This window comes from Lutra lutra, chromosome 9, assembly GCF_902655055.1.
Source record: "Lutra lutra chromosome 9, mLutLut1.2, whole genome shotgun sequence".
NCBI lineage: Eukaryota > Metazoa > Chordata > Mammalia > Carnivora > Mustelidae > Lutra > Lutra lutra.
Genome location: NC_062286.1, coordinates 73291750 through 73420687, shown reverse-complemented (window position 1 = coordinate 73420687; position 128938 = coordinate 73291750). Strand labels below are relative to the sequence as shown.

At 40.1% G+C, this 128938-nt stretch overlaps 2 protein-coding genes, 1 long non-coding RNA gene and 2 pseudogenes across 3 annotated transcripts; 3 read left to right on the top strand and 2 right to left on the bottom strand.

Annotated features, from left to right (window-relative positions):
- Window positions 1–20658: 20658 nt before the first annotated feature.
- Window positions 20659–21873, bottom strand: LOC125109064 (RRP15-like protein). Its single transcript, XM_047745692.1, has one exon. It carries the CDS (start codon window positions 21871–21873, stop codon window positions 21040–21042), a length of 834 nt encoding a protein of 277 aa, XP_047601648.1. The 3' UTR covers window positions 20659–21039.
- Window positions 21874–35117: 13244 nt separating this feature from the next.
- On the bottom strand, window positions 35118–35943 carry LOC125109833 (39S ribosomal protein L16, mitochondrial-like; annotated as a pseudogene).
- A 6877-nt stretch (window positions 35944–42820) lies between these two features.
- Window positions 42821–47056, top strand: LOC125108277 (uncharacterized). Its single transcript, XR_007129865.1, has 3 exons — window positions 42821–43008; window positions 46455–46610; window positions 46894–47056. It is a non-coding gene; the product is annotated as an uncharacterized LOC125108277 (long non-coding RNA).
- Window positions 47057–54106: 7050 nt separating this feature from the next.
- On the top strand, window positions 54107–54978 carry LOC125109944 (homeobox protein NANOG-like; annotated as a pseudogene).
- Window positions 54979–62428: 7450 nt separating this feature from the next.
- On the top strand, window positions 62429–128182 carry PPP1R21 (protein phosphatase 1 regulatory subunit 21). Its single transcript, XM_047744473.1, has 22 exons — window positions 62429–62655; window positions 72053–72121; window positions 74830–74976; window positions 79480–79581; window positions 81151–81315; window positions 81492–81550; window positions 82506–82600; window positions 86237–86289; window positions 86782–86931; window positions 90213–90314; window positions 90402–90490; window positions 93282–93418; window positions 98050–98142; window positions 101803–101930; window positions 104592–104744; window positions 109528–109620; window positions 112595–112837; window positions 118618–118650; window positions 119846–119962; window positions 122327–122425; window positions 123472–123600; window positions 125895–128182. The coding sequence occupies exons 1-22, from the start codon at window positions 62599–62601 to the stop codon at window positions 125922–125924; spliced, it is 2343 nt and encodes a 780-aa protein (XP_047600429.1). The 5' UTR covers window positions 62429–62598; the 3' UTR covers window positions 125925–128182.
- The last annotated feature ends 756 nt before the right edge of the window (window positions 128183–128938 follow it).

Genomic DNA, 128938 nt, shown 5'->3' with positions numbered 1-128938 from the left:
CTAGTCTTTCCCTCAAGAATTTTGGGACATGCTGATTTGACAGGTTAAAAAAACAAAACTAGAAATAAAGGTCTCAAAAATTGTGCAAAAATTTAGATGTGAAACTGTTGAAAATCTTTAAGAATGAAAACAATTATTAATCTTAGTAGCTTATTATGTTTCATGAGATTATAGAGAACTGTTAAAAGCTGTCAACTAAAAATTGAAATAGCCATGTGCTACACATGTGTTTGATAGTTTGTGTTCCAAAAGTTTGTTTACAAATATATTCATGGAGGAGGCATTTTTCAGTGAACTCAAGGCAAGTCTTGAAGCCTTATTTACCTCATAATGTAGTGGATAAAAACAATCCTTTTTAAACTAAAGTGATTCTTCTACAAAATTTTTGTAGAAGTGGATTTACTTCCTTATAGAACTTTCCTCAACCTTGAGATTTTGGTCCAAGTAAATACTTATAAATCTATCTTGTGGGGACAGTGTAATAAAAGCAGAAACTAGGCATTGGACAGAAAGGAGACACTGCAAAGAATAGTAACGTATGGGAGATTTTAGAACCTGAAGCATAATTATCTAATGGTTACGAGTTCTTTTTTTTTTTTAAGATTTATTTACTGTAGAAGGGGCAGGGGCATGGTGCTCCATGCAGGGCTCCAGGCAGGGCTTGATCCCAGGACCCCAAGACCATGGACCTGAGCCAAAACCAAAAGCTGGTCGGCTCAACCAACTGAGCCACCCAGGTGTTGGTGGTATAGTGGTGAGCATAGCTGCCTTCCAATTGAGCCACCCAGGTGCCCCTAGTGGTTTAAAAAAATTTTTAAGTTTTTTTTTTTTTTTTTTAAGATTTTATTTATTTATTTGAGAGAGTGCAGGGTGGGGGGGATGCTGGGCAGAGGGAGAGAATCCATGCTGAGAACAGTGCAGTCCAAGACTCCATCCCACAACCTGAGCCAAAACCAAGAGTCCAACAGTTAGTTAACTAAGGCATACAGGTGCCCCAATTGTTGAGAATTCTTAAGTGGAAACTGCAGCCAGCATAAAGTACTCTGCATTGTAACTAAATTTATATGATAATCTTGTATATCAGGAAAGGAGTTGAGAAAAAATTCCACACCCTTGGTAAACTGAGCACTTTTTCTTTCTTTTTTTTTTCCTTCTGTGCCTTGACTTTGTATCCTGCCACATTACTGAATTGGGGTATGAGTGCTAGTAGTTTGGGGATGGAGTCTTTTGGGTTTTCCATATAAAGTATCATGTCATCTGCAGAGAGAGAGTTTGACTTATTCATTGCCAGATTGGATACCTTTTATTTCTCTTTGTTGTCTGATTGCTGTTGCTAGGACTTCTAATACTATGTTGAACAAGAGTGGTGAGAGTGGGCATCCTTGTCGTGGTCCTGATCTCAACAGGAATGCTGTGAGCTTTTTCCCATTGAGGATATTTGCTGTGGGTTTTTCATAGATTTTATGAAGTTGAGGAATGTTCCCTCTATCCCTATACTTTGAAGCGTTTTAATCAGGAACGGATGCTGGATTTTGTCAAATGCTTTTTCTGCATCAATTGAGAGGACCATATGATTCTTCTCTCATCTCTTATTGATTTGTTCTATCACATTGATTGATTTGCAAATGTTGAGCCATCCTTGAAACCCAGGGATGAATCCCAGCTGGTCATGGTGGATAATCTTTTTAATGTGCTGTTGGATCCTATTTGCTAGGATCTTGTTGGGAATCTTAGCATCCATATTCATCAGGGATATTGGTCTGAAATTCTCCTTTTTGGTGGGGTCTTTTCCTGGTTTGGCGATCACGGTAATGCTGACTTCATAAAAAGAGTCTGGAAGTTAGCTTTCCACTTCAATTTTTCAAAACAGTTAACTGAGCAGTTTTTCAATGAGGTATTTCAATGTCTAATCCCAAGCATTGAGCTTTAATTGTTGGATATCCAATGTGCACTAAGAAGTAAAAATAGACAATCCCTCTCCCCCAAAAATGTAAATGCAATTATGAATTGTGATGATTGTCATGATAGAAAAGAATAGGGAGCTATGAAAACATAATATTTTATCTGGGGTTTTAAGAGAGGCTACCATGAAGAATGTGATTTAAGCTGCGATCTGAAAGAAACAGGTATTGGAACTAAAAGCATAGCTTATTGTTGGGGCAAGGACAACAGCAATCACTGAGATCCTGGGATAGGAGAAAACAGGAGATTTGGGGTGAATTAAAAGGCTAATGGTGTGGCCACACAACAAAAGAGCTGGTTCCAGGTCTTCCAAAGCCGTGTGAGTCAAAAGATCTGGGCTTCTGTTATAAGAACCTTAGGGAAACCATTGAGGAGATAGGCAGCTTAAGAAATCATCCTCATACTTTGACTTGCATCCATAATTGACAGGACCAGACTTAAGCTCCTCTGTAAACAACCAGAAAATTAGACCGTATATGGGGGGGGGCGAGTATGAAACATTTTCTGACAAGATCAGTAAGAGTGATATATCTCTAGCTAGATTAATTAATGGGAAAAAATGAGGACCCAAATTAGCAAAATCAGAGATGAAAGGAGACATAAGGACAGATCCTATAGATGTTAAAAGTACAACAAAACATTATTAAGAACTTTATACCAATAAATTCAACAATTTAGAGGAAATAACAAATGTCTTAAAAGACATAAATTACCAAACTTAAATCAAGAAGAAATAGAAATCTAAATAATCTTGTACCTATCTGTAATTGAATTAATAGTTATTAGTAATTAAAACCTTACAAGATGCAACAGCAAAAGCACAAGCAATGAAAGAAAAAATTAGTAAGTTGGACTTAACTAAAATTAAAAAGTTAGGTTCTGTGAAAGTTACTGTTAAGAAAATGGAAAGACGGGGTGCCTGGGTGGCTCAGCCATTGAGGGTCTGCTTTCAGCTCAGGTCATGATCCCAGGGTCCTGGGATCAAGCCCCACATTGGGCTCCCTGTTCTGCAGGAAGCTGGCTTTTCCTTCTCCCACTCCACCTGGTTGTGTTCTTTCTCTATATATATATATCTCAGTGTCAAATAAATCTTAAAAAAAAGAAGAAGAACAAAGAAGGAAAATGGAAAGACAAGCTACAGCCTGGGGCAAATTATTTGCAAAACATTTATAATAAAGAACTGGTATCAAAAATACATAAAATGCTCTTAAAAATCAACAATAAGAAAACAATTCAAAAATGAGCAAAATAGGGGTTCCTGAACGGCTCAGTGGCTTAAAGCCTCTGCCTTCGGCTCAAGTCATGATCTCAGGGTCCTGGGATTGAGCCCTGCATCAGGCTTTCTGCTCAGTGGGGAGCCTGCTTCTCCCTCTCTCTCTGTCTGCCTCTCTGCCTGTCAAATAAATAAATAAATTTTTAAAATAAGCAAAATATCTGGACACTTAATCAAAGAAGATAAACAGATAGCAAATAAATATATGCAAAGACAGTTCAACATCATGTCATGAGGAAAATGAAAATAAAATTAAGGGGCACCTGGGTTGCTCAGTCAGTTAAGCATCTGCCTTTGGCTCAGGTCATGATCTCCAGGTCCTGGGATTGAGCCCCATGTTGGGCTCCCAGCTCAGTGGGGGAATCTGCTTCTCCCTCTGTGCCCTGCTTGTGTGCTTTCTCTCTTGCTCAGATAAATAAATAAAATCTTAAAAAAAAAAAAAAAGGAATTGTGTGCAGGTTTTTCTGTGGACGTATTTTCAACTCATTTGGGGAAATAAAATGGAGCATAATTGCTGGATCATACAGTACAAATGATTATTTTGTGGGAAGCCACTGACCTTTCTTCCAAAGTGGCAGTGTCTTGCATTCCCAGAAGAAATGAATGAGTTCCTATTGTTCCACATTCTTGTCAGCATTTGGTGTTGTCAGTATTTTGCATTTTAGTCATTTTAGTAGGTGTGTAGTGATATCTTAATGTTGTTTTATTTTTTTTTAAGATTCTTTTTTATTTTTTCATTTGAGAGAGAGGCAGAGACAGAGAGCACAAGCAGGGCTATACCCAAAAGAAGTAAAAGCAAGGTCTCAAAGAAGTATATGTATACCATCTTCATAGCACCATTCACAATAACATAAAGGAAGCACCTCGGGTGTCCACTGACAGATGAATGGCTAAACAAAATGTGGTATTATACATACAATGAAATATTATTCAGCCTTTAAAAGGAAGGAAATTTTGATAGGTAACACAGAAGAACCTTGAGGGTATTATTTTAAGTGAAATAAACGAGTCACAAAAAGACACTATATGATTCCACTCAGTGAGGTACCTGGAGTCATTTAATTGATACAGAGTGAAAGGGTGGTTGCCAGGGGCTGTGGGAAAAGGGAAACAGGGAGCTGTTTTTTAATGAGCATGGAGTTTGAGTTTTGCAAAATGAAAAAGGTTCTAGAGATTAGTTGCACAATCAGTTGTACTCAACACAACTAGAAACAAAGAAGAAAAAGAAATGAGCTACCAAACCACAAAAAGACATGGAAGAATATTAAATGCATATTGCTAAGTGAAAGAAGCCAATCTGAAAAAGCTACATATTGTGATTCTAACTCTATGACATCCCGTGAAAAGCAAAATTATGGAGACAGTAAAAAGATCTGTGGTTGCCAGGGACTTCAGAGGGAGAGAGAGAGGAATAGGTGGAGCACAGAGAATTTTTAGGATTTTATTGAAACTACACTAAACTACTGTTACTGTAACAGTGGATCCATGTCATTATACATGTGCTGAAACCCATAGAATGTACTAGATAAAGTACATTAGTGTGAACTATGCATTTCAGTTAATAATAACATATTAATATTGACATTGTCACAAATATACCACACTGATGTAAGAGGTTCATAGTAGGAGAAACTTGGGGTAGGGAAAAATAGGGCTGGAAGCAAGTATATCAGAACTCTCTGTACTTTCTACTCTATTTCTCTGTAGCCTAAAACTGCTCTAAAAAAGTAAAGTCTATTAATTTAAAACAGAGTGAAAGAAAAACAAAACAAGCCCCCTCCCCAGCTCTTGCCAGCTGTAAGAGCTCCCAATGGTCAAAACTGGAATCATTTAAGCAACAAAGTACACACAATAGTGTTGGTTTATAGCCCAAAATATAAAATAAATATCCACGAGTACACATTGTTACAAATAATGATTGAATAAATTAATAAATGAGGGAAAAGAGACAAATGTCCCATACAGAAGGATTCCCAATAAATGGTGCAGATACTCCACCTACAAGGAGGGGGAACTTAACTTTTCCTTTTCCTAAGTGCGGGCTTCACACAATACTTCCTTCCAAAGTCCAAGTATGGTCCAGACTGGGAGTGGGGGAGGAGGTGGGTAACTTCGCAGTGGAGAAGCTTGACAACCACTACTTTAGCGCAGTGGCCTTGGTCAACGTCAACTGTCAAAAATCGGTCTCCACAAATTTGCCTATTCTAGGTGCCTCCTAAAAGTGGAATCATACAGTACTTGTCTTCTTGTATCTGACTTATTTTAACTTGGAGTAATGTTTTCTAGGTTCTCACATGTGGTAGCATGTATCAGAATTCCATTTCTTTTTAAGTTTGAATAATATGCATTGTATATATATGTATATATCCATACAATGATTTATATACCATATTTTGTTTACTCATTCACCTGTTGATGAACATTTGGGTTTTTTCCATCTTTGGGTTCTTGGGAATGACAATGTTATGAACATTGGTGTACAGCTATCTCTTTAAATCCCTGTGGTCAATTCTTTTGGGTATATACTTAGAAGTAGAATTGTTGGACCAGATGGTAATCATAGCTTTAATATTTATTTATTTATTTATTCATTTAAAATAACCATCATACTATTTTATACAGTGGCTGCACATTTTGCATTCCCACCAGCAACACACAAATGGTCCAAATTTTCCATATCCTCTCCAACACTTGTTCTTTTCTTTCCTTTTTTTCTTTTAGTAATAATAGTAAAATCCTAATGGAGGTGAAGTAGGGTGTCTCACATTTTTTCATGTCTTGCAAACAGGCACACTGACAGTCTTTTCTTCTTGACTACATTTTTAAGGATGATTGTATGGTGAACAGCCATGGATGAATAGAGAGTGTGTCTCCTTCAAGAGCAAGAGAACTGGTTTGGTTGCTGTCCAGTATAATAAAGAAAATGGCTCGCTTTGGCAAGGGTCAGACATATTTGCTTACACCTTTTATAAAATATTTGAGTTTCTCATGAAGCATCCACCTGGGCTGCTCTGCAGAGCTCCCAGACATAATGAGAACTCATGCGACTGACTGTGAAGCTCATGTTGCTTGATATGCTGTAAGCAATCAATTCCTTTGTCTCTGACCCAGGAGTCTCTTGTTTGCTGCAAGCATCCATGAAGCTGTAGAACTCATATCCTAGGGCGCTTGGGTGGCTCAGTGGGTTAAAGCCTCTGCTTTCGGCTCAGGTCATGATCCCGGGATCCTGGGATCGAGCCCTGCATCGGGCTCTCTGCTCAGCGGGGAGTCTGCTTCCTCCTCTCTCTCTGCCTGCCTCTCTGCCTACTTGTGATCTGTCAAATAAATAAAATCTTTAAAAAAAAAAAAAAACTCACATCCTTCACAGTTCTTGACATTCTTCTGTCTGATAAAAGGTATCTATGGGGTCGCCCGGGTGGCTCAGTCATTAAGCGTCTGCCTTTGGCTCAGGTCATGCTCCCAGGGTCCTGGGATGGAGTCCTACATTGGGCTCCTTTCTCAGCGAGAGCCTGCTCCTCTTTCTGCCTCTGCCTGCCTCTCTGCCTACTTGTGATCTCTCTCTCTCTCTCTCTCTGACAAATAAATAAATAAATCTTAAAAAAAAAAAAAAGGTGTCTATGAAAACCCTACAGCTAATGCCATACTGAATGGTGAGGGGTTGACTGCTCCCCCCACACCTCCATTATGAATAAACCGAGGGTATCCCCTCTCACCACTTCTATTTAGTATTATCTAAACAGTCAGTAAGGCCAAAATAATAGTAATAATAATAATAATAATAATAAAAATAAAATAGAAGAAGGAGAAGGAGAAGAAGGGGGATAACAAAAGGGCATAGTCCTTGGAAAGGAAGAAATCACTTTTATTTATAGACAGCATGACTGTGTCGATAAAAAAAAAACCCTAAAGAATCTACAAAAGGCAACTAGAACTAATAAATAAATTTATCAAGACCTCAGGATACTAAGTCAATATTTTCAAAATCACTTGTGCTTCAATATATTAACAATAAACTTGGAACATGAAATTAAAAAAAGAATACCATTTGCAGAAGTATACAAAAAAATAAAATACAGAGGACCGAATTTAAAAATCCAATTGTTGCAAAATATGTGCCAGACCTGTGCAATGAAAACTATAAAACATTGCTGAAGAATATAAGAAGATCTAAATAAATGAACAGATACACTGTGTATGAGGATTCAAAGACTTAAATATTTTTAAGATGTCACTTCTCTCCTGATTGATCTATACATTCAGTTCAGTCCCAACCAAAATGTAAAAGGCTTCTTTGAGGAAATTGACAGGCTTTTTCTAAAATTTATATGGAAGTGCAAATGGCTTAGAATAGCCTAAATAATTGCTAAAAAAAAAAAAAAAAAAGGTTGAATGTCTTGTGCTACCTGATTTCAAAATTTATTATACAGCTATACTAATTAAACAATATGGTATTTGGCATAAGTTTAAATATAAAGATGGATGAAACAGCGTAGTCTGGAAATAAAATCTACACATACATGAGCAATTGATTTTTGCCAAATGTCCCACATTAACTCAAGGATTTAAGGGTAATTTTTTTTTTTTAACAAATGGTGTTGGAACCGCTGGATATACATGTGGGGAATGACAGACCTTGACTTTAACCTCTCAGAATACATAAAAATATACTGGAAATTAATTATAGACCTAAATGTTAAAATTAACATTGGAAGACTTTTAGAAGAAAACACAGAAGAAAATCTTTTTGACCTCAGAGTAAGCAAAGATTTCTTAGAATACACAAAGCATAATCCATAAGAGAAAAAAATTGCAAAGTGATCTTCATCAAAATTAAAAACTCCTACTCTCTAAAAGACACCATTAAGAAAATGAAAAGGCAAACAACACATTGGGAAAAAAATCTTCACAACACATATCTCTGATAAGCAGTTGTATATACAAACATATAAAGAGCTTCTACAACTCAATATCAAAGAGACACAAACCCAGTACAGAAACAGTAAGATTGAGACAGACCATTGACCAAAGAAGTTATATGAATGGCTAATAAGAGCATGGAAAGATGCTCAACACCATTAGTCATCAGGGAAGGGCATACTGAAACCCCAAGGAGGAGCTTCTACATATCCAAGGGTAAGTCTGAAATTAAGTGTTAAAAGACAATTAAAAGTCAATACCATTTTTTTTAAATGTGGAGCAATCGTGAATCTCATATATTGCTGGTGAGAATGGAAAATGGCACAATTACTTTGGAAAACCGTTTGGCAGTTTCTTAGGAAGTTAAGCATGCAGTTGTCATAGAGCCCAATGTATTAGTTTGCTGGGGCTGCTGCGATGAAATACCACTGACCCGGTGGCTTAGAAACCAAGAATCTATTTTCTCACAGTTGTAGAGGCTAGATGCCCAAGATCAAGGTGTCTGGAAGGTTTGGGTTTCTCCTGAGACTTTGTTTCTTGGCTTCAAGAAGGCTGTCTAGCTCTGCCCTCACGTGGCCTTTCCTTTGTGATTGTGCACCCCAGCATCTCTTTTGTGCCTCTTTTCTGTCCAAGTTCTTTCTTCTCATAAGGACACCAGTCAGATTGGATTAAGATCCACTCTTAACGGCCTCATTTTGACCTAAGTTCCTCTTTGAAGGCCCTTTATCTCCAAACAGTCACATTTTGAGATCCTGGGGGTTATGCCTTCAAGATACAAATTTGGGGGAGGGGCTAGACAGATCAGTCCAGCACATCCAGAAATTCCACTCTCAGGTATTTACCCGGGAGAAATGAAAGATTTGTGCTTTAATGTTCACAGCAGCCATATTCAAGATGGCTCCAAAATGGAAACAACGTAACTTCTATCTCCAGGGGAATAAATACATTATGGTGAATTCTGAGAGCCCTATTCAGAAGTAAAAAGAAACAAACTGCTGAAGCTAGTAACAAAGTAAATAAAATCAGTCTTAAAAGAATACCCACCATGGGATTCCATTTACCTGGAATTTTAGAATAGACAAATGGAATCTATAGAGACAGAAAGCAGATCAATCCACCGCCCAGGGCTGGGGTGTATGAGTGTGGAGGGAGGTGAGGGCCAAGAACTGTCCACCTACAGAGAAGAATAAAGCTCCTTGGGATTCAAATTTCTTTTTTACAAAACAAAAATAATGTGTCCTGTTTTGAACTGCAGAATCAGGAAGATAATGAAAATGTGTTAGTAAGCAACAGATGAGAAGGTGAAATACATTTGACAGCTCTGTTACTGTCAGAGCTCAGAGCTGAATAAAAAACTTTGGTTTTGGCTCAGGTCGTGATTTCAGGGTCCTGGGATGGAGCTCCGCATCGGGCTCCACACTGAGTGTGTAGTCTGTTTGGGATTCTCTCTCCCTTTGCCCCTCCCACTTGTGTTCTCTCTCTCTCTCTCTAAAAATAAACAAATAAATCTTTGGAAAACAAAAACAAGCAAATGAACGAAAATCTTGAAGTCAGACCAATGGCTGCCACATAGACTCTGAGACACACTGGGGAGAGAGAAATCAAACAGTTTTTGGGGAGGTTTGGGTAGGTGTGGGGACCAGCTGCTAGAAGTTCAATGGCTCTTTTAATGAAATTAAATGTAGACCTACCTGAAGCTGATTTAGTAATCTGTGATGGGTCTGATCTGGAATATTCTAACAACTACTTACTGAGTGTTTTCTGCTCAACCGCATGGTGAGCACTAGGCCAAGCATTTGGACATGAACTCTCTGAACTTAATGAGGTAAATTTGTAGATGAAAAAAATCCACACCCAAGGAGCTTAAAGTGCCGGGTTTACATGCACCAGTAAATGGTTAAAAAACCAAGTCTGATTCTTAAATGTCTGCCTATGTCACCAGGTGTTACTGGCTCTGGTTTACAGGACTATCCAGGCACAAGAATGCTTGACCTTTTAATCTTTGATTCCACAAATCTTCACTGAGCACTTGTGAGATGCCCATCACTGGGCTAGGCCCTGGTGGTTTGGCAGTGGACAAAACAGATGGAAGTCTCTGCCCTCATGGACCTTACATTCTTGTGGGAGGAGACTGACAAGACAAAAATTCGAAATTAAATTTCAGAAGTGTTAAATGCTATGAAAAGAACCAAGGCGAGGAATGGGAAGGAGAAGGGTGACAGCTGCTATTTTAGAAAGGGTGGACGGGAAAGATCACTCAACTAGGTAGCTTTGAGCAGGGGTTAGAGTGATGTGCAGGAGGGAGACAAACCAACACCCTGAGGAAGGGCCATCCAGGTTGGGAACAGGGACGGCTATGGAGTAGGGAGAGGCTGCAGCCTTGGGATGTTTTTACAGCCTTAGCAAGAGGAATAGATAGGTGTCTGGAGTATCGTCCCCAAAGGAAAGGCTGCAGGAGATGACCTGAGCAGGGGCCTTGCCGGACAGAGCTCTGTGAATGCCAAGGTAGGAAATGAGTTTCTAAGGCTGGGGGTAATCGAATCATATGTGCATATTCAAAGAATCACCATTACACCTAGAGATTTGGAGATTGTTCACTGCAAATTTTAAATCCACATTCTTAATCAAATACCTTCAGACAAAATACTGTCCCCTGTAACCAGATACTGTTACCCTTCAAGCCAAAATCTTCCAAACCCAAGAAGTGGATAATCCAGGAAGTTAAGAGAGAAGGGGTCGTTTTCTCTAACCTGGTATACATAAACGAGCAAGGTGTTTCAGAGGATAAAAATCTTACTGCTTTTTATTAGTGTAAAGGTCAGCCTACATTATTGAAAAGTCTACTAAAATAAATATTTGTTACTTTTTAAAATGTTTTTTAGGGCATTAAGGGAATAGAGAAGAATAATTTTATAATTAGCCCTCTGACAGGTTTCATTAAGTAATTCAAGCATTCCCTTTAAGATCTTGTTTATAGTATTAAATCTCTTAATAGGTAGAGTAAAAGAAAAGATAACACTGAGGGCACCTGGCTGGTTCAGTCAGGTAACCATCTGCCTTGACTCAGGTCATGATCCCAGGGGTCCTGGGATGGAGCCCAACGTGTTGGGCTCCCTGCTCAGTGGGGAGTCTGTTTCTCTCTCTGCTCCCCCCAGGCCCCCTCACCCTCTCTCTCACTCGAGCTCTCTCTCTTGAATAAATAAATAAAATCTTAAAAGAAAAAAGAAAATATAAAACTGAATCTTGATCAAATTATAGTACTGTCAGTTCTATATCACCGTAATTCACTGCTATGAAGCAAACACTTGAAGAACACAGATGTTTGCTTTCCTTTCAAATGAGCAAGAACCATGCCAGCAGCAGAACTTTCCCTCACATGTATCAAGATTTCATTTAAAAGAACTCACACCCACTTTCTGCTTTCCTTTGCACACCAATCTCAATTCTTAAACGAAATTATTTATGAAATTGATTTTTCCTAAGTGTGTTTGATGATTATTCTGAGAATAAGTGTTTCCTTGTAACTTACTTCTGTGTCAATACTATCTTTCCCTTCTTTTAGATGAATTTTCCCCAGGAAATGTTCGGTCAGCTTTAATTCACTTTAAGAACAATGTTGGTTATTCGAATGAGAAATTACAATATAAATTTGCCGCCAGCTCTTGGGAGAGGCAGTGGTGTACTTACACATTTCAACTGACATAATACAGGTTCCTTATCAGTGGAGGTAAAAGCAGAGCCATATATAATTTATTAGTACTCTCTCTCTAATTGCTTTCCAGTAGAATTGCAGGAAGGAATTCGCTCTCTCCTGTTTCCCGGGGGGATTGCCTTTGTTACAGCTCAACTATAAGCTTTATATGGAGTTGTAGCTTTCAAAATAGAGCATTAATTGAAAGCGATTATCCAATTATACCAGCTGTGACTATGCTGTATACTGAATATTTAACCAAGAAAAGAACGCATTTAACAGATGATTTAATATAGCAGCCTGGCATAATGAATCTGCAACTGACACTTCAAACCCATAGCTAATGTTGTCAGTGGCTGAGATAGTCAAGAGAACACAAGTAGCTCAAGTCAGTGCAAAAAAATTAAAATAAAGACTATCAGGCTTGATTTTCAAAACCGTGCAAATGTGTGAGATGTGAATTTCAAAAGTAATCAAAGAACTTATGTTTATTATCTACAATGCGTGAGATCTCTCCAACTGCTCGATTTTAAAAGTAGATGTGCATTCAACTTTAATAAAAAAAAATTTTTTTAACTCTTTTGATGCCTTATGTAGGTGCCCTGAAATCTTTGAGGGCTGTCCTTAAAACCGATGCTTTGGAACCACTCTAGGTAATTCTCAGATAAGCACCCAGAAGAACCTGCCCTGTGTGAAATTCCACTCTGCAACCCACAGTGTGATAATGAGCTGCGGGATAGTCTTTTTCTGTCTGTAATCTATTCAGCTTCTCAAGTGCTCACCAAGTGCTAGGAGGGAAAAGGCTTTGGCTGGGCTGGCTGTTGATTAAATGGACTTGGGGATAATCCATATTACCAAGGAATATTTTTATGGGTAAAAAATCCACGACTAACCCTTGCAAAAGGGGCTCTGCAAGAAATGAAGACAATGTTTCCCTAAATGCGTTAGCTCTATATTAAAGAAACAAAACAAAGGAACCACAACACTTTGCTATCAACTCTGGAGTCATCTTATTGGTGCTGTCTTGACAAAAGGATGCCGTTCCTCTATGTGCTATGATGTCACCTTTGTCCAATCATAACCTTCCTTATGAGAGTGGGGGAGAACTCTCTGGAGACAAGGTGAGTGACAGCAGCAGGCAATGTAGCAGTCACTAGGCAACAAGATCCAGCCTTCGGTGGAAGAGAATTCTAAAATTTAACCCTCACGCTGTCAGGGCTTTCTGTTGCTGGCATGGCAATAATCTGTGGACAAAAGGCCCAATACGAATACGACCACTTTTTGCTAAAGCTGTGCTCCTCAAGGCAATTTGAGGACACTTCCTACTTACACCAAGGACATTATTCAGTTTGACAAGATTGGTAAATGTAGATATGCTTACAATCTCCTTTTCACGAGGTTACAGTTTAAGACATACATGATTATCTCCTCAGTATGTTGGGACCTGTTAGTCGATTGTTCCCTGCATGCTGGGCTGTCACACAGGCATGTAGTCTGTGCCCTGCGCAAAGTCATATCACAGGGGAGTGAGCGGAGCTGAAATCAGCCTGTGCTCCATCCGCCAAGATGCACCCTCATTCGAGCAATCTTCAGAAAGGTCCTTTATCAAATGTGTTGCCTTGATGAGGCTCCATGTTGTAATTTGTCTGCTGGGAGGGGTTGCTTTTCCCAGTTTGCACAAGGTTGCTGATGAGCTCTTGGGTCGGGGTGTGGCTACAAGTACCTCTTATTTTTCCAACTAGTCAGAAAGTTCTGCAAGATTGTCCGTCCTCTTTCACTTGAGTCTGTTAGAAAACTTAGCACAAGTGTGGACAGACCCAGGTGTGGCCCTGTTGTATTGTTTCCACACTGGATTTCTATCATTTCCTTCAGATGCTTTTGGTTTGTTTCGAGAAAAAAATTGGAATTTTTCTCATAAAGCTAATTTTTTATTGATTTGAAAGATCCAGTAGTTTAACATTTTTTCTGTACCCCAACAGTTATGTAGTATAATGATTTCCTCAAGAAGAGAAACCCTTTTAATTTTTTCTTTAGCCAGATAATAAATGACTTAGTACACAGTTTTTGGGTTGATTTGAGGGGATGCATTATAGTTTATTATTTCACTTTTTGTGTTTTGTTTTTGGTTTTGCTTGAGGACAGTCGACGCACAATGCTGCATTTGTTTCAGGTGTACAACATAGTGATTCAACATCTCTATACGTTATGCCGTGCTCCCCACAAGAATATCTAGCTACCTTCTGTCACCATACAATGCTATTACAATACTGTCGACTATACTCCCTATGCTGTACCTTTTATTCCTGTGCCAGAGGGGCAGAGGTGGACCGATGGGCCAGATGGGTGAAGGGGAGTGGGATACACAGTCTTCCAGTTTTAGAAGGAAGAAGTCACTGGAATAAAAGCTACAGTAGACACTTTGAGAGAGCTTCTTCAGGACATCGGGTACCATGTTTTCTCTAACAGTGCTTGGCACGTAGTAAATGCACATGTATCTTCCCATGAATGAGTTAATTGTTTAATTAATTGATTAGTTAATGGTATTCACTTTTGGGGGGGATCTAAGAGGAGAATTATATATGTTAAAATTGTCAGACATCTCGGGCGCCTGGATGGCTCAGATGGTTGGGCATCTGCCTTCAGCCCGGATCGTAATCCCAGGTTCCTGGGATCGAGCCCCGCATCTGGCTCCCTGCTCAGGGGAGAGTCTGCTTTCTCCTCTGCCTCTCTCCCTTTCTCGTGCTCTCTTTCTCTGTCAAATGAATAAATAAAAATCTTTTAAAAAAAAATCATCAGATTTTTTAACCTTCCACGTTATCTAGTACAACACTTATTTTGAAGTTGAGTACACCGAGACCCAAATAACTAACTAGTCAATATATCTAGTCAAAATCATAGGCAGGTTTCCGTTTCCCTATAAGTAGATCAATGAGGAGACTAATTTAGATGTTAAATAAATAATTAAAAGAATAAAATAAATATGCATCTATTAAAATACAAAAATGTTGATCTGTGTGCCACCTAAGATTGTATTAAGGTTTCAGTGGTAATTGTAGCACTCTTTGGAAAATATTACATGTTTTTAGATAAGCAATGACATTAAATACAATGAAGCTCTAAACAATGCTGTGGATTGCCCAAAAGGGGAAAAGTCAGGTCTGACTGCAGCTGATTTAAACTGATTCTAACAAACCCTTCATGTAATTGTATTAGATATTACAATCTTGTGTTCAAATTTAGCTACTGGTTTGAGCCTTGTTCCTAAATGGTGTACCTTGTACTGGTCTATTTCCTCATCTGTCCTAGAGCAGATTGGATTAGATGAACTCAGAAGGCCAGCATTCTATAAGCTAAAATTATCTGCATTCCTTATTACTCCCTCCAGTAGGAAGAGCTCTGCATATAGGGAGATCTATATAATGTAATGGAAACAGTGACCACAGTAAATGTGAACATATTAAATTCCTTATTGGAGACTTTCAACTGATTTTTTTGAAAAGGGCAAAATTATGTATATTAATGAGACATCCTTAATTTGAACTTTTTTTAAAGATTTTATTTATTTATTTGACAGACAGAGATCACAAGCAGGCAGAGAGGCAGGCAGAGATAGGGAGGGGGAAGCAGGCTCCCCACTGAGCAGAGAACCCCAGGCGGGGTTCCATCCCAGGACCCTGAGGTCATGACCTGAGCTGAAGGCAGAGGCTTTAACCCACTGAGCCACCCAGGCACCCCTGAATTTTTTTTTTTTTTTTTTTAATGTAGGCTCCATGCCCAGTATGGGGCTTGAACTCACAGCCCTGAGTTTGAGAGTCACATGCTCTACTGACTGAGCCAACCAGGTGTTCCAATAAAACATCCTTAAAAACAAAAACACTGGGGTTTCTGTGTGGCTCAGTCAGTTGGGCATCCAACTCTTGGTTTCAGCTCAGGTCTTTATCTTAGGATCATGAGTTCAAGCTCCACGGTGAAAAACAAACACCACACAAACTAAAAATAAAGAGCTGGGAGTGCCTGGTTGGCTCAGCTGTTAAGCATCTGCCTTCTGCTCAGGTCATGATCCCAGGGTTCTGGGATCGAGCTCCACTTTGGGCTCTCTGCTTGAGGTGGGGGGAGCCTGCTTCTCCCTCTCCCCCTGCTGCTCCCCTGCATGTGTTCACTCTCTTGCTGTGTCTCTCTCTGTCAAATAAATAAATAAAATCTTAAAAATAAATAAAAATAAAGAGCTGGACAAACATATGGAACAAGAAAGAAAAAAGTGGCAAAATTAGTATCAGATAAGATAGAGTTTGAGGCAAAAAGGTAAGATAAAGGGGAATATTTTATATTTACAAATGTATAGTTACACATACAGTTTTAATTGCAATAGTTGCAAGTATTTGTGGACAAAATAAAGTAAAAATTGGTGGAAATATATAATTTGACAAAATCACAGCTATAATGAAAATTTTAATAACTATCACTCTGGATTTATACAATAGAAAGAACAAAATTGAGATAAAGTTTGGCTAATATATAGTTAGAAAGCTTGAATTAATAGATACATGTAGGACTTCATATGCAACAAAAATCTTTTTCCTTATTAAGTAGATATTTGAAAGGTAAGAATTATACTGTCATTTTCTGACCACAATAAAATAAAACAAGAATTATTAAGAAAAAACTCTCCTCACATCAAATTAAATTATTCAGAATTATTCATGCAAATTTAAATCAAAGAGGAAATCAAAACTGAAATTATAGATAATTGAGACATTAATATGTGAAAATACACAGTAAAAGATGTATTCAGGGGAAAGTCATAAGATTGAATGCCTTTATTAATAAACATGAAATGTTGAAATAAAGTAGAAAGAACAACAAAATAATATGAAGGCAAAAGTAAGAATTAATAAAAAAATAAAAGCAGAATCTAATTTATTAGAAAAAATAAAAAATAGGTTTAAAATATAATAACAAGAGTTATTACTTTGAAGGTCAATGAAACAGAAACTTCTTGCAAGCCTGATTATGGAAATAAGTGAAACCACAAATATAAAACACTAGAAGTATAAAAGGGAGACAACTAGAGGCACAACAAATTTTTTTTATAAGAATACATGCAGTTTTATACCAGTCAATCTGGACATTTAGAGGGGCACCTGGCTGATTCAGTCAATAGAGCATATGACTCTTGATCTTGGGGTAGTGAGTTCAAGCCCCACATTGGGCATGGAGCCTACTTAAAGAAAAAAATTCTGAATATTTAGATAAAATGAAGAATTTAACAGAAAAATTGAAAATCCAAAAAGGCCAATTTACCAGAAATTAATAGAAAAGTTTATTGAACACCTCCCCACTTCCATTCCTCAAAAGAGTACCAGTCTGATGGTTTACCAGACGAATTTTACCAGTCTTTCAAGAAGCAGATAATTTCTTATTTCAGCTGTTTCAAACAATAGGGAAAGGAGGGAAGGAAAGTGTCTTAATTATTTTACAAAGTTATAAAGCCCTGAAACCAAAACCAGCAAAATGTCACGAAACTGCCATAGATCAATCTTCAGAACAGTAATAAAACTGGTAAAGTTTTACAAGGCTGATGTAACTCAAGGTTGGCTTGGTGTTAATAGGTATATACATTGGTATAACCTTTATAGAGAGCTCTCATTACAACTCAATGTTCCTATTTAATCTGGAAATTGAATTTTAAGGAATTTATTCCAAGAAAATAATAGGATAAGTGTGCAAAGATATATAATTATTTTTAAAAGTTCATTACGACATAGTTTACAATTGAGGAAATTTGGAAATAACTCTAATGGCCGTCAACTGGGAATGTTAAGATCAATTATATTGATTATGATAAAATACTATGAGATTTTCAATAGGGATCAAATATATGTATTGTCATGGAAAAACATCCGTGGTCTATTGTTAAGTGCAAAAAAGGAGATTACAGAACAGAATGTGTAGCACTTATTTTTTTAATGTAGATTAAACCACTATGTTTATATATGTGTGCTTAAATACATTCAAAGAAGTCTAAAGGATTCCTAAAAGTAATGTGAGAGGTTATTTCTTGAGTGTGAGTTTAATTGACAAGAAGCTACTTTATGTAGTTATGTATTGTTTGAACTTTGCCCTGAGTATAAAGAAGTAAACATAAGATTACCACTTTTGTAAATAGATAAGTAGATAGGTAGGTAGGTAGGCAAGTAGGTAAAAAATAAACACATGAATATATAAATAGATAAATAAAGGTGTTAGATAAAGTGTTCCTATCTTTCTTGCTCTTACCCCTTGAGATCAAATACAACTTTTGACTTTATAATTTCCACTATTATCATTATACCAATATCCTTGCTTTTTCTCTTCCTTTTCTTGATTCTTCTTAGGGACAGAAAGGAAGAAGAAATAGCTCATCTGATGGCCCAATTCTGAGACGTGATCCTCAAAGTTCTTCCTGAAATTTCTTTCTGTTTCTTCAGTTTTCCAATTATTTTAAAGTCATTTAATACCCTGTAATACATTCTTTTTGTTTCAGCCATTAGAATGGATTCTATTTCTTACAACAAAACCCTGAACAGTGCTGAGGGTTATTAACACACACAACAAAAATAATGGTTTGCAAGTTGGACTTCTTTTGTAGGTATGTTTACAGTTGCATCATTGCAAACAATAACCAAAAAACAAAATTGACTTATTTTAATCTATGTGAAATTTGCTACACTAACAATGAATTTTCAGAGCTGGATGAACATGGTTGCTTGTTGGGATTGAGTTATGAGATTTGTAGAGTATGTGTATCCATTGAAATTATGAAAACAGTAGTTAAAAAAATAATGTCAGCAGTCTCTCCCTGTGGAGAAAATTCATTGATCAGTTAGTTGTTCCTAGAGACATGAAAGAGTCCAACCAGGGATTCAGGAACTCTTTGGGTCTGTCATGAAACATAGGTGTATGAGGTGTATGAGGAAGGTGTATGCCTTCCCAAAGACGTCTCTGTTCTGATCCCTGGAACCTGTTGTTACCATCAGATGAGAAAAGGTAATTAAGTTTGCTAATCAGCTGACTTCAAACTATGATTATACTGGGTTATGCAGGTGGGCCGAATGTAATTACCAGGTCTTTATACGGAAGAGGAAGACAGAAGAATCTGCATCAGAATGGTGTGATGGGAGAAGGGCTTGCTGGTTGTTGGCTTCGCAGAAGGATGGGGGCCAGTGAGCCAAGGAATGCAGCAGTCTGTCCAAGGTGGAAAGGGCAAGGCAAGGGACTCTCTCCAGAGCCTTCAGCAGGTAAACAGCTCTGTGTGTGGATACTTTGATTTCAGCCCAGGGAGACCTCTTTTAAGCTTACGAACCACCAGATAATAAATTGGTGTGAAGTCATTAAGTTTGTAGTAATTTGTTGTAATAGTGATGGAAACGAATAATAATAGATTATTTGACCTATCGGTAAGAAAACACCATTTTCTTTCTTTTTCCATTTTTTAAGATTTTATTTATTTGAGAAAGAGCACAAGTAGGGTGAGCAGCAGAGGTGTGAGGGAGAAGCAGACTCCTCTCAGAGCAGGGAGCTCGATATGGGGCTCGATCCCAGGACCCACGGATTCATGACCTGAGCCCAAGGCAGACACTTACCCAAATGAACCACACAGGTGTCCCCAAAATGCATTTTTTTAAGGGGTGCCTGGATGGCCCAGTGGGTAAAGCGTCTGCCTTTGGCTCAGGTCATGGTCTCAGGGTCCTGGGATGGAGCCCCGTATTGGGCTCTCTGCTCAGCAGGAAACTGCTTCCCCCTCTCTCTGCCTGCCTCTCTGCTACTCGTGATCTCTCTCTCTTTGTCAAATAAATAAATAAATACTCTTTTTTTTTTAATGCACTTTTTTTTTTTTTTTTTTTTTTTTTTTTTTACAGACAGAGATCACAAGTAGGCAGAGAGGTAGGCAGAGAGAGTAGAGGAAACAGGCTCCCTGCTGAGCAGAGAGCCCAATGCGGGGCTTGATCCCAGGACCCTGGGATCATGACCTGAGCCAAAGGCAGAGGCTTAACCCACTGAGGTACCCAGGCACCCCTAAAAATGCATTTTCTAAGACCTCAAGAGTAGTCTGAAAGTATGGGACGGGATGACTTCCTTAGTGATACTCTAAGCATTTCCCCAGCAAAGACTAAATGCATCTTATCTGTAATAATCTGTTTCTGTGAGTCTGGCCTTTAAAACATATTATGGCATCAAGGAAAATTACTTGCATGTTGAACATCCTCAGTTTTTCCTGAATTTCCGAAATGAATAACTTTCCTGCATCAGCATCTTGCCCATTAACCAATGACAGGGTGCAGATCCCCTCCCCTTGCCAGGTGGTAACTGTAACCCCAGTGCTGGCTGTCTGGATGTCCTTCAGTCACCCAGTTTTTCTGAGATCATCTTATTTTAGTAAAGTTGTTAGTGCTGAAGTAGAATTGGGCTCACTTCTACTGAAATACCTGATGGGAAATCAACATCCTTGCAAAGATTTCCAGAGATGCTGAGTCCACCATATGTTGTAAAGGAATGCTCTTGTTGCTAGAAATATCCATCTCCAAATTTCTGCTGACCTTTCTTGATCCCCACTTTGCATTTCACCTCCCACAGCCGTCCCCTATTTTATATACCATGGGACCCAGCTAGATATTTTCTTTCCAACCCCTTCATTCTCCCAAATATTCTCATGACTCAAGGCAATGGCCAGAGCAGTCTTTTTTAATAGTTGGGAGCAAAGGAGGGGTTGTATAGACAACCACTTAATGCTGAATATTAGAATGCCTTATCTTTTTTTTTTTTTTTTAACATCAGGGAGTTCATTTTAATTATGAAAAGCACTGCATTTCTAGAAACTGTGATACTGGAACAAAATACCAATATCCATGACCAATACGTAAACGTATCTGGGCAAAATGTGCATCTCGCTAGTTAAGCAGAAATACTCCTTTTTACCTGTTTGAGAAACAATGCTTAAAATCATACAAGGTTTGAAAAACTTAATTTAACAAAGTTTTCACGAAAAGAGAAAACACCCAAGTTGGTAATAGTAAAAGTCTTTGGGCTTTCTTACAAATGATAGCTTCACAGCCACGTAACTCTGAGAGCACAGAGCATTTCGCTAGGAAAAATACAATGACTGTATGCTGTGTTTCCTCTACGGCCTTATGTATCCAAGTCGCTCCCAGACCCTGGCTCACTGGTTATCTGCGTCATCACTCTCTTTGTCCCAGTCTTTCATGGATGCTCCCATCATGAAATCATCACGTAAGATTGTCCATCCAGGGCCCTCTTCTGATTTCACTTCAGTCTGTTTGGCTTTCAAGTTCTTTCCAGTCAAACTTTTCTCATTTGTACTTGTATCCATCCCTCTCAGAACACTGATGAAATCTTTCTTGGAAACAGTCAATATCAACTTAGCACGTTTTCTAATAGAACTTCCAGCTTCTTTAACCTTTTCATCAACATTCTTTTGGTGCTTCTGCACGGCGTTAAATAACTGTACCACACCGCTTGTTGCAATTCTCTGAAGATTTCTCTCTGTTTCTTTGTCTTTGACAACATCTGGCTTTACTCTGCACATCATTTTCCATTCCCGCTTCTTATCAAGCTGTTTTCTCTTCTCTAGTCTCACTTGCTTTAACTTTTCTTTTTCCTTTTCCAGCTCTCTGTTTTTGACCAGAATAGTAGATTTACTTTTAGGAGTTTTCTTGTTAAGAATTTTAGCCATGGCATCCGCCCAGCCCACGTTAGTTCCAACTCTAGCTTCGGCTGTATGTTCATTTCCATTGCCACAGGGTTCAACTTCTTCTTCATTGTCAACTCCCACTGATTCATCATCTGAAGAAAAGTGATCCTTTTCTGATTCACAACTTCCTACAGAACCTCCACTGTCAGCAGCGTCTTTGCCCTCATCTTCCAACTCCGAAGCTAGAGCCCTAGCTACCATTTTCATCTTCTTCTTCTTCTTCAGCGAATTTTTCAGCTTTTTCCCTGCACCCACACGTGAGCCCCCCACAGCCACGGCCATGTTTCCTCTCCAGCAGAATGCCTTATCTTTAAATGCATATTGGCCTGTTTTCAAGACGGTGGAACATCTCATCACTTTTGCTTGTCCTTCTGTGATTCGGGGTTTCCTCTCTTCTTCCTTGATCCTCTTTTTCCTCTTTATTTTTAAAGCTTTATTTATTTAAGAGAGTGCACTGGTGCGGATGGGCAGAGGGAGAGAGAGAATCATAAGCAGGCTCCACACCCTGCTGAGAGCCCGATGTGGGGCTCGATCTCACAACCCTGAGATTATGACCTGAGCCCAAATCAAGAGTTGGATGCTTACCCGATTGAGCCACCCAGGTGCTTCTCTTTTTCCTCTTTAATTCAAAAGCTCCCAAGCTCCAAACCTACTGCCCAGTTTTCTGGGACAGTGGTTTTCCTATGTCTCTGTCCCCGTGGGGCCATGCAGCTACCCTATTGTCTTTTTAACCATACTGTGCCAAGAAGGGGCATGCCAGGATAAGACAATCTCTCTGGCTGAGAGGAACTCTTTTGTTAGCTTGCGCAACACTTGTTTTCTCTCCTGTCCAAGTAATTTACAACTTTCTCATTTAAAATAAATGTCAATTTAGCCAACTATAAAATCCATCTGAATGTTTGAAGTAAAACAGGAAACTCAAATATCTTTATTGTATTGAAGGTCCTTTGCACCATATCCTCCAAATTCTCCTAGGGCACGAGTACTGTTGCTTTCCTTTGCGTTCTGAGGTACACACGTGGAAATTTAAGAAGCACTGGTCTTCTACTTCACTTTTTTCGTAATAAAAATTTTCAAGCAAACACAAAAGTAAGTCACAAAAAAAGAGGATAATGAATTTTCATATTTATAACCCAGCTTCAATAATTATCAACATATGGCAAATCTTTTTTTTTTTTAATTTTATTTATTAGAGAGAGCATAAGCAAGGGGAGGAATAGGGAGAAGCAGACTCACCACTGAGCGGGGAGCTTCATGTGGGGCTCAGTCCCAGAGCCCCGAGATCATGACATGAGCCAAGTCAGACATTTAACTGGTGCCCCTCATCATATACCAATCTTGTCTCCGATATACCCCCATCATTCTCAGATATACCACCCCCTCCCACACTGGATTATTTTTGAATGAATTGCATACATCCTATTCTATCCATAAATAACGTCATTATGTGTATCTAAAAGATAAGGACAATTATCTAGACAGTGTTCAAATGTCCCCAGGCACCTCACAGAAGCCTTTTTACAGTTGTTGAGAAGTGCTGGGTCCAAACCTTGTCCCTGTTACAATCCACAAATGCACGTACCTCTCAAGTGCTTGCATGAGAGTAGTTGCCACTTGGTAAGGAAAAGGACATATTGTTTCTGGGCACCTGGGTGGCTCAGTGGTTAAGTGTCTTGCCTTCCACTCACGTTGTGATCTGGGTCCAACGGTTGAGCTCTCTGCTCAGCGGGGAGTCTGCTTCTGTCTCCCTCTCCCTCTGGCCCTCCACAGTGCTTGTTCTCTCTCTCTCTCAAATAAATAAAATCTTAAAAAAAAAAAAAAAAGAGGGACACCTGGGTGGTTCGGTTGGTTGGGTGGCTGCCTTTGGCTCAGATCATGATCCCAGAGTCCTGGGATTGAGTCCTGAATTGGGCTCCTTGCTCAGCAGGAAGCCTGCTTTTGTCTGCTCTGCCTGCTACTCCCCCTGCTTGTGCTCTCTCTGACAAATAAATAAATAAAATATTTTAAAAAAGAAAGATTGTTTCAAGACTAGTCCAGCTTTGGATTTCTTTTTGTTTTTAGGTTTTTTCTTATTTCTGAAGTAAGACATCTCTAGAATGGTGTTCTATTCTCTAGGCTAGTTGAATGGCATTTTTGGTTTGCTCCATAAGCAGGCTCATCCTTACAAGCAACTAACCAATGAACAACTTAATCATATACAAGGCCTTCTGGCCGGGGCCATCTGTCACTCAACAGCAGGGAAAGAACTTTGAACTCTTAGAAAATCTATGCCTTTAGGAGGAAAAAAGCTGTGCAAAGAAGGCCAGCGGAACTAGCTGTCTTCAGAGAAGGCTGGTCACCAGGTCAAGGCTACTTTACCTCCTGCAAAACTGGCCAGATGCAGCACACGGGAAGTCGAAGCAGTCCTGCTGAGTGGAACACACCCACTGTTTGCTGGGAGCTCCTGGCAGGCAGATACTGTCACGTTAACGCTGTGTCTGTCATGACTAGCCCCACAATAGCACACAGCAGACCCTTGAGAAGGTGGAGAGGCTCCAAAGGCAGACCAATGCCCTCATGCAACTGGGCAGGGATCCTGTGCACTGGAGGAATTGGGGGCTGGGGTGGAGGTGTGAGAGGTGGTAACAAGGGTGGGCAACTTGAATTGGGCAGGCCCGGGGAGCTGGGCATGGGGGTGCCCTGGGTCTCCAGCTCCTTGGGGCGAGGCACTTAGAGGTGAGATAGAGGTGCTAAGAGGATGACCAAAAAGATTCAATGACACAGTTTGCTTATTTTTAAAATGTACCCTGCTTTGGCTGAGCCTGCAACCAGATCCCCGTGGTCAGAATCCTGGAACATAAAGCCACACAACCGGTACTTGAGTTAAGTACTTTAACCTGTGGTGAAATGGGCTCTTGTGGGAAGCCCCCGGACCTGTCAGGATCAGGGTTAGGGGTTTGGGAAGGTGGGTCAGATTAGGCAAGGTAAAGACTGGGATTCTAAGACAGACACACAGGGGTAGTTAGTGGAGAGATGGACAGATGTATGGCAGTATGTCTGCCAATTCACCCAAATGAGATTGGTAATCAGTTAACTTACAGGCAGAATTAATAAGCTACAAGGATCATCCAAATTGTCCTCTGAGGACTAACTTTGTTGAAGGCCATGCTCCCCCTTTACTCATCCTCACAAAGAGGTGCAGGTCCAGATGAGGACTGAGAGTCTACCCTCGCTGAATCAGGAGCAGTGGTTGGTTGGTAGGAGATCAACAGGCAAGCAATCCGCCAAGATCTGGGCACAAAAAATATCAGGAGGAACACACCAAGGTGAATCAGAAGCTTGATTTACAAGGGATTATGGCAGAGCTGGAGCTGAAGAGCTGTGCCTTTATCAGACAAGGACTAGGTCACAAGAAAACATGGAGTATAAAATGAAAAAAGAGAAAGCTTCCAGGCCTGCTCCACACTGAATCAGTTAGCCTCAGAACCAGGGCTCCTGGTCATCATGCCTTGGCCTTGGATGCTTGGTTCTGGAGCATAGAGTGGAGATGGTGGGAATGAACCTGTAGGCAGGAGTTCCAGAGGTTATAGGATAAAGATAGAATTCCTGCAAGGTCAGGGATTTCAGTGCATCAAATGATGTGAGTTCTCAAATGGCCTGTATGTTTCTTTCTTTCTTTTTTATTTTTTTTTTAACATATAATGTATTATTTTCCCCAGGGCTACAGGTCTATGAATCATCAGGCTTACACATTCCACAGCACTCACCATAGCACCTACCCTCCACAATGTCCATACCCCAACCACCCTATCCCTACCCCTCCACCCCCAGCAACCCTCAGTTTGTTTCATGAGATTAAGAGTCTCTTATGGTTTATCTCTCTCCTGATCCCATCTTGTTTCATTTTTTCCCCTCCCTACTCCCCATGACCCCCTGCACTGCCTCTCAAATTCCTTATATCAGAGATATTATATGATAATTGTCTTTCTCTGATTGACTTATTTCACTCAGCATAATACCCTCTAGTTCCATCCATGTTGTTGCAAATGGCAAGATTTCATTTCATTTTTTTTTTTTAAGATTTTATTTATTTGACAGATCACCAGTAGGCAGAGAGAGGAAGGGAAGCAGGCTCCCTGCTGAGCAGAAAGCCCCATGCCGGGCTTGATCCCAGGACCCTGGGATCATGACCTGAGCTAAAGGCAGAGGCTTTAACTCACTGAGCCACCCAGGCACCCCAAGATTTCATTTCTTTTGATGGCTACATAGTATTCCCTTGCATATATATACAACATCTTCTTTATCCATTCATCTGTTGATGGATGGTTCTTTCCATAGTTGGCTATTGTGTACATTGCTGCTATAAACATTCAGGTGCATGTGCCCCTTCAGATCACTAGGAGTGATCTTTAGCTTTGTATCTTTAGGGTAAATACCCAGTAGTATGAATGCTGGGTTGTAGGGTAGCTCTATTTTCAACTTTTTGAGAAACCTCCATACTGTTTTCCAGAGTGGCTGCACCAGCTTGCATTCCAACCAACAGTATAGGAGGGTTCCCCTTTCTCTGCATCCATGCCAACATCTGTCATTTCCTGACTGGTTAATTTTAGCTATTCTGACTGGAGTGAGGTGGTATCTTAATGTGGTTTTGATTTGTATTTCCCTGATGCCCAGTGATATTGAGCACTTTTTCATGTGTCTGTTGGCCATTTGGATGTCTCCTTTGCAGAAATGTCTGTTCCTATCTTCTGCCCATTTCTTGATTGAATTATTTGTTCTTTGGGTGTTGAGTTTGATAAGTTCTTTATATATTTTGGATACTATTCCTTTATCTGATGTCATACGTGAATACCTTCTCCCATTCTGTCAGTTGTCTTTTGCTTTTGTTGACTGTTTCCTTTGCTATGCAAAAGCTCTTGATGAAGTCCCAATCGTTCATTTTTGCCCTTGCTTCCCTTGCTTTTGGCAATATTTCTAGGAAAAAGTTGCTGTGGCTGAGGTCAAATAGGTTGCTGCTTGTGTTCTCAAGGATTTTGATGGATTTCTGTCTCACATTGAGGTCTGTTATCCATTTTGGGTCTATTTGTGTGTGTGGTGTAAGGAAATGGTCCAGTTTCATTCTTCTGCATGTGGCTGTCCAATTTTCCCAACACCATTTGTTGAAGAGACCATCTTTTTTCCCATTGGACATTCTTTCCTGCTTTGTTGAAGATTAGTTGACCATAGAGTTGAGGGTCCATTCCTGGGTTCTATTCTGTTCCATTGATCTATGTGTCTGTTTTTGTGCCAGTACCATACTATCTTGATGATGACAGCTTTGTGACAGAACTTAAAGTCTAGCGTTGTGATGCTGCCAACTTTGGTTTTCTTTTTCAACATTCTTCTGCCTATTTGGGGTCTTGTTCCATATACATTTTAGGATTATTTGTTCCATTTCTTTGAAAAAAATTGATGGTATTTTGATAGGGATTGCGTTAAAGGTATAGATTGCTTTAGGTAGCATAGACATTTTCACAATATTTGTTCTTCCAATCCATGAGCATGGAATGTTTTTCCATTTCTTTGTGTCTTCCTCAATTTCTTTCACGAGTACCTTATAGTTTTCTGAGTACAAAATCTTTGCCTCTTTGTTTAGTTTTATTCCTAGGTATCTTATGGTTTTGGGTGCAATTGTAAATGGGATCAACTCCTTAATTTCTCTTTCTTCTGTCTTGTTGCTGGTGTATAGAAATGCAACTGATTTCTGTGTATTGATTTTATATCCTGACACTTTACTGAATTCCTGTCTGAGTTCTAGCAGTTTTGGAGTGGAGTCTTTTGGGTTTTCCACATAAAGTATCATATCATCTGCAAAGAGGGAGAGTTTGACTTCTTCTTTGCTGATTCAGATGCCTTTTATTTCTTTTTGTTGTCTGATTGCTGAGGCTAGGACTTCTAGTACTATGTTGAAAAGCATTGGTGACAGTGGACATCCTCGCCATTTCCTGACCTTAGGGGGAAAGCTCTGTTTTTTCCCATTGAGAATGATATTTGCTGTGGGGTTTTCATAGATGACTTTGATGATATTGAGGTATGTATCCTCTATCCCTACACTTTGAAGAGTTTTGATCAAGCAAGGATGCTGTACTTTGTCAAATGCTTTTTTAACATCTATTGAGAGTATCATATGTTCTTGTTCTTTCTTTTATCAATGTATTGTATCATATTGATTGATTTGCAGATATTGAACCAACCTTGCAGCCCAGGGATAAATGCCACTTGGTTGTGGTGAATAATCCTTTTAATGGACTGTTGGATATTATTGGCTAGCTTTTTGGTGAGAATTTTTGTATCCATATTCATCTACCCTATTGGTCTGTAATTCTCCTTTTTGATGGGGTCTTTGTCTGGTTTTGGGGTCAAGGTAATGCTGGCCTCATGAAATGAGTTTGGAAGTTTCCTTTCCATTTCTATTTTTTGGAATGGTTTCAGGAGAATAGGTATTAATTCTTTAACTGTTTGGTAGATTTTCCCTGGGAAGCCATCTGGCCCTGGGCTCTTGTGTGTTGGTAGATTTTTTATGACTGCTTCAATCTCCTTACTGGTTATGGGTCTGTTCAGGTTTTCTATTTAATCCTGGTTCAGTTTTGGTAGTTTATATGTCTCTAGAATGCATCCATTTCTTCAGAATTGTCAAATTTGCTAGTGTGTGGTTGCTCATAATATGCTCTTATCATTGTTTGTATTTCTTTGGTGTTGTTTGTGATCTCTCCTCTTTGATTCATGATTTTTATTAATTTGGGTCTTTTCTCTTTTCTTTTTGATAAGTCTTTATTAATTCTTTCTATGGACCAGCTCCTAGTCTCATTGATTTTTTTCTACTGTTCTTTTGGTTTCTATTTCATTGATTTCTGCTCTCATCTTAATTATTTCTCTTCTCCTGCTGGGTTTAGGCTTTTTTTGCTGTTCTTTTTCCAGCTCCTTTAGGTGTAGGGTTAGGTTGTGTACTTGAGACCTGTCTTGTTTCTTGAGTAAGTCTTATATTGCTATATGCTTTTCTCTCAGTACCGTCTTTGCTGTGTCCCAACGATTTTGAACAGTTGTGCTTTCATTTTCATTTGTTTCCATGAATTTTTTTAGTTCTTTAATTTCCTGGCTGACCCATCCACTCTTTAATAGGATGCTCTTTAGCCTCCATGTATTTGAGTTCTTTCCAACTTTCCTCTTGTGATTGAGTTCTAGCTTCAGACCATTGTGGTCTGAAAATACGTATGGAATGATCCCAATCTTTTGGTACCAGTTGAGACCTAATTTGTGACCGAGGATGTAATCTATTCTGGAAAATGTTCTATGTGCACTAGAGAAGAATGTGTATTCTGTTGCTTTGGGATGGAATGTTCTAAATATATCTGTGATGTCCATCTGGTCCAGTCATTTAAAGCCTTTATTCCCTTATTGATCTTTTGCTTACATGATCTGTCCATTTCGGGGGTGGGGGTGGGGGTGTTAAAGTCCCCTACTATTATTGTATTATAGTTGATGTGTTTCTTTCATTTTGCTATAAATTGGTTTATATATTGGCTGCTCCCATGTTATGGGCATAGATATTTAAAATTGTTAGATCTTCTTGTTGGACAGACCCTTTAAGTATGATATAGTGTCCTTCCTCATCTCTTACAATGGTCTTTTGCTTAAAATCTAATTTATCTGATATAAGGATTGCGATCCCAGCTTTCTTTTGATGTCCATTAGCATGGGAAATTGTTTTCCACCCCCTTACGTTAAATTTGGAGTTATCTTTGGGTCTAAAATGAGTTTCTTGCAGACAGCATATCAATGGGTCTTGTTTTTTTTTTTTGTTTGTTTTTGTTTTGTTTTTAATCCATTCTGATACCGTGTGTCTTCTGACTGGTGCTTTTTAGCCCATTTACATTCAGGGTAACTATTCAAAGATATGAATTTGCTGCCTTTTTTTTTGCCTGTAAGGTGACTGTTACCGTATATTGTCTCTGTTCTTTTCAGGTCTGTTACTCTGAGGCTCTCTCTTTGCTTAGAGGACCCCTTTCGACATTTCCTATAGGGCTGGTTTGGTGTTTGCAAATTCTTTTAATTTTTGTTTGTCTTGGAAGGTTTTTATCTCTCCTTCTATTTTCAATGACAGCCTAGCTGGATATAGTATTCTTGGCTGTATATTTTTCTTGTTTGGTGCTGTGAATATATCATGCCAGTCCTTTATGGCCTGCCAGGTCTCTGTGGATAGAAGTATATGTTACAGACCTCTTGTAGGTTCTAAACCTCTTGTTCCAAGCTGCTTTCAGGATTTTCTCTTTGTCACTGAGACTTGTAAGTTTTACTATTAGATGATGGGGTGTGGACCTATTTTTACTGATTTTTGAGGGGGATTCTCTGTGCCTCCTGGATTTTGATGCTTGTTCCCTTTGCCAAATTAAGGAAATTCTCTGCTATAATTTGTTCCAATATATCTTCTGCCCCCCTCTCTCTTTCTTCTTCTTCTGGGATCCCAATTATTCTAATATTGTTTCATCTTATGGTATCACTTATCTCTTGAATTCTCCCCTCGTGGTCCAGTAGTTGTCTCTCTTTTTCTCAGCTCCTTTATTCTCCATCATTTGGTCTTCTATATCACTAATTCTCTCTTCTGCCTCATTTATCCTAGTAGTAAGAGCCTCCATTTTTTAATTGAACCTCATTAATAGCTTTTTTTTTATTTCAATGAGGTTAGATTTTAGTTCTTTTAGTTCTCCAGAAAAGGATTTTATTTCTCCAGAAAGGGATTCTCTAAATATCTTCCATGCTTTTTTCAAGCCCAGCTAGAATCTTGATAATCATCATTCTGAAATTTTTTTAAAGATTTCATTTATTTATTTGACAGAGATCACAAGTAGGCAGAGAGGCAGGCAGAGAGAGAAGAAGGGAAGCAGGCTCCCTGCTGAGCAGAGAGCCCTATGCAGGGGTCTATCCCAGGACCCTGGGATCATGACCCAAGCTGAAAGCAGAGGCTTTAACCCTCTGAGCCACCTAGGTGCCCCGATAATTGTCATTCTGAACTCTAGTTCTGGCATATTACTAATGTCCATATTGATTAGGTCCCTAGCTGTTGATACTGCCTCTCGTTCTTTTTTTTTCTTTCTTTCTTTCTTCTTCTTCTTCTTCTTTTTTTTGCGGTGAGTTTTTCTACCTTGTCATTTTACCCAGATAAAAGTAGATGAATGAGAGAACAAAATACTAAAAGGGTAGCAATGATCCCAGAAGAATATATAGTACCCAAATCAAAAGAGACCCAAAAGCAGGGGGAGAAGATAAGGGACAAAAAAGGAAAGAAAAAAAAAATATATATATTAGATTGGTGAATAGAACAGAGCCACACACTTGATTTTGGATGTATTTTCATCTGTTAGAAGAAACTACCTCCCAAAATTTTAAAGAAAGAAAAACTTAAATATATACAAAAATAAGGGTAAACACAATGAAGGGATGAAGTATGACTGTAAAGATGAAACTTAAAAAGATTCTTAAAAAGGAATTGATAAGAAGTTGGTTGAAAAAAAAAAAAGAGAGGAAAGAATGTGATCAGGCTGGAGACTAGAACAAAGCCATGTGCTAGATTTAGGGTATATTTTGATCTATTAGAAGAAATTGTATCCCAAAATTTTTTAAAAAATAGCTTTATCATTTATTTATTCATTTATTTTTTTAAAGATTTTATTTATTTATTTGACAGAAAGAGACACAGTGAGAGAGGGAGCACAAGCAGTGGGAGTGGGAGAAGGAGAAGCAGACTTCCCGTGGAGCAGGAAGTCTGATACAGGGCTCAATCCCAGGACCCCAAGAAGATGACCTGAGCCAAAGGCAGACACTCAATGACTGAGACACTCAGGCACCCCCGTATCCCAAAATTTTAAAGACAAAAAAAAAAAAAACAACCCTATATGTATACAAAAAAAAAAAAAAAAAAAGGTTAGATACACTGAAGGAATAAAATATGACTATAAAAATGGAAATTTTAAAAGATTTTTTAAAAAAGGTATTGATAAGATGAAATAGTTTAAAAATGTCAAAATAGGAAAGGAAAAATTTTAAAAATGGAATAAGAAAAAAAATTAATAAAAATTTAACTTTGAAAGACTAAAGGATTATGGGAAAAAAGCCATGAATTCTATGTGTTGCTTTCCCCTAGCTTTGGAGTTCTGCAGTTCTCACTGATTGGTGAACTTGGTCTTGGCTGGATGTTCCTGCTGATCTTCTGGGGGAGGGGCCTGTTTTGTGAGATTCTCAGTTGTCTTTGCCCAAGGGGGAATTGCACCGCCTTTGCCTGGGGCAAGTCTAAGTAATCTGTGCAGTTTCGGTCTTGGGAGTTTTGTTCCCTGAACGCTTTCCGTAGAGCTTTGTGGATGGAAGTGAAAATGGTGGCCTCCCCATCTCTGGCTCCATAGGAATGGAGTGTTCAGTGCCCCAGTGTTCAGAGAGCCATCAGAGAAAAGCAGTTAATCCCTCCTGTCTTCCTCGCCTGCAACTGCACTCCATGCTTACCCAGCCTGTGACCGAGCATTTCTATCCCTGCTGCATGGCCCATTTGGAGTCTCCAAGCCCAGCAGATTCCTACTACGTACTCCTACACCACTCCTCCTCAAGGAGGAAGGTGAGTCTCCCCAGATCTGCTACTTGTGGCGACCCTGCTCAAAGTGCAGTGTCCTGACTGTGCCTTATATCACAGTTTAAGGTAACTCTGAGCTGAGAGCCCACTGCTCTGCTCTGTCTCTGCAGGTGGCTTCCCTCTTCCAATACCTGGGAGCTCTGCCACACTCAACAACCCTGGTCTTTCTGGGACCCCATGGGTCCTGAGGCCACACTGTCCCCATGAGGGCTCCACTCCCCCCACTTAGCCTCTGGAGTGACATCCCTCAGTGGAGCAGACTGCTAAAAGTTCCAATTTTGTGCTCTGCTGCTCTATCACTTGCCAGGAACAAGAGATAGGAAGGAGACCTCCCCCATGGTCTCTCTTCCCGTAAATTGCTTCAGATTCACTACTTTGCATGTCCTACCTTCTGGAAACTGGTTGATTTTTCTGTTCCTAGAATTGCTGCTCTTCTTCTCTTCTGTCTCCTTTTCAGTTTTTAAGTGTTCAGAATCGTTTGATAACTATCTAGCTGAACTCCTGGGACCAGATGATATTTAGATCTAGTCCTCTGCCATCCTGCTCCTCCTCAAATGGCCTGTATATTTCTTAGACAAGTCCAGTTGCTGAATGGAGCTTTGTTCTCTGGATAATGCTTTTTGTGGTACATGGGAGGGTGTTGAAAAGCCCTGGTCTCTTCCAGGGAGAGACTTCCAAGTAACAGATCTCAGGAGATTTTATTTCCTCTCTGACCCCAGAACTCTATGTACATGTCCCTGTCATATGCTTCCTTAGCCTGTGGACACGGCACTATCATAGTGTGATGTAGTGGCCCATTTCCTGGTCCATGTGCCCCCCTGTTTGCATTTAACTGTTGTGAATTGGTGTACCGAATGAGTCGGAATGTGATGTTCTTTGTATAGCTGTAGAGTGTTGAGATTACTTATAAAATACCTAATGAAACTTTTCACCCTTGGATAGCCAAAAGAAAGTATTATGTGGAAAACAACTGACAAATTGTCTAACTTGGTTTGGTGTGAAGCAACATTCAGTGTTCAAACCAATCCCAAGGGGAACCTGGACAACCCAAATATCGTGACAGGGTAGGACTGCCAAAGGGGAAATTTATTTATTTATTTATTTATTTATTTATTTATTTATTTATTTATTTTAGAGATTATATTTATTTATTTGACACACAGAGAGAGACAGATCACAACTAGGCAGAGAGGCAGGCAGAGAGAGGGGATGAAGCAGGCTCCCTACTGAGCAGAGCCCGAGGCGAGGCTCGATCCCAGGCCTCTGAGATCATGACCTGAGCTGAAGGCAGAGACTTAATCTTTACACTGAGCCACCCAGGGCCCAAAGCTATGTTTTTTTTTTTTTTTCTTTAAGGTTTTATTTATTTTGTGTACAGAGAGAGACAGAGTGATAGAGGGAATAGAAGCAGGGGGAGTGGGAGAGGGAGAAGCAGGCTTCCCACTGATCAGGGAGTCCCATGCAGGGCTCGATCCCTGGACCCTGGGATCATGACATGAGGCAAAGACAGACACTTAACAACTGAGCCACCCAGGCGCCCCCAAAGGGGAAATTTATAGCTAAATGCCTATATTAGATAAGAAGGAAGATCTCAAAGCAATTACCTAAACTTTCACTTTAAGAAAGTAAGAAAAAAAAAAGGAACTAAGCCCAACAGAAGCAGAAGATGAAATCATAAAGATATGAGTGGAAATAAAGTAGAAATCCAATAGAAAAATGTAACAAATGGAACATTGTTTCTTTGAAAAGATCAAAAAAATAGACAAACTTATAGCTTGACTGGCCAAGAGAAGAAAGAAAGAGAAAAGACACAAATTATTGAAATCAGGAATAAAATAGGAACATTATTACCAACTTTACAGAAATGAAAAGAATTATAAGGAAATACTTGAACAACAGTATGCCAATAAATTAGTTAACCCAGATGAAATGGAAACTTCCCTAGAGAGACATGAATTACTGAAACTCACTCAAGAAGAAAACAGAAAGGGGTCCCTGGGTGGATCAGATGGTTAAGCATCTGCTTTTGGCTCAGGTCATGATCCCAGTGTCCTGGGATCAAGCCCCACACTGGGCTCCCTGCTCAGCCAGAAGTCTGATTTTTCCTCTCCCTCTGCCTCCTACTCTGCCTACTTGTATGTTCTCTCTCTCTCCCTCTGGCAAATTAATAAATATGATATTTTTTTAAAAAGAGAAGAATATAGAAAATAAATGTGTGAACATTAACATTTTTTTTCTGGAAGAATATTTTTTAGAGCAGTTTTAGGTTAACAGCAAAATAGAGAGGAAGGGCCAGAGACTTCCCACATACCCTCTGTCCCTACACATGCTTCCCCTATCATCAACATTCCCCCAGAGTGGGACATTTGTGAGAACTGATGAGTTTACACTAACAGGTCATAATCACCCAAAATATGTAGTTTATATTATCACTCTTGGAGTTGTACATTCTCTAGGGTTGGACAAATTTATAACGACATGTATCCATCATGATAGTATCATGCAGAGTATCTTCACTGTCCCCAAATCCTCTGCGGTCTGCTTAATAATCCCTTTATTCCACACTGACCCCCAGTAACATTGATTTTTTTTTTTTTTTTACAATTTATTTATTTGATTGAGAGAGAGAGAGAGAGAGAGAGCTGGGGAAGAAGCAGGGAGAGAGAGGGAGAGAATCCTCAAGCAGACTCCCTTTTGAGTGCAGAACCCAATGGGGTTTCCATCCCAGGACCCTGGGATCATGACCCGAGCTGAAGGCAGAGGCTTTAACCCACTGAACCACCACCTTGGTTAGATTTCTAGAGCTACCCGCAGACTTTAAGGGTAGGGCAAGGGGAAGAAAAAGGTAGATTCTTTCTCCGTAGCCTCTTTACATGTATTTCTCACGTTCTCACTACCCATGTGTAGACATCCAGGGCTTGCCCCTGTCCTGCCTCTTCTGGGTCAAGTCATATGGGCTCGGGAATTTCTGTATCCCCAGCGTATTGGCAGTGGCTCTCCACTCAAACAAAGGTCCAGGGGTTTGGTTGTTCTGTTTTTATTTCTCTTAATCTTTTTGCAGCTTCTCTAGAGTCTCATGGTTCATGGCCCTTGCCAGGTAGGCCAACAAGCTTGATGAGGAAACATTGTTATCTCTGAGTTCACCATCCCCACCCATCTCTACTGTAAGACTGCCAGCCTTCCTTCATGGGAGCCATGCAGTGACCAATGGCACGTTGGCCTCCCTACCATGGGCTGCCCCACACCCTTGCAGGTGATGAACTTGAAAGGTACTGGTACTCTCTATCAGGCAAACACATTCTCGGTGTCCAGAGAGCGGTGAACTGTCAGGTGCAGCCTTTCAAACTGTCCCCTGTGGAGGTAACCACCACCCAGTGCCAAGATGGCAAAACTGCCTTCTGTGAATTCAGGAGCTTTAGCAGAAGGTTGCCAATGGCACTCAAGTATTGAGGTTTTCGTCTTCCTTTTGGCACGGTGGTGCCCTTTCAACAAATCTAAGCATGGGCTTTTGAGGAATGGAAGCATCCTCAAAAGTTGGCAGCAGGAACAGCGGCGTTAGGCCAGTGCTGGTGGGCAGGGCTGCCCCCAGATCAGACAGCGGTGCTCACAGGAATGCTGCCCTGGCACAAGCCAGCAGCCACCGCATGGCCACGTGGGTCAGGGTGGCTGCAACCGCCTCCACCACGGAAAAGGGTGGTGCCCCAGATCCACACTGGCATTCGCCCAAGCCTGCTGGTATTACTGTGATTTAATTTGCATTTCCTGGGGTGCCTGGGTGGCTCAGTCGGTTAAGCAGCTGCCTTAGCCGCAGGTCATGATCCCTGGGTCCTGGGATTGAGCCCCATGTGGGTCTCCAGGCTCTGCAGGGAACTTGCTTCTCCTCTCCCCTGCTCGTGCTCTCTCTCTTGTTCTCAAATAAATAAATAAGTAAAATCTTTTCAAAAAGTGAATTGCTGTTCTCTTTAAAAAATAATAATTTGCATTTCCTGATGACTTATGATGTTGAGAATCTTTTCATATGCTTCTTTGCTACCTTCTTAGATGAGGTATCTCTTAAGGTCTTTGGCCCATTTTTTTAATCAGTTGTTTTCTTACTGAGTTTTAAAAATTTTCTGTGTATTTTGGATAATAGTCCTTTATCAGGGGTGTCTTTTGCCATTGTTTTCTCTCTCTCTGTGGCTGGTCTTCTCATTCTCTTGAAGTCGTCTTTTGCAGAGCAGATGGTGTTCATTTTAGTGAAGTCCAGCTTGTCAGTTATTTCTTTCACTGATCATGGCTTTGGGGTTGTATCCAAAAGTTATCACAGACCCCAAGGCTACCCACATCCTCTCCTGTGTTTTCTTCTAGGAGTTTTACAGTTTCGTGTTTCACATTTAGACCTGTGACCCATTTTGAGTTTATTTTTGTGAAGGGTGTGGTATCTGTGTCTAGGTTGTTTTGTTTTGTTTCACACATGGAAGAATATTTTCCTTTTAAGAAGAGTTTTTCTTTTAAAATGTGTTCAGTGCTGGTACAGACAAAGTACTGATAAGCACAAAAGAGGAAAACAACCCTATGACCTGAAGATAACGGATACGGTTTTGCTGTGAAATCTTCAGACATGTGCACGTCTGCAGGAATGTCACGGGAGGTTAAAATGGGGCTCCTTGTGCACACTTCTGTCTGAAGCCCTAAAAGTCGATTATACTACAATAAGTAGCCAAGGACCCCATGTCCCAAATATCCTAATTAAGGTGTTATGACTTCTATTCAACCGACACAGGGTAAACTGAGAGATTATGAAACGGGCTCTGCCAGCTTGGAGCAATCCCCTCTCTAGTCTCACAGTGAGGTCTGAAGAGCAGTGAGAGAAAATTCTGCCAAGAACGTTGTTGATGGGCTGGATCCCATGCCACTTCCCAACGGGAGAGGAGGGCAGTCCCTAACCCCAAGGCAAGTGAGGGACCCTTGAGGGTCAGAGAGCAGGGAGAATGTGTGCCTCCTCGAGTTTGGGGACTGGTGCCTGCCTTTTGCCAAGAGATGCCCACAGGTAAGAGACTGTAGCTGTGCCTCAGTCTGCCCAACAACAAGGAGAAAGAAGGACTGCCCTCCTCAGTGAAGGGCAAAGATGTGTAACCTTTACCAGAGGCTGTAGGACTCTGAGGAGGGAGCTGGCCTGGGTTGCTGGAAAGGGGAACCACACTGCAGGACTCCTGAGTGGGAGGACAAAGGGCCCAAAGGAGAAAGTCAGCATAAGGAAGAATGCTGGAGACCACATGGGCTGAGAAAAGAACGGGAAGCTTCCAGCTATGAGAGGGACAACATTGTCCACAGAAAATCTTGGGAGCAGCCTGTAAAAACACCTGTCAGATAAAAGAGGCTGCAAAGGTCTGTGTGGCCAACCACAGCAGCCAATGATGGTCCAGGACTCTGCCTGCTATTGAAGGCTGCCCTTCCCTCAATCTCCCCCAGGCTCCACCTCCCTACCCCCACCCCCCACCGTGGAGGGGTCAAAGGCAAAGGGAAGAAGAGCAGCTCTGAGAAAAAACCCTTCCATGATTCTGAGCTCAGAGCAGTTCAGCCTGAAGGAGAAGACTCCCTTCGAGTAGAGAGAAGTTCAGACTGGACTGGATGTTTTAATTCTCAAAGTAAGAATGCCTACCTGACTGCAAGAGACCGGAAATACTGAGAACTGCCTGAGATTTCATCCACGGTCCCCAGAAGGACAAATCCGCAGATCGGGTTTCACGGAAATGTGGGAGAAGAAAACAGTTGCTTTATTATTGCACTTGTGCCTGTGTTGGTCAACAGAATGGTAATGAATATAAAAATTATTTTTAAACAAGCATTGGATCATATTAGATTCTTACTTATATCAATAAAATGACTAATGTATGTAAAGCTCCTAAGTGCCTTAGTGTGTTATCTACTAAGTGCCTTAGTGTGTTATTGACTATTATCATCGTTATTAATTATTTTGTAACCAGCCTTTTTTCATTTAATGATATATCCTAAATGTATTTTCATGTCAATAAATATAATTAAAGTGCACAGTCAGAATGTGAGATCCATGCTGTCTGTTTATGCAGTAATGTATCCTATTTACAACAGGGCCCAGCATATAGTAAGTAATTGATACATAATTGTTAAATGAATAATTTCAAATGGATGCTGTGTTATTGTATGGGATGTACTGTAGTCACTGATCTTTTATTATTGGTTAGAAAACATTGCAAACAGCCACATCTAGGTGCTTTCGTGGTTATAAATCAGCCTCTAAAAATACCCTTGTTTTGTACCTTTGTGTATGTCCTTAATAATTTTCTTGGTATAAATTCTTAGAAGAAGAATTGCAGGGTCAAAGGGTATAAACGTTTCATCAAAACTGAAAATTCCTGCCAAATTGTCCTCTGGAGGGATTTTGAGGCTAAGGAAGAACTAGGAATTTCCAAGTACAGAGATGATTATTTTTTTTTATCTTTGCATATCTCTAGATATTTCCCAGTTCCAAGAGTTTTGGCATGGCTTCAACGCAAGAAGGTTTTCTGCAAGGTTGAAAATAAAAACATATTTCAAGAACTTATTCTAGGGCATAGTTGACTGAGTGAAATGGAAGGAAAAATAGAACATTTGGTAATAGAAGTGTGGAGAGTAACTCCTGAGCCCAGTCAGCTTGGAAGAGCATGGATTCATCTCCAAGCATCACAAAGATGACAGGTCAAAATGTCACTATTTATTGAGCACCTAAGTATGGCACTGCACTAACCACTTTGGAGTGCAGTGGCCTGTGGCTGCCATCTCTCGCTCTCCTCCCACCGTTCCCCATGTCCAGGCTATCAGCTCTTCAGGGAAGAGCCGTTGTTGGCTTCAACTTGCATCCCTGGCATGCAGCAGGAGAAAGGCTGTAGATGCAATACATGTTTGTAAGATGGAACAAAACTCTTCTAGGAAAATTCCAGAGGGGTTGGCACAAACTCTGAAAAGCAAACACACATACATACATTTGAATGATGAATATCAAATGTGAGAAACTAAACCACTGTCATCTTGGGCTCTCACACTAGAAGCTCTGGCAGATTTGGGGTCTTGAGCCCCTTCTCAGATTGGTCTGCTGTCCCCAAATTTGCTCAGTAAAAGCATCTAGTCAGAACTGATCATTGTGGAGCACCTGGGTGGCTCAATGGGTTAAAGCCTCTGCCTTCATCTCAGGTCATGGTCCCAGGGTCCTGGGATCGAGCCCTGCATCGGGCTCTCTGCTCCCAGGAGAGCCTGCTTCCTCCTCTCTCTATCTGCCTACTTGTGATCTCTGTCAAATAAATAAAAATCTTGGGCTCCTGGGTGGCTCAGTGGGTTAAAGCCTCTGCCTTCAGCTCAGGTCATGGTCCCAGGGTCCTGGGATCGAGGCCCACATTGGGCTCTCTGCTCAGCAGGGAGCCTGCTTCCTCCTCTCTCTCTGACTGTCTCTCTGCCTACTTGTGATCTCTCTCTCTGTCAAATAAATAAATAAAATCTTTAAAAAATAAATGAATAAATGAATAAATAAATAAATAAATAAAAATCTTAAAAAAAAAAAAAGAACTGCTCATTGTCATGAGTCTTCACTGTGCTCCCTTGGGTGAAATGACAGACAAGAATGGAAGCCATCAGAAGCTTGAGACCTTGAGCCAAAGAACTCAAAAGGTTGAAAGCTTCTCTTAGGATCTGTGTGTTGAATCTGCCTTTGGGGTTTTGGCAGGTTCCCTGGATATTGTTGGTGGGTGAGAGAGATAGTAAGGCAGGTGCTGTTGACTGTCTACCCAATGTCTGTTCACTCCTGCTTCTTTACCATAGAACCCAATATTATTATTAGAGACAGCAAAGCATCTAACTAAAAAATTATATTTCCAGGCCTGCTTTGAGGATGGATAAAAAGGGAGTTGTTGGATGGGACTTCTAGAAACATTCCTAAAGGAGATTTATCCATCTTCCTGACTTCCTTTCTTCTTTCTTCTTCATACCCAGATCACAGACACAATAGCTGGAGCTCCAGCAGCCACTTTGCAGCCATGAACTTGAGGTTGAAAATCAATACTAGGGATGTAAAGCAGAAAGAATAGGAGACTTGAACAAAGCAGCCCAACACTGCCTGCTTTCAGCTTTAGTTTACTTGAGAGAGAAACAAACCCCTATTTGTTTAACTACTGTCACTTAAGGATTCTGTTACTAGAGGCTAAAGGTAATTGCTAAGGGAATGATGACCTATGGGGTGAAGGGCCCAGTAGTACCCCCAGGAGTATTTTGCAAATTTTGGCGAGGGGAGGTATATTTTTTGTTGCCACAATATATGGCACTGCTTGTATTTAGTTGACAGGAGTCTGAGATTTCTTGTCCCAGATATTCATGTAGATTTAAAACAACAGTGAAATGTTTATAATGACCTGTGCCTTCAACATAATTATATTTTACGAATAAATTGAATGTATTTTTTGCATGGCTTCAGACACACCTAATTTTCCAGGAATGTGACTGCCATGTAAAACAAAAATTTGGGGGGCTCCTGGGTTGTTCAGTTGGTTAAGCGTCTGCCTTCAGCTCATGTCATGATCTCAGGTTCCTGGGACTGAGCCCCACGTCAGGCTCCCTGCTCGAGCAGCAGGGAGTCTGCTTCTCCCTGGTTCATGTTCTCTTTCTCTCTCAAAAGGGTAGGCAAAAATCTCCAAAAAAAAATTTTTTTTTACTCTTTTTTGGAACTCTACAAAGATTTGCTCACTATTTGAAAAATTATGTCACCAATGGCAACACTAGTTGTATGCAGTGCAACACACTATATTGATTTAAGTTTATGAATAATTACAGCACCGGCTCCTTTGTTTTATCTTCCGTTACAGTTGGGCCCAAGCAGTTCCAAGTTGAAATACGTATTACTTTATTACAAATTACCACCCTTTTATTTCTTCTTCGAATCTTTCTCGTCAAGGCATTATGCTGATTTTATTTTTGAGAAAGTATGTACAGGTAGGTTATATTATGTATATATTCCACATCAGGATCATAAAGTGTGTCCCATTAAGCAGGGAGGAGGGCATTGGTCTTGACAGTGCCTGTCGTCCAAACTAATGGGACCCATATACACTCAGCCTCCATCTGCCTTCTTTGGTTTAGTGTGAAGAGGCAGAAAGAACTGGCAGTAGAGTGAATTTTTGGGGTCTGCCCATCAAGCAAAAAAGGTGTTTTTTGTTTTTTGTTTTGTTTTTTTTACATTTATCTGTGGCAAGCCTGGCTTTAGGCATAAGAGCAGAAGACACATCATGAGCAATGCCGTTTGAGAGCTAATCATCTCCGGGAGAGCAGAGTGTTAATCCATGATCCACCATCGACAACTCTGTACACATTAGTTTTTCAGAGGACACAGAATTAGGACAGAACTCTGTGTTGACAGAGGGGGAGGGAGAGTAAGACACAGTTCTGGAACTCCAGGGACTGAGAAAGGAGAGAGAGGGGAGGTAAAGAAACGACAGCGGCCATCTGGGGGTAGGGGAAGGGTGCCAGGGGAAACAGCACGGCCAGGACCACTGAGGAGACCTGTAGCCAGCATGGCCAGCCCATCGTTCGCCTCAGTCACCCCTCCAGAGCGACTGAATTAACCACATCTCACACTCCTTAATTGGAGCAGATAATTGGCGAGCTGGCTTTGTGCACAGGAAGTGTGTGCAGTTAGATTTGGCAGAGTGGAACAGGAAGAATGGGGACCACCTGATTTCGTCTTGTGCCAAGGAGGGCGACACAAAGCAGCAGTGTCTCCTATGGAGCCTGGCCCGAACAAAGCCGGGGGACAGAGAGCCCTGTGCAAACTGGTGGGTATTGAATAGGGTCTTCCTGGGAAGATTGCTAAAGCAGATGACAGTCAGGAGCTCTAGGACTGGTGATTAGGCTGTGATTAGGCTGCTTTGTGACCTTGGGCAAGTGACTTAACCTCTCTGTGTCTGTTTCCTCAGCTGTAAAACAACTGAGGAAATGAAAATCCCCCTTAAAATCCTGTCACTCCATTCCATCCAATCCCCACATGTGGCTTGAATGTCTTCTCTGTGGGTAGAACTATGCCAACTGTGCAGGGGGCTATGCCTGCTTCCTCGACACCCGGGCACCCCCCCTTACCCCTCCCCATTTCCTTCCCCACACCTACCCATAGCAGTACGGAGGGGTGTGAAACAGACAAATATGAACAATCCTTTTGTGTCTGTGGGGAATTAAATCTTTACCTTCTCCCCAGATAAATCTCAACCTACTTTTACTTCAGGCTGGGAGATATCTTGGTCTAACCTCCTGACCCAGCCCTTGGCTGGGTCTTCTATCAGACATGCCCTAATGGGCACAGGCTTAAGGGGGCTGTTGCCAGGACAACAGAAACCAAACACTGGTGGATGTTTCTGAGGATGTGGTAAGTGAGGTATTCACCTGATGACCATCCCATGACTGTCAGACTTCTTTTCTAGCTACTTTTTGGAATCTTCATTCTTAGAAAACCCTTTGTTATGAAATATGCTCAGGTCTGGAAAGGAAACGAGGTTCAGTCAGCAATACCCTCAGTGTGAACTCTGGAATATCATTTCCTTTTGAAAGATTCATCCTCATTTTGCTCCTGGCTTCATGCTGGTGTGTGATGACTGTGTTTCCTGGGGATTTCCAACCTGAGCAGCAAGCAGCCCAGGCCCAAGGACAGAGGACACCCACCCTGAGGACAGAGATGGCTGTATTGCTTGCATGACTTCTTCTGTCCCACAGTGGTAGACAAAGAGAGTCAAGAGACTGTGCTTGTGTGACCCTGGGTGAGTCTCTTTACTTCCCTGAATATCAGTGCAGCAACTGAAGCATTTAATAACTTCTATTCTTGGGGGAAAGTTGAGGGCAAGTTATTGAAGCATGCTGAATACCCGTTTGTAACAGACATTATTATTTTTATTGTTTTGCTTTTTGCTTAAATTTTATTTTTCATGATCTAACAATTATACAAGTGACCAAATGATTTTATAAAATCATAACATTTTGGTAAAATCATGTGGTCTCAAGTTATTCTTGAATAATATTACCATTCATTACAAGTGTTTAAATGCAGAAATGTGTCAGTATTTTTCTTATTAAGCTTGGTCATCACACCTAACTGAGTCTGAATTACAGACAGTATAATCTCATAAAAGGGATAAAGTATAGGAGTGCCTCACTGGCTCAGTTGGAAGAGCGTGTGACTCTTGATCTTGGGGTTGTGAGTGCCAGCCCTACACTGGGTATAGAGATTAATTAAATAAAATAAAAAAAAAACTGGTGAAGTGTAAAAAAAATATGGCCTAGCTATAAAAATCATTCAACATCTATAAAGAGAAAATAAATCAGAAAGTCTCATGTCATTTCCACAACTAACCTGTAATGCATTTATTAATCAGAGAATCCAAAATAACATTTTCCTCACTGGACTGTTGTGAGGATTCAATGAGAATATCAAGTTACTGGTGCCCAACGGGTACCTAATAAGTGATAGTTATTAATATGTTTCTACCCTCAAGACAGACACAGCTACATATAGGCACAAGAGCGTGTGTGATGCACACATGTTCTCTCTTCTGGTTCTTTTATAGACAGTCCAATTAGTGGAGATGGATGGATATTCTCTTCAGAATGTGAGCACAAGAGGTAGTCATCTATTTTTTGCTTTTCAGGGTGTGGGTCATTATCAGAGATGAGTAAATATTCCTTAGTGCCCTCAAGAATCCAGCCCTGGCTAGGTTAGCTCCTGAACTCACACTTCCAGGCTAACTGGGGACACGACCCTTGTAAGTAGGAACAACAATCCAAGATGGCACTTGAATAAGTAACGGCTGGATTTTGCAGCATGGGTGGGGTTCAGACTTCATGATCCATCTAGAACAGTTTATGGTTCTGTGGCTACAAGTGCTGTGCATAACGGCTTTGTGGAAGAGGTACATGTATTCTCTGGCCTTGGAGGAGAAGAGAAGCCACTTGTGGGGTGGGAACCAATGTGAAGGGCAAAAGAAATCTGCTTTCTCTGGCTGAGGTGGACTATGAGGCCAATGACAGAGGTTTATGTTATAAAAATGGTGTCTTGGGATGGTCCTGCATCACTTTGGTAAGAGACCAATTTGGGCTCCTTGAATCATGTGTTGTGGGCCAGTCACCAGTACCGGGTTCCTTCTGCTCCCATCACATACATTTCAAGGCGTTACTTCATTTGAAAGGTTAAGATGTTACAGATAACCCCAGCCACATGGATTTTCAACAGCAAAGTAGTGGGTCAAGTTTATCAGTTGTTGTGTTCTGTCTACTCCCCTTTCCTCTGTCTGTCCTAGTGGAATACTATTGGCTTCTTCTCCTGCCTGGAAGTGAGGGCTTGGTCTAAGGGAGGGCTCCAAGCTCTGTCATTTACATGGGAAAGTGAATCAATATGGCTCATCAATAGGTATATTCAGGCTTCCAGGGAGGGTGCACAAATGTGCATTGTACAGCTTGAAGAACCTTTCTATGGGCACAGCCATGCAAACACCCCCAGACTGAGAGTGAGAACACTTCCAGATCCTTCACAGGGGCATGAACATTTGAACCACATTCTTATATAACGAATGTATTTGTCCTTTGGAAAAGACATTTAACTTGGGAAATAAGTGGGGGGAGGGGAGATTATAAGAATAAGACTCACATCAGTCAGCTGATTAGTTATTGAGCAAACATGGACAGAGTGCCCACTGTGTTCTGTAATCCATGTACATTCAAGGTTGGCTTTGGAACCAGTGCTATGACCCTCAGACTCCTCTCTTCTTCTCTCTAGCTTCACCGCTACTGTCCTGACGAGACTCTCTCTGTCTCTCCTAGACCAGTGATACAGCTTCCTAACTGGTCTCACTGCCTCCAGCTTCTCTAGCTGTTTTTTAATTCATGAACCTAATCATGTACTTCTCTGCTAAAACCCTATTAGTGGCTCTCCACTGCCACAGCCTGGGTCCTGGCTCCTCTCTGTGGTACACCTGGCCAGGAACCTCTTTTCCAGCCCTGTTTGCTGCCTCTGCCCTCATAGCCACATGACCTTGCTTCTCTTTCCCAAATACATGGCTTTCACATGCTATTCCCTCTGCCTAGAATGGCTTTCCTCACATTCTCCCCCAAATCTTCCACATAACTTCAGAGCCATCCTGTCTTACTTTCTTTCTCTCATACCCCCTAGCCAGTCTGCCATGAAATCCAGGTGGATTTCAATGGACTTCTGAATACTGCCAGAATCTGTCTAGGTCTTGCTGTCTCCACTACCGCTAATCTCTGAGACCAGCCTTCACCATGATCAGGTCGCTAACTTCCTGAATGGCCCCTTGGCTTCTGTCCTTGCCCTCCCACCTCTCAACACAGCAGCTCCTCTCAACATTGCCTCCTCTCAACACAGCAGCTAGAGTGACCTTCTTAAAATGCATGTCAGATCATGTCACACCTTTGCTTCAAACTGCCCAAAGCAAGAGTAGGTGCAATGGCTTGTCCCAGTCACCAAGAGGTATTCCCGCACATGCCCTCCCTCCCTGCTCAGTTGTGTTGTGTTGGTAGCTTGGAATTGGCCATGGTGGGAGTATTTACACCACAGGAACTGGCAAATGCTTAAAGAACAGGGCTTTTTTTTTAGACCCAATCTGCCAGCACACCACTGCTCCGATGGTCACCTATTTCTCTCAGGGTTAAGAGCCACAGTTGTCGTGATTGCCTGCAAAGCCTCTGCAGTCTGACCTTGCCTCCTGCTTTGCTACAGCCTCACTGGCCTCCCTGCCCTCCCTCACACAGGCCGGCACCCTAGTGGCCGTGTATTCCTTCTCTTTCTAGAAGTCCTTGCTCAAATGTCACCTCCTCAATGAGGCTTCCCTGACTTCTTCAACATGACTTTTAACCTCCACATGAGCTGTCCTATTTCCCCCACAACATTCTAACTGTTCTAGAATTTACTTGTTCTTATGTTTATTATTTACAGTCTATACCTCCGCTGCACCCTCCCCCCAATAGAATGCCATCTCCATGAGGGCAGGGATTTTGGACTGTTTTCTTCACTGATGTGATCCTGTGCCTGGCACCCAGAAGGCACTCAGAAAGGATTTCCTGGCGGACTGGCAGACTGGCTGATTGAATCTCCAAATGCTTACCTCCTCTGCAATAAACTTTCCTGAAACTTGGCACTTTCCTCCTTTCCATCCACAAAAGGTCCTGATTCTTGTCCTCTATGTTATGCTTGCAGCTCCTGAAGTTCTTCTGCAGCATCATGATGATTTTCTTATGACTGCCTCCCCCACCGGACAGCTGTCTGGGCTCTTCAAAGACACCCCTAACACCTCCACCTCGCATGACCCCCGTTGCTAGCTGTTAAGTGAATGCATGAATGTACATGTGAATGGTAAGCAGAATATGATTCTCACACAGGTTGGTCTTCTCCTCTGGAGGCCCCCTCATGATGGCGCTGCTGGGAAAGCCTGAGGCAGGAAAGGATGGGGAGTGATCCTTGGTGAGGTGGGGCTGGGGGTGGGGAGGGGTGGGGAGGGGTCGGGAGGGAAGCAGCCCTGAGTGTGGGAGGCAGAAGGGAGTCTTCTCTCTTCTGAGCTCCGAGCAAACTGGTTATTATTTTTTCTATTACACTTCTCACACTTTCCCTCTTCTCGGCTGTTTCTCTCACCTTTCAGACCTCTGAACTTTGATCCCAGGCCAGGGTCACCTTCAGGTACAGGGAGAGAAGACAGCTGCCTCTGTGGTGTGATCTGGGGAACTCAGGAAGTTTCTTCACTCTGGTGCCACTTTCCTCGGGTCTTCCTTTTCTTTCCGTTTTATTGAGATATACTTAAGACACAGCAAGCAGTAAGTTAAAGATGTACAGCATAATGAGTTGACTTACATATACTATGAAATGATCACCACAATTAGTTAAAATTTATTATCTCATATAGAGGCAAAAAAAAAAAAAAGGTTTGAATGTTTTTTCCAGTGATGGAAATCTCTTAGGATTTACACTTTTAACAACTGTCCAACATACACAACAGTGTTTGCCAAAATCATGGAGTCACACATTATATCCTTGGTACTTATTGATCTTATGACTGCAAGTTTGTGTCTTTTGACCACCTTCTTTTGACCACCTTCTCCAAAGACCACCCCCACACCCCCTTCCTGGGTTAACCACAAATCTCATCTCTTTTTCTCTGAGTTTGGGGTTTCACTTTTGTCTCTTTTTAAAATTCCAGATGTAAGTGAAGAGGCCTAGAACCCACTGGTGTCTCAGCAAATGGCCACACAGAACCAAGGTCCAGGAGAATCGGCTCCCAGGGTTTCTAGAGCACACGGCAGTTTCAGGCAGTTGCCAGCCTGGGGTCTTCCCCACCCAGAGTTTCTGAAGGCTGCGTTTCGGTGGCCTCAGAGCTGAGGAAAGGAGCCAGGGACAGGGAGGGGTGGGGAGGAAGGCTTGTCTGTCCCAGTGAAGCCCCTGTCCACCAAGGCCAGCTCCACTTCTGTTCTCACTGCCCAGCCTCCCAAGGACAACGAAGGGGCTGCGCTGTGGGGAGAGGGGTGACTTGTCTCCTTTCCCAGCCATCAAATGAGGAAGCAGGGTCCACACCCTAACTCTCAGCCTCAAGGGAGTACAGGATGTCCTAACACGTCCTGTAGAACGACTTAGTAATTTTCCAGTTACTAATTTGCCTTACCTGTTCTGTTCAAACAGGCTAATTGTTTCCTCAAAAAGACTCAAGTGTAGTGGGATGAGGTCACCAGAGACATGCCTAAACAATTACAAACTCTGGTCGTGGGCGCGCCAAGAGACTGGTAACCAGCTCCTCAGACAATGTTGATCTGATGTTATCTTTTCTAAAGCAAATTCGGTGAGGATGCGCCTCCTGGTGGTAAGATGCGATTCTGCCAGGCAGGAAGACTCCTTCCCCAAAGTGACTCCTTCCCTGGATAGGAGAATAACTGGGCATAGGTGCTGCTTTTGGAACATTCTCGGTAAAGCACATTACTGTTATTTCTCAGTAACTATTTATTGATTGAAATATGAAATAAATGTGATTAATATAATCCATTCATAATTGTGATCTTGGAAGGTGTGAATTTTAATCAAAGCAAAAAATCTGCCAAGGCAGAAAACAGGGAAAATTGATCTCTGGTCTGATAAGGAAAGAGAATATAATTTTGCAAACTTCCATATACTTTATGGCTTTTATGTTGTGGGTATTATATTCTCTGTTGACTTAGAACAATTCCATTTTTTTATTACAAAAAAATTCAAATATACCAAAAAATAGAATAGTAAATCCCCATATAGTCACTACGCAGGTTCCAGAGCTGTCATGATTTTGTCATGCTCACTTTTTATGACCCATTAAATGTTTTTAGTTGCTTTTCCCCCTTAGATATTATAGCCCCGACATCATGTTACATTACCATAAATATTTCAGTATGCATTTCTTTTTTTTTCCCTAAGATTTTATTTATTTGTCAGAGAGAAAAAGAGAGAGGAGAAGCAGGGGGAGTAGCAGGCAGAGGGAGAAGCAGGCTCCCCACTGAGCAGGGAGCCTGATGCGGGACTCGATCCCAGGACCTTGGGATCATGACCTGAGCTGGAGGCAGCCGTCTAACCGACAGAGCCACCCAGGCGTCCCTCAGTATGCGTTTCTGAAAACTGGGCATTTTCTTACATGACCACTTGCCATTTTTACATGTAAAAATTCATAATCCCTTGGAGTCATCGACATGCTCATGTAGTCCACATTCAACTTTCCTTAAATATAAAACTTTTTGCAGTTGTTTGTGAATCTAAGAAGTCCACACATCACGTTTGTTGTTTGGTTCTCTCTCTCTCTCTCTCTCTCTTTGTCCCTCTCTTCTTTCTCTCTCTCAATTTCCCTCCCTGGTTCCCTCCTACTTAACTTCTCCTTATGTAGAAGGAAATGTACAAGTATTAAGCACATAGTTCAAAGAGTCTGGATAAATGCATACACCTGGCAGCCTACATCCTTATCATGATAGAGAATGTTTCCCTCACCTCAGAAACTTTCCTCCTGTGCCTTCACAGGCAACTCTCCCTTCGCCCCCAGCCACTGCTCTGACTTCTCTCACCGTGGATGGGTTTTGCCTGTTCCTTGTTGTATGCAGCTACTTGTCCTCAGCATATTTTGGGGGTTCATCCCTGCTGTTGCATGTTTTGTTTTGTTTTTTTACTGTGAGTTATATTCCATCATCCGCATGTACCACAATCTGCTTGTGCACATTCCTGTTGCTGGACATTGGGATAGTTTCCAATCTGGGCTCCTGAGGAAAAAGCTGCTATGAATATTTTTGTATGAGTCTTTTTGTGGACATGTGTTTTCATTTCTCTTGGGTAAATACCCCAGAGCAGAATAACTTGTCACAATGCATGTGTATGTTTAACTTTGTAAGAAAACCCTACATGTCTTCTCCTGAGCACACCCTCTTTATCACTTTCCAGTTGTCGGGTGGTTGGCATTCTGCATATGGCCAACAGCTTCCCTGAGGTGTCCCCTAACTTGTCCCTCTTACCCCTGGGTTGCCTATAAACTAGAAGTCTGATTTAAAACCCGAGTGTGATTCAGTTTAAATATGTGGGCAAGGATGCTTCAGAAGTGATGTTGTGTACTCCATCCCACCTCTCACTGGGAGTACCTGCATGACACAGTTAGCTCTCTCTTCATTCAGACACTGAGATGGATCAGTAAATCCGGTGGTGGGGACCCCCTGAAACCCCCTGTGTAAACTTCCCCCCAGCAACCCTTCATCTAATGGTATCAAATGAACTTTGCCTTGAATTTTTGTAAGGAATTGCAAAATGTTGATTTTTTAAAAAATTCTATCAACCTTCCACATATATCACGTGGGATTCTGCAAAAAGGAACCTTTCTTCCACAACTTTCTCTCATGGTTGTAGAGGACAGGCAGGAAAAACACTTAACTATATGTCTTCAGTCTGCTTGTGAAAATTTTTAGTTTGGCTTATTGATTGTTAGAAACTTTTTAAAAAAGACTCCAACAAGAAAAGCTGTCCCAATCAAGGATTACTCAAATGTAAGAATTCCCTCAATTTGCTTGAAGTAAAAGACACATAATATAGAGAAACACTGACATGTCAATGGACCTAGAGACTGTGATCTAAAGAGTAATATTTGTTGGGTCACCAGGGCTGCTCGGTGGGTTAAGCGGCCAACTCTTGGTTTCCAGTCAGGTCATGATCTCAGGCTTCTGAGATCAAGCCCTGCATTGGGCTTCCTGCTGAGCTCGGAGTCTGCCAGAGGATTCTCTGTCTCTCTCCGTCTCTCTCTCTCTGTCCCCTACCACTTACATGTGTGCATGCTCTCTTTCTAAAATAACTAAATACATCTTTTTTAAAAAAGAGTAATAATTATAATGATAATAGTTACTAACATTTATGGAATATTTCCTACTGATTTAGTGAACTACTAATGAAATTTAACTCATTTTCATAATAATTAGTAACAGAGAAAATAAGAGTCCTAGTCATTATGTAACCCAAAGGGCCTTGTTCAGGTTATGTTTAACTTTTTTTTTTTTTTTTAAGATTGATTTATTTGTTTGAGAGAAAGTGCAAGTGCACATATGGGCAGAACGAGAGGGAAAGAGAATCTCAACCAGACTCCCTGCAGAATGTGGAGCCTGATGTGGGGCTTGATCCCACAACCCATGAGATCATGACCTGAGCAAAATCACAAGGTGGATGCTCAAATGCCTGAGTCACCCAGGGGCCCCGATTTGCTTTGATCAATAGCATATGACAGATGTAACATACAAATTCCAGAGCGGGGACCTTAAGGAACCTTGAGATTTTGCCATCACTCTCCTGGAACCTCTCTGTGCTGCAGAGAAGCTCACTAAGCAGCCACAAAGAAAAGAACTGAGGAGCCCAGTCAACAGCCAACACCAACTGCCTGTTAAGCAAATGAGGCATTTGGACCCTCTGTCCACCACTGCTCTGTCAAGATGACTGCAGCTATATGAGTGGTCTTAGGAGAGACCGGCAGAGAAACCTACAGAATTGTGAGAAATAATAAAGCATTACTGTTTTAAGTCACCAAGTTTGGGGGTGTTTTGTTATGCAGCAATGGATAACTGTTACATGAAGTGGGGAGGTCACAGGAACAAGATCATGTAAAGGCTTACTAACATGGTAAAGAGTCTGAATTTTGTTCTACATGCTCTGGGGAATCATGAGGATTTTAAGAAGAGTGGTATGTTTTATTTTATTTTTTTTTTTAAAGATTTTATTTATTTATTTGACAGAGAGAGATCACAAGTAGACAGAGAGGCAGGCAGAGAGAGAGAGAGGGAAGCAGGCCTCCTGCTGAGCAGAGAGCCCGATGCGGGACTCGATCCCAGGACCCCGAGATCATGACCTGAGCCGAAGGCAGCGGCCCAACCCACTGAGCCACCCAGGCGCCCGAAGAGTGGTATGTTTTAAAAGATCACTCTGGGGGTGCCTGGGTGATTCAGTTAAGACAATTAGGTATCCAACTCCTTTTTTTTTTTTTTTTAAGATTTTTATTTAATTGTTTGAGAGAGAGAGAAAGAGACAGAGAGATAGCAAGAGCACAGGGGAAAGGGAGAAGCAGGTTTCCTGCTGAGCAGGGAGCCTGACATGGGGCCCAATCCCAGGGCCCTGGGATCATGACCTGAGCCAAAGGCAGATGCTTAACTAACTGAGCCACTCAGGTGTCCTAAGTGTCCCACTCTTGATCTTAGCTTGGGTCTTGATCTCAGGGTCAGGAATTCAAGCCCTGCATTGAGCCTACTTTAAAAAAAAATCACTCTGGTGCTGTGTGGAGAAAAGATTGTAGTTGGGTAAGAATGGAAGTAGGGAGATGAGCTGGGAGGCTTTTCTGGGCATCCAGACAAGAGATGAAAAATAAGGGGCGCCTGGGTGGCTCAGTGGGTTAAGCTGCTGCCTTCGGCTCAGGTCATGATCTCAGGGTCCTGGGATCGAGTCCCGCATCGGGCTCTCTGCTCGGCAGGGAGCCTGCTTCCCTCTCTCTCTCTCTCTCTGCCTGCCTCTCCGTCTACTTGTGATCTCTCTCTCTGTCAAATAAATTAAAAAAAAAAAAGAGAGAGAGAGATGAAAAATAAGTGGAGAAATTTGGGTCCTGCTAATGGATTGGCTTGGAAAGGAAATAGTGAATAGCAATCTTCTTTCTTGAAATGCAGGGTTACATAAATATATGTACTATGTATATGGCAAGTCAGGATTTTTTTTTTTTTTTTCTGTCCCATTGGTGGAGAGGGGGAGTTCTTGGCAAGCAAAAGTAAAGAGACAGAGACTTGGTAGCCTGACAAGCACTAAAGTTATGTTTTGGGATGCAGTCAACGTTAGCAAATCTTTTCTTAAATAAAAGAAAAAATAGATTGCCCTGTATGTGCTCTGCTCTGAAGAATCTGACAAGCTAAAGACTCCCCTGAGCTCATGGAATGGAGTGCTGGCCCCAGGAGGATGAACCTCTGTAATAGAACCAAGAGTGGTGTGGAGGGGAAAGTGTGGGAACCTGGGGAGGACAGTAGAGGAAGGAGAGGAGAGGAAGACACCCGGGTGTGGGGGAGGGCAAAACTGGAAACCCATCCAAGACAAAGTTTAACTTGGAGAAATGCAATGTGAAAAGTAAAGAAATGTTCTGTGTTTGCAGGAGTGATCTAAAGAGTAATATTTGTGAGACTACTTTCCTTCTGGTGATGGACTGCTTCCCAAGCCCCCCCCCCCCCCCCAGGTGCTGCAGGCACACCTGGAGCTTTCCCGGATGTGTGTGTATTCCCAGCCATCATTGAGTGTGAACGGCTGAATGAGATATGGTTCTTGTCTTTAAGTTTTGCAGTTTAGTTGAGGGCACATGTCTTAAAACATGGTGTAATAACAATATAAAGAAAATAAATGCTGATCTTTTGCTGGATTGGGCTGGTTAGCTCTTGCTATCTCATATTTTTGATATTCTTTTTTTTTAAAAGATTTTATTTATTCATTTGACAGACAGAGATCACAAGTAGGCAGAGAGGCAGGCAGAGAGAGAGGAGGAAGCAGGCTCCCCACTGAGCAGAGAGCCCGACGTGGGGCTCGATCTCAGGACCCTGAGATCACGACCTGAGCTGAAGGCAGAGGCTTTAACCCACTGAGCCACCCAGGCGCCCCAGATATTCTTTTTTTTTTTTTTTTAAAGTAGTCTCCATGCCTAACATGGAACCCAACATGGGGCTTAAACTCATGACCTTGAGATCAAGACCTGAGCTGAGATCAAGAGTCAGACACTCAGGTGCCTGGATGTCTCGTTGGCTGAGTGACTGCCTTCAGCTCATGTCATGATCCTGGAGTCCCATGATCCAGTCCCACAGCGGGCTTCCTGCTCTGACCTTCCCCCTCTCATGCTCACTCTCTCTCATTCTCTCTGTCTCTCAAATAAATAAATAAAATCTTAAAAAAAAAAAAAAGAGTCAAACACTTAACTGACTGAGCCACCCAGGCAACCCCCACCTATCTTTCTGATATTCTTTTTTTTTTTTTTTTTAAAGATTTATTTATTTATTTGACAGACAGAGATCACAAGTAGGCAGAGAGGCAGGCAGAGAGAGAGGAGGAAGCAGGCTCCCTGCTGAGCAGAGAGCCCGATGTGGGGCTCGATCCCAGGACTCTGGGATCATGACCTGAGCCGAAGGCAGAGGCTTTAACCCACTGAGCCACCCAGCGCCCCCTTTCTGATATTCTTATATCTGGAGATCTTCAGTGCTCGATTCAGCAACACATATACATCTGGAGATATTCATATTTCTCTAAGCTCTTCCACATAGATGAACCTTTCTTACAATTTTGCTCTTCCCCCCCTCCACCCACAATTCAGCATCATGAGTGTGGGTCCAGCTCAGCCCCAATGCCCACCTGGTCCCAGAGCATCCAATTTAGGGACTCTTGTCCAGTACCTGAGATTTATGGGCCTGAAGAACATTATGCATCTTTGCAAATGTCTTCTGCTGAGACACCCCACATGGAGACCATCTCTCCTCTTTCTTCTTCTATGGATCTGCTTTTCAGGACAGCCCCGATTCTTCCACCAGTCCCAGAGTAAAACTAAGACCCACTTCTGTAGAGGAGAGCACAGTGAAGAAGGAAGATACAGACCAGGGAAGAAACAGAAGATCAGAACTGCCCTCCCTCAGACCCAGCTACATGTACTCAGTGAGAGATTTCAGAGACAGAAATACCTCAGTCTCCTACAGATGCAAGAACATTCCAACATTCTGAACCTTAACTATAAGCAGGTTAAAACCTGGTTCCAGAACCAGAGAATGAAGTATAAGAACAGCAACTGGCCAGAGAATAGCAACAGTGTGACTCAGAACAACTCAACAGCTACAGAACATCCAGGCTTCTCTTCCTGTCACCAGGGATAGCTGATGAACCCTTCTGGAAACCATCCAATATGGAAGACCAGACCTGGTATAACCCCAATTGGAGCAACCGTTCCTGGAACAGTCAGACCTGGTGTCCCCACACCTGGAATAACCAAGCCTGGAACAATCAGCTCCACAGTTGTGGAGAGGAATCTGGGTAGCCCTGGATCCAGTTCCAGCAAAATCCTGTCAATGGTTTGGAGTCCATCTCAGAAACTGCTGAGGAAAGCCACAGTGTAATGCTGCAAACCACTAATTGAAGTATCCAGCAAATAATGCATTTATTCCCAAATTACTCTATGAACATACAGCCTGAAGACATGTGATGATGAGTATATTATTCAATCTCAGTTTGGGCAGTGGCTGTATTAGTTCCCCTAAGCTTTGTTTTGTAGGGTCCTGTATCTCTGCTTTGATATTGTTTCTCATTGACTGGTTGTGTCGAATGAGGGGGTATTATTGGAGTCTGATAAAAGGAGTTTCAGTAGCATTGGCTGCTATGGGCAACATGACAAAAGATGTTTCTGGCTATAGATAACTAGATATAATACTAATTTGGATATCTCTAGGCTCTAGAATCTAACCTCAAGAATAGGAAGTAAAAATACAAAGATGTGTGCTGAAGGATGATTTGCATTTTCTGAGATTGTAAGGCTTTACTTGTTAATAACCTCAGTTGTTACCAAGAAGGGTTAAGTTATACTGTGCTTTGTCAATTTCCTCTGCCCTTTGTGTTGTTTTACTACAATTCCTAATTTGTTCAATATTCTAGTATTTGTAGGAAGATGTTTTGTATTTTTTTTTTATGTTTTGTATTTTAATTTATCATGATAATAGTACCAGTTTGGCTTGTTGGTTTATAGGCTTAAGTACAAATAAATAAAATGCCCACTTAAAAGATAAAGAAAATAAATACCAATAGTGGTCCAGATTTTTAAATGCTAATGGTCTTAAAAAAGATAACTGAGGAAGAGGAAAAAGAGTTAGTGTTGTGAAGTATTTGTCCAGATGGTGGGGAGCAGGGAAGCCATTTAGAGTAAGAGAAGAGGTGCACACACATGGGAGAGTGTTGAGGAGGGTGATTGAAAATCAGAAGCAGTGAAGCCGAGTGTGGGAAAGGAGGGTGGAGCCCAAGGATTCAGGTGTTTTCCTATTTCCACCTAATCTATGAAGCTAGCAATCTGTGGCAACAGAGAGGGTCACCTAGAGTCAGGGAGGACACTTTGGAGGCCATTTTTAGGTAGACCAGTTGTCCTAACAGGCCTGCTGATTTGTAGAGCTACAGAGAAAGGCAGTCCAAACATGTCCCAAAGCAGCCACTTATAGAGTCAGAGAAGCTTGTGCCCTTACTCTCTGTCCTTCTGTGTGACACTGGCAAGGAATAAGAGGGTGAAATTTGCTGTAGAGTATGCAAATAAACAATGGGCAAGGGTAAAGCGTCTTTAAAAATTAAGGATTCCGATAAGCACATGAAAGGATGTTCAACATCACCATCATTAGGAAAATGCAAATCGAAACCACATGACATATACTTCATACCCATTAGGGTGGCTATTATTTTAAAAATGTTTATTTATGCATGAATGGATAAGTAAGATGTGGTATCCTCACCCCTAATCTAGGACTCATTCACCTTCTGATTCTTTTTATTTTTTATTTTTTAATTAGTTTAAACATTTTTAATTTAAATTCAGTTGATTAATATATAATGTATTATTGGTTTCAGAGGTAGAGGTCAGTGATTCATCAGCCTTTCATAATTACAGTGGTCATTACATCACCTGTCCTCCTTAATGTCTATCACCCAGTTAATCCCATCCCCCTCACCCTCTTCCCCTCCAGCAGCCCTCAGTTTGTTTTCTAAGATTAAGAACTTCTTATGGTTTGTCTTCCTCTCTGGTTTTATCTTGTTTTATTTTTTCCTCTCTTCCCCGATGATCCTCTGTTTAGTTTCTTAAATTCCACGTATGAGTGAGATATATAATGGTCTTTCTCTGATTGACTTATTTTGCTTAGCATAATACCCTTTAATTCCATCCATGTTGTTGCAAATGGCAAGATTTCATTTTTTTTTATTGCTGAGTAATATTCCATTGCGTGTGTGTGCGTGTGTGTGTGTGTGTGTGTATCACATCTTCTTTCATTCATTTGTTAATGGACATTTGGGCTCTTAACATAGGTTGGCTATTGTGGACATTGCTGCTATAAACATTGGGATGCAGGTGCCCTTTGGTTCACTGCATTTGTATCTTTGGGGTAAATACCCAGTAGTGCAATTGCTGGGTTGTAGGGTAGTTCTATTTTCAACTTTCTGAGGAACCTCTGTGCTGTTTTCCACAGTGGCTGCACCAGCTTGCATTCCCACCAAGAGTGTAGGAGGGTTCCCCTTTCCACATCCTCACCAACATCTGTTGTTGCCTGACTTGTTAATTTTAGCCATTCTGACTGGTGTGAAGTGGTATCTTATTGTTCACCCTTCTGATTCTTTAAGCTATAGCAAAGGGTTTCTTATATGCGGGCACTTAGCCTGATTTACAGAAAATACAGCCTACAGTAGAGACGAAGGACTTGGGTTCTAGTTAAGATTCTGCCAGTGTTTACCACGTGACTTTGGACTAGCTATGTCAGGGCTCTGTGTTTATTCTGTCATTCTTCTGTCTTGTTGTGACTGAGGGAGGCGAAGCATTAGAGCACAGCCAAAGAAAGGAGTTGCAAAACTTCAAAGTCCAGAATTCCTATTTTTAGTAGAGCAAATCATCAGATTCTGCCTCACTGAGCACTCATTACAAAACCTGAACTTTGGAGCTAACTGCTCAAAAGAAAATCAAGTAGAGGAAAGTTCTTTTCTTTCTCTACCTTCCCCCACTCCTCCTTTAATTTTACTGTAGAGTGAGATGCATTTTCCCACTAGATTAAAAATATAAATAACACTAGGACAATATACCATTAACAAAAGACCCAAAGGTTGACTTCTTTAGTCCTTTCCTTATATCCACCCACACAAATGTTTGTTGTCCATTATCTCAGTAGTCAGGCATTCTTCTGACCAGCCATGGGTATTGTGAAACTAGACCAGAGGAAATTGTCATTTCGTTATCTTAATGCCTGTGTGGGGAGATGCAGGTGGGACTAGCTGGTCTTCCAATGCACTGTAGGAGCTGCTACATGCAGCAGGTTATTATGAAGTAAAATGTATGATTTCAAAAGATGGAGCTTCGAAGATTGAAAGAAGTTCTAGATTTTCAGGTATACACTAAGATGGGAAACATATGACTCTATTGCACCAAGAAATAATGCGCACCCAGAGATTGACAATATCTTCTAAGCAATCCCATGTCATAATTGGGCACTGTATGACCAAGGGAAATTCCACACTGTTCTCACTCCATATACATTACATTTGATTCCCCTTATTTGGCAATAGTTATGTTCTCAAATTGCCATAAACAATGAATTAGCAATTAATGGAAATACAGGGTTAGGTTTCTGCAAACCTCTGGTCACAACATTTTCATCAATGAATCAATAACTTTATTTTAGGTGTGTTTCTTTAAAGACCACTGTTTTAATATATAAATTTTTATCGTCCACATTGAACTAAGGGCCAGCATCTCTGTTCTCCATTATTATCCTTTCATGATGTTTAAGGAAGTCCCAAGTCTTGTTTTTTTTTTTTTTTTAAGATTTTATTTATTTATTTGACAGACAGAGATCACAAGTAGGCAAAGAGGCAGGCAGAGAGAGAGGAGAGAGGAGGAAGCAGGTTCCCTGCTGAGCAGAGAGCCCGATGCTGCGGGGCTTGATCCCAGGACCCTGGGATCATGACCTGAGCTGAAGGCAGAGGCTTTAATCCACTGAGCCACCCAGGTGCCCCCCAAGTCTTGTTTTAAGCCAGATCTTTTATTGTTCAGGATGGAGTTTGAATAGCACAAACCAAAACTTTTTCTTGCTTATGCTATGTGACCATAATTGACTCATGGTATGTTTAGAGGTGCAGAGAAAATGGAGCCTTTCCTTTCTCTATGGCAGATCTGGTCTTCTCACAATCTCTTCTCCACTGGAAGGGTAAAGACTATTTCATCAGTAATTTCCCAGGCTCTTCAGTCAAAACGGCTGTCTTGTTTTGTTTTATTTATTTATTTATTTAGGTTTACAATAATCCCTCCTTTCAGGAAATAATCATTTATTCTAAGTTTTGGCCCCTTTGTCTCACCTCCCAAGATGGCTTCTGGGTGTGCTGAGAGCACACTATGACATTAAGGTTGGGGCAGGGGACCGTGGATATGCATCAGGAGGTCCTCAGTGTTGCTTTCTGGCCTTTACTGGTCTCTGTAGTCCTGTGTCCCTTGCTTACGCTGGTGACATCTGCCATAGAAATCTTCATGTGGGGAAAGAGTGATCTAGTCTCTAGGTTTGGTCAGGGCCTAGGGGGTTTCCCACCTGACCTGTCTCTTTAGGTCAGAACTTATGGACCCAAGGATGGGCATCTCACCCAAGCTGTCAGAGATCTTTCCTAGGATTTTTCAAACTGGAGCTAAGCAGCCTAGTTTCTCTTGGAAGGCAGATTTGTGAGATGGGAGCCTCAGGACCAGTGTGCTGCGTGGTTTTGCTACCTCACAGAAGTAAAGGAAGATAAGGGGAAGGAGCACATGCTGAGAGTGTGAGAGTTGCAAAAACAGATCCCTGGGGAAAAAAAAAACAAACCAACAACAGATCCCTGGCCTAAGTTATACTTAAGGGCCTGTGCTCCTCTTTTTCCTGTTGTTCTGTGAACTATTCACATACCTTTCTAGCAAATTCCCCCCTTGGGTCTAGGTTAGTTTGAGTTCAATTTGTCATACCTGCAACTGAAAAAAAAATCTTAAAACACATTTTTAAATGATTTAATGATCATCATAACACTTGCATATTTATAGTAATTCAAAGCAACCTTCATTTACACTATTTCTCATAAGTATGTTATCTTTATAGGCTGGGAACTATTGCTGTTAAGCGTATGAGATAATTGAGTTAAAAAAGAAAAATTTGCTATTGTGAAATGGAACACTCATAGAAAAAGTCCACAAAACAAAAATGTACCTGGTAAGGAGTTAGTTATCACCAAGTTAACACAGAAACAACTCTGCCATCACCCCCAATCCCCATCTTATGTCCCCTTCCAATCAGGTTTCTCACTTTTGTAGTTATCACTTCCTTATTTTTCTTTCTAGTTACATTACCCCAGCACACATCCCGGAACCATATAATTGAATCTGCCATTTTTTGAATATTATGTAAATGAAGTAATACAATATAATTTTGGGGGGATCTGGCTTTCATTCTAGATTATATCTTGATGTTCATCCAGTAGTTAGCTGTAGCTATAGTTCAGCTTTTTAAATTGCTGTTTAATATTCTATAATATGAATGTACAATCATTTATCTAGTCTGTTGATGGATTTTTTTGGCTCTTATGAATAATAGTGGTATGAACATTCTTGGTGAATACATGTACACTGTCTTCTTCTTCTTTTTTTTTTTTTTAGTGTATACCTCAGAGTAGAATTGCTAGATCATGAATATGTACGTTTTCAGGTAAGTAAATAATACCAAAATCTTTTCCCAAGTGATTTTTCCAGTTTATATTCCTACCAGCATTTTATAAGTTTCTCCTGTTCCATATCCTCACTAACACTTCACAGTCTTTTTAACTTTAGCTACTTGTGTGGGTGTGCATGTTATCTCACTGTGGTTTTAATTTCACTTCCTTCTAATTGCTAATGAAACTGAACACCCTTTTTCATGTTTAATGGATGTTTGTATATCTTCTTTTGTGAAATGTCTGTTGAAGTCTCTTGCCTATTTTTCTTTTTGATTGCTTTTCTCTGTTGATTTGTAAGAGCTCTTTATATATTTGAATAAAAGACTAAGAGAACTTGTTGGATATAAATGTTGTAAGCATCTTCTTCCACTCAATGGTGTTGCCTTTTCACTCACTTAATGGTGCTGAGGGAGAGAATCTTTAATGTATTCAGACTTATCAACCTGAATTTGGAAACAGTGCATCTGACAGAGTAACTAGACCAAGCAGTGCAAAGTAAATTTCTCAATTCAGTAAAATGAACTCACACAGGCTCTCTAGCCAAAGTTGCACATTCTTTCTTTGTAATATTGTTTCTGAGGTGACATTTTATTTTTAAATGATTGAAAATTCCATTACGTTACAAACCAGAAAATGCACTTACAATATTTAATTCCGCCGCTTGGTGGTGTCATGGAAAACTAATAATAATAATTTAAAAGGATTGTTCTGAAAGTTGGCTGGACAGTAGGGCTTGGCTATTAGCAAATTAAAAAAAATATAAATATTTTTTAAAGTTTATAATCCTATTATACATTACAATCGCTGAAAAACGCATACAGTTTCAGCTTTTCACTATAAAATCCAGGCTCACTCATAGCCAAACAAGAAACTAGGATGGCATGATTTTTTTAATCATGGAAAATTTCAAGTATCCTAAAATGCCGATATAACTAAGATCCCTGTACCTACTAGGTAAGTAATGTTAACATCCTGTCACATTTACTTTAAAAAATTAACTCGTTTATGGTCCTTTGTTTTGCCCTTTCTTTCCCATTGTTTTTCGCACTAGAGGTGACCACTATCCAGAATTTTATATTTATCTGTCCAGTTCTGGTTTTTCTGTTTTTCCTACATGTTCACGTGGCCATGAACAATGCAAATATTGTTTCCTATTTTTAAATGTATCTTTTCATTCTATTGTGTGCTGCAATTTGCTAAGCAATTGCTCGTATGTATGTTGATACAGATATACACAGACATACAGATCTAGGTCATTTGTTTTAACTGCTGTGTTGTAATTCACGGTAAACATACACTCTAATTTATTCATTCCTCTATCAATGAACATTTTAATGTTGCAATACAGCAATAATATCTAGAACAATATCGAATATACAACAGAAACCCAACAAATATTTGTTGAATGGAGGCAAGCTTTTAATTCAAGAAAATCGTATAAAATATCTCAGGCTGACTGTTTTCTGATTCAATTCTCCAGTTATTTGTTGTTATTATCCACCCTATCTGCATGCATGGCAGGAGACATTTCCTGAAATTTTCTAACGGCTTTTTACTCAATCCACTGAAAAAAATCCAGCGTATGGGGGCTGGGGTGTGTGGATAGAGTGGGTAGAGAATGGACACAAAGAAACTTCAATGTCAAAAAATAACACAGTGGTTTGTATGGTCTGGAGTAGGGGAGGGTGGCAGTAGCAAGCATTATAAATCCGGGGCAGGTCTGAGACTTTACAATGCAGAGCATATCCGGTGCTACCATATCCGAATAACGAGACAGAGGAATATAAAGGTCTTTCTTCCCGTGTACGTTCTAAAAGCTATAACCATCAAACGCCAGACGGTTGCCATGGGAACCAGCAGGGGGAGGAGGAGAGAAGATCCGTCTGAATTCTTGATGCGCTTAGAATGTTTCTTCTTCCGGTCCTCTGCTCTTCGCAACCACCGCCTCTCTCTTCGGTTCCCGCCCCCCGCCCCATTCTGTGGGCTCTCATCATTCTCTTCCTTTCTTGATTCTCACCCTTCCCATTCTAGGTCGCCATCTTGAGCCATGCGTCAAGATGGCGCCCCTGGTCCCAAGGAAGAGCCCTGGAGCTCAACCGAGGCTGCGCACGCACGTGCTCAGGCGCGGGAGGGTAGGGCGGTGACGTCCAGACGCTGCCCGGCCCCCGGTAGTCGCCCCGCCCCTGGTCCCACTCCGCCGTCCTCCCACCGGGCGAACCCGGAAGTGGAGGAGGAGGCGCGGCGGCGGAGGTGGCCGAGTGGGCAGGCGCTGGCGGAGCCCAACCCGGGAGCGCGTCTGGGGTTGGGGGCGGGTGGCGGGGCTGAGCGCCCTGGGGAGCCAGGCCCGGACTGGGCGGGGGAGGCCATGGCCTCCGCAGAGTTGCAGGGGAAGTACCAGAAGCTGGCTCAGGAGTACTCGAAGGTACCCATCGTGGGCGGGGAGTAGGGGGTCCCCGGCCCTGCGGCCTCGGGTTGCCTTGTCAGCTACTCGTCGGGATGGAGGGGAACGGCGAAGGGGGCACGCTCCTTTCTGCCTTCTCTGTCCACCATTACCATGCCTCCACCTGCAGCTCCCAGGAGATGGGGCCCGGCCGTGTCTGGGTCGCTGTGCGTGTCTGCGGGAAGGAGTAGGAGTTTGATTCCTCCTTCTCACTAAACTAGCGGCCTTGGTACCGGGGTGTCCGAATGCTGGCTTCTGCCTCTGGTGCTGGTCGGGAGGGGAAGGGAAGGGTAAGGACCAACCCCTCTACTGCTGCGTCCTCAATTTTCCTAGCCCAGTGATGGGAAAGATCAAGCTTTCTTCCTTCTCACAGGGACGAGATGAGGATGAAGAGATCTGTGTGTCCCCAGTTTGTCAGCTCGGGAGGGTAGAGAAAGCCATTCGTGTAAACTGTTTCACTGGGGATGGGTGGTTACGAATGTATTTAGTGCGTTGGCAAGATGTTGTCTGGAGATGATTTTGAAAGCTTGAGTGCTAGGGCTGTGTCCTCCAGGGTGCTGGGCAAGAACACCCAGGTGCTCAATACATGTTGAGTTAAGCAAATAGGGACCTGCCCCTTTGTCGTATTCATGGCATCGTCTTTTGGAACCCCTTTCTTGGAAAAGGGTGGTGCTGCTTCTAAAGTGTTGCTGCCTTAATATTCTAATGAAGTTATAAAAGAATCTCACAACCTGGTAAATTGATTCAACAGTCATTAAGCTTAGTTTTCAGTGATCTGGCATCATGGGAGTGCTGGGAAGACTTAGCCCCTTTTTGACAATTTGGAAAAACAATTCGGACACATTTTTTTTCCTTTAACACATATTCAGCAAGATAAAATGAACTGTTGTTTGAAAAAACCTTTGCCTAAGCATATACACTTACGTCTTTTCACCATCAGTTGGGAGCCTTTTGAGATACTATACTTATTCCCACCCTGTGACCATTGGCAAAACTTCTGTTTACATTTGGAATTGTCTTAACAGCCTGTAGCACAATGTCTGTGATGGCAAGTTTTCAGCCTTTGAAGAAATATTCTCTTGTTTGAAAGGGTCAGAATTGTTCGGAACAAATCCATATGATGAAGGAGAGTGGGTGGAGAATGGCAATACTCAAAGGTGGCTCCACTGTTTTGGGTGAAAATGTTTTATGAGTATAGAGTAAGGGGACTGATTTTCTTCTCCAGAGAACAAACAGTCTCAGAAGGCAATTCCAAATGGCAAAAGAAAGTTCTAAAAATGTTTTAAGCATGACTGCATTGCTGGAATAATTGTATAGCCTTCCAAAAGTATTAAAAACTTTGAAAGATTTTATTTATTTCTTTTTTGGGTATATGTGCTTTTTCGTTCAATAGACATTTATTATGTGCCTCCTGTGAATAGTTGGCCAGGGTCTGTTGAGTGAGGCAGAGTTCCAGGTTAAGGAGAATCCTTTCATAGAATGTTCAGATACTGTGCGTAAATATGATACAGTACGACAAGTGTTAGTTCAGTGGGAACATGGAAGAGATGGAGGTTAAGAGTAAAAGTTACTCAGGTTGGGAAATAGGGAAGAGAGAGGGTTGGTAGCATCCCAGGCAAAGGGAACAGGCCATGTTTCTAGTGATGAAAGCATAATAAGGTACATGGCAGAGAGAGGTGAAGTATGGTTGGAGAGTTCATTTTGATCTGATCATCATAAAGGGTTGTGGATGTCAGATAAGTTTGAACTTTATCTTTTGAATAATAGATGTCAGAGGTTTTTTTTGTTTTTTGTTTAAGATTTTATTTATTTATTTGACAGACCGAGATCACAAGTAGGCAGAGAGGCAGGCAGAGAGAGAGGGGAAAGCAGGCTCCCTGCTGAGCAGAGAGTCCAATGCGGGGCTCCATCCCAGGACCCTGAGATCATGACCTTAGTCGAAGGCAGAGGCTTAACTCACTGAACCACCCAGGCGCCCTGATGTCAGAAGTTTTTAATCAGGATAATGACATTACTTGTAGGAGGGGAACTGCTAACTACTTGGAGGATGGATTGAAATAGGGAAAGATGGGTGAAAAGAAGACCAGACCATAGGCTGTTGGAATAGTTTTGGGGAGTGTAATACAGGACTAAATAAAATTAGTGACTGTTAAGATGGGGGAGGGGGGCGCCTGGGTGGCTCAGTGGGTTAAAGCCTCTGCCTTCGGCTCAGGTCATGATCTCAGGGTCCTGGGATCGAGCCCCACATCAGGCTTTCTGCTCAGCCGGGAGCCTGCTTCCCTCTCTCTCTCTGCCTGCCTCTCTGCCTACTTGTGATCTCTCTCTCTCTCTCTCTGTCAAATAAATAAAATCTTAAAAAAAAAAAAAGATGGAGGGGGGGCTAGATTTAGGACCTAGGGTAAAAGTACCTTTTTAGTTACCTCTTTTTTAAAAAATTCACTTGTAAAGAATTTATTTATTTTTTGAGAGCTAGAGTGTGTGCGAGAATTGGGAGGGGCCCAGAGGACGGGAGAAGGAATCTGAAGCAGGCCTGCACTGAATGCAGAGCCCCAGACGGTTTGATCCCATGACCAAGAGATGACGACCTGGGCAGAAACCAAGAGTTGGTTGCTCAGCCAACAGGGCCACCAAGGCGCCCCTAATTACCTCTGTTTTGAGTGCCTGCTTTGTACATAGCACTAAACTTATGAAGAATATAGTGTATGAGGGACTCATCCTTGTGTCTTATTCATTCTGTGGGATGTGGTGAGTGAAGGGAGACAGAAGAGTTGACCCTGCGGTTCTGAGATGAAGGAACAGGACTGCCACTGACAGGAACGGGAGCCAGTGTAGAGCAAAGGGATGGATGTATTAAAGGTTAGATGCAGGGGCGCCTGGGTGGCTCAGTGGGTTAAAGCTTCTGCCTTCGGCTCAGGTCATGGTCCCAGGGTCCTGGGATCGAGCCCCACATCGGGCTCTCTGCTCAGCAGGGAGCCTGCTTCCTCCTCTCTCTCTCTGCCTGCCTCCCTGCCTACTTGTGATCTCTGTCAAATAAAATAAATAAAATCTTAAAGGTTAGATGCAATTATAGAATTATAGAATTTTAAGAATTGCAAAGCACATTAAAATTACCTTGTTCACATAGTAGCCTGAGGTGGTGTTGGGGTAACTGCTGAACATTTCTAGTGGAGATGAACTGGTTAAAAGTCAGGACAAAGGCCAGAGCTTTTGGAATACTAACTGTGACAACAAGTAGTTGAACTACAGGAGTTAATCAGGGTGGAACCCTTTAGGTAGACTCTTTGGGGAACACCTGTGGAAAGGTATGAAGGAAGGAGGAGATGCTAAGGAGACTGTAGGAGGTCTGCCAGGCTTGAAGTTATTTATCTGTCAGGTTGGGCTAGATCATTTTTCATCCTTTTAATTGCAATGGGATGGAAATTTCAGAACATAAGAGAACAGAGATTGGTCAAAAGATTTCATGTGCTTCTTACTCTCTGTCAGTTCTAGTGCTGAGCAACTTCTAGTTAAGATCTGTGCTACCTTCAGCCCTGAGCCGTGGAAGGGACACGCTAGCTTTGCATTACCTTCCCTGGTGCAGAAATTGTGGGGTAATATTGAAATTTTCCTTATTTAAGATACAAAGACAGAAGAGTTCCTCCTAAACAGTAAAAGGAGGCTACATATTCAGACAGTAGCAAGCATGATCCCTAAACAAAGGACATTTGCAGGCTTCCCTTGTTCTGATTTAATGCAGATCTCAGTCTGTTTTCCAGGAAGGAGCTCATTTCTTGCTTAAGAACTATGGTCATGGGGCGCCTGGGTGGCTCAGTGGGTTAAGCCTCTGCCTTCGGCTCAGGTCATGGTCTCAGGGTCCTGGGATTGAGCCCCGCTTCACATCGGGCTCTCTCCTCAGCAGGGAGCCTGCTTCCCTTCCTCTCTCTCTCTGCCTGCCTCTCTGCCTACTTGTGATATCTGTCTGTCAAGTAAATAAATAAAATCTTAACAACAACAACAAAAAGAACTATGGTCATAATAGTCTTTCCTCCCAAGAAGGAAAAAAATGGCCTAAGGAGCTCCCATTTAAGAGACTGAAAGTTTAGTTAGATAAAAGATGGGTCATGGGAGTCCAGAGCAGATGAGAATTTCTGAGGCATACATACTGGTAAAATGTAAAGCGTTATGGAAAAGCCAGTAAAAACAGAGATTAAGACCCTAGTAGTTTGGGCAATTTGGAGGTCATTGGAGGCTTTTGAAACTTCAGGTTTAATAAAGTTAATAAAGGTGTATGTTAGTTGGTTTTCAGAGGTTATGAAGGTAATTGGTAAGCAATGCAAGCTGCTGCTTTGCGATGTGAGGGCAAGCTAATCGAGACCTCAGTTACTACACCGTAGCTTAAGAATCAAAGATCGCTTCTTACGTGCTGTCTCTTTCACGGTCTGGTCTGCTTCTGATGCTCTCATCTATTTCATAGGGTGGAGAGGCTAAGAGCTCGGAGTCCTGGCTGTATTTGATTTCAGGCTGCTTTCTTTGCAGTTGCTCCTGCACCCCTGCCTGGCATCATGTTATGTGATGTAAGCCTTTTTTGTAAGCAGGTTTCAGGTTCTTTTTTCTTAGTGTTTGTGTTACTCTGGGCCAGTGGTTCTCAAAGTGTGGCCCCTGGATCAGCATCATCAGTATCTGGGAACTAGTTAGAAGTATACATTCTCAGGCCAACCTAGGAATCACTGAATCTGAAGCTGGTGGTCAAACCTAGCAATCTGTGTGTAACAAACCTCTGCAGTGATTTGGATGCACACCAGAGTTTGAGAACTGTTGCTGAAGGCATGGTATCAGTACATTAGCTTTTGTTCAGTTAATCTTTTCAAAGCTCTTTTGGAGACAGTAAAAACAAGTGGGAAAGTCATACATCCAGTGTTTCTCTGAACAGTTTACTTTGCAATTGATTCTTCTTTTAGTGATGATGGAGATTGCCTTTGGGAGCTTTTTAGATCTACACTCTTAGGAAATAGCTATTCATATTGGTGAAGGGTTGGTTTTGACTGTTTGCTTTCTAGATAGTGGAGCTTGGTGGAACCTGGTTAATTGTCCCTTCCTGTAAGAGAAATTGACTAGGGAGCTGGATTAAAAAAGAGTATCATTTGGATTAAAATCTAGTATCAGCCTCCCCCCACCCCGTAATTTGTAGAGTTTAACTACTAAAGTTTGATTGGAAAACAGTATTGTGTTCAATGTTATTCAGTGGAACTTCCCATGAGAATGAAAATGTTCTGTATCTATGCTGTCCAGTAGGACAAACCACTGGCTGTGCAGTACTATTGAGCATTTCCAATGTGGCTAGTGCAACTAGCAGACAGAATGTTAGATTTTATTTAAATTTAAATTTAAATAGGCACATGTGACTTTTGGCTGCCCGGTTAGAAAGTGCTAGCTTAGCCCCTAGATCAGTGCATCACAGACACAAAGTGTCTCTGTGACTCGCCTGAAGACCTTGTTGAACGGCAGATTCTGGTTCAGTAGGTCTGGGGTGGGGCCTGAGAGTCTGCTCCCAGGTGATGCTGTTGCAGCTGTCTGCAGACCACACTTTGAATAGTCAGGCCTTAGAAAAGCTAGGGGTGTCCGTCCTACTCTTCTCTTAGGTCATTCAGTTACTGGTGAGGCACATAGATTGCAGGGGCTGGGGTGGGGTGTTGTCCTAATGAATTGCCTGCATGGGAGCAGGGACAGGAGAAAGGGTTCCATTTGAGGGCAGGTCTGAGAGAAGAAGGTTTGCTTCCCGCCTCCCTGATGGAAAAACTCCAGCCACAACTGAGAGCCTACAGGCATTTCTCCAAATGATTGGAACCATGTGGTCCTACTGGACACCAAAAATCCTCAAAAAACCTGAGCCTAAATCGCTGAAGACCACTCTATAGACTACTCTATATAAGTCTGGTTCCAGAACAGTCAGGCTTATCACAAAGCTATTGCTCTAGGGACAGAGAGTGGGGGCGAGTCACCTAGTATCTCTCCTGCTGCTTTGACAATCTGTGATGGGATAACGGGTCCAAGATTAGAGATTTATTACCTTCAGTCACAGACTGTTGGAAGAGTTTGTGGGGAAAGAGAGATGAATCACATACACATATTTTCTCATCTAATCCCCAACAGTCTTCTGTGTTAGAACCAGTCTTACATGACTATTTCCTACAATGGACGTTTTGACATTTTACAGGTTTTACAACCCTATAAAACAAACTATTAAACATAGAAGCTTTTCTTCATTACAAAGTAATGTGTGCATTATACATCCCTAAACCCATCCTAAACCTCATGCAAAGCCCAATTCGAAGCTTCAAAATAGTGAAATCATCTACAGATCTCTGTTTCAGAATCTCTGACATGAAACTCCTTCCGGTTCTACCATTTTCAGAATTCCGAAGTTCTAGGAATACTGCTTGGCCTTTCTACCTACTTGCTTGTACCTCCCCCTGGACAGGGGTAAACGACCTATAAGCTCTGCAGTACCAGGGAGTAGTGGCTGGAGTTACCCTGTCACTGATGCAGGAAACAAACTTTGGGGAAAGGTCAGAGAGGCACTGTTAGAGTAATGAAGCTTTATAGTTGTGTGATGCCTTACCTTCACAAGCCTGTTATATACAGTATTTAATTTGATTAGTTAATGAAGCATTTATTGAGTGCCTTCTCTGTCTGTGGCTTTGATCTTTCACTGTGGGCAGGAAATACAGGGAAGTGGGCTGTAGTCTCTATCATGAGCTCCAGTTTTATTGGTAGATGGGAGATGAGCACAGAAGTCAAACATAAGTTAGTAAATGTAAAATTTACTTTTTTTCTGAACCTGTAGAACAGAGGTGCTCCAACCTTTTCTGTAAAGAGACTTTAGTTCATACTTAAGGCTTAGCCATACATTTTCTGTTGCAATTCCTTATCTCTGTCATTGTAGCTTAAAAGCAGCCATAGACAATATGGAAATGAGTGTGGTTTTGTTCTAGTAAAACTTTAAATTAGGTAGGGGTGCCTGGATGGCACAGTCAGGCGACTGACTCTTGGTTTTTGCTCAGGTCAAGTCATGATCTCAGGGTTGTGAGATCAAGCCCTACGTCAGGCTCCATGCCCAAGCCCAGAGTCTGCTTGAGACTCTATCCCTCTCTCCCTGCCACCCCCTGCACGCTTCCTCTCAAATAAAGAAATCTTTAAAAAAATTTTTTAAAAATTAGGTAGCAGGCCAGCATGGGCCATGGGCCCGCAGGGAATTTAAATAGTAGTAAGTACTGCTAGTTATCTTGTATTGTCCCTTTTAAATTTAAGCTCTTGGCAAACCACTTCTTTCACTTCTTTCTCTCCTCCATATCCTTTAGTACAGTGCCTTACCCCAGGCAAGTTATAATGTTTTCTGTTATCCCTTTGATTCTAGTCTAGTAATAAAAGTTGTTTCTATTCCTGGGGCACTTTAAGATTTAGAAAGTGCTTGGACATAGGTTTCTTATCTGGTTCTCACAACAACGTCAGAAGAAGGAAGATAGGGATGTATTCACCCGTGTTATAGACCATATAACTGAGGCTCAGAATGGTTAGTGAATTTTTCAAGTTTAAATTGTCTACTAAATGGCAGAGCAAGATTTGGGTCTTCTTTCTCTTGTGGTAGTGAACTGTATCTTTAACTTCCTAAAAATAGAAGAAGCTCACTTTTTTAATCTGTCTTTCGCTCAAGCTGTTGAATATTCTGCAGTATTTCTCCTTAGATTCTTAGCTAAATTTTCTGTTGAGTTACACATACTCAGTTTAAGGTTTAGTATTTAAATATTCCTATTCTTTTGGCACAGAGGAGGGTCATTTCTGTTCTTAGGAGACAGATCTGAGTTAGAATTAGAAGATTTTTTTTTTTTTAAGCTCACAGATAAAGTCATTCCCTTTGTTCTTTCTTTCTTTCTTTCTTTTTTTTTTTTTTTTAGGATTTTATTTATTTGTTTGACAGAAAGAAAGAGACATCACAAGTAGGCAGAGAGAGGCAGGCAGAGAGAGGCAGGCAGAGAGAGAGAGAGGGGGAGAGAGAGAGGGAGAAGCAGGCTTCCCGCTGAGCAGAGAGCCTGATGCGGGGCTCCCTCCCAGGACCCTGAGACCATGACCTGAGCTGAAGGCAGAGGCTTAACCCACTGAGCCACTCAGGCACTCCCCAGAACCTGGTCTTTCATGGTCTCTGTACTGAACCTTCAGAATATAAGTCTGTAGTATTGCTTTGGCTACATAGGACTTATGTATTTCTACTTGCATGCTCAGTGTTATCCTTGCCGAGAACTTTCCTCTTCCTACAGAAATGGATTTTATCTTTGGAAATCCTGCAAGTGGTAGTTGGGTATGTATATACATACATACATTTCATTTAGCTGTAAAATTCTTGATTTGTATGCTTTATTTAAAATAAAGTTATACCTCAATTAAAAAAAAAAAACCCTACATCCTACCTCTTCAAAGACTTTCCCAACCTCTCCAGCCTATTTCTTTTCTCATTTATACATAGCTTTAGAAAATAGTAACCAATATTGTCTAATGGCGTTATGACTTTGGAGTCAAATCTGCTGGGGTCTGAATCTCAGCATTGCCACTTAACTTCTCTGTACCTCAGTTTGTTCTTCTGTAAAGTGGACACAATTACAGTACCTACTTCCTAGCATTGTGAAAATTAATGATGTAATACATGGAAAGCACTTAGGACAGTGTCTGGTATATGATGAGCTTTCAAATGTTAACTGCTATTACTTCTGGATTGAGTCTTCTTAGTTGCTTTCATACACTGTCTTAGCTGATGCTTCATTACAAGTCTACCATTTCTGAGGCTATTGTGGGGGATGATACTTGCATGACTAATATTAGGTGCAGTGTCCTGCTGGGTATGTTTAATGCCCTATACTTTGATTCCGTATAGAGTTCTTATTTTATAATTAGTCTGATTGTATGTATTTTACAAATAAATGTGTGCCAGAGTTTCAAGGAAAATGGCACACATGGTACCGTATTATTTATTATATTAGTTTTATTAGTTTACTGTATTAATACTCAGTATTAGTTTATTGTACTAGTTTTTATTTAAGGAGGAGACTTGGTTTTACAGAAAGAACCATGTTCTGGTTGGAAGTCAAGAGATACAAGAGATCTGTATTTCAGTATTGATTTGGCCACTGATTATTATTATGTCATTGGGCAGCTCAGCCTCTGTGCTAATCTGGAAAATGGCAGAATGATGATATCTATTATCCTCTTCCATGCTAATATTTTTATTCTCATACATATGTGAGGACATAGTTACTCAGTGTAATCATTCCTGTGAAGTAACGATAAGTGATTTCCTTGCTACAGGTGATTGCTTTATATTAAAATTAACTATTGCTTCTTCTGTTTTCAGCTTCGGGCTCAGAATCAGGTCCTGAAAAAAGGTGTTGTGGATGAACAAGCGAATTCAGCTGCTTTAAAGGTATGAAGCAGGATATTTTTATTGTGAGGGTTAAGTTAGTGTTTGGTGATACTCAAAGCAAGGAAGTCAGCTAGTTTTCTGTGTTAAAAAGTCCCAACCGTGACACTGATTCACTAGGGTTAAGAGAAGGTAATAAAGTTTTTTGTGTTTAACTTTTTTACTTCCTTAGGTATGAATGTGATGCACTTTGATTTCCTTAGCTAAAAATCACAAAAAAGAATTATATGACTTTATCTTCTGTGTTTCCTCACAGCCTCTCTTTAGCTAAATTCATGGGGATTAATGGAGTTTCTTATCTGTCTTCATCACTAGATAGCACTCTGAGGGGGCCTATGTCATATTCATATTTATATGCTCAGCATTCAGCAGATGGTTGTCCCCTAATGAATGAATTTGAAAGTGGGAATCATTTAGTGCATTAATCTTGCTTTTGGATTGAGCTATTTAATAGTAATAACCTGTGTAAATCAGGTTACTCTGTTTGAGTGATACATTTTATCATCAACATTTACTAACTGAGAGGAGAAATACGATAGGAATTGAAGAAATTTGTTTCTACCTTATACTGGTAGGCATGTCATAAATACTGCTTGTGATATTTTTAAATTAACTCTAGGATATACATTTCGTCTTGGCCTTTTTCCATTAAATACACTGCTTATGTCATTCTTCACCCTCTGCCTTGCTCCCTGTTGAGACAAAAGGGATTAGGATTGCCTTTAATCATATCTCTTTCTGGAATAGCCCCTAACCAGTGACCTATCCAGGGTGATTCCACTCAGGTAACCCAGAAATATGTCCTTTTACTTAGCTAGTGTTGCACCACCCCCCCCGCCCCAGAGAACTGTGTCTTGAAAGTGCCCCCCACTCAGGTGCTGTTGCACAGACTTGGGACTGAGGCAGCTCAGAACACCATGCCAATACTTCCAAAGCTCCTATTGCCCAAACCAAGATTATTAAAAATAAGCTTATTTAGAGTCAGGATTTGTTAGTCAAGTTATTATTTAGCCTAAATCATTGAAGAAATAATCATAATCTCTTAACGATGTTTAAAACCTATAACTGGGAAAGGTATTTCCTAGTGTGTCTTAGTAGCCCACTCTGGGCATGTTATAGCATCCCATTGCCGGTTGTGTTTCATTAACTCTGCGATGGTGGCAATGGTGGTAACATTGGTGACGGCAGGTTCTATTTATTGAACTCTCACTCTGTCAGGTATTGTGCCAAGCACAATTATATCCACTCTTGTCAGTTGGTCTTCACACGAGTCTGTGAGGGCAGATAACATTATCATTGTCCCTACTGCAGAAACTAGGTTTTACAGAGAGGTTGAGATAGCTGTCTTCTGAAAATGGTGATTGGTTAATGGACTTGGAGCATAAGTCAGCTGGGATGAATTATAAGGATGTAAAGAAATTACTCTGTTTTATTATTCATTAAGTGGTCATTACAGTTCTAGTAAGAGTGGCAATTAGCTGGTTTGGTCAATGGGAAGGTTGGGATATCTTCTGTTACAACAGGCTTTTGATAGATTGGGTTTGTCTCTTCAGTGAGTTGTTGGACATAATAAGCATTCATTGATTTGGATTTCTTTAATTTGAAATACATGATGATTTGGATATAGACTGGGTCTGTATTTACTGTTCAGCTCCAAGCAAAAATTAAGGGCTTACTAAAAAACAATAGAAAAGAAAACTGTTTCTCTACTTAATGGAAACATTTTTCTATCCTTCTGGCTGCTCTCAATGTGTGGATAATGTCAGTGGCTTGCTGACACCAGTCTTTGCCTTTTAGGTTGCTTTTCAATATACTTCTATCACTTTGTCATTAAAGCTTGACCTCATCTTAGCTTTGCAGTGGTTTTTCAGTGAAAGTAATATAACTACACTTCTTTAAATATACAGCAGTATTAGTCATCTGGTTTGATTATCAGTGAATACAAAGTTCTCACTATATCGTAAGTAAAATATAGTAAGAATAATATATTTTTTTAAAATAGAGCAAAACTAAGTTTTGCTACTAGTTTTCCACTTTCTTACCTCATTATAGGTAAATGGTACAAAATGGGCAATAGAAGATACATTGTTTAGATTTTAGATCTTGTTTCTATTTTTACTTAAAACTTTTAGGTGAATTGATATACTTCTAAAAATATTTGATAGGATAATACTGATTTTTGTCTTTGATAAATCAGAATAGTTTAAAGTAAAATTAAGTGTGGTGCAAGGATTTCATTTGACTGACTTAAATTGAGAGAGGATTTATTGAAAAAAATGAATGCAAATAAATTGTTTCCCATTCTTACTGAAGGGCATCATCAATAAGTAGTAGTTTCTCTTTCATAATTGAAGTTTATAAAATTATCGCCTCAAGGATTGTGCCTCCTCACTGCCAGACATCTATATAACAACGTTATGGAACAACGCAGATTTGTAGATATTTTACTTTAAGTTGGTGACTGTCTGTTGCTTCAATGTATATGCTTTTTAAATTTTATTTTTGAATTTACTTGGTTTGGCCAAAAAAAAAAAATGCTTTTGTCACAAAACAGAGCTAAAAACATGGGAACTGGCATGATAAACATACAATGCGAATTCCCTAAAGCAAGAGGTTTTATCCTATTTTAGTGAAACAAAAATAATTTCTTTTCATTTTTTGAAACCTTAAGGCTAAATTATAAGGAGTTGTCTGTTTTCACTTTGATGTAGGAACAACTGAAAATGAAAGATCAATCATTGAGAAAACTGCAGCAGGAAATGGACAGTTTGACATTTCGAAATCTGCAGCTTGCCAAGAGGGTAGAACTACTTCAAGATGAATTGGCTCTAAGTGAACCCCGAGGCAAGAAAAACAAGGTAGGTCAAATAAAGGCAAGTTAGGGAGGCCTAGTCTGCTAGGAGCAGACATCTACAAGCCATCTGGGTTTGTTTTTTTTTTTTAAGATTTTATTTATTTATTTGACAGACAGAGATCACAAGTAGACAGAAAGGCAGGCAGAGAGAGAGGAGGAAGCAGGCTCCCCGCTGAGCAGAGAACCCGATGCGGGGCTCGATGCGGGGCTCGATGCAGGGCTCTATCCCAGGACCCTGGGATCATGACCTGAGCCAAAGGCAGAGGCTTTAACCCACTGAGCCACCCAGGCGCCCCAGCCATCTGGGTTTTAACAGAACACTTCCCCTGCACATTTCCTACTGTTCCATAACTATGCCTGGATATTGGGTTAAGGAAGAAGACATTATTATCATATGTAGTAATATTAGGGCATTTTTGTACGTGAGTGACTTTTGAATAATTTGTTAGGAGCAAACATGCAAGTATTAGATTTAGTGTCTGAGAAAAGTGAAAGGACTATTTCATACTGGTCAAAATTACTGGTATCTTTCAGTTATACTGAGTTGCCCTTAACTCAAGGTAGAGCAAATAAAATGAGAAACAGTTTTGAAGTGTAACAGCTCATGTGAAAATAGCAATTGAAATATTCATTCCTTAGGCTTTGTAAGTTTTCTGCAAATATTTCTTAGTATTTATTTCTATGAGGCTGATTTAGTATTTTTATCAGGTCATGTAAAAATAACTTTTACCATTATGGTTGATATAGAGAGACATGATTCTCACTCCATAAGACGGATGGTTTGGTACTTTAGAACATTCTGTGATTAAGAAGTTGTGTGTTTTTTTTAAGTGTGGGGGTAGTGATTGAATCTTTAAGTCTCGTGTGTATATAGAGCAGCACCCGGCAAATATGTGTATTGAAGCAGTAAAAGTAGAAGGTAGGAGGGAAGAAGAAGGCACGTAGTAACTCTGAAGTAGCACGGTACGTAGGGAAGAGCACAGGCCTTGGGGTTAAGCCCAGGCTTGAATTCTTTGTCTGCCATTTTAGCCTTGCAACCTCAGTTTCTTCATCAGCAACATGGGGATGATACTCTCAGTTTGTTGAGTATTAAATGGGATCCTGTAAAGGTGGCTAGGACAATATTTGCCATATAATAGGCAATCAGTGTTATTCTGTGTTAGCACCTTTTCATATACATGTCCCTTATATGAAAGAGTTCTTTCTGGAGTGGTAATTTTCAAAGAAGTGGGGAACAGAGAGGGCAAAAATAGGTATGTATTAGAATCAGTTGGGGAATTTTGTCAAAATACATGTGCTCTGGAAATTCTGAGAACCTGAGGAATGAATAGCCATACATACTTCAAACATGCTCCCCAGGTTAGTGAGATCCTCCCCCACTGCTGTTTTCACAGAGGCTTGGGTATATCACTTCTGAATTAATGGTAATTAAAGTTTTCCAAATTTGGAAGCTTTAATGACCCAAAATGCCCAGAATATGCTGTTCGGCTGTCTTCCTTGTGCATCTCTCTTGTCCCAAAGTTTATGTTGGAGATTTAATGTTTTTATTTATTTATTTATTTATTTATTTACTTAATTACTTATTATTTATTTATTTACTTATTTTAAATATTTTATTTATTTGATAGATCACAAGTAGGCAGAGCAGCAGGCGGGGTGAGGGGGAAGCAGGCTCCCTGCTGAGCAGAGAGCCCGATGCTGGGCTCGTTCCCAGTACCCTGAGACCATGACCGGAGCCGAAGGCAGAGGCCCAACCACTGAGTCACCCAGGTGCCCCTATTTTTTATTTTTTAAAGATTTATTTGAGAGAGAGAACACTCATACAACCCGGGGAAGGGGGAAGGGGCAAATGGAGAGGGTGAGAGAGAATCTTAAGCAGACTCTGTGCTGAGCACAGTGCCCGATGTGGGCGTTGATCTCATGACCTGATATCATGGCCTGAACTGAAGTCAAGAGTCGGCTGCTTAACTGATTGAGCCACCCAGGCACTCCTGTTTTGTTTCATTTTTAATATAGCTACTCCATTTTCAGAGGGTTTTCTAATCATTGGTTCATACTGTATCAGTAAGTAACTTCATTTTAAGTGAGGAGTGAGGGCACAGGAAAGGCAGAGAAGGGTGGTAACTGATGTCTGAACACAGTTTCATTGTTAGTCCATCCTTGGAATAGTCTCAGCTCTTGTATTCTATGAAAACAAATGTTCATTATTGGCTCTCTTAAATAGTGCTATTCTTCTGTGTAGAAAAAAATTAATATTGGTAAAAAAGTAAAAGGAAGGTTCTTTTTATTATTTTTGAGCTTTTTCCTTCTGTTTATTTATAGTATCTTTTTTTAATATGGTTACTTTTTTTTTTTTTTTTTTTAAATTCTAAGGCAGTACTTTTCGAACTTTAATGTCCACATGAATCATTTGGAAATCCTGTTAAACTATAGATTGTACTTTATAGTAGATCTGGGGTAAACCTAGAGATTCTGCATTTTAACAAATGGGTGGGATACAAGGAGGGGGAGAGAAAGAACCTCCTGCACTTTGCAGCATGTGTAGCCTCTATCTATTAGATGCCAATGGCAAGCCCTCCCCAGTTGTGACAACCAAAAATGTTTCCAGACAGTGCCAAAGGTCCTCTGGGGCTGAGACTAAAAAATGAGAGTGGCTAAGAACCCCTGTTCCAGAGAACTGAGGTTTAGGGGACCATCAGTGATGAACAAGGAAATCAGGTAGAGACCAGGGCAGCTGAAGGAGTTAGAAAACCCACATGGAGAGCTATGTGCTTTGTTACAGATTTTAGGATACAGAACTCCGTCAAGGGGAATAATAATTTTCCCTCTGAAAACAAAATAAAAATTTGACAACTTATTTTTTCTAAGATTTATTTATGAGACACAGAGAAAGAGAGCATAGGGAGGGGTGGGGTACAAGGAGGGGAAGAGAAAGAACCTCAAGCAGACTCCTCACTAAGCCTGGAGCCTGACAAAGAGTTTGATCCCATGAGCTTAAGATCATAAGCTGAGCCAAAATCAGGAGTTAACCAACTGAGCCAACCAGGTACCCTAAAATTTGACAACTTAAAATAAATAGACCAACTCCCCAAAACCACAAACCATCAAAACTCAACCAAGATGAAATAGACAATTTGAATAGTTCTATACCTACTAAAGAAATTAAATGTATATTTTGAAAGTACCCAAATCAAAATATCCATGCCTACATGGTTCTTCTGTAGAACTCTGTTAATTTTTTTTTTCCCTTCAAATTTTTTTTTAATTTTTTTTTTTTATTTTTTCAGCATAACAGTATTCATTATTTTTGCACCACACCCAGTGCTCCATGCAATCCGTGCCCTCTACAATACCCACACCTGGTGCCCCCAACCTCCCACCCCCCACCCCTTCAAAATTCTCAGATCGTTTTTCAGAGTCCATAGTCTCTCATGGTTCACCTCCCCTTCCAATTTCCCTCAACTCCCTTCTCCTCTCCATCTCCCCTTGTCCTCCATGCTATTTGTTATGCTCCACAAATAAGTGAAACCATAATATGGTTGCTTTTTTTAAAAATTAGAAATTTATGTCAACTTTTATATGAATTTATCATTGTGAATTCTAATTAATTTGTTACAATTTCTTAAAGGAGTTTAACAACTCAGACTCATGGAATTGCTAAAACTGAATTCCCAAACCAAAAGATCAACTTGAAACAATATATTTTTCTAAATTTAAATTCAATTGATTAACATATAATGTATTTTTATTTTTTTAAATTAAATTAAATTTTTTTTCATTGTTCCAAAATTCATTGTTTATGCACCACACCCAGTCTTCCATGCAATCCATGCCCTTCTTATTACCCACCACCAGGCTCACCCAACCCCCTACACCCCTCACCTCCAAAACCCTCAGTTTGTTTCTCAGAGTCCACAGTCTCTCATGGTTTGTCTCCCCCTCCGATTTCCCCCAACTCACTTCTCCTCTCCTTCTCCCAATGTAACATATAATGTATTATTAGTTTCAGAGGTAGAGGTCAGTGATTTATCAGTATTATGTAATACCCAGTGCTCATTATATCACATGTCCTTCTTAATTTCCATCTCCCAGTTATCCCATCCTCCAGCCCCCTCCTCTCCTGCAACCCTCAGTTTGTTCCCTATGATTAAGAGTGTCTTATGGTTTATCTCCCTCTCTGATTGAAATGATATTTTTTAGCATATTTTCATGGCTAGCTTTCTGGGCCTGCTGTGTCTAGAACTACTCCTGAATTCATCTGCAAAGATTAATGAGGCTTATTGGTTTATTCTCTTTCTTTTTTAAGCTTTTCTGCCCATTCCAATATTTGCAGTTCTTACTTGTGTCAAATAGGAGAAGTTAAATGATGGATTGTATACCTTTTGCAGGATTGAGAATGTGCACACGTAGAAGAGACAAGCTATTAAGGTGATAGAGAATCTGTGTACCTTAAGATGTTTCTCTAAAGGATGAAAGTTATGTGGACATAACTTATTCTTTCCATCAGAAAAGTGGAGAATCTTCTTCTCAGTTGAGTCAAGAGCAGAAGAGTGTCTTTGATGAAGATCTGCAAAAGAAGATAGAAGAGAATGAGCGGTTGCATATACAAGTGAGAACATCTTTCTGTTTTCTCCATGAATTAAAAATGGGTCGTATGATCTAGAATGTGGAAAAACCAATGCAGGATAGAATGTTTTGTGTATGTGTTGCAGGGTCTCCTGCGGTTGTTAGGTATATATATCACTGTTGTTATTGATTCATTTCTTAAATCTCATTCATATCTGAATCTGGATATGTATTTTGAAGTATGCATTTGTTTAGAGGACTACAGAATAACTCAGCTAACAGTACAGAAAAATAGTAGGCACTGTTCATTTTATCTAGAAAATGATTAGTTGGATCATTTAGATAGGGGCTTATCAATAAGTAGTGTTTGTTTTTAAAATTCTTACTATTTAGTTGGTTTGTATTTGTTCACCTGTGTATTCGGGTGCACACCGTGTTGGTTTGTATGCCTTCCCCCAGGACAGGTTCTTACTCATGGCGGGAGCTCAAATATTTATGAAATGTTGAATAATCAGTGTTTGCCTCCCAACATCTAGCATATTTAAGAGTCATAGTGTAATATCTTGGACTGTGCCTCCTAAATTTTTTGTGAAATGGTGAGCATGGTCAAATGGTAGAATATAAATACACATTAATTCTCAGTTTAACATTGTACAAATGTTAAAAAAAATGAAAAAAAAAACTTTTGAGCTGCATTTTCTGTTAAGTATTCATAATTCTTTTTTTTTTTTTTAAGATTTTATTTACTTATTTGACAGAGACAGAGATCACAAGTAGGCAGAGAGGTAGGCAGAGAGAGAGAGGGGGGAAACAGGCTCCCTGCTGAGGAGAGAGCCCAATGTGGGGTTTGATCCCAGGATCCTGGAATCATGACCTGAGCTGAGGCAGAGGCTTAACCCACTGAGCCACCCAGGTGCCCTAAGCATTCATAATTCTTAATTAGCACTAGATTCTTATTTTTTTTAAATTTTTAAAGAATATTTTATTTATTTATTTGACAGACAGAGATCACAAGTAGGCAGAGAGGCAAGCAGAGAGAGAGAGAGAGAGGAGGAAGCAGGCTCCCTGCTGAGCAGAGAGCCCGATGTGGGACTCGATCCCAGGACCCCGAGATCATGACCTGAGCTGAAGGCAGAGGCTTAACCCACTGAGCCACCCAGGTGCCCCCAGCACTGGATTCTTATTAAGGAAAAGAGTTTTACCTGTTTTAGGGATAACATCTATTTGAATTTTGATTATTTAAGTTAGCATATCAGAAGAGTTATGCCCTGGTCAGTTGAATTCTCTGTGTGCCAGAAGTTGTTTGAAAGAAATCCTTGAGCCTGAGAGGAAGGAAGTGTAGGCTTCGGCATTGATCTCCTGTGTTCATATCTCATTTCTACAATGGGCAGGTTGAAGCTTTGGTTTCCCATGTAGGAAAGGAGGATAACAATAACACCGCCTCTGACATACTGTGAGGATTCTGTGAGATCATGCCTGGGCGGTGGGTGTTGCGTAGTGAACATATGAAACCATGTCAGAATTGCTCAATGAGCAGTCACTGCTGTTGTTTTTCTCTCCATTTGTGTATATTTGGATATTGTGAGCAGAGGAGATGATATTTTCTTTTCAGTTTTTTGAAGCCGACGAGCAGCACAAGCATGTGGAAGCAGAGCTGAGGAGTCGGCTGGCTACCCTGGAGATGGAGGCGGCCCAGCACCAAGCTGTGGTCGATGGCCTGACGCGGAAGTACATGGAAACTATCGAGAAACTGCAGAATGACAAGGCCAAACTAGAAGTAAGCCCCACTGTTGGGGAGAGCACGTTAGGAGATAGGGTTCTTGTGAATCTTCTGTGTACTTTATGGAATGCTCAGTCAGTCATTCAGGGGGAGGCTGTTGCCTGTGGTGTCTCCTAAGTGTGCCCTCATCTATCGACTGAGCCATCTGCTTTTCTTTTTCTTCTAAAATTCAGGTAAAATCTCAGACTCTAGAAAAGGAGGCCAAGGAATGTCGGCTTCGAACAGAAGAATGGTATGTGGAAACATGAATTCCAAGGGGCCCCAAAGTAAGAATTGGAAGACCTGAGTTTTGGTCTAGTGGCTTCTCCCTCTGAATCTCACACTTGAAGTGAGCAAGGAGCATGTCATCTCCAGGGTCCTCCTCAGTTATGTTATCTCTAAGGCCTGACACACTCTTGGTCAGATGGCTTGTGTGTGGGTCCTCAGCCTGCAGATGGTGTCCTGGGGCTCCCATACGGAGAACTGGTGCTTTCTGTTTCAGGCTACCCTGAAGAAAGCTTTCTGAGAGTTCCAGGCAGGAAAACTGACTCCTTTTCACTGTGCCAGACTTTTAGTGGTATATTTTGAATAAAATGGAGGCTATGGGATCTCATTTGGAGATACCTAAATCTTAAAATTCAAATATGATGAATTGATGGGTGGTAAAAGCATACTCCAGCATTTAGTTGATAAATGACATCATATTTTTGGTTTCAGTAGAATCAGTCATGTGAATTTCTTCAGTTTAGTAGAATTGGTAGAATTACATGGCATGGTTTAGATGTATACTCATGCTCATAATTGAATTAAAACAGAAAAATTACCAGATTTCATCTTATATAATACTTAAAAAAGAACTTTGCTATGATACTTGAGCAAACACTTATGTTGGGCACATAAGAAAGATAAAATTTGAAATGGCTTTAAGATTACTTTGTACTTGGGGAAATAAACTGACAGGATTGTATTAGATACTGGGACTGTGATAAATTCTAACAGTCTTAACAGAAGTCTCAGGGGCTTCAGAATTGAGGATTACTATTTTCCTTATCTTCATCTTTTAATAACTATCCACCACCAAGAGTATCCCGGTGTCAGGCACGAGTCTCTGGAAGCTTAATACCAGCTGTTGTGGTAACAAGGAAGTGAGGATCCCCTGTCTGACTGGTGATCATGTGGTTTGTGTTTTGTGTTTTTTTTTCTTTCAGTCAATTACAGTTAAAGAATCTTCATGACGATTTGTCAGGTAGATTAGAGGAATCCTTATCAATCATCTCGGAAAAAGTACCTTTTAATGATACAAGTAGGTATTCCATTATTTGCAACTTTTAGCCTCTCTCTGTGGTAATGAACTAATTAAAAAAGTTTTTAATCTATTTGGCAAAAAACTTAATTGGTTCAACAGAAGGTTGCTTTCTTTTTTTTTTTTTTTTTTTGATTGGCTATGGCCCTCATATTTCATAGGGAGGCTGAGTCCAAAGTCAGCCTTCTTAGAAAAAGCTCAAATCCACATTTTTTTTATTGCACATATTGAGCATATCCCTAGGTTAAAAACCAACCTGCACATATAGTGCCTGAAAATTTGTATAAGAAAAGCTGTTCATGGTGGGGAGAGTGGGAAAAGGGTGGTGGGAGATGGATCTTCTCAGCCTGGTATCTCCCTCATGGTTGGTGGTCCCCACTGATAGTTAGGGAGCTGACTTGGGTAAGTCCGGCTTCCTATTCATCCTGAGAATGGTCTGGTAATCTGTGCACCCAAGAGCAAGAAAAAGAACTTAAAAAAAAAATCAACTTACATGTATAATAGATGCCAGTTTTGTAAATTTAGAGAAAAATAAATCTTGAACGTTGAAAACAAAGAATATGTTTTATTTTATTGGTTGGAATTTCGAAGCTTATATTCAGATAAGTACAGATTTCCTTTTTTACATTCAGATGATTAAAATTTTTTACTTCCTCTAAATTTTTCTTCCGGAAGACCTAAGAAAAGAGGAAAGAAAAGACACCAAAGAAAAACAGTTTGATCTAACACTGAAATCAGCATATGTCATTGTTATATCAAAGCTTAAGTTCCTCTGAAAATAACACCTAGATTAATGTAATTAAGTTTCTAGATTAATGTAAATAGAGGTAACATACTTTGATCCACTAGACTTGAAATCTTGGCATTTCGTTTTTCCCTTTAATCCTTTTATCAATTAATCATCAGGTTCTAATAATTTCCTTCTGGATCTCTTTTGGATTTATCTTTCCTTTTCCAGTACTAGTTGTCACCCTGCCTTAGATTCTTATCATGTTAGCGTGGGTTACTTTTAGTTCTGCAAAATTTAGAGATCATGGGCTAAGTGCCTAGATGGATAGGGAGCACAAGGGATATAGAAATTTCTAAGACAAAAAGCTCTACCCTAAAGGAATTTCTAGTCCAGGAGTGGAGAGATAATGTATAGAAATGTTTAAAATGTAAGCTAACCCGTTCAATAAAGAGACTCTTGAAGTTTCAGAGGAAGGACAGTTTACTACTGGAGGGGTTGTCTGGGGCAGTCTTTTGGAAGTGTGCTTTGAGCAGGGCCTGGATATGCGAGTAGGTTTTATTGGGCAGAGATTCAGGAAAATAAACCAGGGAATTAAGTGGAGTGTGGTACATGGGACACAAGGTACTGTTGTGGTCTGAAGAGCAGTAATTAGCTAAGTGTGACAGGAGGCTAGAATGGGTGGAGGTAGGCAAGTTCTCAAAGGGTGAATGGGGCTAGACCCTAGAGTTGTGGGCCAAGGAGTTGGCTCACAGGATGGTGGAAGGATTGAAGCCTTTGATCCAGGGAATGTCACGATGAGACCTGTGCACTCACAGAATTAGCCTGACAAGAGTGTAGACTGTGCTAGAATTGGGAAAGGGGACCAAGACTGTAGTGATGCTAGTCCTTGTGTGCTGTTACGAAAGCTGGAGACTGAGCTGTCAAGGAGATAGATGTAAGCAGGCAAGGGAGCGGAGGAGGCAGTGTTGGGGGGGAAGATGTGGTGCCATTGACAGAAATCAGAGAGGCAGATGAGGGGCAGGTTTATGGGAAAGATGATGAGGTTAACTTTGTTGTTTAATATTCTGACAGATACATCAGTGTACATCTGTCTTTCTATTGGGGTACACATTTCTAAGTAAAAGACTAGACCGCAGAGGGAGATTGGAGTTGGCCCCGCTGGGATGGATGGGCGTTGAGAGTGGTGGGAATGAGGTACAAATTGCAGAAAGGCCCACACAGCGTCCTTGGGGAGTTCTCCCTCACAGGCGTCAGGAAGGAGAGGACTGAGGTGGTGGGGGTGGTGAGGAGCTGGGGAGATAAGGTGACGTGGAAGCCGGGGAAGGTAGTGTTCAGCCTGGGTGGGGCTGGGCAGTTCTAGCAGTGCTGTGGGGAGCTCAGAGAGGGTGAGGTGACAGTAAAGGCAGCTGCTTTGGTGCTCCGTGCATGGTAGAGGTGGATGGCAGATGGCTAGCATGAGGGTTAGAGATGGATGGGTGCTGAGAAACAGGCAGAGACATGCTGGTCTTTGAGCAGGTAGGAAAGGATGGGAGCTCAGCGGAGGATTCAGTGTGAAAAGGAGAAGAAGTTACTGTAGACATAGAATTTTAAAAGCTGTAACAAATGCTTTTTTTTGAAGACAATTTTGAAGGTATAGGGAGAAGGAGGGGTGGTTGATGGATTAGGGCCTGAGAGACCAGAAGGGGCTATTGCTAGGGACCCAGGGGGAAGGTTAGCTGAGGACAGGATATGGGAAACCATGGACTCTGAGGTGGAGGGTAGGAAATTTAAGAAGCCCTTGTGCTTTGGCTCTGGTCTTCCTGGCATTGTAGGATGATGCCACCCTAACCGTGGGGCAGGGGAGGAGAGGAACAATGGTATTGGGGCTCAAAATGGAAAAGGTTTGGAGCTGATGCCTTCGGAAGGGACACAGCAATGAATTCATGGATTGTGGAGTAGCCTTGAAGCCTCCTTAAGTTTGGTAAATTAGGTTGCCATGGACCTTGCTCTCCTTTTATGTTAGCAAGAACATTCTTGGAAAAGATGGACCGGTCTGGGAACAATAACAAGTAAAGCCCAGAGAAGACTGATAGGCAAGTAGTAGACTGATTGTGAGTAGGAGACCAAGCCCTTGGTAGAATTGGGGCCAGAAGAGAGTACTGGCTGAGAGTAGCATAGGGACTTTCAGAGTTGGATTTTGGCACCAGTTTCTTTCTGACTTAGGACCAGGCAGAGGAGGGGAGGTTTGAGTGGTTGAAGTGGTGTGTAGAGATGGAGGAGCAGACTGAAGTTTGAGGCCAGGTGTTGGGAATCTATCAGAGGTTGGGGACAGAGTCTGGGGTAGAGAGGAGGACTGTGATAAAACAAGGAAGCCAACCCCAAAGAGATAGAATTGAGTCATTGTGATCAGCAGTAGCAGGCCGTGGTAGACTGTCAAATATGGTAGTGTCATGAAAACTGGTATTTTTGGACGATGTTTATGGCAGCTGTGTGCAGGGTTATTTTAGAAGGGAGCATGACTGAACATGGTACGAACGTCATGGGCCTTTCTAAGTAATCCTGATAGGCCTCAAGTTTTCGAAATGATTTCTTAGAAATAGGAACTCAGGGTTTGTTTGTTTATCCTAAAAATTTGGGGGCCCCTGGCTAGCTCAGTGTGTAGAGCATGTGATTTGCTCTCTGCGTCATGAGTTCAAGCCCCACACTGGGCATGGAGCCTACTGAAAAAAAAATTGTAAGTATTACTTTATCTGAGAGACAACTGGTTCTATATAAATTCCATTATTCTCTCACACTATGATTGTGGCTTTAATCATTTCAAATTCTTATGTAAAGCTGATTTTGCTTCAGGGCATTCATTATTTTTCAGTTACGCTATTTTCTTGTAAATGTAAATGACTTAATGTGGATCCATTTTTGTTTTGTAGAATATAGTCAGTATAACGCTCTGAATGTTCCACTCCACAATAGGAGACATCAGGTAATGATGATGTTTTTATTTTCAGCGATGTGTAGGTCAGATTTCTCAGATACAAGAATTTATTGTTTGGGCTTGTGTTTAATGCACTAAACCATTGTGTTTAACTTTGGCTTTACTTTCTCATACATTTTTTTAAAAAATTATGTAACTTGCTATTTATTGAATTCATAAGTAATACAGTTTTTTGCTTTCATCTGATACCATTAGAACTGAATTACGGGATGCAGTTAACTTTGTGAGCCCATATCTTTCTTATAGGTTGGTGGGCCTTGCACTGACATGGTCTAGGTTAAGTGGAAGAAGTCTGCTTGCCCAAACTGGTGGTTTTCTCATTTCCTTAGATGGGAATATTAAAATCCAAGTGGGAGCAAATGAATTTAAAGTCAGGATTAATTGTACTAGAATTTAAATGTTTTCTCTAAAACCAGACTTATGAAAGTTGCTTGAGAAGAGTAATTGGATAGTTGACTTGATATACTTTTCACTTAAAAGCTGAAGATGCGGGACATTGTTGGGCAGGCCCTGGCTTTTGTTCAAGATCTGGTGACGGCTCTTCTGAACTTTCACACCTATACAGAACAGAGGATTCTGATTTTTCCTATTGATTCTGCCATTGAGCCTATATCTCCTTTGAATCAGAAGGTAAATTTAACTCAGTATACCTGTTATCTGCCCTGAACAAGTAGGAAGACATGTTCTTTCTTTTCAGACCACTGCTGTGCATCAGCCAAGTTTTGTGGGGGACATGGAAGAAAACCAGAATTCACGATTCTTTGACCTTAAGATAAAATGTGGCAAACATGGAGATTTTTAAGAAATTAAATACTGGGGAAGTGTGGGTGGTAAGGCCAGTAGGGATATGAGGTTGTCAAGGAGGGGAGATTGCTGTTGGTGGTAGTGTCTGGGAAAGAGTCTTTGGGGATTTGAATGGGCTTTGACAAATGAGCAAGATTTGAAGAGGAGAGAAATAGCATAGGTGTTTTTTCCTTCAGAAGAGGGCAAGACACGAGTAAAGTCACAGAGTAGGAAGGTGTAACAAAGTGGGTTGGGGTGGGGAGGGAATGGGAAGCAAACTGTTTTGGCAAGAGTGTGAAGTCTTTGAAGTAGAGCAATGAGAGGTCAAGTTGCAAAGGAAAAAACATGGCTCCAGACTCTGGAAGCCCCCTAAGGTCGGTCCAAGGCGCAGACTCGCTTTGTATGTAAGAGGGGGACTATTGCAGTTTTTTGACCAGGGTGTGACATAATGGGAAGTGCCATTTTATTGTTGGAAAAGCTAATTTGCTGGCATTTTCTCCCTCCCTGTTTGTACTCACTGTATAACTTTTGTCATTGGGTATGTTTAAAAGCAAAAAAAAAAAAAAAAAAAAAAATGGGTGTGTGTGTGGGGGGTGGGTATAGTTGACCTTTCCTGCTGGGGTATGGAGTGGGAGTGAATCTGCTTCTCTGGTTGAGCTTTGGGGCATTTTCAGGGTGTGTGAAGTTTAAATAAGGAATAAGAAGAGGGTTGACTGTCAATCCCTTCAGTCCATGTGCTTTTTTGGGGCCTGGGAAATTTTGCTCCTTTCTTTCCTTTTTTCTCCCCAGCTAGTTCTACAAAAGGATTTAAAGTAGCTTGCAAGACCAAATTTAACTGAAAAGGCAAAAATAAATAGTGTATTAGTTCTGTATTGCTGTGTAATAGATTACACTAAAACTTAGTCATTTAAAACAACAGATATTTATTATCTCACATAGTTTCTGTGGATCAAGAATTCAGGAGAAAAGTATCTGCGTATCTGGGGGACTTGTGGCTCATGATCTTTCATAAGCTTTCAGTCAGTCTGACTGAGGCTGTATTCATCTCAAGACTTGACTAGGGTGGGGCATCTGCTTCCCAGGTGGCTCACTTACACAGCTGGTGAGTTAGTATTGGTTGTTGGCTGGGAGCCTTGGTTTCTCATTGAGTACACTTCTCCATAGGACTGCTGGAGTGTCCTCAAGGCAGCGGTTAATTTCCCCTAGAATAAGTGATCTAAGAGAGTAAAGCCACGATGCCTGTTATAACTTAGTACTGAATACCATCCCTGCTACCATGTCGTCTTGGTCACAGAGACCAGCCCTGAAAGAGTATGCAAGGGTACTACATAAAGTCAAGAACAGCCAAGGCAGGGATCATTGGGGCCATCTTGAAGGCTGGGTCCCACAGGGAAGAAATTGAGGATCTTGCCATCGATATATGCTCTAAGTGTCCCATAATGTGGCATTCTGAAATGAATATGCCACTTTTCCTACTTAGCTGATCACTTGTTTTTGCGTTATTATGCAGTGTTTTCAAGGTTTGAATAGTGTTTATGTCCATGTATCCAGTAAATACCTAGTAGTAGAGCAAAGCTATGCTCTGGAGTCAGACTACTGGGATCCAGCCACTTTCTGTGTCCCCTTGGGCAATTTATTTAACTTTTCTGTGCTTCAGCTTCCTGATATTTAGAATGGAGGATAGAGTACATACCTCACAGGTATGTGTGTTTGAGGATTAAGTAGATAATACATGTGAAGTACTAAGAATAGTGCCTGGCACATAGTAAGCACTCAATAAAGGTTAGTTCTTATTATCATTATACCTTACCCATAGGAAACCCTCAGGAAGTGCTTGGTTTTCGTCAGTTTTAATTGGACTCTCTGACTCTATTGAAATTCTTAAACAAACTTTGGGCCTTTGAAGTGCTTTTTAATTTCACTGTGGGGAAAGTTTTCAGATGACTTGGGTAGGGAAAACAGTACTGCAGTGTTTTAATATAAAAGTTATATTTTCTTTTATACTTCCTATAATATCAAAAAATATATTTTACCCAATACTGGTTCTTTATCCCTTTCTGGAGTTTTATTTTAGCTTGTTGCCACATTATGCCCACACAGTGAGAATCAAATATGTTAATCTTGCCTGAAACACTTCATCACTTTGAAAAATTCATGTATTTCTCAATACTTTACCTTGGGCCTATGAAAGGTTCTGTGTGGTTTTTCTAATAAGTCTTATTATTGATTAGGTCTCTATTATTCTGAAATTCAGAAACCACTTGTTAAAAGATGACCAGAGCGTTTAGACTTGTTCATAGAATCACAAAGTAGACATCTATGATTGAAGGCCAGAGAGATCAAGTGAGTTGCCCAGGGCCAGATACCTATAGTTTGTAGTATGCCAGTGGAATCACATTTCTGCATAATGAGATCTTATATTTCTATACTGAGAAATCAAAATTTGAGCCATTATACAGTACTTTGATAACTGAGATATTTCACAAGTGGAAAATAACTTTTTGCTTTTAAATTGTCTAAATCCCTGTAGGATTTTTTTTCTGAATTTATTCTTCATACTGAATTAGTTCTTTATAAATACTAAGGTATTGGTGATAGTTATAAAAGTTTTTTACATCCTCGTTTTGGTGGTAATTATATTCCTAGAATTTGTTAACCCTGAACATTGTACACAGTAAAAATAAGAAGCTGTCCTCAATAGATTTGTGTTGTTTTTTTTTTTAAATAAGGCACATAACATAAAAATCTTTCATACAGTTTTGACTTTTCTTTTCTCTTCTTTTCTTTTCTGAGACCTCTCTAGAAAAGCAGGTGTTTGGGGAAAGGCCTGTTGGTGCGGGTTGTAATGCAGTGTCCCCTTGGTGTGTCCTCCCACATTTGGTTGTTAATGATGTCACCCCTCTTCAAGTTACTTCTTTTGGAATGAGATGGGGACTTGGGGAATTGTATTTGGGACTGTTAGAGGTGAGCATCTCTATTTTGTAAAGGCCAAACCTTTTCCTAGAAAAACTTTTTAGAAAAAGTTTCCAAGAGAATTTATGTTTGTAACTCAGTGAGTCCATTTATAAATCTGTGGATACTTGTTGTTTTTCAGTGATGTAACTCACAGTTCTTTCCCTTCTGTGTAGTTCTCACAATACCTTCATGAAAATGCGTCCTACGTCCGCCCTCTTGAGGAAGGAATGCTTCATTTATTTGAAAGTATTACTGAGGATACTGTGACTGTCCTGGTAATTTTCTTCTGTTTTACTTCTGGAAGTGGAAGCTCCTCTTTGTCAAATAACACTATTAACCATGAAATTATTTTTCTTTTCCAGGAGACAACTGTGAAATTGAAAACTTTTTCAGAGCATCTAACCTCTTATATATGTTTTCTTAAGAAGATTCTTCCTTATCAGTTGAAAAGGTACTTACCCTTGAGGCCAGGAAGCTTGGGGAGTTGTGGGGTGTCCCCTGATCTTTGCTGGCATTGAAAGAGCGACATGTGCCCCTTGTGAGCTGCCTGATCGTTCTGTACCCCAACCAATTTGGACTTCTGTGAGAAAGGGTCATTTAATGGCTTGAGCAGCATAAACTTAAATTTAAGAAAATGGAATTGTAGTGCACCAGTTAGGATTTTTTGAGTAGTTCTATAGCATGGTTACTGCTCTAACCACATAATGCCGTGAATCAGTATTTTCAGTGATTGTCAATAACACATTTACTGAAAGAAATCTTTCAGTTTTATCCTTTTTGCCGTAAACACCTAGATGGGGGTTATAGTAATTAGCTTCTACAATTGGATCAATGATCATTAGGTTTCTTTGAAGTGGTATTTTCTTGTTTTTATTATTGGTGATTTTTTTTTTAAAGATTTTATTTATTTATTTATTTGACACAGAGAAAGAGAGAGAGAGATCACAAGTAGGCAGAGAGGCAGGCAGAGAGAGGGGGGGAAGCAGGCTCCCTGCAGAGCAGAGAGCCCGATGCGGGACTCGATCCCAGGACCCTGAGATCATGACCTGAGCCGAAGGCAGAGGCTTAACCCACTGAGCCACCCAGGCACCCCTATTATTGGTGATTTATTTAAATAAGTTATAAGCTAAAAACTTTATCTGCTCCAGCCCTCATAGAAGATATCATTTGGTAACGTAAATATTCTTTGTTAAGTATTTCTGGAAGGAAAAGAGAAAATCCATATAACTGGAAATTTGATAATATTGCTTGTATGTTTTGATACTTTTGGTCTAAAATTATCAAGACCCCTAATTCATCTGAATCTTTTCATCCTAAGATTAGCCTTTAAAAAAAAATTTAAAAATAATACAACTGGAATGTAAGAGAAGTAAGAACATATGTGTATTATAATATATTGTAAGATAAGGCTTAGAAAATATGTAGATGAGGAACTTATAGATATTGAAAATGTACAAGTAATTATGGTTCATAAATCTTGATAAAGCTAAAGTAATAGGTTTTACCTTTTCAAAAATGTAAACTTTCATTATTTAAAAAATTTATTATGTGTTAAAAGCCATTTTATTTCCTAATTCTAACCTGACAAGGTATTTTGTTAACCAAATTTTATGATTTGTGGATATGACAGAATTTTAGGAATCAGAGAATTAGGACTTAAACTAATAATTATGAATTATAATTTCATTCAGATTAATACAGTTTATAGTTTAATGTAAAGTTTTTGAAAATTGACTTTAGAAGTTTAACCACTAAATTGAATATATCTTATTGATTTGGCTTATGTTTAAGAAGAATCTATTTGAGAACCATTGCAAAGGTAGTTTTTGCTACTTGAAACAGTTATGCATTTTTATTTTACCTTAATTTGTTTTTTTCACTGTTACATTTTTAGAAACATTGGATAAGTCCTTTCTTAATTTTAGATTCCTATTCTTGGGATGTTTTGTCCTCTGCTTCATCACGTATTTATGTTTTTAGGCAACTTTTCATCCTTGGTTTAAAAACCACTTTAATTGACAAGGTGACATGTTCTTTTTAGTAGTAAGTGGGCTTAGTATTGAATGAATAGCTGTCTGCTCTAAAGTAGAGAAAGAGAAGGAAGAGGATATGATTATCATTCCTGTGTTAATAATGTTCCTAGCTTTATATAAAAAGCATTTTGCTTGATTTCTGGCACATTTTTAATAAACACTATTAAGAGTTCACGTGTTTTTTGACCTTATAATTGTTTTCCCAAGTAACCCTTTAATAGAAAGTGAAACAATGTATTGTATTATATGACTATTAGCCATTGATTTTTTTTAAGATTTTATTTATTTATAAATAAAATGTGATGGAGATCACAAGTAGGCAGAGAAGCAGGCAGAGAGAGAGGAGGAAGCAGGCTCCCCACTGAGCAGAGAGCCCAATGTGGGGCTCTATCCCAGGACTGTGGGATCATGACCTGAGTCGAAGGCAGAGGCTTTAACCCACTGAGCCACCCAGGCGTCCCTAGCCATTGATTTTTAGATTTGAGTGTATAGATTGTTTTTTTCCATCTGTTTGGCTTTTACAAATATATATACTAAAAAGGTTTCTTTAGGAATTTAATGTATGAAACATTTTTCTTGGCATGTTTTTTCTTCTTTCTTTTTAAAAGATTTTATTTATTTGAGAGAGAGAGCACAAGTAGGCAGAGAGGCAAGCAGATGGAGAAGGGGAAGCAGACTCCCCACTGAGCAGAGAGCCCGATGCGGGGCTTGATCCCAGGACCCTGAGATCATGGCCTGAGCTGAAGGCAGAGGCCTAACCCACTGAGCCACCCAGGCGTCCCTTTTTCTTTCTTTCTTTTTTAATAAAGTAATTTCTATGTCTAGTGTGGGGTTTGAGCTCATGATCCTGAGATCAAGAGTCCCATGCTCTATTTACTGAGCCACCTAGGCACCGTTCCTCAAAAAAAAATTTATTTCCCTTAAAGTATTTTCAAGGGAAATAGTTTTATGCTGCTCTAAGGATGGAAAGACAATGGGCACCTGCCTTTGTTTGTTTGCTTTTTTTCTGTTTGGATCTCTGTTAGTCATTTGCAGCCAACAGGTATATCTATTGTGGTCTAGAAAATGGAACCTTATAAATGAGATCAGTTTTATTTTTTTCTTGGAAAGTTTCTCTTTGGATATAGTTGTTTGAGAATTCAGGTGATTTAGTACAGCTGTTTGAAAATCATTAGGATTCTCACTTTTGAAAAATCTGCTCATTCCTAGTTTAGAAGAAGAATGTGAATCTTCTCTTTGCACATCTGCATTGAGAGCCAGGAACCTAGAGCTATCTCAGGACATGAAAAAGATGACAGCTGTGTTTGAGAAGCTGCAGACTTATATTCATCTTCTTGCCTTGCCAAGTAAGTTTTTGGTTGTTCATGGTTCAACTTGAAGAGCTTAGAGTAAAAGAAGCTGGAGAAGGGAGTTGTTTAGTTTCTTTGAATAGAAGAGTATAGGATCTGGAGTCAGAAAAACTTGAATTCAAATCTTCCAGCCCCTTTCACATTTATGATCTTCGGCAAATCACTTTACTTCTCTGTACCTGTTTTCCCCCATTTTTAAAATGGAGGTAAAATAATTATTAAGTTAAATTAAGAATATGCAATATTAGGCATTGAAGACATGCATTAAATATTAATTCCCTTTCTCTCCATCTTTTTTTTTAAATGGAGAGGAGCAAAGCACAAGAATTGTAGCAACTTTCCAACAAGTAGCATAGGGTAAGGAGGTTTGGAAGTAAAAATATCTTTTGTTTCGTTTTGCTGTAACTTGGAGAGAGTATTTTCAGGTAATAGAATGGATCTTGGTTTAAGAATGCTGTGATTTTTCTGGTACTGTCATTTGTTTTCTTGTAACAGCTTTAATGTGGTATAATTTATATACCATTTAATCTACATTTAAAGTATAATGTTCAATGGTTTTTAGTATATTCACAGATATGTGCACCATCACACATCAATGTTAATTTTAAAATATTTTCATCACCTTAAGAAGAAATTCTATATAGTTTAGCTATTACCTCATTCCCCTATTCGTTCCCTCCCTGGCACAAAGCAACTTCTGATGTACTTTCTGTCTATAGATTTGCCTAATCTGAACATTTTGTACAAATGGAATCATATAATATGTGGTCTTTTATGACTGCTTTTTTTCACTCAGCCCAGTGTTCTCAAGATTCATCCATTTCTTTTTATTGCAGAATAATACTCCATTATATATATCCCACCACATTTTATTTACCCGTCAGTTGATGGATAGTTTGTGTAGTTTCAGCCTTTTGGCTGTTATGAATAATGATGCTATAGATAATTGTGGAACAAGTGTTTGAGTGAGCATAGCCTTCATTTCTCTTGGGTATATACCTAGGGGTGGAATTGCTGGCTTATATGACAACTGTGTTTAACTATTGGTAGAACTGCCATACTGTTTTCCAAGGTGGTTTCCCACTAGCAGAGTATGAGTGTTCTGATTCTCCACATCCTCACCAGCATTTATTATTATCTCACTTTTTGGTTTTACCCATCCTAGTGTTATCTGACTTTCTGAAGTGGTTTCTCATTGCAGTTTTGATTTGTATTTCCCTGCTGTCTAATGATGTCAAGCATCTTTTCATGTCTTTATTGGCTTTTTGTATATCTTCTTTGGAAATAGGTTTATTCAGATCCTTTCTCTATTTCTCAGTTGGGTTATCTCTTTATTATTGAGTTTTAAGTGTTCTTTATACATTCTAGATCAAATCCCTTTTTGGGTACACGATTGACAATATTTTCTTCCATTTTGTGGATTATCTTTTCACTTTTTTGATGGTGTCCATTCCATAATGAAAGTTTGTTATTTTGGTGAAGTCCAATTTGTCTTTATTTTATTGCTCATGCTTTTGGTATCATATCTAAGAATATATTGTCAAATGTGGGGTCATAAAAACTATCCCCTATGTTTTCTTCTAAGAGTTGTATAGTTTTAACCCTATGTTTAGGCTTTTGATCCATTCTGAGTTAATTTTTGTATCTGGTGTGAGGTATCTTTTGCATGCGTTTATCCAGTTTTCTCAGCACCATTTATTGAAAAGACTATTCTTTCCCTATTGAATGGCCTTGGCACACTTGTTAAGAATCAGTTGATCATAGATGTATGGATTTATTTCTAGACTCTTAGATTTATTCCAGTGATCTATGTATCCTCTGCCAATACTATACTGTCTTGATGACTTTTGCTTTATAGTTAGTTTTGAGATCAAGAAGCGAAAGTTCTTCTACTTTGTTCTTCATTTTCAAGATTATTTGGCTGTTATTGTTCTCTTAACAATTCCTTATGAATTTTAGAATCAGCTGGTTAGTTTCTATGAAAAAATCAGCTGGGATTCTGATACTTTATTGAATCTGTAGATCATTTTGGGGAGTTTCTGTGTCTCCCTCCTGAAATTCCACCCCAGTATCTCTGTATGTAACTTTATTTGGAAATAGGATCTCTGCAGATGTAATCAAAATAAGGTGGGGTTCTACTAGTTTAGGGAGAGCCTTATTAGTCCAGTGACTGCCATCCTTCCATCATTGTAAGGAGAGATTTGGAGACAGATGGAGTCACAGGAGAGACTCAGGGAGACCATATGAAGATAGAGGCAAGAATTGGAATAATTCTGCCACAAGCCAGGGAATGTGTGGGGCCAACGGAACCTGGGAGAGGCAAGGAATTCTCATTATTTATTATTTTCCTTATTAATTATAATTATTATTATATAATAATAATTATTATTATATAATAATTATTATTATTACTCCTTATTAGTTATTATTCTCCTCTGGAGTCTTTGGAGGAAGTGTGGCCCTGTCAGCACTTTGATTTCAGACTTTTGGCTTCCAGAACTGTGAGAAAAGTATCTTCTGTTGTTTTAAACCACCACCTTTGTGGTCCTATGTTGTAGCAGCCCTGGCAATGTGGGAGCATTGCCGTCTTAACGATGTTAAATTTTCTAGTTCATGAACATGGTATATTTTTCCATCTAGGTAGACCTTCTTTAATTTTATTTTATAGTTTTTCAGAGTAAGCACGCTGATGTTGTTTCTCAGGGCTGTTAAGCATTCAGCATGCACATAGTCGCCCTGGGGTGACCATGGTTTTGCCAGGGACCTTTCCCTGTTTTGTTTCTTGATCTCACCAGGGATAAACTCCACTGATTGCTGGCTGACTGATGTCTTGTTTTTAACAATGCCTTGGGGATGTAAATTGCTCCACTGTTGATCCAGTTGAATTTGGGCTTCTTTATGGCTATGTTTTTTGAGATCAGTGTTTGAGGTTTGTTATGACCTCAGGAGGGCTCTTCTTAGCTGTTTTCTTCCCCCCTGGTAAACCAGCCACCCTGTAGTTTAACTTACATCTTTAATGAATCTACCAGTTTCCTGTTAACTGCTTTCCCCACAAGCTCCGTTATTTTTGAGAACACGTTTAGACTTGAACTTCTCCGTACTCTATTGAGAATGAAATCAATTCCTTTGGGAACAGATTCAGAATTTTCTGTTTTAAGGCCTGTGCCTCCCTTGGGCTAAATCTCTGAGCCATGGTTGTGGTGATGGAGATGGGGACAATGCTGTACTTCTGAGTAACACTCTTGATTTAGTGGCTGAGCGCTGGTGGAGCTGGGGTAGGGCCACAGCCTCCAGTCTCCCTGGCTTGCCCTTTCTGTGTGGATAAAATGAGCTGGGCAAGGGTTTGGAGAACCTCAGTTTCTCAGCAGTGCTGGGCTCATGGTAGAGCCTCCATCCCATGAGTTGGGGCTGGTGGAAGAACTCCCACCTCTCTGTCATACTCAGCCTGAACTTAGCTTTAACAGGTAGGTGGGGGACAAGAGGAGAAATGCAGCCCTCCAGTTATGGGAGAGTTATATTCTTGGCCTCACCATTCTGGAGTGGGATTTCCAGCTCACTGAGCTGATGAGGGGATTGGGGGAATGGGTCTTTGTTCAAATACCACAGATTCTGGTTGTTCTTAGAGTTGTTAAAGATTTTTTTTCTTTTTTTTCCTTTGTTTTTAAAAGATTCTCTTGATAAAAATGTTTCTTCATTTGCTGTATCTACTTAGGGTCATTTCCAGAGTTTTAAATGGTTGTTTTTAAAATAATTTTCAGGGGCACCTGGTGGCCCAGTCAGTTAAGCATCTGCCTTCTGCTCAGGTCATGATCTCAGGCTGGGATCGAGCCCCACATCGGCTTCTCTGCTCAGCAGGGAGTCGTCTTCTCCCTACCCACCTCCCCCACTCCTCCACCCCTCTCATGCTCTCTCTCTCTCTCAAATAAATAAATAAAGTCTTTTAAAATAATATAATTTTCACCAGTTTTGGGGGGAGCATTGGCCTGTGGAGCTGCTCATGCAGTCATATCAGAAGTAGAAGTCTGAATAATGATGTTTTTAGTGAGATTCAACAAATAACATGTAGGGAAAAAAGAAATCGGGAAATGTGCTCTGTAACAAGGTTGAAATTCACTAACTTTTTTTTTTTTAAGATTATTTATTTATTTATTTGACAGAGAGAGAGAGAGAGAGAGAGATCACAAATAGGCAGAGAGGCAGGCAGAGAGAGAGGGGGAAGCAGGCTCCCCGCTGAGCAGAGAGCCTGATGTGGGGCTCTATCCCAGGACCCCAAGATCATGACCTGAGCTGAAGGCAGAGGTTTAACCCTCTGAGCCATCCAGGCACCTCACAAACTTATATTTCAAAAAGAATAATAAAATATGTAATCCTACTTAACAATTTAATTTTGATTCTTAACTATTAAGAATATTTGTGGATGTGGATAATGCAAATCAGTCAGTGGTGGCTGTATTTATCACCGTTATATCTGAATGTGTCTGCAAGGATTTCAGGACCCATTATTTCCAGCACATCACAGGCAGTCTTTATTCTCTCTGTTCTGAAAAGTGGAAGAGGGTGGGCTGTCAGTTTTGCAGGCGAAGACGTCTTCTAGGGAAATGCTTAGGCTTGTGATTTTGGTTTCCTAGGTACAGAGCCAGACGGACTCCTTCGGACAAACTACGGTTCTGTCTTAACAAACGTTGGTGCTGCTCTGCATGGATTTCATGATGTCGTGAAAGGTGAGGCTTGAAAAGTACATCAGTGAGTTGAAAACCTGCATCTTATTTTCTCAGCTCTCCCCAAGTGAGATTTAAACAAATACTGCCAAGGCTAATAGACCCCAGAAAAAGGCTTAGTAGCACTTGGCTTCTGTTGAAGTGCATAGCTCACTGCCGTCTGCTTTTTCCATCTGCTTCATTTCTGAAGGTAAACAAAGCGCTGAAGAGAAACCCTTGTGCACAGTACTTTAGCCAAAAATGCATTGCACTGATTGCAGGCAGGTGTGTGAATTTTATCAAGCCAGACATGCTTATTGAGAGGCATTTAGCAAAATACTTTGCATTCGTTAAGAGCCCAAGCATGAAGGAATTGAAGAAATCGGAGTTTAAAGTTCCAAGAAAGAATGTACTAACTTTTCACCATCTTGTGCATTTTTATGTTTAAAGTGCCCATTTTAAGCCCTGTTTTGGTCAGGGGAACCTTGAGAAGTGAAGGTCTGGTTTTAAGCTTTGGCTGGTATTTAATTGCTATAGACTAAGAATAATTCGGCTGAAGGACATTTCATATGCTTCTTAGCTGATTCAGAGTTGACTTTTTAATCTATAGGTCTGCGTGGCTTCTCGTTTTTTTCTTTCTTTTCCTTTTGAAGACAGTTGGTGCAGGGGAAGGAGGAAAGGACAGAAGCAGTTATCAGAAATAGCCCAGATTAATAATAGCCTAGATTATTCATTGTGGCGTGGAGGTAACGATTGCGGACCTATTACTAGTTTCACAGAAAATAATTTTAAAAACTTACGAGTGTTGGAAAGCATGTACAAGTTGGGTATATTCAGGCCCTTCTGTAGATTGGCATGTAACCTCTGGCACTGGGAATCATTCATTCTTAGTGCCAACAGTCTCACCTAGCACCACCTTACCATTCAGTAAGGTGAATTTCACCACCCCCTTAGTGCCTCTGCTTGTTTCTGTCCTTGCAGACATAATGTAAAGAGAGAATACTGGGAAATAGGAAGGGTGGTTGGCAAGATTATGGGGTCCTGTTCCTAGGTTTACAGTTCAAATTTGTCTTCTTACCTAGCTTGGAAGACAGCTGTGTATCTCTCAGGGAGACTCAGAGTGAACATCAACTGGCATTAACAGAAGAAGCTTTGTGATTTCAAGAACTCTCAAACCTCTTCCCTTCCTGCTTTGCCCTGAATAATTGTTTGATCTGAGGTGGGAGGCAGGCAGGCAAGTGTCAGTGTAAAAAGAGAGCTAGAGATTTATAAACATGCCTATCCTACATGGATTTAAAATAGGTATGAATTAATCTTTTAACAAGGGAGTTCTAAGTGAGAACTGTTGATTTTTAGTCTCAGGTCTAAAGCAGGTAGACTCCTAGGAATCATAAAAAGAAACCCCAGGGTGCCTGGGTGGCTCAGTTGGTTAAGTGTCAGCCTTCAACTTGGGTCGTGATGGGATGGAGTCCCACATCAGGCTTCTTGCTCAGCGGGGAGCCTGCTTCTCCCTCTGCCTGCTCCTCCCCTTGCTTGTGCTCTCTTTGTCAAATGAATAAATAATCTTAAATCTTAAAAAAAAGGGAAAAAAATCTGGCCTAGGTCACATGGTTTCTTTGTTCTTTTGGATTTAAAAATTAATGCTAAGGAACACCCTAAATAATTGAAATATTTGGACTCAGTAAAGAGTTGGTTCAGGAGAATTATTGCTGTCAAACTACAGTGGCCCTGTTTCAGTGGAAACCACGTCAGTGTTCATAGTACTATATGACTTTCATAAGTATCTCAGTCATCTACCAATCACCTAAAAGTACCTGCCAGCTGAGTTGTATTAAGCTTTGTGTACTTCCAGTAAAATAGTGACTACAACTTTCTGTGGTGTGTAGCAAGAGAATGTCTGTGTTAGGGGCTAGCAAATTCAGTATATAAAAATGTTCAGTGGGGCTCCTGGGTGTCTCAGTTGGTTAAGCAGATGACTCTTGATTTCGACTCAGGACTGATCTCAGGGTCCTGGGATCAAGCCCCTTGTCGGGCTCTGTGCTCAGTGGGTAGTCTGTTTGAGTATTCTCTCTGTCCCTCTTCTGTGCTCTCCCGCTCTCTCTCTCTAAAGTAAATAATTAAAAAAAAAAAGTTGTGTTCCACTTGAACTTTTATTCACTTTTTTATATTTTTATGTAGAATTTTTATATAGAGGATAATCATTTATTTTTTAAAAATATAAACATAATAGGGGCGCCTGGGTGGCTCAGTGGATTGAAGCCTCTGCCTTCGGCTCGGGTCATGATCTCAGGGTCCTGGGATCGAGTCCCACATCGGGCTCTCTGCTAGGCGGGGAGCCTGCTTCCTCCTCTCTCTCTCTACTTGAGATCTCTCTCTCTGTCAAATAAATAAAATCTTTAAAAAATATATATATAAACATAATAGTAATGTGCCAATATTGGTTTCTGTGCTGTGAGAACTGTACCATAGTAATGTAAGATGTTAATAGTAGGGAAAACTGGCTGAAGGGTATACAGAAAGTCTCTGTAACTTTTCTGTGAATCTAAAACTGTCTTAAATTACAGTTTACATATATATGTATATATCTATATTAAATAAAACAATTCACCAGTTTTAAAATTTTAGTAAAAATACTTTTATTTATAAGAGTGATTTTGTGTTAAAATATCATGATCATATCAGGTTAAATCTGAAATGCCATTTCTTTCTAACTAGTCTTATTTCTTTTTAGTTATCCATAGTCTAAAATCAACTAGATTCCTTGATTCTGAATAAATGCAATTCTCTGCATACACACCTGTAATAAAAATTAATTTTTGTATTTTGTGATTTATTTTTAGCTTTGTTGGTAATGATAGTTCATGCTGTTGTACCTGAAGTATTCTAAAAAAGGCAGAGGAGAATGAATTGTGAACACTTTATTATTTAAAAATATCATTACTTTTCCTCATAAATCAGTGTTGTCTTAAGAATTCTCCCATTATCCCTTATTTCCGGGACAAAATCATTTTTTCTCAGAGACCCAGAAAACCCCAAGCTTAGTAGTTTAGCCAGTTTCACCTACTGCAATTTCTTTTAACTTTTTTTATATCTAAGTCTCTCTCCTGTGCTTTCCTGACTACAGGCTTTGTTGTAATATTCTGGGACTGGGGGCAGTGGCCTGTGAAGCCAGACATGGGAGTGTTCAATCCTGGTCCTTGTCAGTTAGGGTATGTACTAACAAACTAGCTATGGTCCAGTGAGGATTGTGGGACATCGTGCCTCTGTTGGTCATTCTGTTCCAACCTCATGGTTAGCCTATAGGAGTGCGAGATAAATTCTCATTTGTGCCTGCCCAGACTATCAAAACAGCGTTTTTAACTGGTAAGTACTGGTCAGGGTCATTTACCGAGCACTAGAAGAAGGGCAAACTCTCCAATGAGGAGGGATCATCAGTCACAAGCTGGTGGTGGGAATAGAGACACCAGGATGGTATTAAGAGACTCTCGCTTGTCTCTATTCTTTCCACGTGATTTTGTGACCTAAGTAATATTCAGGACAATCCTGATAGAGTTGGGATCATTTTTTTTGTTATTATTCAGATTTACTGCATAAGTCTCTAAGAGTAGATATGAAAAGTTAACGGGCTGGTTGTGTGCAACTTGTGTATGGATAGTAAGATTTTTCATTTGATTGCTTTTATAGATATTTCTAAACATTACAGTCAGAAAGCTACAATAGAGCATGAACTTCCAACAGCAACACAGAAGCTTATTACAACTAATGACTGTATTCTGTCATCATTAGTAGCATTAACAAATGGAGCAGGAAAGGTAAGTTTATAATTTATAGTTTATCTGGTTTATAGTGTCATTAAATTTAATTTAAGTCTTGTGTAAGCTCTTTTTTTTTTTTTTCCTTGAATGACATAGGAAAATTAATCTGTAAAAGGATTTTGGAATATCAGACTTTTTTGTAAAATAAAGTTGTCTTCCTTCTCCTTCTCCCTACCCAGTATTTAAAACAATATAGGAGTTCAGCCTTTGTGATGAGTAAGTGGATCACTCACAGTTTTTTTTTTAGGGAGATATTGATGATCAGTATACATCTTTGTGTTTATCAAATGTCTCCTTTATAGAAATTGGGAGCATATATAAAAAGAAAAAAGAACCAGTAAAACCTTCGTTAAGACTTTTTCGCTCCTAGTTTTTTGTCACATTGCTACTTCTGTGATTTGATTTTTTTTTTAAGATTTTATTTATTTATTTGACAGATAGAGATCACAAGTAGGCAGAGAGGCAGGCAGAGAGACAGAGAGGAGGAAGCAGGCTCCCTGCTGAGCAGAGAGCCCTATGTGCGGCTCCATTCCAGAATCCTGGGATCATGACCTGAGCTGAAGGCAGAGGCTTTAACCCACTGAGCCACCCAGGCGCTCCTGTGATTTGATTTCTTAACAAGTACTTTTAAGGTGACTTCAACACGTGTCTTTTCATAGAACCATTAATATTAGATAATGATTATTTGGATCATTAGACACTTAATTATTATCATAAACTGGCCAAAATGCATTTTTTCTAAAAATTCTATCTTGGATGTTCTGATTTCAGCAGTTGTTATATTCTCAATACTGCTTTACTGATTTCAGATTTCCTTGAGAACTATCCATATATGTGTAACTGGAAGGACTGTATTCAGACCTATCTTAGCCCATTTATTTCAGTGGATGCATCCTAATTTCTCAAGGAAATTTCTCTGTGTTTATATGCCAATATTTTTCTGACTGGTTGCGGTTTTTTTTGTTTTGTTTTGTTTTGTTTTGTTTATTAACATGTAATGTATTATTAGCCCCAGGGGTATAGGTCTGTGCATTGTCAGGCTTACATACTTCTGACTGGTTGCGTTTTATAGAAACATTTTTTTTTTCAGGTAATTAAGTGAATCAGGAATGATCACAGATCACATTATATATTCAGTGTCATCTTTCCCAGGCTCAGACTGGTCTTTGTGACACTTTGCTAGAGCTTGGGGCCATCATTAAAAGGTGTTACATTTAGGTTCTGTCAGCTCACGGATCTGTGCCTACAGAGTTCCTCAGCCAGAAGACCATCCCTGCGGCCCCTTCTTGAACACTTGCATCTACAGGCATGCCATAGCTTCTGAAGATAATTCTAGCTTTGATTTAAGTACGGAAAATTTTGGAAAAAAAACTTTGGCATTTTAGAGGAGTCTCCACATTTTTCAACTTTTATGAAAACTCTGAAATATTTAATACCTGGGTCCTTCACAGCTAATTTTAGATTGGCTTTACCTGAAACCTTAAAATGTCCCAAGGACAGGTCTACAATCTTCATTCTGAGATTTTGGTAAATGGTTTTTAACTGAAATAAGTATCTGAACTAATGTTAGTTGGTGAGAGCTTAATACTTAGCTAATGTGATTCGATTAAACAAAATTTATAGTTTATAATTTTTAAAAGCCCAGTAAGAAAATGTAATGATATATGCATACTGAAGAACATTTAGAAAATGTAGAAGTGTTAGAAAGAGGAAAGAAAATAAACCTCACCGTATACTGCAATGACCTAAAACGCAAACCCTGGGTATGTGATTTTCCATGTCCTTTACAGGTGATATAAGACTTAAGACCTTTAGAATCCTTTATTTTCTTGAATACTACCTAGAATAGAATTTCATTTGATATAGTAAAATGATGAGAAATAAAACCTTTCAGACCATTAGTGATTCACTGCTTACTTTTTGGTTAGTTTCTGCTGAGGCTTAGGATGTTTTGTTCTATAAGTCACTTCTTATTTATCAAAATAGGATATGCTTTAATGTAACCAACACTTTAATTTTTCTGGCTAATAACCTTCTCAGACATTTTTATTTATATCACCATTTCATACAGCACTGTAGATTCAAAGTCATGGCTCAGTCATGGATCTTCATGGCTGCTTACACAGATTTAACACAAGTTAAATCTATTAATAACAGGGTCTACTAAATTGCTAGTCTTTATTATATGTGTAAATCACAAATTGAGATTTACAGAATTAAGTTTAAGTAAAGTGAACATATTCCAAGATGCTGTGTCATGTCTCTTGTTGGAATTTGAAAAATTCAAAGTTAAAATATGAATAGAATGTATAAATCCAAACATGGATATTTTGAGAATAGTAGTAGGAATTAATGAGGTAAATAGCTCATAGACATGTACAGAATAAACCAGACTTAGTCTTGGTTTTCAGGAAGAATAGAAGTTGTTTACATTAACACCTGTCAGTAGTCTGGTCTCAATCTTTTTACCGATACTGTCTTTTTATTACAAGTCATCGCCCTAGGTATTCTCAAATAAATAAATGTGGGCCTTGGGGCAGGTGTTGAAATTTCATTTCCATTCTCAGCATCTTTAACTCTGCTCTAAACACTATGAGATATATATGTTAGTTATATTATTGGAAAACAAAATCTGTCTTCTCGTCACTCTTGATTTAGATCGCATCTTTCTTCAGCAACAACGTGGACTGCTTCATTGCATCTCTGAGCTATGGGCCCAAGGCAGCAAGTGGCTTCATTAGTCCTCTTTCAGCTGAATGCATGTTGCAGTACAAGAGAAAAGCTGCGGCCTACATGAAGGCTCTGAGAAAGGTTTGTGAGCTGCTGTTGAATTTGCATCAGAGGAAAAATCAGGAATCATTCTAGAGAATGGCAAGAGTCTTTGCACAGTTCATGTTGTTTAGATTTTACACAAGTGGGGGCACAGGTGGTTGGTGGGTACTGGGGGGGAGGTCTTTGGGAAGGAGAAGGTGACAGAGACCCAAACTTCAATTAACATGTGATCTCTGCATAGTCCGTGTTGGACTCATGTCCCCAGGTGCCTGCTAGGAGTATCTAGAATGAGGCAGCCAGGCAGCTAGTAAGTATCCAACCTCAGAAATCTCAAAACTTATAGAAACATAAAAAAAATGGAAGCACATTTATAATTGTTTCCTGAATATAAAAATACAAGGTCACTGCAAAAAGAAATCAGAAGGCACCTGATGTGATGAACACTGCCTGTTATATGTAGCTGATAAATTATTGAACGCTACATCTTAAACTAATGATATACTATGTGTTGGCTAATTGAATTTAAATAACTTAAGAACATTGGGGAGGTTATGTGCTATGGTGAGTGCTGTGAAGTGTGTAAGCCTGACTATTCACAGACCTGTACCCCTGGGGCAAATAATACATTATATGTTAATTTTAAAAAATTTAAAAAAAAAATAAATAACTTAAGAAAAAAAAGAAATCAGATGATATAGTAGTACATGAAGAAGAAAATTATAGTTGCATCAAATCCCACCACCCATCTGGGTGTAGATATAGAGGTAGATGTAGCTACCATTAACTTTGTTAGAGTATCTCCATATCCAAAAAAATTTTAGTGCATGTGTGCATACACACAGGAAACACACATGTATATGCTATAGAAAGCAAAGTGTATCTGAATATATACAGTTTTATTTATTTATTTATTTATTTGAGTGGGAAGAGAGAGTGCATGAGCATGGGGGAGACCCAGAGAGGGAGAGGGAATGGGAGAAGCAGACTCCCTGCTGGGCAGGGAGCCTGACCCCAGGCTCAATCCCAGGACCCTGAAATCATGATCTGAGCCAGAGCCACACACTTAACCTACTAAGCCACCTGGGTACCCCATATACACTGTTTTAGAATCTGTTTTTTTCCTCATAGTGAATTATAGATATAAAAATTGTGATTTTTTTTTTAAAGATTTTATTTATTTATTTGAGAGACAGAGATCACAAGTAGGCAGAGAAGCAGGCAGAGAGAGAGAGGAGGAAGCAGGTTCCTTGCTGAGCAGAGAGCCTGATGTGGGGCTCGATCCCAGGACCCTGGGATCACGACCCGAGCCGAAGGCACAGGCTTTAACCCACTGAGCCACCCAGGCACCCCCCAAAATTGTGATTTTTTTATATATTAAATAATATATGTCTATAACTATAAATTGTTATAGTATTTCATTCTGTAAATGTATCATAATTTAATTAGTCAGTGCATTGCTTGTGGATATTTAGGTTGTTTTCTATTTTTCACCATTACATGTGGAGTTACAGTAGATATTCTTGCTCCTGCAACTTTGTAATTTGGTTTTTACCTTTTCTCCTTGTTTTTTATTTTAGTTACACATAATGCATAATAAACACATTCTTATATTACATTAGAACATTACAGATTAAGTACAGTCCCTAATTTTACTTTCTTTCCAGAGGTGACTGTAGTGTTTAGTTTGGTGTATAACCTTCCAAAATCTTGGAGCATTTACATACATCTATATAAACTTAAAGACAATATACAATAAATAGAGTTTTCTTTCTTTTTTAAACCTAAATGCATGTTTCATTGTGTAATTGTGCAACTTGATTTTTTCATTTAAAATATTTTAGGGGTGCTTGGCTGGCTCAGTTGGAAGAGCATTCAATTCTAAATCACAGTGTCATGGGTTTGAGCCCCACATTGTGTGTAGAGATTACTAAAAAAATAAACCAAAAAATTAAGGGGCACATTGGTGACTCAGTGGGTTAAGCCTCTGCCTTAGGCTCAGGTCATGATCTCAGAGTCCTGGGATGGAGCCCCGCATGGAGCTCTCTGCTCAGCAGGGAGCCTGCTACCCACCCCCCTTTTCTGCCTGCCTCTCTGCCTACTTGTGATCTCTCTCTCTGTCAAATAAATAAATAAAATCTTTTTAAAAAATTAAAATGTTTTAGATATACAGAATTGGTAGATCACTATGTTGTACACCTGGAACTAATGTAAGATTGTTCATCAGTTATACTTTTAAAGAAATGAAAAAAAAGGGAAAAAAAAGTATGTTTTAGAGATGTATATCATTACATATGGTGGCTGCTATATTCCTTTAAAATACAGCATAGAAGTCTATAATATGATTGTTCTGTGGCTGATTTAGGTATTCCCTATTGGTGGGCATTTAGGTTCATTCCAGTTTTTTACTGTTATGATAATACTGCAGTGGGTAACTTTGTAAATGCCTCGGGCATATGTATGGAATATTGAGTAGTAGAATGTTCTAGATCATGTGGTTTGCACATTTTGGATTTTAATATTTATTGCAAATTGCCCTTAAGAGTAGCTGTACTGTTTTATATTTCTAGCAATGTATAAGGCTACCTATCTCCCTATATTTGTCTAATTAATTATGTCTTTAAGATTAATTTTCCGGGGCTGCCTGGGTGGCTCAGTGGGTTAAGCCTCTGCCTTCGGCTCGGGTCATGATCTCGGGGTCCTGGGATCGAGTCCCACATCGGGCTCTCTGCTGGGCGGGGAGCCTGCTTCCTCCTCTCTCTCTCTCTCTCTCTCCACTTGTGATCTCTCTCTGTCAAATAAATAAAATATTTAAAAAAAAAAAGATTAATTTTCCAAAATGGAATTGCTTAATCAAAGTCTGTGAATCTTTCAAATTTTGACACATTTCTTTCAGACTGCACTTCAGAAGGTTACCTATTTATAGTTTACCAGCAGTAGAAGTATAAATTTAACCCATGAATTTAATATTTATCCATCTCAGAGACAAGAGCTTTCTTACTGTTATTTTAATTTGCATTTCTTTGCTTATTGAAGTGGAACGTCCTTTCATAAAGTTATCGTTTGTATTCATTCTGCTAGTTCTCTGTTCATTGTTGACCTATTTTTAGATAGGTGTTCCTAATTAGGGTTGAAAGAGTTCCCTATTATACTAAGAATTTTATTTTATTTTTTATAGTAAAATTGTTAATCTTGTGTCTTTGTTGGAAATATTTTCCTCCCAGTTTGCTGTTGTATTTTTTTTAATAGAAGTTTTAATTTTTATATCAGTGAACCAGTCTTTTTCTTTATGGTGGTGATTCTCAGCTAGGGGAACTTTTCTTTCTTTCTTTCTTTCTTTCTTTTTTTTTTTTTAAAGATTTTATTTATTTATTTGACAGAGAGAGACAGGGAGAGAGGGAACACAAGCAAGTGGAGTGGGAAAGGGAGAAGCAGGCTTCCTGCTGAGCAGGAAGCTCAATGCTATGCGGGGCTCCATTCCATGATCCTGGGATCCCGATCTGAGCCAGAGGCAGATGCTTAACAACTGAGTCGCCCAGGCGCCCCTAGGGGTACTTATCAGGATTACGGAAATGTTCACTTATATTTTCTTCCATTATTTTCATGGCCCAAATTTTTAAATTCGAATCTTTAATCTATCTTGGATTCATTCTGATATAAGTGTAAAACGGGGAATCTAAGTAGTTATTTTTCTAATTTATTGACTGGTTGTCCTTACAGCATTTATCCAGTCTGTCCTTTCTCCACTGACTTAGAAAAAATGCACCATTTATCACATAATATATTTTTATGCTTTTGTCTGTTTCTAGATTTTTTATCATCTTTCTTTACCTGTTTTGTTTGTTTTGCAAAGTTTTATTGGGGATTTAATTGGCATACAAAAACTGTATATTTGAAATATATAGTTTGATAGGTTTTGGCATATGTCTCCACCCTTGAAATCATGGTCAAGACAATGCCCCTTAGTAATCTTTATTCCTGCCTCTCTGCCCCATCTCCTGACAGTCTGCTTTCAGAAAAAAAAAAAAATAAAAAAAAAAATTGAGATTTAAGTGACAATGCAATGTTATATAATTTCAGGTGTACAACATAGTTATTCAACATTTATATACATTACAATGTGATCACCAAAATATGTCAAGCTACTATTTGTAACCATACAATGTTGTTACTTACTATTTATATTCCTTACTGTGTGTTTGTATCCCTGTATCTTATTTATTTTCTAACTGGAAGTTTGTACCTTTTAATCCCCTTTCCCTATTTTGCCCATCCTCCCCCACTGCCCTTCTACCTGGCAACCATCTGATTTTTCTCTATGTCTCAGTCTGTTTCTGTTTTTTGTTTTTGTTTTTTAATTTGTTTTGTTGTTTAGATTTCACATATAAGTGAAATCATATGGTATTCAGTACAAGTCCTTACGGTGTTAGTGTAGATTATAACTGGAATGACAGGCCTCTCTTCATTATTTTTCTTAAAAAAGTTCCTTGTCGGGGCGCCTGGGTGGCTCAGTGGGTTAAAGCCTCTACCTTCGGCTCAGGTCATGATCCTGAGGTCCTGGAATCGAGCCCCGCATCGGGCTCTCTGCTCAGTGGGGAGCCTGCTTCCCTTCCTCTCTCTCTGCCTGCCTCTCTGCCTACTTGTGATCTCTGTCAAATAAATAAAATCTTTAAAAAAAAATAAAGTTCCTTGTCATATTAGTAATGGAAATTATGTTGGCATATATCTGAATTTATTACTGAACCCCATTTAGCGTTCTTATTTGTGTAGGTAGGATCAGGGAATTATATGATCTTTTTCTTGAATTCTTATGCTTTTTCCATAGCCACTCTTGGAGTCTGTGCCTTACGAAGAAGCACTGGCCAACCGCCGGGTCCTACTTAGCTCTACAGAAAGTCGAGAAGGCCTTGCACAACAGGTATGATGCCTGGCGAATCATGCTGCTTGTTAAAAGAGGATAAATGTTGAATCCCTGGAGAAGGCTTTCAACACAGAACAATTTAAAAGGCTGTATAAGTAAACATGTAAAATTAATGGTTTAACACATGCTAAAAAGCACTATAAACATAATTCACTGGAGAATGTTTCTTGATACTCTAAATAAGTCATCTTGATTCAGTTGGTGGTGTAATTGCCACTAAAGTAATACCAACACACTTGGGATACGGTGATTCTTTTTCTCTAGGCACTAGATTTAAATGTCGGGAATAATAAGGCAAAAAAAGGGGGAGGAGCTAGAGACTCAGTGAATTATTTTTATTTCCTAAATGATCAGTAATGAAAAATTTCCCATATTCAGTCAGTTGGTCAGTCGAATTTGGGGGTGAGGTGGCGGTGGGAGGGACTAACTTTTCCAGAAGTTGGTGCACACTTACGCTGGTTTAGCTTTTGCCAGAGACTTATTCCCCTCAACAACAGGCTTGCTTTAAGTTTTGGAGGTATTTATCTTAAAAGAGAGTGCAAATAAAGTCACCTGAGACTTTTTTTTAATCTGTGCTGACTCGTGTCACTTATCTTTTCGACATTAGTATGCCAGGATGTTGAAACTGGAAATTTAATTTAGAGAGTAATTCCTGAAAAACAAAATTCCTGGGATAAACAATAAAATGGAGAATACTTTAAAAATTGATTTTCAGTTTTCTTCTCATTTTATATAAGGAAAGTAAAGGTTCAAAGAAATTAGGCAGCTTTTACCCAGAGTAGCTAGTAAGTGGGGAGAGCTGTCTGTTTATTTTCCTACTCTGCCATTGACCAGCTGCAGGCTAGTCTGATAAGCTCTCTGGGCGTCACTTCCTGCCTCTCTGCAGTGAGGATAATATATGCCTTTCAGGGTCATGTAAGGATTAATTGAGCCAAAGGGAGGCAGTGTGATACAGTGAAAAGAATCAGAGTTATAAGCCAGACAGATGGATTCCCAAATCCTTGCTCTGCCGTTTGCTAGATTAGCAGGTGGTTCAGCTGCTGGGAGCTTTAGTTCTGCTCTGTGAGAAATGAGAATTGAAGGACTGTGAGGCTTCAGTGGAATAATGGCAGGAAAGTACTGTGAACAGTGTCTGCTACATGGTAATTGCTCAACCATGATAGTTGGTAAAGCATTTGGAATTCACTGTAAGCTTGCTTTTATTTTCATATAATTCTCAAGCTTTTATTTGTCCTGAGAATTAGTTTTTTAAACTTCTTGTTAAATGGAGTATAACATAGTTTAAAAAAGTAAACAAATAATTAATGTATAGTTGATCCTTGAACAATGTGGGGGTTAGGGGCATTGACACCCCATGCCCATGCAGTCAAAAATCCATGTATAACTTCTTACTCTCGAAAAACTGAACTACTAATAGACTACTGTTGACTAGAAGCCTTACTAAGGGCATAAACAGCTGATTAACACATGTTTTGTATATTATGTATATTATATACCACATTCTTACAATAAAGTAAGCTAGAAAAAAGGTGTTATTAAGAAAATCATAAAGAAGAGGCTCCTGGGTGGCTCAGTCAGTTGAGCGGCTGCCTTTGGCTCAGGTCATGGTCCCAAGGTCCTGGGATCGAGCCCCGAATTGGGATCCCTGTTGGGGGGGAGTCTGCTTTTCCCTCTCCTTCTGCCTGCTGCTCTGCCTACTTGTGCTCTCTATCTGTCAAATAAATAAATAAAATCTTAAAAAAAAAATCATAAGGATGAGAATATAGATTAATAGTACTATCTTATATATGTTGAAACAAATCCTTGTGTAAGTGGATCCACGTAATTCAAACCTGGGTTGTTCAAGGGTCAACTGTATAGCCCAATGAATTTTTGCTAGTTACTGATGTAACTAGCACCTAGATAAAATTTTTTAAAAAGAACATTTCTTTATGTAAGGTATACCTTTAAAAAAAATTGCCAGAAGCCTTCCTCATGCCCCTTTCCAGTTATTATTCTCCTTGCCCCCAAAGAGAACCATCATCCTGTGTTATAATACAGTAGATTAGTGAAAGTTTCAATAAATGGACTTTTCATTAAATGAGGTTTTATAATATATATTCTTTTAGGTCTGGCTTCTTTAGTCCAACATATCTGTAATGCTCATCATGTTATATGTAATTGTAATCTGTTCATTTTCACTGTTGTTTAGTACTCTACTGTGTGAATAGGCATTATTCTTTTTTACAGTCTAGGAGTATTTGGGTAGTTTCAGGTGTTTGGCTATCCTGGTGCTGCTGTGAGCATCCTTACACGTGTCTTCTGGTAAACATGCACACTGTTCTATTGCGGATACACCTGGAAGTAGATTTGCTGGGGCAGAGGATAAGATGTTGTCAGCTTTAAAGATCCAGCCAAACAGTTTTCCAAAGTGTCTGTCCCAAATTCTAGTCCTCCCAGCATTAGATGGTAGTTCCAGCTGCTCCACGAACATGCCCACCTTTGTATTTTCTCTCTTTTTAATTGTAGTCATGCGGGTGGTTTTAAATTGCTTTTTCTTGATAGTGACATTGAGTACCTTTTTTTATGTTTTTAGTCTTGTTCAATGTCCAAGTCTTTTTTTTTTTTTTCCTATTTTTCTACTGGGTTGTCTATCTTTTTCTTACTAATTTGTAGAAGTTCTTTATATATATTCTAGATACTAGTCCTCTGTTAGATACATGCTTTGCAGATGCCTTCCATGTTATGGCTTTTCTCACCCTCTTAATATCTTCTGAAGAACAGAGATTTTTAATTTTACTCTCCACTCTCTCAGTTTCTGGTTGTGCTTTTTGTGTCTTGTTCAGTATTTCCTTTTCCCTGTTTAACAATCAGGCTTTTTTGTTTTTACTTCTGGGAGGTAGTTCGGGTTGAAGTTCTGTGAAGCCTTTCTTGAGCCACTGAGTTTTATCTGCATTGTCCTCTAAGGTGCAGAACTCTATTGCTTTTCAAGGTTCAGCAGAGTTTGGAAAAGATCTCTAAACTGGAGCAGGAAAAAGAACATTGGATGTTGGAAGCACAGTTAGCCAAAATCAAGCTGGAGAAAGAAAACCAGCGGATTGCGGATAAGCTGAGGAGTACGAGCAGTGGGCAGGGGCTCGGGTTGGCCCAGGAAAATGCCACTGGGGTGAATGCAGCAGGCCGGGAAGAAGTCTCAGCCAAGGCAATGCTGGATCCTGCTCACAGCACTAGTCTGGTAAGTATCTTCTTCTTTTTTAATGCCAAGCGGTAAGGGCTTAACGTAGTGTTTGGTGTTAACCATCTAAATTATATGTCAGTGACGGTCCCTCAGTGGCTCAGTTGGTGAAGCATCCAAATCTTGATTTTGACTCAGGCCATGATCTCAGGGTTGTGGGATTGAGCCTCGCATCAGGCTATGTGCTCAGTGGGGAGCCTGCTTGAGAGTCTCTCTCTCCTCTCTGTCTGTCCCTCACCACCCCCACCTCTTAATAAATGAATGAATAAATAAATAAATAACATGTCAATATAAAACAGGTATAATCCGCATGTCCTAGGAAGAGCAAGTGGTGAGCAGGATGCCTCCTTCAAAAAGCTATTAGCTTTTGCATGAGACTTGCCTCTGGTGAGGACTGTATTCCTGGAAAAGGTCTAACAAGTAAAATTTTAAGGTGATTCTGTTTTCCATAGAAATATTTGTAATATGGGGTTATGTTCCTGACCAAGGGCTTGAATGTCTTCCTTTTCATAGAAATGGCCACAAATACCATTTTAAACCAATTACATAGTTCCTAGAAAGTATACAGCTTTACAATGTATATATAAAATACATAAACCCATCAGGTTATCTTACAACCTTTTCTTTCTTTCTTTTTCTTTCTTTCTTTCTTTCTTAATATTTTATTTTTAATTTATTTGACAGAGAGAGAGAGCACTAGCACACGAGCAGGGGGAGGAGAGGGAGAAGCAGACTCCCTGCTGAGCAGGAGCCAATCCCAGGACCCTGGGATCATGATCTGAGCCAAAGGCAGACACTTAAACAACTGAGCCACCTAGGTGCCCCTACAATCTTATATTTCTTGCCTTATTTTTAACTGCAGTGATTTAGAAGGTGAAGAAACATCAATATTGGAGCTACTGATTACTTCAAGTAACTTCAAAAGTTACTTTAAGAAAAGTTTTCTAATTGTAATACTCTGCCTACAGTAAAAAAAAATTAGAAAATCGAGGAAAGAAGAAATCAGAGGGGAAAAACCCCTCATAATCAGAAATATGCCTTATTAGGTACATTTTTACAAGTTTTTCTTGAAGATCTTGGGGTGACCCATGGTACTTCTTGAAAGTCCTGTCCTAAGGCTTTTGACATTACCACCCCCCCACCCACGCCATAGCTCACTGATGCAGTGAAAGGTCAAGTTATGGTCCTTTTCAGATTTACCTTGCATCCTATTCAGGGCACTCCTGATAATGAAACATACAAACCAGCTTTTATTTCAAGATGTATATAGACCCTATTGCATCTTAATAGTGTCAGAAACTCAGTTTATTAATAATTTTCCTGGATGTGGTACTAGTATTATGATTATTTAGGAGAATATCCTAATTTTGGGAGATAAATGCCAAAGTACTTAGGTCAGGTATCCTAATACATGCAATTTACTTTCCAACTATTCAGGGAAAAAATATAGATATAGATATAGATATAGATAGATAAACCAAATATAGCAAAATGTTAGTTATTAAGTATTGGTGGTAGATATATAGATGTTTCTTAAACTTTTTCCTCAACTTTCTGTATATTTGAAACTTTTCTTAATAAAATATGGGGGGGAAATTAAAATTTTTAGAAAAGCAAAAATACATAAACCAAACTTCTCTGGGTTTTGAGTGGTGTAGACACTATGCTCACAGGATGATCCTATGGTGACCCCCTGATCCCAGGTCTCAGTCCCAGACACAGGTCCTGCACGTTGCCTCTGGCAAGGGCAAACAGACTATCTAGAGGCACATTCAACACACAGCAGGATGTTGACATCTCTTCAGGTACCATTTGGGAAAGTGCAACCCCACCACCACTCATCTTTGGATTTCCCTTCAGAGACTGTCTCATTGATCAGGTCAGACTTTTTTCCCTTTGGTTGGATTTCTTCTTTCTACCCCCTCTCTTTCTGCTTCCTTGCATTGGTTCCTTCCCTCAGCTTTCACTTGCACTAGCAGTAGAGTTGCTGGTGGCCAGGAGTAAGTAACTGTTGGACCCGACTAGACCTGGAAGAGTGCTCATACAACAGTGATGACTGTAGTGATTGTTGGCCAGCCATGGTGCTGTGGACTTTGAGTACATTAACTTAGGCAGTCCTCACACAGATCCTGTAAGATTATAGGTACTATCATATCTCTATTTTGTAGATGAGACTGGGGGACAGAGGTGAAATAACTCACCTGAAGTCACACACCTGGTAAGTAATGGAACTAGGATGGAATCCAAGGTATCTGGGGCCATATCAGCCCCCCCTCCCCCACAGCCATGGCCTTGTGTTCCTGTTGTTTCAGAAAACATATCAGCTGACATAAACTCATTTATTTACTGGTTGCCTTTCTTGAAGTGCTGGGAGTTGGCAACATTGTGTGTTTGAGTCATTAATGTCATTTGCTCAAAGTTGAGGACTGTATTTATTTGAACATCTTCAATGGCAAGCATGGTTCTTAGGTATGTAAGTGAGAAGGATTTCCAAAGACATGGGGAACCTATAGTGTGGAGCAGTATTGGGCCGTGAGTGATGATGACGTTATTTGTGTTTGATGAGTTTGGAAGCCACTGTTACCTTAACTAGTCTGTTCAGTTAGCATGTGTGTACATGGCCTTGATTTTTCTTCTGTTTGCATCTCTTAAGGGTCTTTTTCCTCCCACCCACCTCATAAGGTGCTATCAGAGTAATTTTCCTGGAGTATATTACTGATTATGTACTCTCTTGTTTCTAGACTTCTGGTAGCTCCCTGTTATCTATAGAATATAATCCACTCATTTGTTTGGCATTTGAGGTCTGTGGATACCTTTTCCAGACTACCTTTCTTTCCCTGTCTTCCACATTTTCTTGTAAAAAGCCAAACTGAGCTCTTCACTGATAACATTCTTTGCATTTTTGCTTCCCTGTCTTTGTTCAAGGTGTTTCTTTTGGTATCTGTTCATCCAAAACCCCTATCACCTGTATACTCACATGTTTTTGTCATCCACCTCCTCTTTCCTTCTCCTTGATTTTCTTGAATTCAGAATTCTACCCATGATTTCCAGTACAGTTGAGGTGCCATAGTTTCCATGAACCCCAGTTTTGGGTATTGTCTATGATGGTCAGGATTAGAGAACCAAGACACAATGAGCCTCCTTTCCTTTTTCACAGTTGGTCTTTGTTGCTTTCAATCTAAGGGAGCACAGGCATGGGTAGACATCTGTGGAGTGCTGTGGATTCACAGAGGAGGCTGCTGGAGGGCTTGGGGGAGAGGGGGAGGCACAGAAGAGGTAACATGAATGGGTTTCAAAAGTCAATAGGAGTTTAAGGCAAGAGAAGAGTATTTCAGGCCAGGAGACAGGTATCACAACATAACCCTCCTTCTGTCCTGTATGAGGCAGATTCCTGTCAAAAACAGCCTGAGACCACTGAGATGAAAAAGTGATGGTGTTTTCTGCCTTCTTGATATTGCTCCTTTTCAACCTTTTTTTCTTTCTTTTTTAATTTTTATTTTATGCCCTTGTTTTCACCTGCCCCTAGTGAACTTCACTGAATGAAGTATGTAGCTCTGTGTGTCCCTCCTTTCTCTCATCTTCCTTTCAGGTGTCAGGAACAAGTCCGTGCCCATTTTAAAATTAACTGACTAAAGAAGCTCATCTTACAGGCCCCCAGAAGATTAGTTTGGTTCCAGCATCTTGGGACAGAAAAGTTATATCAGATAGATACATTATTTCTAACCCTATGGCACTGCAATGGTTGAATGCATAGTATTTGTCATTAAAATATCTAATGGTATAATTTGAGCTTTCAGCCACCTGCCAGTTTATCATGATAAAATATGGCAGTAATCTCAAGAAAGGAAAAGCACAGAATAATACAAATTTCTGGTTCTTGCTGGAATTAAAAAGTATTAGTAGAATTTGAAATATATGTTTTTTTTTTTAAAGACTTTATTTATTTATTTGACAGAGAGAAATCACAAGTAGGCAGAGAGGCAGGCAGAGAGAGGAGGAAGCAGGCTTCCTGCTGAGCAGAGAGCCCGATGCAGGGCTCGATCCCAGGACCCTGAGATCATGACCTGAGCCGAAGGCAGAGGCTTTAACCCACTGAGCCACCCAGGCGCCCTTGAAATATATGTATTTCATATATACATATATTTATATATAAAGAGAGTACATGCACGTAGATAATTAAAAACTACAGAAGGGTAAAAGAAGAGAAAAGTTGACGTGCTGCTGAATACCCAAGCAACTACCGTTAACATTTTTCCTACAAAATTTCCCACATGGTTGATATTTTGGTATATAAAATTTCAAACCTTTTAGGGTAATGTGAATACACAAACATTTATGCTATTATTAGAAATCTATATAAACTTAGTGGTTGATTGCATAGTATTCTACATAAAATATACCTTAGTTTACCTATAAGTGGACATTGTTTATAATTTTTATAGTTTTAAATAGCATCTGCCTGGATGCATAAGGTGCTTTCTGCATCTCAGGTGATGTCTTTGAGATGTATTCTCAGGGTTGGAACTTATTAGGTCATAAGGTACAAATGTTTTAGAGTTTCTTGACCTTTCAATGCCAAATTGTTTTCTAAAAAGGCTGTATTAGTTTACACTCCCATTAACATCATATGAGAAAATGTTGAAATTATGAACATTAAGTTTTCCTTCCATTTATATGATCCCATTCATTGGTGGGTCCATGTGCTGTAACACATTCTCAAAACGTAACCCGGGAGTCAGGGGATAAGGGGAAGGAGGCAGAATATAGATGCACGCTCAGAGTTCCTGTTGCCAAATGTAGTCATATTTGAATATATAAAATTAAATGATTGGCATGTTACCATAAACAGTTTTTAACTAAAAGAGAAAGACTAATTGCTACTTCTGCTTCAGTGAGTAGAAAATTATGGTTCTTTAAAAAAAAATAAGTCTTATAAATGATCCTTTTTACAGCTAGGTGGGCATGACATTCATTAGCGTGTACTCAGTTGATACACAGTTCAGTGTTCAGAGTAATACTCTTGAGGAGATGATTTAGAATCTGTGAAAACTGTTTATCAGGTGTCCTCTATGAATGTATCAGAATCTACTGAAACTGAGTTTCCATGGTTCCTTAAGTTACTGTGCCCAAGCACATGCCTTTCCATTTTGTACAATAACCTGAAATCATTATTCATGACTATCTGTTATTGAAATCTTAATCCATAAAAGCAATCTTTAAAAAACTTGGCAGAACCCTAACATGTCTGAAATTACATTTTCTTTTTCCTTAATTTAAATCTGAAATGAATACTTACTAATGTCAAAACATTACATCAAAAGTCTATTTCTTCTTTCTCCTTTTGAACTTTCAGCAGAGTATTATTTATGTTTTCTGTTTGGAATGTTCAGTTGTTATGGTCACCATAAAACTGTCTTAACCCCTCCTTGGCTACTGCTTTGGAAATAGGCATAGAAATGAGAAGATGAGTCAGAGCTATTCTTCCTCTTTCTCTTCCCAGTCAATTTGTTGGGTTTCAGTGAAAAGGGCTACAGCATTTCAAAAGGAAATAGTGATCATTATCCATTACTGCCTCATGATGGAAATAGGGAACGCAGTTAGCTTCCTGTAGGTACAGCCTCCTGGTAATAGAAGACCATACAGGTCATCTTCTAGGTCTGCACTCCCAGTGCACTTAAAAACAGTGTGAACTGAGAAGAGAAAATATTACAAGTGTTGGAGCTATTGTGTTGGAAGTCAAAACAGTCTGTTCTAAAGCTTTTTTTCCTCTTATGTTCTAGATTGGGATTTTAACCAGGACATCTGACAATGAGGTAATGTGTGCTTGGCGTCACGTTTGTTTGTAAATATTTGGCTGTGTGTTTGTTCACAAAATCCTGCAGAAGTCAGCTTTGTCAAATTGTGTTCTGACAGTTCTAGCAAATGTGGAGTCAGTGTTTTTCTCCTCCATCCACGGGTCCATGTTGCTTTTCTTGCTGGTTCTATTTTAACTGTCACCAACAAATTATAGCCTGTTTTTGTAATTGCCTCGTTGAATGACTTGGCTTGGCAATTTGACAAGGTGTGGTGGGAGCCTGGCCATCAGCTTGGCTGGCATCCTGTGTGAGGCGTCAGGCCTCCCAGTGGGCAGGCTGGGGAGCAGGGCTTTTCAGGGCCTTGACCAATAGTGTACTTGCGAGTTCTTTCCAGCTGTCAAGTGAGTGAATCCAGGTCAGATTTGGCTTTTGAGTTTGGAAATATTGTAGAATTTTATAATATATAATATAATATAAAATTAACTTTATAAATAACCTCTCAAGGAACACTGAAGTTCTTCCACTCTATGTGGCAAACTGATAAATATAGTTCCAATAGGTTGTAAGTTATTTGATTTCCTTATTGCCTTTTAGTTTAGGTAATATTGAACTTCTGTATATATTTTTAAACTAAACTCCATAGTGCACCATTACTAGAGTAATAAACTAGAAGAAACATTGGTCTGGGACAAGGGCTGTCAACTGTTCATTATAGAAATAGTTTAATTGGTTAATGTGTTTAAGAATATTAGAGCTGTCTTAACATAATTTGGGGGAAGAAAAGAATGTTTGGCTTTTAGGGATTCCAGTAAATGCTCCCTTTCCCCTACCTTCTTCCACTGAGAGGAGGACATAGGTGTCAGAAGGATGGAGATTTTGAAAGCCAGCTTTGTGGCTCATCACAGTGGGATGGAGGGACATGGCCACAGAGGTAGTGGGCCTCCTAGTACTTCACTGCTGCTCTGTTCTTTTGAAGCCATAGCCTTGTTCTGATATGAGCAGGATGCTGAATAAAAGAAATTTGGAATATACATTTACCTGGTTTGTCTGAAGTTTCTTTGAGGGGTAGGGAAACTATGACTTCCTATCAGATTTAACATGAAAATGTACAAAATGTTGCCTTTTTTTTTTTTTCCTAGAGTGATGTTCGTCTTTTCTAGAAGTGCTTCATTTCACTGGCATTTACTTATTTAGCTCTGTGTGCTCTGTTTAGGTTCCAGATGTGGAATCTCGTGAAGACTTAATTAAAAATCACTACATGGCCAGGATAGTGGAACTGACTTCTCAACTGCAGCTGGCTGACAGTAAGTCAGTGCACTTTTACGCTGAGGTGAGTGAAGAGTGGATTAGATTTGGTGGCTTTTCCCAATCCTGGCAGGAATTAGGGTACTGCCCAGGTCTCCTGCTGTTCACTGGAAGAGAGATGTCTGTGTCTGTGCATCCATGTGAATTTGGTTGGAATTCATATTGATTGGCCTATATCCAAACAAAAATCTTCATTTCAACCAATACAGGACTGATTTGTCCTTTCCAGGTTACTGAAAGATAATTGAGAGACTTCTAGGTCGCCTTTCCTATGGTCACATCACAGATATTTGGAGCATTATTATTAGTGATTATTTGTTTTAGAGAATTATAGGCAGGTACACATTCACAGGTCAAGGAAAATTCATGCAGAGAAATTAAAAAGCAAAATACGCCTTGTTCTTCTTTTTTAAATACTCTTTAATTTCTAAGTGGTAGAAATGAATTCCTTTGAATGATGAAATAAAAAAAAATGTAACCTTTTAAAACCTTTGTTACATAATCTTTTTTTTTTTTAAGATTTTATTTATTTATTTATTTGACACAGAGAGAGAGATCACAAGGAGACAGAGAGGCAGGCAGAGGGAGAGGGGGAAGCAGGCTCCCTGCTGAGCAGAGAGCCTGATGGGACCTGGACCCTGAGACCACGACCTGAGCTGAAGGCAGAGGCCTAATCCACTGAGCCACCCAGGAGCCCCTAATCTTACTTTTTGTTATATTTTCTTCTTAACCAAATAACTCATTTTCTTAGGAGAATGAGAAAAACACTATGTAAGACACTCAATAAAATTATACACAGTTTGTTAATTACAAAGGAGAAAATGAAGGAGAAAGTACAGAAATCAGAGTATGAGACAAATGGTAAGACAGAATGGCTGTCGCTCAACATGTTAGAATACCCATAAGGTATCTGATTTAAAACTTTAAAAGATCAGTTACAGATGGCAGACGGAGAATTATATTGCCTTAAATTGTTAAAGAAATTGAGAAAGAAAAGGCAGCACCCTTTATTGGGACTGGCTTTGTGATTTTCTCCTGCACTGCAGACACAGAGAGGTTGATAGGAGCCCAGTTGCTTGGAAGTGGAGAGGGGCCTTGCTACATTTTCCCTGAAATAAATGATGTGTCTAGCTCCATGTTGCTCACAAGCCGCCATTACCTACCTGTTTGGTAACAGCTGGTTGGGCTGTAGAGAATGGGCAGTACAGCAAGCTGACTGACCTACAGTGGAGCCGCCATAGTGCTGAGCTCCTGAGCCTGGGAATTGTGTTCTTGTCTGGGTCCCTAACTGCCTTCTCAGTTAGTGTCTCAGACTTGATTGCCACCGCGGTAAAGACCCATATCTTGCAAAACTCTCTCCCTCTTTTTCAGGTGTGGTGCTGAGCACATGGTAGATGTTTGGTTAATAGATGGTGGTTGATTTGACTGGCAGAACTTTCCTGAAATTCTCTTATGAGGAATAAAATGAGTAGTTGGGGAATATCTGAGGCTCTTTTATTTCAAGAGATTTGCTTATCTTGGTAAATGTGCTGCAAGAATTTCTACATTGTCCTAGTTTTTCCTTGTTTATAAACAGGAAGTGGTGACCCCTCTGTGTGACTTTATGGGAATAGTTAGTCTGAGCGTCTGAATGTCCACACAGCATTCAGATGTGTCTCAACAGGTCCTCCTTGTCAGTTGCTATGCATGGCCTTATCAGAAGTTTAGTGAGCCTTTTAATGGCACACTGTCTTTGAACAATAGTGAGAAACAAAATTTTTCTTTTTTCTTCTTGATCAGGTCTGTCTCTGGAGAGCATAGCTTTGGTAGAACCCCAAAGAAAGCAGCTGGGATCTTTGCATTCCTGCCCTCACTTTTTTCTCCCCTAGAGCCTAATCTGTAGCCTGGGGCTGTAAAGCTTTTATTGTTCTGTAACCCTGTCTCTAATGGAGGACTAAAACACAAGAAAAGTGCGTTAGGATTCATCTTGCATGGTCAGATGCCACTGACAACTTTTGAAATAACCATTCTGTTCACATCCAATGTGAGGATAAATGAATCCTGGGTAAATGTATAAAAACTTTTAAGGGGCGCCTGGCTGGCTCAGTCAGTAGAATGTGTGACTCTCGATCTTGGGGTTGTGAGTTCAAGCCCCACGTTGGTTGTAGAGAGTACTTAGTAATTAAATCTTTAAAAAAAAAACCCCAAACTTAAGTTTTTTGTAACCACTGGTCATCAGGCTAGAGCTAGGAGAAACCTTGATAGACTTGAGTTAGTAGACATTTTTCCTTATTAAAGTGGTGAGAGGGGGACCATATCTTATGCGTACTCCAGTGTGTGGTACAGGCCTGAAGTGAATTTGGTTTGGGGAAATGCCCCCTGAGGTAACAGGGTGTTTCTGATTTAACAGTGCCGAGCACTCTCGAAGAGACTGGCCTTGGCTGAAAAGTCTAAAGATGCACTGACAGAAGAGATGAAAGTAGCTGGTCAGAACATCAGCAGACTTCAGGTGGGTTCAGAAGTGTTTCCTACACGGGGTTAATACCGTTTTCACTGGAAGTTCTGGGGCCGCAGAGTCAGCATTTCCTTTCCAAAGTAGTGGTGTTCACCCTCTAGACATACATTTTTCTAACTACTTTATTTCTAACTCATTTTAAAGTAATATCTTACTTATGTCAGGCAAAACGTTGTATATTGCTTATTTCTCCAACTTGATTTTATTTTAAATAGCTTTGTAGTCAGCATTTCCTAAAATGATACTTATGTACCCACCCCTGGCCTCCCTCCCACCCTTAATCCCGGTCATGGCGGGCTGTACTCTTGTTCTGTTCACGTGACTCTGTTCCTTCTCTTTACTATTTCATAAAACGGACCTCAGCTCAAAGCTTGGGCTGTAAAATATTCTTCCTTACTCACTGCTTTGTTTTAAAGCTGTGTTTCCAGAAAGCCTCTATTAAATATAAACATGATGTAGGCGGGGGGGGGGGGGGGACGACCACATTAGCACAGTAACACCTGCTTCCTCCTAGTTTCAGATTAGTTTATCAGATTAGCTAGGGGCACAGGATTAGATTTTAAGGGGCTGGAGAGAGCAGATAGATGGGAAGACAGATGAAGGTGCTTCTCCCAGGGAGGGTTCTGGCCTAAGGGCTGAGGGCCGTGAGCCAGCAGGTACTGGGCTGGTGGGAATGTGCCCCAAGACAGACTTGCCCACCTTACCCAAGGCTCTGGAAAACCTGAAGGGATTTGGAAAGATAATGTAGCCCTCTTGTTTTTTTTGTGACGGTTTTATACCTGATGTAGAAGGACAGTCTTTTTGCACAGAGATTCAGAGCATATTTTGAAGGCTGAAAAGAAGAAAATCTTTCCCCCCATTTGTTTTAATTTTGTGTTCTTATTAGGCCAGTGGCTTGTTCTTCATGTTAATTGATCAGACAGGCCATCTTGATAGGTTGCTTTTCTCAAATTCCTTCTATAAATTAAAAAAGCTTTAGAGTGATGTGACTAGTGGGCTTTTGATTTTTCTTTTTTTCTCTCTGCTCCTTTGCCATTTAGGACGAGCTGACAACTACCAAGAGGAGTTACGAAGATCAGTTAAGTATGATGAGTGACCACCTGTGCAGCATGAATGAGACATTGTCTAAACAGAGAGAAGAGATTGACACACTGAAGATGTCCAGTAAGGTAGGGGAGGAGCGGGGAGGGGGGAGTCTCTCTGCAATATAATATTTAATATGTAATGTATTTAATATAAGGTATTTCATTGCTGTGCATTTCAGGAGCAAAGGTGAAGAGATTCAAAATGTTTTTAAATGGTTTTTCTTCATATCATTTGTCCTCTTATTTAAAAGTGAAATTCAGTTTCTTTGACTGGGTTATAAGTTGAGAGAAGGCCTAATACTATGTCCTTTGATTTTTGGCACCTTGGCATTTCTGCTACTGTTTTATCATTTAGGGCGACTTTTAGGAAGGTTTTGATGGGGATTCTTCTTCTTCTTCTTCTTCTTTTTTTTTTATATAGGAGTCTAAAATGGTGCTGTTGAAGAATCATCTTGTTTAGCAGATTTATTTTCATATATATCCATATAACCTAGGAATGTCTTTTTCTTTTCTAGAAATTTCTTTTGATTTCATTTCCCATAAAGCCACAGCTCATCCAGGCTGGGGTCAGTAGGTAATGGTAGTTACCTGTATGTTGAAGTGTGTATCTGCATAGCCTATGTCTCTTGTTGTAGCGTAGTATATGTGCTCTTTTACCAGGACAGGTGGGCTTCAGGAAGCCAGGGACTAGGTTCCATGCATCATCTCAGATGCTTTGCACATTTTGTAACTCAGACAGTATGTACCAGTGGCAGTGGGGACTTATTGTCTCTAACCTGTGCTCTTTAAACTCTGCTGTTGCCTTTTATTGACCTAGCAGCCACGTATTGAGTTCCTTCTAGGTGCTGGGACTGGGACGGAAATAGAGCTAAATACACTATAGCTTGATTTTAGCATCGGCTAGTGGTGGTGAGGGCAGCATTCTGCTCAGTTGGTGTCTCCTGGAAGATCTGTCTTGCGAGTGCATTGGAATTGCATTGTGTAATACTGTTGTTCCCTATAGTTTCATGACCTTCATTGGCCTTTTGCTACTTTGGAGAGAGCAAGAGAGTGTCTGTGATAACTTTCCTGGGGCATCTTGTGGTGATTGTAGCCAGACAGTGTGGTTTTGATGATGGTTCTCCAGTTATGCTCCAGTTGTGCTTCAGGAAATGAGATTGGAGGTGATGAGTGGGGGAGTCGGTCCTCTTGAATCTTGCCTCCTGCAACTGTTGTGGCCTTTTTCTCGATGTCCCAGCAGGGCGAAAGCTAGTTCACAGGTTATATTCCTCGTCATGGTAGAAAGCACATTATATTAATTTGAGTATTAGGAGAAAGCCTGTTTTAGCATCTAATGTTTGGAAAGAAGGAACAGTGCTTATGGGGAAGCTTTTCAGACCAGAGCTACAGAAGCCGTTTTGTTCTGAATTGAGAAGGTTTTGGTATCCAGTCCAACAAAGTTCATTGTCCCAAAGGCATTTGTATTGCAGCTACTTTAGAAGTTAGGGAATTTTCAAGTCCTCTCAGAACTTTGTAATTGAGTCCTTAAAATATCTGTCATTAATAAAACACAGAGCTCGTTTATTCTGTTAACTTTTTAATGATCATTCCGTGATCGCTGTATTTTGTGCTCTCCCTTGCCCAGTTTGTTAGTAATTTAGATTGTTGGGGACATCATCTTATGGCAGAGTTGACCTGGTCTCCATTGGAGGTCAAGTGCATCTTGGAACCATTCTTTGGCCATCATCTTGTTACTAAAGCTTGTGTTCTGCAAGCATTAAGCACATACATGACAAAAATGTATTTGTACCTAATAGTTAAGTATAGGAGTCGAGTTAACAATGTTTTCTTAAAAAATGAACTTCTCCAGAAAGAAGAGAGTTATTATATAAAGCTGGAAAGTCCAACTCTCAACATGGATGGGGGCCTGGGAATGAGTGAAGACATCTGCCCTTAGCTCATTTTCAGCCAAGGATATGAGCTTCCTTTTTTAGATCACTGCCACCGGGTGTTAGTTGGCACGTACTCAAAATTAGTATCTATTAAGACCTATTTAGAAGGTATTTATTAAGCAGTAAAGAAACCTGTTCAGGCTAAACACTTTTATTCAGGGTCTGAAATCAGTTAACTCCCTGTCTTTGGAACAAAATGAATATTTGAGGTTTGTTTTCTTCCTTTGTTGCCAATCCTCAGCCTCAGGGGGATAGGGTCCATGGAAATAGTGGGGGAGTTGAAAGTAACAGACTGCTTTTTGATTAAAAGTTAGCAATGCAGGGTTATCAGCTGTTCTTCTTAGAAGCTAAAATTTTCCAAAGTGAAGTATGGCCTTCCAGACCATAAACGAGGAGTTATGTTTCTAGACGTCTGTGTTCTTATTGTTGATCTTTTTCTTTGCACAGGGAAATTCTAAAAAGAACAAGAGTCGATAGTTTACACATAGATGGTTGGCGACTTCTTTCCCCAAAGCTGCTACTGTTGCACGGAGCTACAGGACCCAGACCCCTCGTCCAGTGTCCAGTGCGGGCCGCCTTCAGGAAGCTGGGGTGTTTTTGGACCTAGTAAACTAGTCAGTGTTGTAAATGGCCTTGAAACATTTAAAATATATTTGTAACCAGTAAGGCAAATACAGAATGTAATGTTGACAGTAAAATGGAGAACAATACATGTACCATGGATATTGTAGGTTTCCTTATGCTGTTTTTACTGTGCACTTTTTAAAATTAGGTTTTAATTTCAGTATGTAAGAACAACAAATATTTTGTATATTTTCAAACTCAATTATATGGTAATGGATTTGGTATCTATGGAATAGATCTATGTTTCTGGATAAAATGCTTAAATTGTCCAACTGTCATTACTTCTTGCTATAATTGGGAGCAGTCTCTGGATTCTTTTTGAAGACTTATTCAGATTTTCTCTCTCTCTCTCAGAGTGGGTGGGTCTTGCAGACTTAACTTCAGATCTTGTAGTTTATTATCATTGTCTTCAGCTCTTCAGTACCTTCTCTGTGTTGGAATAATAGCTTAAAGAAATTGATGTCAATAAATTTGTACTTCTATCAAACTTCCAGGCTATGAAAATTTGATAAGGGAAACTGAAACCTATTAAGGTATCTTTTATAAAAGTTACAAAATCCCCATGGACTTAGATATAACCTTTCTACTACCCCAGATTGTCACAGTTGTCTGGTCAATCCTTTATTAAGGCTTTGAGATTTGCCTTAACAAGTACCTGCAACCATACTTCAGGCTCCCCTTGGTTTAGTTTGTCGACATTGTATGATTTCAGTGTCAATCTCAGGGGCGTTTCTCCCAGCATTCCCTAAATATATTGCTCCTTTCTTCTCAGCTGCTTATACCAGCCCATTCCACCCCATGTTCAAGTCCCCAGATTTGCTCAGGTGTTCCTAAATCCCTTCTCCCCACCTCTCTACCTGCTGCATCTCCTTTGAACCTCCTCGCTAGCCAGTTGCTGGTTACCCTCCAAAATGCTTTATTCCACTCTGAGAGCTCATCACCAGCTTCCCTCTGTGCTCAGCACAAAGGCCAACTCTTTGGCCTCTGCCCCATGACCTCTGCTGCCTGCTGAGAGAGACCCAGTCCTCATAGTAATGAGTGTTGGGATCCTGCCTTAGGGACTCTGAGTGAATCAACTCAGTCCCATTCTGCTCTGCCTTTCCAGGCTCGGCCCCTTAGCCCTTTCTGTTCTTGTGACCTGCTCATTTCCAGTCCTTTAACAGTTGAACCAGCTGTTTTCACTACAGCTGAGTCTGGGCCCCCAAGCACTATGAGGAAAAGATAAATGACCATCTGATTAGCTCCTTATAAACGTAGGCTTTCCAGCTCCTACCAGGCCTTCAGTGTTCTGTGACAGTCCTTGTGGCATTTCTAGTCTGTTTCTATGCCTCCTTTGGAGGGTTTGAGCCACAGAAGTCCTTCCAGTGACTGCCTTATCCCTCTCCTTGCCACTGCAGCCCACCTCTCAAGACATGTCTCTTCTCTCTAGGCCTTTTAGGGCATGGAAAGTGCAAAGTGAGAGGTGATTCTAGTCTAGAACTGAATTGGGACTTAGAGATAATCGCCTGAAGTCCATGTAGGAGTGAAACAAAAAAGGAAAAAAAGTCTTTAATCATGCACTGCTTCCTGGGGAAGATGGAGTTTTCATAACTTACTGAAATGACACATCCTACTTCTTCCTCATGAGGTACTACTGCCTGCTCATTGTTGAAAATTTGGAAAATGAAGAAAAGTATCAAGAGCGTACATTTCAGTAGAGATTCAGCTGTTAACATTTTTGTTTATCCCTGCTTTTTTCATGCATGTGTACAGATGCATATTTTTAATCAAAACTGGGATTATATGAAATTCCAAGTGAAGGAAAAAATGTTCTTTAATAGAAAGGGGATAGTGGTTGGTTAGCCGGCTGCACAACTCAAGGGGGCACTGTTCACCTAAGCAGCCCTAGCTAGGATAAGACCCTTCAGGCACAGCTTGGGAAACTGATGCACAGCATGTGCTTGTCCTTTCACTTTAAACACCATCCCTCATTATGTTGTATCATTGTAAGCAATACTGTTCACCTTTCAGGCTGATAAAACTGGATTCTCCAGTGCTTTTGGTAAGAAACTAAGTCTACCATAAGTTAAACTAACAGATACTTGTAATAACATGACCACTTTCCAAATTCATTATCTGTTAAAACAAAACAAAACAAAAACAGCATTAAACCTGGAAGTTGCTTCCAGCTTTTTTTTTTTTTTTAAGATTTTATTTATTTATTTGACAGAGAGAGATCACAAGTAGATGGAGAGGCAGGCAGAGAGAGAGAGAGAGAGGGAAGCAGGATCTCCGCTGAGCAGAGAACCTGCTGCGGGACTCGATCCCAGGACCCTGAGATCATGACCCGAGCCAAAGGCAGCGGCCCAACCCACTGAGCCACCCAGGCGCCCCACTTCCAGCTTTTATAAGCCTTCAAACTCCTCCGTAATTTTAACATATGAAGAGAGCAACTTAGTTGGTGATGGCTAAGAAACCATCTGGCAGAGCCACCCTGACGAGAAGGTGTCTGTTCTGTGCTCAGCTAAGGGCCATGTCCTCAAACACCATGGTGATAAATGGAAAGCTTGTCAGTAGATGGTTGCCTGTGCCTTAAATTTTTAAGCAGTTTAGTAATTAGCTCCAAATTAGGAAATTAACTGGCAATGAAAGCATTAGAGCAGGAAAACCCATTATAGCTCTCCCAGATCTTTGAAAGAAAAGGCTATTGAGCTTCAGAATAACTGTTTTCCTAAGGAGAGGATTAGAAGAATTGACTCCTGGTGGAAACAGGCTGGGGCTGTTGTCTTGTTTGTGGGCACAGGGGTCTCAAAGGCACCTCCCCAACTTTGAACCTTGGTTTTACCAGAAGCTTTTTTTTTTTTTTTTTTAAAGATTTTATTTATCTA

Bases quoted from the DNA above. Each gene is read 5' to 3' on its own strand.
- PPP1R21 (XM_047744473.1), top strand. From the start codon at position 62,599: ATGGCCTCCGCAGAGTTGCAGGGGAAGTACCAGAAGCTGGCTCAGGAG. The intron at 93,419-98,049 runs GTAAGTTTTTGG...TTGGTTTCCTAG, and splicing joins TCATCTTCTTGCCTTGCCAA to GTACAGAGCCAGACGGACTC. The intron at 123,601-125,894 runs GTAGGGGAGGAG...TTCTTTGCACAG, and splicing joins CACTGAAGATGTCCAGTAAG to GGAAATTCTAAAAAGAACAA.
- LOC125109064 (XM_047745692.1), bottom strand. From the start codon at position 21,873: ATGGCCGTGGCTGTGGGGGGCTCACGTGTGGGTGCAGGGAAAAAGCTG.